The sequence below is a fragment of the Sceloporus occidentalis genome, unplaced genomic scaffold (genome assembly GCF_023333645.1).
Source record: "Sceloporus occidentalis isolate IW3139 unplaced genomic scaffold, rSceOcc1.0.p SCAF_14, whole genome shotgun sequence".
In the NCBI taxonomy this organism is placed as follows: Eukaryota; Metazoa; Chordata; class Lepidosauria; order Squamata; family Phrynosomatidae; genus Sceloporus; species Sceloporus occidentalis.
Window position 1 is genome coordinate 3,985,487 of NW_028316994.1, and position 117,495 is coordinate 4,102,981.

The 117,495-nt window shown below is 42.0% G+C and overlaps 4 protein-coding genes and 2 non-coding genes across 11 annotated transcripts; 3 read left to right on the top strand and 3 right to left on the bottom strand.

The window, feature by feature from the left end:
• Window positions 1-3,288: 3,288 nt before the first annotated feature.
• Window positions 3,289-14,371, bottom strand: LOC149303598 (integrin alpha-D-like). Its single transcript, XM_089480091.1, has 7 exons — window positions 14,293-14,371; window positions 12,576-12,653; window positions 12,017-12,144; window positions 10,736-10,881; window positions 8,932-9,082; window positions 7,533-7,683; window positions 3,289-3,688 (listed from the first exon to the last, which is right to left on the bottom strand). Exons 1-7 carry the CDS (start codon window positions 14,342-14,344, stop codon window positions 3,513-3,515), a joined length of 882 nt encoding a protein of 293 aa, XP_089336217.1. The 5' UTR covers window positions 14,345-14,371; the 3' UTR covers window positions 3,289-3,512.
• A 4,591-nt stretch (window positions 14,372-18,962) lies between these two features.
• Window positions 18,963-28,627, top strand: LOC149303599 (testicular acid phosphatase homolog). The gene is made up of 11 exons (XM_089480791.1): window positions 18,963-19,061; window positions 19,851-19,946; window positions 20,403-20,489; window positions 21,952-22,089; window positions 22,511-22,609; window positions 24,071-24,166; window positions 24,347-24,479; window positions 25,518-25,600; window positions 27,612-27,718; window positions 28,291-28,460; window positions 28,542-28,627. The coding sequence occupies exons 1-11, from the start codon at window positions 18,963-18,965 to the stop codon at window positions 28,625-28,627; spliced, it is 1,194 nt and encodes a 397-aa protein (XP_089336917.1).
• A 2,164-nt stretch (window positions 28,628-30,791) lies between these two features.
• Window positions 30,792-30,881, bottom strand: LOC149303600 (small nucleolar RNA SNORD88). Its single transcript, XR_016272033.1, has one exon. It is a non-coding gene; the product is annotated as a small nucleolar RNA SNORD88 (small nucleolar RNA).
• An 857-nt stretch (window positions 30,882-31,738) lies between these two features.
• On the bottom strand, window positions 31,739-31,831 carry LOC149303601 (small nucleolar RNA SNORD88). The gene has a single exon (XR_016272032.1). It is a non-coding gene; the product is annotated as a small nucleolar RNA SNORD88 (small nucleolar RNA).
• An 8,731-nt stretch (window positions 31,832-40,562) lies between these two features.
• LOC149303602 (protein kinase C and casein kinase II substrate protein 3-like) lies at window positions 40,563-88,419 on the top strand. 6 transcript variants are annotated; one of them, XM_089480138.1, is made up of 12 exons: window positions 42,758-43,049; window positions 45,362-45,467; window positions 62,892-62,998; window positions 64,697-64,764; window positions 65,807-65,963; window positions 67,660-67,895; window positions 68,547-68,708; window positions 70,191-70,366; window positions 71,398-71,518; window positions 72,124-72,221; window positions 83,076-83,170; window positions 86,108-88,419. In XM_089480138.1, exons 4-12 carry the CDS (start codon window positions 64,705-64,707, stop codon window positions 86,221-86,223), a joined length of 1,221 nt encoding a protein of 406 aa, XP_089336264.1. In that variant the 5' UTR covers window positions 42,758-43,049; window positions 45,362-45,467; window positions 62,892-62,998; window positions 64,697-64,704; the 3' UTR covers window positions 86,224-88,419. The 6 variants fall into 6 exon arrangements, with proteins under 6 accessions (XP_089336260.1, XP_089336264.1, XP_089336262.1 ...); XM_089480134.1 differs by lacking the exons at window positions 45,362-45,467; window positions 62,892-62,998 and adding an exon at window positions 40,563-41,088 and having other exon boundaries at window positions 42,881-43,049; XM_089480136.1 differs by lacking the exon at window positions 62,892-62,998.
• Window positions 88,420-92,460: 4,041 nt separating this feature from the next.
• LOC149303603 (cathepsin D-like) lies at window positions 92,461-117,295 on the top strand. The gene is made up of 9 exons (XM_089480792.1): window positions 92,461-92,525; window positions 98,118-98,268; window positions 99,140-99,263; window positions 102,097-102,215; window positions 105,366-105,565; window positions 108,789-108,920; window positions 112,583-112,778; window positions 115,582-115,680; window positions 117,014-117,295. Exons 1-9 carry the CDS (start codon window positions 92,461-92,463, stop codon window positions 117,293-117,295), a joined length of 1,368 nt encoding a protein of 455 aa, XP_089336918.1.
• Window positions 117,296-117,495: the final 200 nt, after the last annotated feature.

Below are 117,495 nucleotides of genomic sequence, written 5' to 3' on the forward strand. Positions count from 1 at the left end.
TCTCTTTTTTTCCCGCTAATGGGGGGAAAAAGTCTAAAGAAAGTCAGGGAAGAAAGCGCAAAGGCAGGCCCAATGTTAAACACAAAGAAAACAAAAACAATGGCCAAGGCGGATGTACATAAATTCAACCTTAGATAATGAGGAATTTGAAATAAAGATTTCCCATATCTTGGATCAAACACTGATCAGAACAGAGACTGCAGTCAATAAACCAGAAGATGCATAGGAATGGGAAGGGCAGCTATGAACGCGCCAGAAAAGATCCTAAAGAGTAAAGATATATAGGTCAGCACTAAAGTCAGGAATCATTCATGCCATTTTATTGCCCATCGCCATGTATGACGGATGTGAGAGCTGGACAGTGAAGAGAGTGGATGAAAATACAATTAACTCATTTGAGATGCTGTGACTGCATCCTATAGATTCATATAGGATCCCATGGACAGCCAAAAGGGTCAACAAATGGGTCCTGGAGCAGATCAAGCCGGAAATCTCCCTGGAAGCCAAAGTGACCAAATTGAGGCTGTCATACTTTGGACACATCATGAGAAGTAAGAAGAAAGGAAGGCCACATGCCAGATGGATGGACTTTATTAAGGTCATGAGTATGAGTTTACAGGACCTAAGCAGGGCAGTGGAAAACAGGGGGTCTCAGAGGTGTCTCATCCATGGGGTTGCCATGGGTCGAGATCGACTCGAGGGCAGTTAACAACAAAAGGAAGAGCATAAATACACTAAAGATCCCATCTGATCTTGGAAGCAAGGCAGGATCAGCCCTGGTTAGTACTTGGATGGGAGGCCACCAACAAATATCAAGTGCTGTAGGCTGTATTTCAGAGGAGGAAGGAACTGGCAAGACCATCATGCCTAAGAAAACCTGTGACATTCATAGGGTTGCCATAAACTGACAGGCTTAAAGGCATATATACACACCTACAGTGTCCATCTTCCAGGAGGTGACTTGAAGGGCAGAGGTTAGGAGGCTATGTTAGTTGTGTGACAAATATAGCAAGGGACAGGGAAGTCATTCAGGGCTTTTGGTTTCCAGGTCAGTGAGTGGAAGCAACACTGTGGAAATCATCAACCTCCTTTAAAAACAAAATTGGTTTACCACCACCATCCCTCCCTCTAATTATGACACTATTTAAATTTTAAAGGAAAGTACATTCTGGGAGGGGAAAGATGCAGGAGCGTGTGTTTCAAACAAATGTCTTTAAGGAAAAATACACACCTTTAGCTCAAGAAGAACCCTCTGTTCTGCTTTTTAAAACTATGGTAAGCACTAAGGTTTGTAGCTCCTATTGGGTGCAGGATTATTAGGCTGTTGTCTCTGGTGTTCAGATTCCTAGAAATTATCAAGAAATATGTCCACATTTTAGGATGAAGCTGTAAACAAACTTCAGTCTTATTGAAGCAAAAATCCATCAGTGATACCTTTATTGGCCAAACAAAATACACAATGTACTTGTTGCGAGCAAGTGCATTTCAGTTGGCCAATAAAGGTATCACTGATGGATTTTTGTTTGTATTTGTTAAATGGCCAACACAGCTATCCCTGCATGTTTTCAGTCTTATTGGTTAACATGAGATTTCCAAATTCATTAAGTTCGACCCTATCAACAGATTTGGCAGCATTTGGGTGCGTGGAAGCAGCCTAGAGTCCTCTCAGTGGCAAGTCACACTCAGTCCATGCTCAGAGACCATCTTGCCTTTGTTGTTTAGTGTGTAATGTGTTTCTAATTCAAATCATTGGGGAAGTGGGCACTGAATTTCTATCCAGACAGGTGCTGCCATTGCCTAATTGAAGGGACTTGCTGGATGAGATGAAAACGTCAAATTGTTCAGCATCCAATCATGCATATTGGTCTAAAGAAGCAAGACTTCTCACAGTATAGTTCCTTGTTTTGCCAATTATTGCCACCTTTGCTTCTGCTTGTTCCTTTCTTGAACAATTGGTGCAATTTGTACCAGTTTCTTAGATCTGCCCTAGGGCTCTTCCAGAGTTCTTTTAAAACCAGGGTAGGACTTGAAGTGATCCTATAGTTGGAAGGGCACATTTTCTCCCCTTTTAATTTTTTATAAATTGGATACTGTAGGTTGCTAAAAGACACATAAAATGGGTTCTAGAGTAAATCAAACCTGAACTCCACCAGAAGCCCAGATAACTAAACTGGGACTGTCACACTTTGGAGATATCATGAGAAGAGATGACACATTAGAAAAGACAATAATGTTTGGTAAGGTAGAAAGCAGTATGAAAAGAAGAAGACCACATTCCAGATGGATAGACTCAACCTAGGAAGCCACATCCTTGAGTCTGCAAAACCTGAGCAGGGCTATTGATGATAGGGCAACTTGGAGGTCTCCCATTCACAGGATATAATACATTAAAGTTGACTTGATGGCAGTCAACAACAAAAACCTCTAAGCAGCCCATAGGGCATGGATGCAGTGGCGTCACTAGGGAGTGCAGGGCATGCAGACAGCCCTAGGTGACATCTTAAGGGAGGTGACCACCACCTCAAACATCTGCATTTGGGCAGTAATGGGCTATGGCTGTGATACAGTAATTGCCTGTATCTATTTGAAATCCTGAAAAGATGGTGAGTGGGGTGAGGCTCAGTAGGAGGAGAAAGGAGAGGCCCTAGTTTTTTTAAAAATAAAGTTTTCATTTATTTTTTAATTAAAATTGTCTTTAAAAACATCACATTTTACCAAATTTTCACTTTAATCACATAACACTATGTATATGTAATCACATCTATTCTGTGCACATGATATTGTACAGTGGGACCTTGGTATCCACTGGTATTTGGTACCAGGACTCTCCATGGATAGCAAAATCCAAGGATGCTCAAGTCCCATTAAATACAATGACATAGTAAAATGGTGTCCCTTACATAAAATAGCAAAATCAAGGTTTGCTTTTATGAATTTATATAATTTTTAAAAAATTTCAAGCCGTGGATGCTTGAATCCGTGGATTAAAAAATCCGTCAATATGGAGGGCTGACTGTAATTTAAAGATAAAATTTTAATTTTGCCAGTTGTTTTATGTCACAGTTGTTACCATTACATTTAGTGATATATGGGAATTATGATTCATGAGTAACATGAATACAATAAACATTACTAAGGGTTCTGTATGATGTGGTATAGAAAGAGAAAGTCAATGGAGGGGAGTGGCACCATAAGTTACCACACTGGGTGACGCCAACCCCAGTGATGCCACTGCATGGATGTGGGTTTAATTGATTGCCACGGAGTAAGAAAAGGCAGAAACAAGGCTGGAGAGCAGGTGGCTTTATTTGTATCAGAAGTACTTCAGCATCCTATAAGAGGCCACATTAAAAGGGTTAACTTTTTTATTGGATGAATATGCCACCAACACACAAATCTTTTTGACACACAAACTCTGTCTTGCCATTTCTTGGAGCTTCTCATGCTTCCCCCTCTGCCTCTTGTTTCCTGCTTCAGCTTGTCTCCATCTGATAGTCAGTTCAGGACACATTCTAGATAGGGTGCCCACATTTCCCTTGTCTAGCCTCCAGCAAATCCAGCTTTGTTTTGACTAGATCTAGGCCTCTCAGCACTTGTTCCAGTTTCTGCAGCACCTGGGGATCAGGCTGCGTGGTGCAGGTGTCCGTCGACTGTGGTGGTGCTCTTGTTGAGTGTGGAACTCCTAAGCCTAGAAGATACAGAGCAGAGTTTCTTGTCACCATTGTTTCCTCTATTCACTTTAACCTTCCTCTAGAGCTTGCCATGGAAAATGAAAACTGCCAGGGAACTGATGTGACTACTGGGAACTGAGGCTGCATCTGCATTTCAGAAAGAATGCTGCTTTATTTTATTATACTTTTTACTGTATTTATACTCCACTCTTTAGAAATCCTTTCAGTGCACTTTACAAATTCTTAATTAGACAGTTCCCTATCTGCAGACCTACAATAAAAAAGACACAAAAGGAGAAGGGAATGGCAGTGGGGAAGGGGTTTAACACTGCTTTAACTGCCATGGCTCCATCCCATGGAATCCAGGGGTTTGTAGTTTGTTGTAGCACTATTGCTCTCTGACAGAGAAGGTTAAACATCTCACAAGACTACAAATCCAGCATTCTATACCATTGTGCCATGGCAGTTAAAACGGTGCCAAACTGCATTATTTCTGCGGTGAAGAGGCAGTCTGAGACACATATAAAGTTGCCACCGTTTCATAAGTGCATGGTTCTTGTGCCTTGAAGAGCCGAGTAACAGCAGGAAATAATAAATTAGAGCCACTGCAATCCCTGCTTGGAGGAGGAGGTAATACGTGTATTCCAGCCAGACTGCTGACTGGTGTTGGCGACAAGCGAGAACAAAAACTTCTTGTAGGTACATCTTCACCAGCAACTAGTCTGCTTATAAGCACAATTCAAGGTGCTGGCTATGACCTACAAGCTTATGGCTTCCATCCAAACTATCTGAAAGATTGATCTCCCTTGTATAAACCACCCTGAGCTTCCAGTGCTTCAAGGGAAGGCTTTCTCTTGAGTCCACCATCCTCAGACACATTTGATTAGGTCCCTTGAAAAGGCCTTGCTGATGGGCTGTACCCAAGCTATGAAACCCCTTCTGCAGGAGGCTAAGCTGGAACTATTCTCCTGCCAGCAGGCAAAACCCTTTTTATTTAGACAGGATTTTGGCCTGCGGGCAGCTTTTAATAGGAGGGTATGTTGTACTTTCCACCTTTTTGTTATGTTTCAAAAATGCTTTTAAACTTTTAATTTCTATGCTTGGTTTTAGTGGGATTGCTTATGTAATTTTCTAAAATGATCCTCCAATGCTGCTGCTAATTGGTTTTTAGTTGTTTTAATTGACATTGTAACCTTGGATTCTGCACTGGGAGAAAGGTGAAAAGTTAACTAACTGGCTAAATAAATAAGTGTTTCGATTCTTGCTAGCCACATTGCTATTAAAGGCACAGGAGCCCAGCAAGAAAAGGGAAAAAAGCCAGCTCTGTGCATTGGAAACCCTCTACTGTTCACTTATGAAGCCACCTAAGCCAATGGTCATGACCTCATATTGTGGTAGTCATTTCCCAATGTTAATTATAAAATACACAAATAAAGCAATATTAATAATAGTTTGTAAACAAAACTGCAAAAGATAGCTCAAATTTAAAAAAATGCCCTATATTTTTGCTGCCAAGTTATGCCATCAGAGTGCTGGTGCTTATGTATGCAATTGAGGAGTTACAAAATTATGAGCTGAACCATATTTTTTCCTGAGCCAGAATATTTGATTCTTCAGCTCAGTCTTTCAAACTTGTAATAAGAAACTGTGTAAATAGTCTGCTAACTACTGACAATCAGTAAATCAATATAATCCACAGGGTCAATGTTACCTCTTTTCTTAAATATTGTGACAATTCCTACATTCTCTTGAGTGAATTACTTGCCTGTTGTAAATAGCTGTAAAAACATAGGATACTAGTTCAGATCACTGTCCAACATTAGGCTTCATGAGTACTAGCAAGCGAAAATAATTACCATATTTTGCATCTTTCAATTTTTCAAGCAGACTATAAACTGCTCTATAAGTTTTGTGGAAACCAGTGTCCATCTTAGAAATTTATCTGTGGGGACTCTCATTGGATTCCTAACTATTTCTGGTTTACTAGCATTAGGTAGGTTGCCAAAATGAGCTTCCCAGCTTCCCTTTTAAAAGCCATTCTCTAACTTAACCTTTGGTTGAATACTTTCCCTTCTTATTAGATTCTAAGAAGTTTGAACATCTCCTTTTTGTGCTGCTTGTATACAGTTAATCCAGTATGGTCTGGTGACTACTTTTTTCTCTTCTTCTTGCAATTTTTAAGTATCTTTTAATTCTAGAAAAAAATCTAGACCTTGTGGTGCTCTGGGGTTTTAATTTTGACCAATGTCCTCTTTGACATTTACATGAAGCCGCTGGGTGAGATCATCCGGAGACATGGGGCGGGGTGTTATCAGTACGCTGATGACACCCAAATCTATTTCTTTATGTCTCGGACTGTTTCAGTGACCAAGGAGGGCATCTCCCCCCTGAATGACTGCCTGAAGTCGGTAATGGATTGGAGGAGGGAAAATAGACTTAAGCTGAATCCAAATAAAATGGAGGTACTCGTGATAGGTAACCCCAATCTGGGTATGGAGATAAGTTCGCCAGTTCTAGATGGGGGTACACATCCCCTGAAAGACTGTGTCCGCAGCTTAGGGGTGCTCCTGGATTCGTCGCTTCATCTGTCTTCTCAAATTAATGCGACAGCCAGGAGTGCCTGTTATCAGTTCCGGCTAATACACCAGTTGCGCCCCTACCTGGAGCAGCGGGACCTAGAAATGGTTGTACATGCTCTAGTAACCTCTCGTCTTGATTACTGCAATGCGCTCTACATGGGGCAACCTTTGTGCCATGTCCGGAAGCTCCAATTGATACAAAACATGGCAGCCAGACTGGTTGCCAGAAAATCCAAGTTTGACTATATTACACCTATTTTAAAATCATTACATTGGCTGCCTATTAGCTTCTGGGCACAGTACAAGGTGTTGGTTATCACCTATAAAGCCCTACATGGGCTGTGTCCAGTCTACTTGAAGGAACGCCTCCTCCCATACAGTCCTTCCCGTTCACTCTGATCCTCTGGGAAAAACCTCTTACAGTCTAGAAAGACCATACTGGCAGTGACCTCCCGGAGATCCTTCTCTGTCACCGCTCCAAAAACTTGGAATGACTTGCCGGAAGAAATTCGCCAATTATCCTAGCTTGAGGCTTTTAAAAAGGCAACAAAAACCTTTCTCTTCCGGCAGGCCTTCCCCGATTGATAATGTCCAGAACCAATTGAATCCCCCTTTTATTATTTTTATTATTTGTGGTTTGTTTTTTTAATTTTGATGTATTGTTATGTACTTTTTAACCATCTTTTACTATTTAATTTTATAGTTGGGAGGGAGGGTTGGGTCGGGGTCATGTGGGGCTTGTTTTTATTGTTGTATATTATATAAACTTTGCTGTTACTTGCCTCGATCCTCAAAACGGAAGAGGCAGGATATAAATAAATATTATTATTATTATTATTATTATTATTATTATTATTATTTAAGTGACACTTTGGCTTGTTTATCTAAACTAGGGCCAACTCCACACAAGACAGGAGCCTTGTGGATTTCAGAAAGAAAATCAAAACTGGTGAAAAAAACACTGATGTGCTCCTGTTGAGGATCCCAGACAGCTCATATGTTGTGTTCTCCAAAATATCCCAGTGTGGTTTGATGGTGCCCAGTGGCCCTGAATCCTGACTAAATAAGTTTTTAATCTCTCTAACATTAAAGCAGGAATGGAATGGAATAGTTTGGAGGAGAACACAACTTATGGGCTGTCTGGGATCCACAACAGACACACTCTACATTACAACATTTTGTTGCAGGTATCACATATATTAATGGAATACATTCTTGGACATGCAGAATATGCAGACCCTTTCCTGATTTATAGATTTCCCCAGCCCGCAAAGCCTAGTACCGTGACTGGCACAAATCTTCTCTTTCAGCTGCGTCTGGATGTCCTGGAGGCCGGAGAAGTGTCTCACAACAATAACATGGTCTGTGACAGGATGGGAGCCAATGGAATGGAGCTCCCTCTGAGCAGTTTTGCTTGTGAATACCAAACCAACCTGCCAGAAGAAACAAAGTGATTGAAGGTGAATGCAGTATGGTTTAAAGGAGGGGGTGGAGTACAAATAAATAAGCCAGTGGAGTTCACATCAAAACCCAAGCTAACTCCCAGTAACATGATGCTGGTTGATATGGCTACCTATATCTAAGAACATATAGCCTCCAGCTCATTACAAGTAGAAACAAGGGACCAACTTAAAACACTCCTGTGCTCATCATGTCAAAGATCTTAACTAATTTATGGTGTTGTGTGCCTTCAGGTCGATTCCGACTTATGGTGACCCTATCGCGGGGTTTTCTTGGCACATTTCTTTAGAGCGGGTTTGCCATTGCCATCCTCTGTGGCGGAGAGAGTGTGACTTGTCCAGCCACCTAGTGGGTTTCATGGCTAAGCAGGGATTCGAACCCTGGTCTCCAGAGTCATAGTCCAACACTTGTAACATTAAGCCTCACTGGCTCTCTACCTGATTTATACCCACTCCTTATGCATTCCTGTAGATTCTAACCATCTGTTGCATGTGGAGCAGGGTAGGCAACTGCGGAAGGCTTGCTTCCATATTAGCCCTCCAGGAGACCTTGGAGGGTCATACCCTATTTGGTTCCCAAATGACCCCAAACATCCTTTAAGAAACATGGTGCATCCTTACCATGTTTAGCAGCCACCCCGGGCCACTAGAGGGCATTTTGGATCATTCTGAGGCAGACTATGTTGAAAAATTTTGCAAAAAAGTTCTTTTTGACTCCTACGAGGTCCGTGTGTGTGTGTGTGTGTCCCAACATGATGGAAATTAACTGCAGATCCTCTAGACAGAGGATATTATGGGACATTTTGAAGCAAAATAATAATAGTAGTAATAATAATAATAGACCCACGGGCCAGGCTTTGCAAAGCTTAGAAAGGTACTTTTTTGAAAAATTCCTAGAATACTCTTAGCCAGGATAACCACTAGCAATGTTACCCTTGGAGATTCTGTGAGGATGTAGTACCAGACAAAAAGCAACACTTCCATGTTCTGGCTTTACAGACTGTATTCATTCACTGTACAATATCCTCTTAATATTCATTATTCACCAGGGAAAACATCCTTAAACTTTTCTTCTGTTTTTGGACATCTTTTAATTTCTTGCCGCTGCTTCGTTTTGTGTGCTAATATGATATTTGTTGTCTTCCAGCTAAAAAGAAAGATGGGGGAACAAAATGTGCAAGTACATAAATAAAAAAACACCATAAGTACATTACTCCTTACCCCAATTGCAAAGCGTGTAACTCTGGCTCTATTGGCTTCTTCAATAACCTCTCCATACTCCAGGGTGTCCCCAAACTTCTCCCCATCTGTCAGCACCACAAGGAACCTCTTGGCTGTACTTCGAGCACCTTTCTGTGTGGTGAATAGCTCCCTTTTAAATAGAGAAGAAGAGAATTAGCTGCAAGGAAACACAGCCACAGTTTCGTGGTATACCTCTCCACAGTGGCAACAGCTGATGCATCCTGACCAGAGGTGGTCTACTTCACCTTTCACAATTGTAACACTTTGATCTCACAGTCACTTTAACTACAATGGCTGCTGCATTCTATGAAATCCTGGGAATTATAGTTTTGTGAATATGAAGAGAAAAGCAGGGCAAGCCTAGTTAAGAGTCAGCCAATCACATCCTTTACACTATTGCAAAGTGGGGCTTTTGAGGAGTCAATAACCTAAAGCAGTGGTTCTCAAACTTTGGTCTCCAGGTGTTTGGGACTTCAACTCCTACCATTCCTGACTGTGGGCCAAGATGACTAGGGCTTTTGGGAGACGAAGTCCAAAATACCTGTAAAACCAAAGTTTGGGAATGGGTGATGTAGAGGATTGGCCAGAAAAAAAGCTTAGATAGGGGCTGTGCAGACCAGCAGTTTGGGCTGGGTTAGAGGCGGAGTCAGGGTGTAGCACCTACATGGCGCACACCCTGGCTCTGCCTCCAGGGTGGTATGACACCATGTGCTGCACCACCCAGCATGCGGCATCAGGGCACTCCTCTGGTGTTGCGTACACACGACGCAGTGCCAAAGGAGTGCCACCAAGCCGTGGCAACACAGCTATTGCATCCCTTTTCAGGACACAAAAAGGAGCCACTTTTTGTGGCTTGTTTTTGTGCCCTGCAAAGGCCAGATCGGGACCACAGCCTGCACCAGATATACTACTTCAATGGGAGACTGCCAACAAATACCAGGTGCTGTAGGTTATATTTCATAGGAAGGAACTGGCAAAACTCCCTCTGCGTATTACTTGCCTAAGAAAATTATGTGAAATTCATGGGGTTGTCCTAAGTCAACAGACAACTTGAAGCACACACACGCACATGTGCACACACACACACAGGGCAGTCAGAGATGGGGTGAAGACCAGCTAGGAAAAAAGAAATTCCTAATCTCTGAATAGGGTTTGGGGAGCTGGCAATGTGGAGAGTTTGTGTTCACTTTAATTGTTATACAATATATCTTTACTGGTTTTATTTTTTACAGCTCTTTCTGACTGTTTTCATTTAAGAACTGAAAGGAAAAATTGGTCACACTTTACCATAATGAACTTATTGATCAACATTGTCCAGCATAGTGGTCACCTTGAGGCTTAAGTACCACATTGAGGTGACACTCAAGGGATCCTGAGGGTAAAAAGGCAAGGTGAGTGATAGGAGCACAGGGGTTGAAAGTATGGGGCCAATCTAGAGAGGGTTCCTTCACAATGAGGTACTGTATTCAGTATTCTTTTACAGAGAGCTCTAGTGGCTCACCAAACTACAAATCCCAGGATTCTGTAAGCTGCTACCACATACTGCCACCATACTGATTGAGAGTTCCTGCATAGCAGGGGGTTGGACTGGATGGCCCTTGTGGTCTCTTCCAACTCTATGATTCTACAACAAAGTGATATCAAAGTGCTAGAACTGTATATGACACCAACTCCCATTTATTTGCTTTCCAGCCTCCACCTTTGCAAATACTGCACATCTCTTTGTCCATCTGTATCTCTCTCTTACACACACATGCCACTAGTTAAAAGGAATGATACGCACAGAGCTTTCTTGATCCCACTGGCTGTGTATGAGGAGCCGCCTAGCTGATGAACCTCTCTCATGAGGCGGTCAGGGTCTCGATTTCTATGGAAATGTCTGAAGTCAAAATGTTCCTGAAAGTGATTAGAGAACTGCAGGAGAGAGAACTGAAGAGGATGGAGAAAGATTAGAGGGAGGAACAGCTTCTCTAAATTTCTGTAGTATTTATTTGTTTAAGCAACAGTGCCACGCAGGAGGAGAAATTTGCTTCTTAATTCCTTCAACAACCTGAGCACCAGTCCTCTGGATCAATTTCTTAGGTGCCACTAGTTCTCTCCATTTTGGATTATATCCATCCTATTTCCAGTTTAGGACTAGTTATTTGGTTCCTCAAATAAATTAATATTTGGTTCCTCAGTCTCTATGGAGATTACCACCAACTCAGCCACCTGAAGTGGCCTGCCTCAACCAGAGTAATGGGACACTAGGCCTGAATAATGGTGTGTTTTCCAGAAATGTCCATTCCACTCAAGGCCTAGGGAACCAAACCTGAGAGGTCACATCACACCTAAGCCTTTCTTGCAGGGCCAGGATGTTAGTGAGGTGTCAGCAGGAAGATATATTTCATTGTCATAATTGAAGCAAGATTCTGATCAACTTCTGCACATGAAATGGAAGGAGCAGACAAGAGATTGTTATTTGAGCCTTCACCCCAATCAGCAAAATTCATTGAGACAACCCTGTTTAGAGACTGGCCTTGAAAGCTCACATCTTACCCAATGGTGTCAGCAGGGTTAGTGTCACCCCAGTGTGGTAACTCATGCTGACCCCAACCTCCCTCCTCCACCAGCCAGGCTGCCTCTGCCAAAGTGGGGATGAGATGCTGGTGCTGCTGTCCAGCAACCCCTTCTAGATCTGGTGGAATTGCTGGCCAGGCACAAAAGGGAGACTGTGGTGGCAGGGGCGGCAACAGACTCCTTTCTTTTTGCAGAAAGTGGGGATTCCATGGTTGCTACTACTGCCACTACCGGCAACTCTCTTCCCCAGGCCAGCCAACAGCCTCACCAGACCTAGAAGAGTGTCAGGTGCCAACAGCAACCCACTGCCACCAGTGGCCGCAGAGGTGCCCTGGTTGGCAGAAGGGTGGTGGTGGTTAGGAGGGGTCTTGAGATGGATGGTGAGTTACTGCTCCACCAGGTGTTCACCCCACTCTGATGTGTCACTTGAGGTGGTCCGCACCCCCTAATAACACCCCTGACCCTACTCAAACCCATCCCCTCTTATGCATCTCTCCTCACTGACCTGCGTATTATCAGGAAAGCTTTTCATCATAAGAGCAATAAACAACTTGAACTGCATGAATTCTGTAGGCCGTACAGTGGTTGAACCATCAATCAGGAAGGCAATGTCTCGGGCGCCATTGGGACACACTGGGTGGGTGAGAAAGATGCAAAGTGGAGTAGCTCATTCCAAAGCAAAACCATTTCCTTCCATTGCCATGACTCTTAAGCTTACCAGTGCTCCGTATGAGCCAAGATTCATTTATATTGCCACCTTTATATTCCACCTTTCTTCCAAGAAACTCAAGGCATCACATATGGTTTTCTTCCTCCTGCTTTTATAATCACAACAGTTTTGTGAAGCAGGTTAGAAGGAAGAGAAAAGAATACTAGTCCAAGGCCATCATCTAGTGAACTTCCAGTCTGACATTCAAACTCTTTTAAAGAATCTTATAGGATTTCTACTTTAGTTTTTCAGTCATAATAAAAACTTTGTCTCCACAATTTCTCATTCAGGTAATAAAAACAGATAACATTGCCCGACTCTCCAGCTCCCAACTTTATCCGCAACCCTTACTTACATTCTTTTTCTGGGTTAATCTGGGAAGGCAAAGCAGGATCCAAGGCATCAGTGAGATCAAAGACATCATCAGCAGACCCTGTAAAAGAAGAAACCAGGGTAAAATGATAATACCAAGGAGTAGAGACTGCAGGGCACAGAAATGGCCAGTGGAAATCTCTTTCGTGGGGTTTCATGAAAGAGAGAATGGCAGCGGTGTGGTTACTGGTCTGGAGGCAAGTTCTGACTGGTGATTTATTGATCAAGTAGATCACAAAGCTCACAAAGGTCCAGATACCAGAAGAAATATGAAGTTGAGAGTGAGTGTATAAAAATAATGAAGGAAGCTAACAGCAAATAGAAATTAATGTAAAAGAAGGTAGAGATTTATATTAAAAATAAAGGAATTAATGTTTTCTTTGTAATTGGTTGGAAGACACAGCTGATGTTGTGTCAGACAGGTGGTAAAAGGGAAGTTGTGAGGGAGTAATGACCATGATAGAAATATTTGTATTTGAGAGGTAAGCAAAATAGATGTTTTTGATTTACATGAAGGGAAGACTAATAGCAATAGATTATTAATAAAGACTACCAATACTTTGTAATATATATATATATATATTGATTATTTGCTAAGGATTATATCTTTGATTGTAAAAGATTTAATTTAATGATTAATATTAGCAACATAAAGAGGCTGATTTTTTTTTCTTATATGAGAGAGGTATTGATGGCTCTCATAGTTTAATAAGTAGTGAAAGTCTTGAAGAGGTCTCATCCACTGGGTTCCCATGAGTTGAGGTTGACTGAAGGGCAGTTAATAACAAACAACAAATAGTTTAATATTGTTTAATAACTGCTAAAGAGATTATTGGAAGTCACTTTTATCTTTCCTAGTCCCGCCTCACACCATATGTGTATACACTATTTCCTCTTTCATTCTTTTTTCTTTCTTTCTATTTTCTCTTTTTATATTAGATATTGTTACATAACCTGGACTGAAGCCATATAGGACCATATAGGTCATAACAAGCAGTTTGAACAGTGTCCAAAAACAGAGTGCCATCCAGAGGGGCTGGTATAACAAGTTGCATGGTCCCTATAACCAGCCTCAGTTAACACAGCTTATATTAATCAATTTACACAGCTTACATTAATATACAAAGGGATCTTGTAGCATTGTCTCACTGAGACTGTGAAAGAAAGAAGCTTGTAGAAGCTTTCCTAAATCCACTCTTCTTCATCTTTTGTTTTTCAGTAGCTTGTATTAATGTATATTCTCAGCACAGACACTGTACTTGAAAACAACTTGGCAAAGAATCTAAATCCCAGAGAAGCATCTTAGAAATTTGCCCTATGATAATTTTAACAAGGAATGAGCTTAAAAAGGCTAAAAAATAACTAAACAGTATAGCTAAAGACAGGTCACAAAATACAGGGACAGTGGCCCTCTATTATTATTACTACTACTATTATTATTTTTGTTGTTGTTGTTGTTGTTGTTGTTGTTGTGTGCTTTCAAGTCTTTTCCAACTTATGGTGACCCTAAGGCCCTATCATGGGGTTTTCTTGGCAAGGTTTCTTCAGAGGAGGCTTGCCATTGCCTTTGCCTGAGAGAGTATGACTTGCCCAGTGGGTTTTCATGGCCGAGTCAGGTTTCAAACCCTGATCTTCAGAATTGCAGTTCAACACTCAAACCACCCGCCTCAAAAAAGGACATTTGGGGTCTCTATACTGACCTGCTGCTCCGATGAAAAAGAGGGTGCTGATGATGATACTAAACAGCCCCATGGTGGGTCTCAAAATCCTTGCCTGTCTCAGAATGAGAACTGAAGTTGTTGTAAAAGCCCTTGTAAACTGGAGACCAGAAGGGCATTGACCAGGAAAGGGCATCTATTCTGGTGGGGCAGGAAGAAGCAGCCTTGCTTTCCTGTCAATAGCAGCACAGTTGGATGTGCAAACATTTGCACCATTAGCCCTTTGAACTCGGTTGCAGTAAAAACACTAAGACACTGGGGAGCAGGTTTCTAACAATAGTGAAACATGGCATCAGCAGTTAGGATTGCCAGATCTCAAAGCCTGGCCCTGAATCTCCAGTTTTTGTGGTCATCTCCAGGCAGGAGACGTATGTCCTCCAGTTTTGCAGGGCTCAGCTCCAGGCAAAGGGAAAGGGCTGTCTAATCTCTCACTCAGCTACATAGCACATCAGCAGCTGATACAATTTGCAAGGCTTCATCAATTTGCTTGCAAAGACTCTCTGGGATGGTAATGTACAGTTGGCCCTCCATCTTCACAGATTCCTTATCCACAGATTCAACTATCCATGGTTTGAACATATTTAAAAACTATATAAATTCCAAAAAGCACACCTTGATTTTGCCATTTTATATAAGGGACACCATTTTACTGTGTGTGTGTTGTGTGCCTTCAAGTCGTTTCTCAGGTTTTGGCCCAGAAACCTCAGGACAATCCTGAACTAGCAGTGCACCTAGATATATTGGTGTGAAGTATACTGGTCATCCCAAAGAGTGCAAATCAACTTAATTAAATGGGATTTACCATTTGATTACTGATTCAATAGGACCATGCATAAAATGCAGGCCTTAGACTCCAGTTTTTTTCTGGTTTGGGGCATGGTTCTTCTGGTATTAATGCTACATTTCCTCAAATAATCTGACAGAACATGCTTCTCTTTAAATGCCAATTTGTTTATATTTAAATTTAATTTCTTTTAAAAATATGACTCTCACCATCACTCCCAAAAGTTCGAGATAGTTCACAACAAAAACATATATTAACAATGATTTATTTTATTTATTTCATTTATATGCCAGTTTTCTCCCTGGAGGGATCGAATGTGGCTCACAGATAAAATAAAACATACCCTTTACCACTTAAGACAATTTAAGATTTAACAGAGTGGGAATATTCTTATGTTCTCAGGGTGCACCTACATTGTAGAAATAATGCAGTTTGACACCACTTTTTAAGTGCTATAGCTTCATTCTATGAAATCCTGGGATTTGTAGTTTTACAAGGTCTTTAACCTTCTCTGTCAGAGTGCGGGTGCCTCACAAAGTTACAAATCCCAGGATTCTGTAGGATGGAGCAATGGCAGTTAAAGTGGTGTCAAACTGCATTACTTCTACAGTGTAGATGCACTCTCAGGCTCAGGGAGAACCATATTCTCTCCTAAGCTTGTGACTTCACTGTAGCTTTCAGAAAGGCAAGGTGTGTTAGGAGAATTTAATTAATATATTAATTTCAAGTTTATTGTTTACCGTTTGAGCATTATTTAATATATCACATCCAGGTTCACCATATAATTGTCTTAAGAATTCTCTGATTTTGTTGTATTGGATTTATATTAATTTCTTTATTGGATATGACTAATTTCCCCCACTGAGTGTAATGGGCGTTGTGTAGCCCTGGGGACCACCTGCATTTGAGGCTGTGTCTGGTGGGTTTAGTTACAAGTATATTGAAACATTTTTATCTTTTTCTTTTCTGTTACTTCATCATGCTTCCATCTATTTGTGATCAATAAAGCTATATTTTGTACTCGAGGTGAAAGTTTTAACTTGTGTACCCCATTAACTGAAACTGAGTCAGACCCGAGTGGATCAAGCCCTCCAGATCACGGCGGGAGAGAAAAAATGGGGAGGGGAAACGAACAAAGAAAGCATTTATCAAAGGGAAAAGAATTGGTTTTCTTAGTGTTTACTCTTTGCCTAGCCAGCTGGATTCCAGGAAGATATGGCTGTCTGTCCAAGTTGGCTGGCCTGGTGCATTTTCCAAAGGGCCAAGTCCAAAGCAGTATTCCTGGAGCAGGGACTTAACCACCCTCCTATTTCTCCCTCACAGATGCTCATTTTTATTAATAAATGCCGAGGCTAGAGCATTGGGGCCAGCTGATTTTGCACAAGATTTTGCCTAGATGGTTTCCTCAAAGCTTGTGAGTTATTTGCAGCAGAAACAGTAACGGTGGGGCAGATTGGACCCAACCTATCAAGGGCTTACCAGTAAGAAAAGTGAACATGCTGCAACATTTTTGCAGTTAAAAACTGGGCCATATGTGGCCAAGCAACATCAGAGTATATGGTAAAGGTGGCAAAAATTATTAAGAACACACAAACTAGAAGAGAGTGCAGCAGTTTGCTTTTGCTTGAGCCTACTGGGAAGAACACTCTGCCCCTCCTCTTCTCTCCCCTCTGCTGAGCTTTATTGTTGTGTACCTTCAAGTCATTTTCGATTGATGGTGAACCTATCCTGGAGTTTTCTTGGCACGTTTCTTCAGAGGGGTTTGCCATTGCCATTCTCTGAAGCTGAGAGAGTGTGACTTGCCCAGTGGTTTTACATGGCCAAGCCAGAATTCGAACCCTGATCTCCAGAGTCCAGTGCTCAAACCGCTACACTGTGCTGGCTACATGCTGAACTACTTCAGCACAAACTACTTTTGCACTTTGAATTGTTTGGCGCAGCAGAAGTAAGCTGAGGATAAAGGGAGAAAATAAGAAAAGACAGAAGCAAGGACATCTGAGAAGGAGCTGAAAAAGTGGGATGGCAGAGGATTAATCAGGAATAGGAAATGGTTGTGGGCTAGTACCTTTGGTGACCCTATTTCCAATACTTGTTTTAATTTTTAACTTGTTTTAGGAAGCTTTGAAGGCATAGCAACTTGTGACTCAGCTTACCTCTATAAGGTTTTCTAACTAGCAATCCCAAATAAGAACTACTGCTCACTGTGGGTATTAATACCCTTATAATCTTTTGGAACATAGTAGGCACTATGTGTGAAGCGTGTACTCATTAGCCTGGCAAAACATTCAGGGGTTTGCCACCTGAGTTAGATGGCTGTTATTTTTCAGCTGCAGAAAGACAAATATTTGGATTCTTTCCTTGCTGTCACTTTAATGTGACCTAAGGAAGCCAATTCATTCATCATTTTAAACTCACTTCTTTTGGCAGAGCCAGTACAGTTAAAACACAGTGAGCAGTAGTTCTTATTTGGGTGTCAAACTGCATTAATTCTGCAGTGTGGCAGCAGCCCAAGCTGAATCCAGGTGTATCTGTGTTGATGTTTACACCACAGGGCCTGTGGACCTCTCCCTTGAAATAGACTTTGAAGATCTGATGTAGACCAAGGAGAAATCCAGTTCAGTTCCTCAGAGAGGAAGCATCTGGATATAGTCCTGGCCTTGCAAAAATTTCCTTTTAGCACTACAACTCCCGGGGTCCACCAGTTGGCATGGAGACTGGTAGCATTTCCAACTTCTGGCACAAGCATATCAAGGGCCGCAACGTATTCTCTCCATTGATCTGGCAGATACAATGAGCCCTTGGTATTCCCTGGAGCTTGGTTCCAGGATCCTCTGTGCATACCAAAATCTGTGGATGCTCAAGTCCCACTCAATACACTGGCATAATAAAACAGTGTTCCTTATATAAAATTCCAAAACCAAGGCTTGATTTTTGGAATTTATATATTTTTTGGAATATTTTGCAAGCCGTAGATGCTTGAATCCATGGATATCTGTGGATAAGTGCCAACTTTATTAATGACAGAGAAAGGGAGCTTGGAATAATTATTATTTTGGACAACTACTACTCCAGTCCTCAACTACCATGGCCACTTTTTGGAGGTGTAGTTCAAAAAAGTAAATTTTCAAAGTTCTGCTGGCTGGTACTGTATTGAATTAACGCCATTGTGTGTCTTACATAGTAGGTAGATCCTTAGTGTCTGTGGAAGTCTGTGCAGCTTCAAACATGGATTTCTGCCTGTCATCCTGCCCTTTAGAAACATAGAAGCTTTGGCAGGGGGACAAATATGGCAAGCCTAGGCCATTGTTAGCTGGCCAGAATTTAGTAATCAAGAATCCACAAACGAAACTCTTGACAGGTAATGATGAGTCAGTCTATCTTGCCATTCCCCCCACCTTTTACAACATCCCTGTGCCTGTAATGGCTGTTGCATCAGGGGGAAATCCATCAGGTAATACTCTGATCCTATATCTCCCATGCTAGAAAATCTTCCCCTTGTGAATTTCTGTCAGTCAGGCAGCTGCTAAAGGTGTAAGATCTTAGCCAGAAACAAACATAACAACTAGTTATTACATGCCAGACTCTGAAGATTGAATGTGAAAGACGTAATGTCTTGGTTTGCGACTTGTAATAATGGGTACTACTATCTCTCCGCTTTTGCAGGCAATTTGGCAGGTGTGTGTGTGGTGGAGGAAAGCATATTATACAACTGGCCTCTCACTCTGTAGTGGTGTCTGCTAAATCTAGCTTGTCAGCAGAGTGGAATCAAAGACAATTACAAGGTGTGAGGATGGTGCCTATATAACAGAAACATTTTCCCTCCTTCCCCTAAACAACCATGTCCAGGAGGCAGAACCAATTCAACACCATGAGACTCTCTGAAACTCTTGCATCTTTAATGATCTGCATCCACAATATTCTGCATTTTACTGCAGGTCAAGAAAGGACACTGCGCTTCGTGACACTGGTATGCAGAATTAAATGGCAATGATGACAGTAACTGGAATTGTTGGGGTTCTCTGGAGAAAAAAATAAGGCAAGCCTAGTTAGGCCTTTACCATAAGAGGGCTTGGAGACATAGTTCCTATTGGTTTTGGAAGGGGTCTGAGATCTACTGGGGGCATCTACACTGTAGAAATAGTGCAATTTGACACCACTTTAAGCACCATGAAAACCAGGGATTTGCAGTTTTACAAGGTCTTTAGCCTTCTCTGCCAAAGGGTGCTGGTGGCCCAAAAAACTACACTGGTGCAATGGTTTTGTAGTTACTGCAGCCTTTTGTGCTTCCTTTTTTTTTTTGGGGGGGGGGGATGGGAATGCATTTTGATCTCTTTCATAGACAGATAAATAGCAGAGGAAAAAATAAAATGAAATATACATTTCTGTCCACCTCATTTGACAGGTGGGGGTTAAGAAGTAGTTTGAAGTCTAGAAAGATTCCTGGGGAGGTTCCAGATGGACAGCTTCGAGGGGTAATGCTACCAGTTGAAAGACATTGTACAGCTGTTCTGTCTCTCCTCCACTCTCTTTCATTAATGTTTGTGGAAAGAAATAAAAATCTGGAAGAATCAGTGGGAAAACAGGGAAGGATTACAAGTGGAGGCATGTCGTCATCTGGATCCCCATAAAATTATCTGATTGATGCCGAGTGATTGCACAAGAACAGCCCCTTCTAGAAAAAGCCTTGGGGGATTATTGTGGACATTTATTTGACTATCTGTATACCTTCAGTATGCAATCCTCTCTTTTTTCTTAGGTATATCGGCACGGTGACCGGTCCCCCCTTGGCACATACCCTACAGATCCCCACAAAGCAGCAGTCTGGCCACAGGGTTTCCAGCAGCTCACCAAGGTGGGGCCTGGTGTGTATGTATGTGTGTGTGAAGAGAGGATGGATGTTTTTGTATTCACTTTCTGTCTCTGTGCATGTGTGTTTGTGTCTATCATTCAGGCTGCTGTCACCTGCAGAATTAATGCAGTGTGACACAACTTTTAACTGCCATGGCTCTATTGTATGGAATCTTGGGATTTGTAGTGTTATGGCACCAGAACACTGGCAGAGACAGCTAAAGATCTCACAAAACTACAAATCCCAGAATTGCACAGCATTGAGCCAGGGCAGTTAAAGCGATGTCAAACTGCATTAATTCTGCAGGGTAGATGCAGCCCGAGGAAGAAGAATGATGAACAAGATTGGTGCCTCAACTTTACATGATCCTTACTTTGGCTTTTAGTTGGAGCAGACTTATTTTTGAGATGAAGGGAGGTATTAATCTTGTGGTTTTTGGCCTTATCCCCAAACTTCCAGGTAGGTATTTTGCAACAGAAGGCGCTTGGAAGGTTCCTGAGGAAGAAATACGATGGATTTTTGAGTGCTGCCTACAAACCACAGGAGGTAAATATCTGTTATATGCTTAATAACATATTACATTCGCAACACCAGCTCCTATAAATTTCCAGGACAACAAACAAATATAAATACAGTAAAACAAATCTAAAACATGGGATGATCAAGATATTTAAAACTTTTTAAAATTAGCAGAAGCACAAATGTTATCCAAAACCAGTAAGAGCTCAGCTTTTTAAAAGCTGGAAACAAAATCAATTAAGAATAAAAACTAATTAAACCACCCTGGAAAGTAAAAACACTTTTTCGTGCCAGGACATCAGACAAATATCCCAATGAGGATTTCTCAAAGGTGAGGCGCATAGCTTAAAAAGCTTCCCCCTTTTATCGTTACCACTTATATTTCAGAAAGCCAGGATCATCTATTGATGATCTCAGCAAATGAGTGGACTGTTACAGAAGGCAGTCCAGAAGATATGTGAGTCCCAAGTTATGTTGCACTGCTGTAGCTCTGATCTCTCCCTAGAAACACATAGCAGCACATTCATCTACCTCTCCTTGTTCAGCATCTTGAGAGTGTTTCTAAGAGAAGACAAAGAATTATATTTGCTCTTTCTGCCACAGTACCACTTGCCCTTGAAATTTACTGCTCTGCTGCCAGGACCAGCTCTATCATTAGTCAAGATAACATCACTATACATTCCAATTGTCCTGATTTGGCAGGTACAATCCTCTGCCCTTTCACTTTCTCATCTGCTTTTTTAAATGCCCCAATTTTTTTACTTCTCGTCCTCTTTTCCTCCTTTGTCCAAAGTAAAAATAGTTTGTACTTAGTTAAATCAACAGGGGAAAAGTAGGGGTAGAATGAAGCCCTTCCCAGGAGGTTCAGGCAAAAACAAACTGCTGCAGCTTTCCTAGTTTTTGTAATTCCTCATTGGTAACTTTTACCAACCAAGCTCCAGAACATTGGTAGGTCTAGCATGAGATTCCAAAAATATATGTGTAGTTTGATTGGACCCCAAATATAGTTCTGATTCTCCTTCTTCCTCCACAGTATACACAGTATACCTTGGCTTGCTTGCCCTTACTAAGCCTTGAGTCCTTCTACTTCATATCTTGCTTTCTGACAGTTTCCTCTTAGACCATGGACTCATTTCCTTAAGAGAAGACAAGCTTGGCCCTAGGGTTGCAGTGGCCAAGATACGGTGGGAGTAAGGCTGACCCAAGACGTTTTACAACCTGAGACAAAGGACATGATGTGTTCCTCTCATTTCATATAACAAATGCCCAGCTGGATTGGCAGATTATCTTTTTCTTCACTACTGGCAAGTGGAGAGTCCTTTCCTTCACGACACTGAAAGCAGTAGGCTAGTGCATGGGGTTCAAGACATCTTCCTCTAATACCTTGCTACTATTCCCTGGCATTCACACTGTAGGGCAACTGCCTTAATCTGCCTAATGGTAGGGCTAGCCCTGAATGAGACATATGGTTATGTCCATTTATTTTCAGATATACATTCGCAGCACAGATTATGACCGCACTATAATGAGTGCCCAAGCCAACCTAATGGGACTCTATCCAAATTTGGATCCAGAGACTGGCTGGAGTCCTGTCCCCATCCACACAGTGCCGATTAAATATGATAAGGTAAGTTAATGCAAACGTTGGATTCCCTGAAATGGATTCTTCCCCACACATCTTATTCAGGGCTGCCAGTTGCCTGTGATTACACACATGACATTTAAATATTAAGTTGTATTTACTGTACTGGTGTCATTGGACCATAACTGCCTTGAGTCCCTATACTGGGAAGGAGGAGGGATATAAATAAGTAAAATAATTATTATATCATCCGTAGTTGTCAATGGTAAGGGAAGATGGGAGCTGTGGTTCAATAAAAGGTAGAGAACCTTATTTCTGAAAGAGCATGTATCTTTAAATAGAGGACTGCCCTGTGTAAAGAAGAACGTATGGCTACTTTGCTTAATGGTTTAGACTGAGAAAAGCAAGAGACGTGATTTCTCCTATGGTCAGATTTTGTCTGTTTTTTCTTAACTGGCCCACACAGCTGCTGAAATCGCCAACCCGGACCTGCCATCGATACCAACAGCTAATGGAAGAGACAATTAATTTGCCAAGCTATCAGGCTAAAATGAAAGGCTGGAAGGTAAGAAGACACATAGATTATGAAGTGGGGGAAAGGAGGTTTCTGTAAGCAGTGCTCCTCTCATCAGTTTAGCCACAATTAAAAAAATTAAACAGCCAATCCAATTAAAACATTTAAAAGTTTAAAACACATTCAAAGTACAGTAGAGATTAAAAGGAACCATGCGGGTTACCACTCTAATTTTCTGCCAGTTGAAATAGCAGACTGTTTTGAGGAGGGAAGCCTTTTCATTTACCTTTGCTGCTCACTCATAGAGTATGTCTGCATGGCAAAGATAGAGCAGTTTTATACCATTTTAATCCTCATGACTCTCCCCTCCAAAGAATCCTAGGAAATGCTATATCTTGAGGTTGGATTCTGAATTATACAGGTAATTACAATCATTTATGGCAGAGAGCCAGCATGGCGTAGTGGTTTGACTGTTGGACTATGACTCTGGAGACCAGGGTTTGATTCCCAGCTCGGCCATGAAACCCACTGGGTGACCTTGGCCAAGTCACATGCTCTCAGCCTCAGGGGAAGGCAGTTTGGCAAACCTTCTCTGAATAAATCTGGCCAAGAAAACCACATGAGGAGGTCACCATAAATTAGAAACAACTTGAAAGCACACAACAAAAATGCACAATATCCATGGAGCTTCAAAAGCTTGCAACCAATATATTGTGCTTTTTGGTTGGCCAATAAAAGTATCACTGATGGATTTTTGTTTGTATTTGTTAAATGCCCAACACAGCTATCCCTGAATGGTTTCTGAACAACAAAAATGGTTGTATTATATGGCTCAGGCTCAGGTCCAGGTTATTTGGCAAACCTTATCTAACTGGATGAACCAGCTCAAGCTCTGAGATCTTCTGGAGAGGCCCTTCTTTCAGTCCCACCACTATTGCAAGCACAGTTGGTGGGGATGCAAGAGAGGGCTTTCTTGGTGGCTGCACCTAGACTCTGGAATTCCCTTTCCAGGGAGCCTAGAATGGCTCCCTCTTTGTTGCCCTTCTGCCAGCAGGATAAAACCTTCCAGTTCAGACAGGCGTTTAAAACAGAATGTCTATAAAGAACGTCCTGTAGTGTTATTTTAAAGTGTTATCATTTTAAACTGCTTTTATCATTTTAAATTGTAATCTATTTTTCAACAAATGATTGCTTTTAATATTTTCATAGTTTAATTCCATTTTGTCACTTTTGCAAGTTTTTAATTGTACTGCGTTTTTAGACTGCAAGCTGCTTTTGGTCCCAATTTTGGGGGGAAAGCAGGGCACAAATAAATATAATTATAATTATGCTGCCATCACTATACCAAAGAGTTTTGAGGAGCAATCATACTTCACCTCTTAATATTTCAGCCTGACCATTTTCATGTGGAAATATGCTTCTTTAGATACAATATACATTGTTGTTGTGTGAAACTAAGAAGCTCAAGTTTAAAGTTCTTTATCTAGTTCCTTACCCGTCTGTCCCTTATAGGGCTTCATAAAAGAGATGAGTAATTACACTGGACTTAAACTGGAGCAGCTCACTCTGCGGGGTCTTTGGAGAGTACATGACTCTCTTTTCTGTCAGGTAGGAATACCACATATTATTACTCCCTCCCCCTTTTCCTCCCAACAAGGTTACCTTCATACCTTTCTCAAGTTTTAAAAAATGAATTTTTTGGACTACAGCTCCCCAGTTTCCTTAGCCAGCATTGTCACTGGCCACTAACGTTTCCCAAGTTCTGCTTTTCTCTCACTTCCTTTGTAGAAAATGCACAACCTGACCTTGCCTAGCTGGGCCACACCACAGGTCCTGACTACTCTTGCAGAGATAGAAATATTCAATGTCGAGGCTCATGTGGGAATGTATGCCACTCAGGAGAAGGCTCGATTCACTGGAGGTAAATTTTAACATTTCACCGTATACTGTATAATCATAGGCCCTCAGAGTTAACAAACCATCTGCAATACTACATTACAAAATAAAACGCATGGTAAGTTGAACATGACTGGGAGAGCATATTTATCAATGGCACGTTTGGTTTACCAGTCTAAAAGCTGATCTAGATCTGCAGCAAGTTGGCTTTGTCACCAGTTGGTACAAAGTTTATGGGGTGATCTTGAATCAGTCCTCAGCTACAAACTTGGGGGCTGTCCTGTTATGACTATGACTGCATCTACATTGAAGAATGAATGCAGTTTGACATCAGTTTAACTGTCATGATTCAATGCTATGAAATTCTTGGATTTGTAGTTTTGTGAGATATTTCACCTTCGGTCAGAGCTCTGGTGCCAGAACAAACTACAAATCCTGCAGTGTAGCAGCAGCCAGAGTGAGGCAGCCACCTGAGGTGGCTAATGTTGAAAGATGGTTGCAGTCTCTGACTTTTCTGCATAGCCATCCCTTTGTGTGCCACACAGCTCATCCTCCTGCCCCTCAGGAAGACGACCTGGTGAATGTTGTCCCAGTATTGATAATGTATTACAATTTAGCCAATGGTCTATTTAGCTACCATACATACAATGTGGGAGGGGATACCCTCTTGCCTTTCTCAGGCAGTTAAATAACTTCGGCTCTCCTTCAAAGTAAGGTTATTAAGGGGAGAGACAGGGGATGACCACACATATTACGTTAAGCTCATTGGAAGGATGAAACTAGTAAACACCCAAGCTAACTTAAAGCATCACCAGCAGATAGGGATTCTGGAAGCTGTATTCTGAGCTCTGGGAACATTGTTTGATGGCATCTCTGTAGTAGAAGCTGGCATTTAACAGATCAGACAAATCTTGGAATCCAACTGATACCAGTTTCTTTTTCAAGACTGCACTTTTTGAAGTGACACTGTACCCCTTCACTTCTTATTTGTATAGGTGCCTCTTATGTTTCCCCATATCTGACTACACCATTCTTATCAGCATTGTCCTTATTCTCTCTGTAGGATTGCTACTGGGAGCTATCCTGAGCAACTTCTCCAAAATTGTGTGCCGAGATCTGCCTCTCAAAATGGTGATGTATTCTGCTGTAAGTCCTTCCCAAGCTTAGATTTTCCAAGGGCAGCATAGGAAGATATGGATGGTTTAGGGAATCTACATGTTTAAGACAGATTTTAATTGGAAGATTATAATTCTAGAATTATTTGAGATGTCTCTCCACTCAAAAGAATATCAAGGCATCCTAGTTTTCTAAGTTTATGAGATACACCAAAACTATGTTGTTGTTGTGTGCCTTCAAGTCTTAAGAGCAGTAGAAAAGCAGTCTTAAGACCCCAAAGTGAAGACAGGGGCTTCAAATGTCATTTGGAATATGATTGTTAACAGCCTGTCTAAAACTGAACAAAGAAATGGCTAGTTTAACCATTTTAAGAAGCATTTCACAATTCAGGTGGCATGAACTCAAAAAAATCATCCTCACCAACCTTGCATCTTGGCTGTGAGATGTACAGAAGAGCCTTATTATAAGCAGTTTTACAGTAATGCACTTACATGTAACATGTGATACCATAAACCCAAATAAAGGCCCATACAGACAGGCCAAAATAGAACTGTTTTGGGTCACTTTGGAGGTATGCTGTTTAAATGATGTATGCATCCTAAGAGTCCGGAAGCCACACCAAGGCCACGCTCATGACCCAAAGCAGCTTTATTTTGGCCTGTCTGTATGCGGCCTAACTTTGGGCACTGCAGTTCAACAACATTTAAAGGACACGATTCCCATCACCCCTATAACAGACATGCAGGCTCTGGACCACCTCTACAGCATATAAAATTCTGGATTGTGTCCTCCATGCACTCGTGGAGAAAAGGACAACCAATGTTACAGTCTAACAGGTAGTACTACCAGTACTAACAGGTACTACATTTAGGTACGGTAGTTCTTTATTTTTATAATAATAATAATAATCTGTTTATTTATAGCCCGCTTTTCCTTGGCAGATCAAAGCGGGTTACACAGAAGTACACAAATGTACACTTTACAAACAGTAATCACATAAGCATCCAAATCGATATATAAACTATTAAAAACAATACTAAAATTACAAGATTAAAACCATACAAAAACTGGTGCAGCGAGTGCAGCGGGGAGAGAGATCTTACAACATCTGGGGGAAAGCCTGTTGGAAGAGGAAGGTTTTTAACCTCTTCCTAAATAGGTCAAGGGAGGTAGCCCAGCGGAGCTCACCGGGAAGAGTTCCAAAGCTGCGGGGCCGAGATAGAGAACGCCCTCTGTGCAGTCATGGAATACTTCGCGTCTGGAACCCTCAACAGTTGCTTCCCGGCCGACCTGAGAGCGTGGGGCGGATTATATGGGGAGAGGCGGTCCTCCAAGTACCCTGGGCCCAAGCCATTTAGGGCTTTATAGGTAATAACCAACACCTTGTATTGCGCCCGGAAGCGAATGGGCAGCCAATGTAGATCTTGTAGGACAGGTGTTATATGGCTGGTCCTGGAACATCCAGTGACCAACCTTGCTGCCATGTTCTGCACTAATTGAAGCTTACGGGTTTGGTACAAGGGTTGCCCCATGTAGAGCGCGTTACAGAAATCCAACCGAGAGGTCACCAGAGAATGTACCACTGTTTCAAGGTCCCCCCAGCCCAGGTAGGGTCGCAGCTGGCGTAACAGCCGAAGCTGATAACAAGTGCTCCTGACTTTCGCATCCACCTGAGATGTAACGTTTGGTATATTTATCCCACCTTTCTTCCAATAATGGGACTCAAGGCAGCTAACAACATATTTTAAAATAACAAATCTAAACTATAGTTTGCAGTTGACTTGATGCCTTTATAGGGAGCTCTTCAGAAGAAAAGGTTTAAGTCAGCATTTCTTCATCTGGGACCTCCTTGCTAAGAGGGAGCCCTGTACCCAAATCCTGCCGTGAGTGCAACTGCACACAGCTCATATACCAAACGTTATCCTATCTTCAGAATAGCATGTGAACCTGGTACAGGAAAGAGGGAGGGAAAGGGGATGCTACAGTATATTGAAACAGATAAGGTCACGCTGTGGCTAAATTGCTTTTCTGCTCACTTTAGCATGACAGCACCTTGATTGCTTTGCATGGAGCCCTGGGCCTTTATAATGGTCACCTGCCACCCTATGCTGCCTGCCATGGATTTGAGTTCTACCAGGAAAGCAATAAGTATGTTTGGTTTTTAAAAAGGAGGGAGGTATCTTGTTTTGCTAGAGGCTAGGCTTATCCTCTGATTCTTACTTTCCACCTGAGACAAATAGGTATGCCAGTGGGGCATGTTTGCTGCTGCTCTGCAGCAGCCTGACAAGTAACACCAGACAGACTTTTAATACTCAAGATCGTATTTATTGATAGAACAAAGCATTCTTTTTTAATGAGATCTGCCAGCTAGAAGTATCTTTGCAGCATAACCAGCTGCCTCTCAAGTGATTTGTCAGCACATTTAACTGCTGACGCATTACACCAGCAGTTCTTAACCTTTTTTGGCTCACAGATTCCTTTGAGATTTGAACAGAAGCTAGGCACACACCCCCCCCCATCCCTGAAAAAAATACCTTAATTTCTTAAGTGACAATCATTTTGCACACATGGTTTATATATCTCCACCTTGGAACCCCTGATGGAACAGGCTGAGAACCCCTGCATTACAGCATCATTATGGACTGATGCCAGTTCTGCTATGTTAAAGCATAGCTCAGAGCATCACCTACTAAAATACCCAATTTCTTCCCTTATTCCAGCTCGTTCAGTGTAGCTATGTTCTACCGGAACACAAGTGATCAACCACCTCACGTATTAGCCCTTCCTGGCTGCTCCACACCTTGCCCACTACCTCGTTTCATTCACCTCACACGTCCTGTTGTCCCACATGATTGGGATGCTGAATGCCAAAATCCTCGAAAAAACACAGGTAATAAAAGCCCCCACTGCCAACTTTAGATCTCCTTGAGTGAGTTCAAAATTTACACCTGTCCTTAACACTGTTTTGCAGGACGCACAGTAACCTCTCTGGCTGTAGCAGTAGGTCTGCTAAGCATGGCGCTAATTGGAATGGGGATTTTGTACTGGAGAAGGTAATGGGAAAAAAAGCTCATGACAACAATCATAATTTCCCATATGTAAATATACAGTCTTTGTGCATTCTGCAAAGTGGATTGGAACCTAAGAGCTCTTACACAGCCTTCCTGTCTGGGAGCTGAGAAGTCTATCTGGATAGTAGTATCAATAGCATTAGCAAGTGTCATTCAGGGCAGGGAATTAGTAGGAAAGGGCCCAGAGAAGGAAAAACAAAGACCACAAAAGGCCAGCCTATGAAATTTGTAGTACACTCAGTACAGAGATAACTGTTAATACCACTAGTGAGAACTACCAAGAGCAGCTAGCTAACTATAACTCAGACCGAGAGCACTTAAATTACATTTTACCCTAACTCTTTCCAGCAAGATGCAATTCTTAATCACCTACAGTGTTTAGGAAAGGTTTGCTTTCCATTTCAGTAAGGAACTTGCTCTAACAAAAAGGTCTTTTTTAGCAATTTTCAAACTCAAAATTCTAATGCTTTGGGGAGAGGGGGGCTTCATGTACACATCCAGCAAGAGAAATTGTTTTAAAAACAAACCAATGTGAGTGTTGTACTACAATTTTTAAAGAATATTTACAAGGTAGCTTGGACACAGATGCATTGTTTATTGTAACATTTTATTTAAGATCATAAGTATTGCACAGAATGTGACTGTCCTAAACACTTACAATCCAAACTTGTTTCTCCCCACCCAAAAGCAGAGTCTGAGAAAAATAACCCGAGTTTAGAGGTAACTCATACCTCACTATCCAGATGGGCTAAACAGCTGATAGGTAATATTACAGCTGGATAATGGAATGGAAGTTCATACCATCCATTCAAGCAAGATTTAGATCCGCAGGGAAAGGCGGGAAATATAAATAAAAATTATTATTATATGAATCACTTTAGTATATTGTATCCTTCATGGTGTGCAGACCCAGCTTGATGCATGTAGCAAGCAAGGTCCTGCCACCCTGTACCATTTGGCTTTTAAATTGGGAGGGAGGCTTTGGACCACCTGACAACCAGTAGCACACCCTCATTTTCCTGTAGTGGAAGATAGTGTCTTAAGACTCCTCTTCCTACTTCCCACAGGAGGCAGAACCAGGCTTCATGGAGTTCTGCTTATCCTCTGCCCTTTTCAGTAGTTTGCTAATTCTACGTAGTATCCAAGACAGTTCTGGGTATCCTGAGATTAGTGGCCAAGAATGCAGCATCACCACCCCAATCTACCTACTGTAGAAGAACTGCCAGCTAACTCAGTGTTCTGTTCCCAACAGCTTCCCCTTCTCAATCAGGAGGATATTTTTTTAACCTTAGCCACAAGTTGGGAAGTCAGATAGGCTCAATACTAGCTGAAGATGCCTCCTCGCATATCCAGTGAGACTCTCCACCATGCTAAAGATCCCACCTGGTACAAGTAATGAAGGCTGGAAAAATACAGGGGTGGAAAATGAAGCTTAACGAAAGGCAAACATAAAAAAACCAAACAGAACAGAAACACCCTTCAGTGGATTTATGGTAATCCAAGAAACTCTTTCGAAGTCATACTTCCTCCTGCAAGGACAACTCATCCACTTGGGTATCTTCCGTCTTTCAGAGAGATGTGGCCAGACAACTTGGCTGAGGCTAAATGTGAAGAAACATGCAGCATGCATTAGCATCACAGCACTTAAGAAGTTAGTAATAAACCACAAGCCAATACCTCCACCAGATACAGGCATATCTTCAGAAAGTACAGCAATAGAACTAAGCTAATTACAGCAAGCTTCTCAACCTGGTACCATCCCCATGCAATTTAACACACTGGAAGTGCACCAGGTTGGAAATGAGACAGATGTTATATGAACATAATTAAGTGGACATTATATTCATGACTGATTATGCAATAATATGTTTTGGGATGTGTATGCAACTTTTCATTATCTTCTTTACATTTGATTGACATACAGCTTTGCCTCCATACCTCTAAAAGCTGTGAGGACACACGATTCTGCTCCCCGCCCACACAGAAGCACAAAATGATACAGTGTCTTTTTAAACTAGTTATGACCATGTTGGTTGGGATTCTGGGACTTGTACTGATAAAAGGAACTTTTCCAGGCTGTGCTCACATACTACTAAAGAACAAGAGTGTTTTAGATGCAAAAGGAGAACAACTAAATATGCATGCTCTCAGAACCCCTCAGTCTCCTGGAATGTCAAGTCTCCAGAAGGCACCAAAATCATCACAGTGGTCGGAGCCCAGTGCTGACATCATTGGGGTATCCCCTGCACTTCATGCTTGCTATCCCAGCTCCTTGAAATTTTTCTTCCAATACTTAATCTTGAAATTGCCTCCTCTTTCACCCATTAGCAGAACACTGAACAGCCCTACTCACCTTACTCAGGTGTGTGCTCTATATGGTAGTCATATGCACCTTGGTGTGCCAATCATCCTGGGAACAGGGCCATATATCTTACCGCTGGAGTCACCTATCAGGAATGATACTATATTACTTAGGACTCAGAAATTAACATGGTTACTGTGTCATTAGCTTTGTATTCCTCAGACTATTTTATCATGCAGATCATCAATATTTTCCCTAATGTCCCAGGGGATGCATTTGTGCCATTGGCTAAAAATGTTTATTTCCTGGAAACCAGTTACATTTCTTGGCAGTCAATGGCTCATGGTTCAGCAACGGTCCACAGACCTCGTTTAACTACACTGTGTTGTATCAGTCCACTTCAAATTCTGCCACACATCCATGACAGGATGGCAGAAGGGTATGAAGAAAAATGGCTACCTTCTCCAAGACAATCAAAATCCAACTGTGGGGGATGGAAGAGGACCAGAAGGGAAAAGAGTGGGCTTTTCACCTCCCAGAATTGCCCAATCTTTGCATTTTCCTCCTCAGCAAAAAGGGCCATCTTTCAGAGTCACAGATGCCTATTTTAGTTCTATACCTATGTTCACACATTGAACACCCCAGTAAGAACCCTCCATAAGAGGCTCTGAGGGATATGTGTACAGGAATGGGGAATTTACTCTTTAACCCCTGGGTTACCGAGAGAACACTGTACTAACCCCCCATTTAGGATCAGCCCTAATCCCCAACTTCAACCTGCCAGGTTCAGGGATTCTGCTCCTCAGTCCCCCATGATGTCAAAGGCATGGGGGGCACTGTTATCATCACAGGAATTGTCTGTGCCCAGTGCTCACATCACTGGAGGAACCCTGTTGTAATTTACACGCAACAATGCTTCCCCCTCTATCAAATTTAACTCTATCTCAAGAAAGGTAAATACTGAGAAGAATGAGGCAACTGACAATTGTCTACAACTCACAATATCTGCTCTGGGATTGCTGCTTTTCCACTCCCACAACAGCAGCCATATTCCCCAGCGATCACCTGAATTGCAGAGGACTTCCATATTATATTCTATAGCAATGATTGGACCTGTTAGATCTCACTGTGATCCTGCATGCATTGAATGCTCATTTTAGGAAATCTCAAATACATACAACTCCATAGTTGTAGGTCAACACTGGCTATGATGTTTTACCCAACATGCCCACCTCTTCAGAACCTTTTTAAAATATAAAACCTTTTAGGGACCTCAAGATTTTTCAAAATGATTTCAAACTAGGCTCAGCACCACTCACCTGGTACAACAAGGTGAAAGGATGGCTGGAGGCATGATACGGATGCCCCATTTTGAAAGGAAAGTAGAAAGAATACCTATGCTCCTGTAGGAAGAAAAATAACTGTTAATAAAATAAGTCCAAATGGACCATGCTTGAGCCTCCTCAGAAATATATCATCTCTACCCCCCACCTTTATAAATACTTGTCTTAAACCATTCACTTAGTATCCACTCTACTGACCTTCCTTCTCATGCCTTTCCTGTTTATAACACCACCCCTAACTACCCTAGAATCCTAATTCACATCCCCAGACCCTACCCTTCACCCAATTCATCTTTTCCCTGTTGCATTCCTTTCGCCTCCATGGAGGAAAGCACTTCACTATAAAGTATTAAAAATGCATAGCAATATATAACAACTATTTATGGAATGCTGTTTCCTCTCACAGAATATATTACAGCCAGCCCTCCATATCCACTGACTTTTTCCCCATGGATTCAAGCACCTACAGTTTGAAAATATTTTAGAACTATATTAATTCCAAAAAGCAAACCCTGATTTTGCCATTTTATTACACTGTTTTTAATGGGACTTCAGCATCCACAGATTTTTGGTATCCACAGGGATCCTGAAATGAAACCCCAGTGAATAATAAGGTCCCAGTATAATGACACTATACAGCTCTTGAAACCTCCAGACCTTCACTTGTGGAATGATGTACTTTCCTCAAAACCTCTGAATCTTTGATAACATGGCTAAAATCAAACCTGTAATATCATATAGCTTATATTATCATACTGTTGTTTTTTAAGAATCATTGCTGCTATCTATAATTCATCCTGCTCTGAAACTGCTTTGCCTCTATTGATAGAAGTGACTTTACAGTGTGTTAGTATGCAAAGTGATCTTGTAGTACCTCTGGGACTAAACTAAAAGGAATTGGTAGCATGGACTTTCATAGGCTTAAGGCCACTTCCACAGATGCACCTGAGGAAGTAGGCACACATCTAAGAAGAGCCCTCCTCCCGTCCACCATCTTGAGGGGAGAGAAGCAGAGTCATGATGTGTTATGTATTGTTAATCTGATATTGGAAACTGCTTTGATCGTCCATGGAAAAGCAGTATACAAATAAAGCTTATTATTATTATTATTATTATTATTATCTATGCAATCTCATGTCCCCAGCTTCTTTCAGTTAGGCTGCATCCGCACTGCAAAAATAATCCAGTTTGACACTGCTTTAACTGTGATGGCTCAATGCTATGGAATCCTGGAAACTGTAGTTTACTGTGGCACTACAGCTCTGATGGAGAAAGCTAAATGTCTCACAAAACCACAAGTCCCAGAATTTCTTAGGACTGAGCCATGGTGGTTAAAGCAGTGTCAAATCTGGATTACTTCTGCAGTGTGGACACAGCCTTAAAAGAATTAAAGGGGCTACAAGGTATCTTTGCATACTAATTTTGCAGGCTAACAAGGCTAGCTCTTTGAATTTTGCAGTATGTTAGCATTCAAATCCTACTATACACACACACACACACACACTTTACATTTTAGTACAGTTCCTCCATAGAGGCACATTTCCCAACTAATCTTTCCTCCTGCATCACATTCCCTTCCATAAATCCCTCAAAGCAGGCAGAAATCCAACAGGTCAACCTTTTCCTCCTTTCCCAACCCCACTGGGAAAGAGTCACCTGTTGAATTTCCACTTAGGAAGCCCCTGCTCTTTAAAAACACCCAAAATGGGACCAGCCACCCCAGCCCTTTATAGCCTTTATCACAACACACCTTCCAAGCGCCGCCATTTTAAACAGGAGCGGCTCAGCTGCACATGGCCCTTTTATACTCTCTTATGCCACGCCCCTTCGCCCGAGCCCCGCCCACTGATGCAACCGGCCATCCCGCGCTTGCGCACAACGGACACACAAGAAACTCCGCCCACCTGCATAAAAAAGGCGCGCATGCGTAAAGATAGTTTGTTACTAGTCTTGTTTCATGGTAGTTTTGAGAGAGGGGGCGTGTTTGCGCATGCGCAGATGCTCCCCCCAACAACCGTTAAGTTTTGAATGGGAATGGTGGGAGTCCTCAGATTTAAAGGGGAAAGTTGGTCCAAAACACACTGCAGAAATAATCCAGTTTGAAACCGTTTGAACTGCCTTCGCTCAATGCTAGGGAATTCTGGGAACTGTAGTTTTGGGAGATATTTAGCCTTCTTTGTCAGAAAAGAGCTCTGGTGCCACAACAAACTACAATTTCCCATGATTCCCTAGCACTGAGCCAGGGCAGTTATAAAGTGGCTTCAAACTGGATTATTTTTGCAGTGTGTTTTTGGACCAAATTCATTTTCCCTTCATCATTTCTTTGTGCCCCACAGTAGTACTGTTATATTATTCTTCAGGTGTTGTTGGACTACAACTCCCATCATTCTTCAGCATTTGCTATGTTGGCTAAGGCTGATGAGAACTGAACTCCAAGACCACCATCTGGAGACCCACATGTTTCTTATCTCACAGATGCAGGAAAATGCTGAAAACCTTGGTGTCATTAATTGTGCTGTTAGGCATATTTGGAGTATATATATATATATATATATATGTCAGAAAACTACAATTCACACCCTTCTGGCCAAATTATTTTCTACACAGGTCTCTTCTAAGGCTGCACATCATTATCATTATCATGTCATTTGTAACCTAGGCTACATCCGCACTGGAGAAATAACCTGATTTGGCACCACATTAACTCCTTTCTGGCTCAAGGCTATGGAATTCTGGGAGTTGGAGTTTGTTGTGAAAAGTAACTTTTCGGACTACACGCTGCAGAAATAATCCAGTTTGAGATGGCTTTAACTGCCTTGGCTCAGTGCTAGGGAGTCCTGGGAATTGTAGTTTATGGTGGCACCAGAGCCCTCTGAGAGAGAAGGCTAAATGTCTCGCAAAACTACAGTTCCCAGGATTCCCTAGCATTGAGCCAGAGCAGTTAAAAAGGTCTCAGACCGGATTATTTCTGCAGTGTGGTTTGAACTCACAGCTCCAAAATCTGGACATGATGGCTGTGGGATTCTGGGAGTTATAGTCCAAAAATAACTTCCCCCAACTTTGTCCTTGGGGGGTAACTTAATTCTTGTGCAATATGTTTTCAAGACCATTGCCTGCCTGGGCCTTTCATCACAGGCCTTTAAAACTGGGCTCTAAAGTTGGGTTGTTTATCCCTAAAAAGAGACTTTAGTGCTGTTGGTATGAGCTTCTGCTGAAATGGCATTTTACATTCAGCGGCTTTTAATGGCATTTGTGCTGATCTGCCGCAGTTACCTTTGCTGCGATGGTCATTTTTAAGGGTTGTTAGGTTTTATTATTTTTCATGATGGGTTGATATTATATAGAGTGTTTATGGAGAAGTATAATGTAGAGCTTGCACCCTAGGTTTTATGGAAGATGGATGGTGAGAGCATTTGCCCTAATATATAAATATCTTAGTGAGAGCCAGTTTAGTGTAATGGTTTGAGTGTCAGACTTTGGGATATTCAGAGACTGGCAGACTTAGCCATGGAAATCCATTGGGTAACCTTAGACAAATCATATTCAGTCTAATGTGAAGATGATAAAAACCCTCCTCTGAATGCATATCTTGCCTAGCAAACTCCTTATTAATTACTATAAGCTGGAGTAGAAAGCTTAAAACAACAATAAATATATTGGGTAAAATAAAATAAATGGTTCTCATAAGGTCACCGCAACACCTGAGAATAAGAAACTGAGATGTTTATCACACTATGCTCTTAAAGAGCTACTATTCCAGTGTGACTCCTCTAGCAGCCTCCTGTTGCATGCTGGGATTGGCAGTTTTAAGGAGCTGAACTTCTCTGCCTGAGAATTCTAAATACCCCTCCTTAAAACTGCCAATCCCAGCATGCAACAGGAGGCAGCTAGAGGAGTCACACTGGAAGAGCACAGTGTGATAAACATCTGTGATTGCAACAGTTTTGCACACCCAAACAAACCTGGAGCATCAGTGGGCAATAGAGGATCTTCCAGATCTTGTTGAATGGTAGATCCCAACATTCTTTGTCATTAACAATGCTGGCTAAGGCTGTAGTCCAAAAACCAGTTTGGAGGAAAACAATTTTCCTTATCCTGGCTTAGGGCCACTCTGAATGCAATATCCGTTCTTTTAGGAATCTGTGGTACAAAACACACTGCAGAAATAATCCACTTTGAGACCATTTTTACTGCCCTGGCTCAGTGCTAGGGAATCCTGGGCATTTGTAGTTTATTGTGGCACCAGCTAAATGTCTCACAAAACTATAGTTCCCACAGTTCCCTGGCATTGATCCAGAATTGTTAAAGTGGTCTCAAACTGGATTGTTGCTGCAACGTGTTCTGTACCACAGATTCCTAAAAGAATGGATATTGCATTCAGAGTGGCCTTTTATATTATACACTGCTGTTCATCTGGAAGTAGGCTTGCCATATCCCGCCTGGTGGCGGGACTTTCCCGGTTTGGGGCGGGTCTGCACGGTCCTGTCCCGGTTTGGCCCCACCCCCGGGATTCCCACCTCAGCGAGGCCCTGGAGGCGGCTCCGCGATCGCGGAGTCCTCCAAGGCTTCGCTGGGGCTTGGGAGACGCTGTCTTCCAGGCCCCAGGGAGGCCTTGGACAAGGTTTTAAAATGTAGTTTGATACCACTCTGACATGGCTTAATGCTATGGAATTTTGGGAATTGTAGTTCTGTGGGACATATAGCTTTGTCTGTCAGAGAGCTCTGGTGCCACAACAAACAAAACTTCCCAGAATCCCATAGCATTGAGCCATGGTAATTAAGGTGGTGTCAAAATGGATTATTTCCGTAGTGTGGGTGCAGCCTACATCCTAAACAAATCTGTGAAGGGAAAAATCTTTGTTGTTGTTATGTGACTTCAAACCATTTGTGACTTATGGCAACCCTAAGGTAAACCATTCACAGGGATTTCTTGGCATGAATTGATCTGAGGCAATCCTCTCACAAGGATTTCTTGGCATGGCTTTCCTCTGAGGCTGAGAGAGTGTGACTTGCCTGAAGTCACTCAGCAGGTTTGCATGGTGGGGCGGGGATCTGAATCCTGGTCTCCAGAGTTGTAGTCCAATACTCAGACTACACCATTATGTTTCTGTGGTATCTATATGTTTGGAGGCAGTTTGCTGTTCACTATAATTTTATCTAGGAGTCACTGCAAAGGAGGCCCTACATCCTTCACATTCTGATTATCCCACTAGTTGGCCACTGTGGAAAGCAGGACTAGAGTGACCATTGCTTTGAACCAGCAAGGTTCTCATCATGTGACTATTGATTTGTTGCTTCTGTTAAATAGTTATTAAGACATTTTAAATCAATGCCTCATTGTGTCATAATCATCATTTCCACTTATGTACAGCCTGGACTCCTTATAGTAAAATGAATAAGATGAAATGATGATGACACATATAATAATAATAAAATAATAAAATTTTTATTTATATACCGCCCTTCCAGCAGATCAGGGCGGTTTACAACAGGTTAAAAACAGTAGAAGAAACAATAAAACCATACAACAATTTCATCAAAGACAAAGACAAAAAAAGCCCCGGGTTAGCCAATCCCTTTGCCAGTGCTGAGGAAGGAGGCCTAAGGGACTTTAATCAGGGAATGCAATCCCAAACAGGAAGGTCTTTAGGTCCCGTCTGAATTGGGCCAGGGAGGTAGCTGAGCAGAGCTCTATGGGCAGCGTGTTCCAAAGGGCCGGGGCGGCGATGGAAAATGTCCTCCTAGTAGTGGAGACAAACCTCGCCCCGGGAACCCTAAGTAGTTGCTGCCCAGATGTTCTGAGAGTGCGGGGCGGAATGTATGGGGAGAGGCGGTCCTTCAGGTATCCTGGGCCCAAGCCATTTAGGGCTTTATAGGTCATCACCAACGCCTTATATTGCGCCCGGAAGCGAATGGGCAGCCAATGGAGATCTTTTAGCACTGGTGTTATATGGCTGGCCCTGGAAGTACCAGTGACCAGCCTGGCTGCCGTGTTCTGCACCATTTGAAGCTTCTGGGTTTGGTATAAGGGTTGCCCCATGTAGAGTACATTGCAGAAGTCCAGTCTCGAGGTTACCAGAGCATGTACCACAGTTTCAAGGTCCCTCTGGGCCAGGTATGGGCGCAGCTGGCGAATAAGCCGAAGCTGATAACAGGTGCTCTTGACCGTCGCATTCACCTGAGTAGTCAGGCGAAGGGACGAGTCAAGAAACACCCCCAGACTGCGCACGGAGTCCTTCACAGGGAGCGTGACCCCGTTCAGGACAGGTGGAACCACCGCCATTCCTGGACCAGGGGAACCTATCACGAGTACCTCCGTTTTCTCTGGATTCAGCTTGAGTCGGTTTTCCCTCATCCAGCCCATTACTGACTCCAGACAGGCCACGAGAGGAGAGACGCCATCCTCAGTCACTGCATCAGTCGGAGACATAGAGAAAATTATTTGGGTGTCATCAGCGTACTGATAACCCTGCGCCCCATGTCTCCGGATGATCTCTCCCAGCGGTTTCATGTAAATGTTAAATAGCATGGGAGACAGAATGGCTCCTTGAGGGACCCCAGTTTTAAGGGCCCTCTCATCGGAGCACACGTCTCCCAGCTGCACCATCTGGGACCTCCCGGAGAGGTAGGACCGGAACCACTGGAGCGCAGTGCCCCCGATTCCCACCTCTGCCAGGCGCCCCAGAAGGATACCATGGTCTATGGTATCGAAAGCCGCTGAGATGTCCAAGAGCACTAACAGGGACACGCTTCCCCTGTCGATGCCCAGACGGAGATCATCGACCAAGGCGACCATGGCCGTCTCAACCCCGTAACCCGCCCAAAAGCCAGTTTGAATATGATTACTGTTTCTTTGTATGGGGTGGGAGCAGAGACAGATTAAGACATCTTGAGGTCCCACAGGTCCCCAAAGTGCATTATTCTAACATAATGGGGACATTTAATGGGGTTAGTTTTGGTCAGTTGCCCCGTATAGCTGGAGGCTTTAAAAGGTTGCTTGCTTAGCTTGTGCATAAAATGTTGCTTGCTTAGTTTGGCACCAGGTGACAAAGTCATCACTATAGCCTTCAGATGTCATTTCAACAAATGTCTGGTGAAGGAATTGTTTCTTGTGAATCGGAATCTTTGGGTGGACAACTTCTTTATTAGAGCAGCCAGGCAGCAAGCCTGCAGAACAACTAGCATCTTCCTCTTTGGCTACACAGTTCCTTTCTGCAAGCAAAAAATAAATCCAAATCTTTTGGATTCATGTTGAAGCCCCAGGAGTGTTTTGAAATGCCATTAAAAATTAAACCAATAAGCAATAGTTTAGGAGTACATTCTGAAGTGGGGAAACTCATTCTGCTTGTCCCCACTGCCACACCCCAAGAGAGCCCACTTGATAGCTACAAAGCAGTTCCAGCTACAGGTCTTTTATAAAGCTAATGGGTGTTGTTGTGTGTTGTTGTTTGAGTCATTTCCAACCCTATCACAGGGTTTTCTTGGCAGGTTTTTTCAGTAGAAATTTGCCATTGTCATCCTTTGAAGCTGAGAGAGTGTTACTTGCCTCAGAGGATGACAAGTGGATTTTCATGGCTGAGCCAGGATTTGAACCCTGGTCTCCAGAGTCATAGTCCAACATTCAAAACACTATACCACACTGGGTGTTACTTGCTCATTTAAGACCAAGCTACTGTGAAATACAGTCGGCCCTCCTTATCCACAATTTTTTTTTATCCATGGATTCAAGCATCCATGGCTTGAAAATATTCCAAAAAAGTATAAATTCCAAAAAGCAAAGCTTGATTTTTCATTTTATATAAGGGACTCCAGTTTGCTCAACTATTATATTTAATGGGGCTTTAGCATCCACAGATTTTGTTATCCACAGGGGGTTCTGGAACCAAACTCCAGCAGATAACAAGGTCCCAGGGTACTTTTCAAAAAAGCAACATAGCTCACAACAATATTTTGTGCCTGGGAAATTCTATCCCATCACATCCCATTCAGAGAACTTTAACTCAATTCAGAGGGAACGGGAAACCTGAAGCAACAGTGGCAGATGATGCCATTGCCTCTGCTAATTAAGAAGCCCAGTATTCTGACTCAGTGACTCTGGCTCCACTGCCCCACTGCCAATGAGATGCCAATCACAAAAGTACACAATGAAGTTGTTGCAAGTCAAATTTGCTGGGTTGTTTTCATTAGGTACCTATGTTAAAGTTATTCTGGAATAGCCATGCTGTGAGTCAAAATGCTTGGTGCAAAAGTATAAATTAACTTTATCTTTTGCATTTGGTTGGCAGAGTCTTTGCACAATGGCTGCAACGGTTTGGCAGATGGCACTGAGAAAGGCTTGTGTAGTTTCCATCTTGAATGCCAACCTCTGTACCAAGCAGAATGCACCCAATTGCAGCAGGCCAACTCATCACAAAAGCATGAAGTGTAAAATAACACAGCTGCCTTTACGTCTTGGAAACCCCCCAACAAGACAGCATTTCTACCAGCTATATCCAGGTTGCAGAACTTGGAGCACTGAGAGGCCTGTGACCCCAATATAAAAAATCTCTGGCTGGGAACTGAAATGCACTTGGCTTTTCACAAGCTGCTGCTTCCCTTCTGCCTTTCCTTCATCTGGTCCCTAGAAAAGCTTTTGGGGAGTATTCTAAGAAATGTCAAAAGTCACTCACTTAGTGAGAGTTCCTGGCAAAAAGCAACAACAACAACAACAACAACAGAATCCAGTTGTTTTCTTCTTCATCTTTGAAGCCCATCTTCCTGGGAGTTTTTGACGTCTTCCTGGGAGTTTATGCTCTCAAAATGGTAGCTATTGTAACTAGATATGCCCTCAAAATAGATGGTTTGTGAATTCCTGCCCCCAGAGCTTGAGCCAAGCGACTGGTTGTGGGAGTCGGATAGGAGGAGTATTTATAGACTTGGCCTAAGCAGAAGACGCAGAATGAAGAAAGCCAAAGCAGCAACTTTTTCACCACTATGGGGACAGTGTGGGATTAATCCCTAATTTTCGTCTGTGTAGTGATAGTGATCACTAGTGTAGTGATCAACACAGAAGTGGGTTGACATAGCCAGAAGTAGTTTGTGGAGAATCACAGAATTTACCATTAGGAGGCACTGGTGATAATGCAAAGGGAGGCTAGACTGAGCATCCCTTATCCAAAATGCTTGGGGCCAGAAGTATTTTGGATTTGGGATCCTTTCAGATTTTGGATATGCATAATGCAGAATGAGATATCTTGGAGATGGGACCAAAGTCTAAACACGAAATTCATTTATGTTTCATACGCACCTTATACACTTAGCCTGATGGTAATTTTATACACAATATATTTAAATATTTGTTTATTTATTATAAATAATAAGTAAACAACTATGTACAAAACATGACACAACAATAAAGCAAAATAAAACAATTCATCTCACAACTTTAAATTATGTTGCGGGTCTCCATGTTTGTATGCATTTAACCATCAGAAAGCAAAGCTGGTGCTATCTCAGCCATCCACTGGACAATTTTGGATTTCAGGGTATTTCGGGTTTCTGATTTCCAGCAAGTATGGAGTTTGAAATTTTGGGAAGCTGAACTTTCATTTGCTAAATATTGTTAAGTGCCTCATCCTTACAAATAGAGAGAGAGAGAACAATTTTAAAGTGGGGCATTTAAGCTCAGAGATACTGGAACTGGTTGCTTATACTTTCCTCATTCTTATCCATTGTTTCCTCTCTGCTTGCAGTGATCTAAGACTTCACCTTCTTTCTAGCACTGCCTTCTTCAGTGCTAGAAACAACAACAACAATACATAAACACATATACAAAGACATGGATCAAATGTTCTCGAATCTTAGAGCTGGTACAATCAGAAGTATGGATGCAAAAAAATAATAATTGATGCCACCTTTACTGATTGGTTTACTTTAGTTTTCTTGCACTGATAGGCTTGTGTGGTTGTAGTGTCAAGTCAATCTTTATTTACAGTCAATGGATTCAGCATGACACGTTATAACTTTAAAACCATATAAAATGGAAAGGTTACATATAACGTAGAACCATAGCCACTTTTACTGATTGGTTTGCTTTGTTTAGTGTCCTTGCCTTGATAGGCTTCTGTGATTGTGGTGTTTTTTCCATTAAAATTACTTGGGGAATATTTACAGTAGGATGTTGCATTCCTGCTGGAGGATGTATAGCTTGTAGATCTTCACTTATGAGTTCCTTGAGCAAAGATCTGTTGATGAAAAACTCACACGCACACCCCTCTGTCTTAGCCAAACATTTGGCATCCGCTGTCCATATGTACACGATGTCGACGTCGTTCTCCTGGAATAGAAAAACCACCCTCCCTCAGATTTTGGAAGAGATCCATGGGCGCAGCTGTGGCAGCTGTCAGGGTGTGGAGTGGCCAGGAATGTGCCGGGGTGGCACGTAGGAGACAGTTTTATGCCTATCGGTGGGGAGGGCAACTTGTGAGTTTCTCCACAGCAGAGGTCCTGGGGGTTGGGAGTCTGTGAGACAGCTTGAATGGGAACTGATGGGTTAGTAGCAAAGGGTTAACCAGAACATGTGTGCCCCCCTCCATCCACACACTCTCTCTTTCAGCCTGAAGTTTGACATTCCCCAGCCAGGAATTTTCCAGGCCTAAATCCATCTTCCAGCAGCTTCAATCCTCTTTCCAGATTTGGGTTCTTCTGAACTGGAGGCAGTGGTGGCGGCGGCAGCAGCAGCAAGAGGATGAAGGAAAAAGGAGAAAAGGAGAAAGGGGGAAAGGGTGAGTTAAATGGATATTTGTATGTGGTGTGGGAGCAGTGAGACAGTTGCAAGCAGGAGAGAGCAAGTGAAATGCACAAATGGACAAAAGACGTGACAGGGAGGAATGGGAACTGATGGGTTAGTAGCAAAGAACATGTGTGCCCTGGATGTAAAGTAGAATTGTGGACAAAAGAAGGCAAAGAAATAGTGGAAGATCTGAATATGTGCTCTAGGAATGGGGTTTGAAGAGAAAAGAAGTTGAGCTGGTACATAGCATGCTGGATTCAAAGCCAATCTCAGCTGTCAATGAACTGAGTACCGTACGCCTCTAGTTCTTAGTGGGTGCATCTACACTGTAGAATTAATGCAGTTTGGTACCACTTTAACTGCCCTGGCTCCATCCTACAGAACCCTAGGATTTGTAGTTTTGGCACCAGCACTCTTTGGCAGAAAAGGCTAAAGACCTTATAAAACTACAAATCCCTAGATTCCATAGGCTGGAGCTACAGCACTTAAGGTGGTGCCAAACTGCATTAGTTCTTCAGTGCAGATTCACCCGGTGTCAGTTTTCCTGTCAGGAAAAGAGGAACTGACACACAGTGTGCTGGATGACCGTGTTATTTTCTTCTTAGAATAAATGAGGTAAAGACGGGAAATCTGTTTGTTTGCATTTGAAAATTATTGTGAGCACAAGTGTTTGTCCATGCAGCCATAATATGATATGAAGGAGGAATAAACTTTATTTTTTGAAAAAGCCAGAGCAATGACAAACATATTGGGTAGTGTACCTTAGTCCTTAGGCATAGGGTGTATATACTTTGTGAAAGACATGTTGAATTAGAAGACTGCTTGAGTCAAGAATGAGAAAGGTTTATACAATTAGTCGTTATTTAATGATATTTAACTGGATCTTGGAGATGGTGATACAAATGTCAGTTTGGTGTAACTATCTTCATGCCTCTCTGCTGTGCTGTGGACACTTAACATGGGACAAATTCCAGAGCAGTAGCAGTGCAAATTCATTGTACTGAAAACAAAAAGAGCCTTGTGGCTGTTTGAAGACTAACAGATTTATTGTGGCGTAAGCCACAATAAATCTATTAATCTTGAGGGAGTCACAAGATTCTTTATTGCACTTACTTGGCAGTACATCCCACTGAATGCAACTATACTTACTTCTGAGTAAACACAAGTAGCATGGAGCTGAATTTTGATGAAGGGCTAAAAGGGGGGGAAAAGGGTGACTGAGGAGAGGAAGGGAGTGAATGGTGTATGGGACAGAGGAAAGGAGAGGAATTAATTATAAGGATAGACCATATAAGTGCATTCTAGAAGGAAAAAATAGAAAGGAGAATGAAAGAGTATTTGCAGACTGATAAAAAGATAAAAGGCAAGCAAGTAGATTCAAATTAGATAGAGATGGATTTGGATTTGGGTGAACAAATAATAAATTAAGTGGGTGAAACTAAAAGGGTTTGAGCTAGAGGGAGGTGCTCTGAATTAGTGAGTGGGGCAGGCACGGATGGAGAACTAGTAAGCTAGGGAATGTAAGAGAGACAGCAACAGAGGGGAAAGCACTAGGTTCTCTCTGGCACCTGCCCTAATTTTCCCCTTCCACCATCCCAATTGCTGCTGGGCTGCCATTGTCCGTTTCTTTGGGACAGAGAGAGTGGAAGACGAGTAAAGTCAGGATGGGGGCCCCTTCAGAGGGTAAGTTTCCTTCAGTCAAAGCAGGAGACAGAATGGCTCCATGGGCATTTGCAGGGGGGCAGAATGGAGTGGCATCAAATAAAATGAAGTTGGTAAGTTTCCTTGCGTGGCTTGCAAATATAGGGCATGGATTCACAACTCTGAAAATTATGGAAAGAGAGAAAATGGGAGAGAAGTGTAAAATTTGTGAGAAAGGCATACATTGGGATGCAAGGAGGGGATTCACCTCCATCTTCCACATCACACAAGCCAAATAATGAGATTTGCTCCCCACTGGTGCTCAGTGGCAAAGCTCCTGATATACATGTACAAGTTCCAGGTTCACTCGCTGGCATCTCCAGGTCAGGCAAAGACAATCCTGTCAGAAACCCTGGAGGGCAGCTGTCAGATGTATTGACAGTTCTCAAGCAGAGGGGCCAATACTCTGAGTGCAGTTTTGGATGTATGTGTCTGCATTAATTGTGCACCCCATATCACAAGGAGCCTGTTTCACAGAATACAAACAGGATTTGGTAGGGGTGGCTGTAAACATTGTTTGCAGGAGACAGAGCCTGACATGGTATCTGCTGCAGCCGTGGATGGATGTGTGTCTGAAAAGCTGTGTTGTTTGTTTTTTTGTAGCATTTATTTTCATTTATTGGTGGCGTTATCTTTCCTTTCCTCTGAGGCGCTCAAGGTAATTCGTGGTACTTCCATCCACATTTTATTCCCCTAGTAAGCTTGTAAGGTAAGTTAGATTCAGAGACCAAGCAGAATGGTGGTTTGCTGGTAGTATGTGCACAGTGTGTGTTTGTGGGGACGTGGCTGATTGGGGAGGGGGGTATTATGGCGCTTGTAATGCCATGAATCTAATGGACTATAGATGGCAGTGGTGTGAAGCAGTGCTTGAATTACAGGGGAGCTGGCGTGGATCTGGGCCTCATTGTGACATTGGGGAAGCTCTTAATGTGGCTGGAGGAACTTCTAACTGGAATTTGTCTTTGTTTAACTGTTTTATGCAGTTTGAGTTGCATTGGTGATACAGGTTGAGTCTCCCTTATCCAGAGTTCCAGATTCCAAAATACTCCAGAATCCAACATTTGCCACATGTTTGGTTTAGATAATGAGACCTTTGCTCTCTGATGGTTCAATGCACACAAATTTGGTTTCGTGCACAAAAGTATTATGACATATTGTGCATAAAATGACCTTCTGGCTGTGTTTATAAGATGTATATGAAACATAAAAGAATGTAATATTTAGACTTGGGTGCCACCTTCAAATTATCTCATTATGTATATGCAAATATTCCAAAAGCCAAAAAACTCTGAAATCCCAAACACTTCTGGTCGTGGGCATTTCAGATAAGGGAGACTCATGCTGTAGTGAGTGGACAAATGCAAAGTTTTATAGAGTGGGGCAGTGGTGGTTCTGGAATTTTAAGATTTAGTAGCTATTTAGAATTGTGGTTTTCAGCCTTTGGCCCTCCAGATGCTGGTGACTTTAACTCCCAGAATCCCCAAGCATTGCCCATGCTTTTTGGAACTTATAGGAGTTTAATACCACAACATCTGAACTGCCTGTTTAAGGACCACTTATCTAGGTGGCTGAGGACTATTTGAGAGTTAATGATGGTGCAGGACTTGAGCTTGGAAAAGTTACTTCTTTGGGCCTTCCAGAATTTCCCAAAACTTCTGAGAGTCATGGTACCAACGAGTAATCTCCTCAAGCTCTGAAGAAAGGTCATGATCATCAGAATCAATGGAACAACTTGGTTGGATTGGAACATGGGCATTCTTTGTGTTATGGCTTTCTGGGGCACCAGATAGCCCCCACCCCAATTTGGTAATGCAGTCAGAACAGTTTGAGGAAAATTGCATGGACATTGATTGAGAGCAATGGAGCCACATTGGCAGGGCAGCCCCTTCAAGCCGCCTTCCACTCCACCCAATTGTGGGAAAGAAGGAGACAGCCGCAATCTGGCAATTCCACCCATTTTTCGTATTTTCCTCCCTATTCTTTTCTTTCCTGGATGGAAACCTAAGGCAATGAAGCCAGTTTAGGAGAGGCAGAGGGGAGCCTGTTTCCTTACAGCAAACCCCAAGCCATCCTTTTCAGCCCAACTCATGCCAGCTCCAGCTGGGCCAGCCTTCTATCCTCCATTCTTTTTTCCCTATTTTTTTCAGCTGGTGGAAAAGCAATACAGTGCCAAAATGAAATTAAATCATAAAGCTAGATCTCAGTGCTGGGAGGGGAAGAGGAGTTTAATGTGGTAGCAGTGGCCACAGGGAAGGAAGAACAGAGGGACTGTCTGTAACATACAATCACACACACATAAAACAACACACCAGGAGGGAGCCAGAAGTGAGGAACAATTTGGCAGGACAAAGCTTTGAATGTGAAGGATTCATATGATCTGTTGTGTTGAAACAGAGGAAGAAAGAATGTGTTTAGAAATGCAAGTATTCCATCTCTCTTGCATCTACCCACCCACCAACATTGCTCCATGGGAGAACTGTAACAGTCACCCAGCAGGCAGCAGCTCAACAGGTGCTGTCTTTCTTGGAAAAACATATATTGACAGAGGAGGTTAGCCTTCCTGATGACAGGATAGTATAAACAAAACAAGGTTGATCTCTTTGAAAATGGATGCATAGAAAATAAGGGGTCACATGTACAGTAGTTCTATTTATCCATCACTTCATTTATATCCCTTCTTTCTCCCAGACTAGGACTCAAGGTGGCTTACAAAAAAGGCAGAAAAGTACAGTCAAAGTACATTAGTTAAAACCATACAATGTTGAGGCTAAAACAGTATTAGGAGCTTATTGTTCACCTTTTTAAACCGGCTCCAGCCTCCCGGGACACGGGATGGAGGTAGGTATTATCGCTCACTAAATTGCCGCTGAACCATTGCCTGCCATCAGCCCGGGTCCAAGCTGGGTCTCAGCCGTGCTCCAACAGCACTTTTTAGAAGTCGGTTTAAAAAGGTGTATGATAAGCTCCTTAAACAACAACAGAATTAAAATCATTCAAGATCTTACTCTAAAACAAAGATTAAAAACAGCACAGACCATAAAAGCCGTTCTCTTGTTAAAAATCAATTCCCTGTTTCTTGCTGGGGGGGGGGGGGGGTTAAAGAAGGAGCCATTCTACCTTCCTTAGGAAGGTAGTTCCAAAGTGTGGGAGGAACCACAGAGAAGACCTTCTCCCACATTCCCACCAACTGTGCCTTTGCAGGAGATTTGATAAAGATAAATTATTCTCCTGTAGATCTTAAAGGATCATATGGGAGGATATAGTCTTTCAAATAGTCTGGGCATATTCAGTATAAATAAATGGAAGTTCAATGCTGGGATCATGCTGAATAGGTCAATGAAAATGTCACTCCTGTACTCACCTGTATAAAACAAAGGCAAATTCCACACTAGGATCGTGATGAAAAAACTCAAAGATAAATCTGCTCTTATACAAATATATGGTGTGCCCATACTTGGAATGCTGTATACAGTTCTGGTCACTGCATCAAAAAGGATATTGTACAAAAGGTGCAGAAGACAGCAACCCAAACATGGTCAGAACTCTTCTGAGAAAACATTATAGTGTTTAGGGGATTTTTCACTTATTACAAAAGTGAAGCAAAGAGAGAATGTCATAGTGGTTTACAAAACAGTGCCTGGCATTAAAAAAAAAATCCTGCCTAGAAGCTGACAGGATTCAAGACAGAGCCTGAAACAAGGAGGTTAACAATCCTGTGAAGGATCAGGGAGGAATATGGCTGTGGTCTGCATAGTACAGCATGTGGGAGAGGTCATTTATGTATGTGAGCATGGACTGTGGAGAGCAAGGGGAGGCAGACTGTGAAAAAGTGTGCCCCCCCTCTGTGTATGTTACATTGGAACTTTGCATGTGCAATGGCAGTGTGCTGTTCTCTAGGGACAGGGGAAATGTGTGGCCTTCTAGATATTGTTGGACTGCAACTCCCATCATTCTTTATCATGGCATATGCTAGCTAGGGCTGGTGGAAGCTGTGGTCCACCTGTAAGGCCACACATAACCCTACCCTACTCTTGCTCTGCCCCATTCATCTGGGCTGTGATTCTGCAGTGCAAGATTGCTGAAGAGAGTTTGGCCAGCAGTGACAACTAAGCGCCTGGCCCCTACTAACAGAGCTGAGGTGTTTTTTGTGGGAAATCAGTGCTTCTCCTGTGTGTGGGAAATGCTGTTTTCCAGGGTCAGGATGGGAGAAATACATTGGAGAGAAACAGCCTGGAGAAAACACAAAATTTACATATGACAAAAAGTGGAGTAGAGTTGATAGAGGAGATACCCGATAGCCAGGATCAGAGTTAGCTAGGAGATGAGTGAAAGATGTGATTTAGATATTATGTTCAATTATGATGTTCTGTTCTGTTCAATAAAGCATTATTATTATTATTATTATTATTATTATTATTATACAATGGACCCTGTATATGCTGGGGTTTGGTTTCAAGATCCCCCGTGGATAACAAAATCCGTGTATGCTCAAGTCCCATTAAATATAATGACATAGCAAAATGGTGTCCCTTATAAAAATGGAAAATCAAGGTTTGATATTTGAAATTTATACTTTTTTTGAACATTTTCAAACTGTGGATGTTTGAATCCGTGTATAAAAAATCCATGTATAAGAAGGGCCGACTGTACCTGTCTGTCTCCAAGAACACCGTGTAAGGGATATTGGAAAGTTTAAGTTCAGGTGACTGTGGTAGCAGCAGTCTATCAAAGATGGTGGTGTCTGGTGGGGATGTGAGATTAATAACATTTCAGCACAAGAACCATGAGAGCATCTAGGAGGTCCCTGCAGTTGGTAGCCAAAGTGGTGGGACAGGAGAATGTCCACATACTGGTGACAGAGGCTGGGAGTAATGGAAGTCCTCGCATTCGCTTGCCACTGTGGAGAGTTCTATCTGTGTGTGCTTCCAGCATATGAAGCAGAAATGAGTACCAGTAGTGTCATGGAAGCAAGGCTTAGAGTCAAAGTACTTGTGACTATTGTTTGATAGGGGCAGTGGTATCATCTATCTCCCTCAGGCTTTCCTTTCCTCTCAGAGGCTAGAGCTTACTGGTAGTTGTAGATCACACAGTGGCTGTTATTGAAGTGGAGAGGCAGGTGAGGGGATGGATTTTCCCTGCAGTGATGTATTATTATGACCAGTATTTTCAGTAGTTTGGTCAAAACCTGCTAATTTTACAAAATATCTGCTCCTGGTAGAAGTGAAAATTTCTAGGACTGGTTTGTTGAAATGGCTCATCATGACTCTAGAGGAAAAATTGGGGGAGGTTGCTGTTATGATGAGTACATAGACCTCTAGTTTGGAGTAGATAAGGTACCTGTCTGGATCCCATGTAGATAACTATTAGTATCATGCTCAAGTTTCAATGTATCTTCTGAAGGCAGACTTCTTGGGCGAAGTACTTCTTTTTTTGTGCAGAATGCCCTTTCTCCCTTCCCAATCATTCATTGTTTCCTTGCAAGGACTGAAGAAATCTCTCACCATGCTACACCTCTGAGTAACAGTCTCCATCTGCAGGATTTATATTTTACTGTGGTGTTTTTGGTGACGGGGTGCTGTGCTTGAATAATGTTAGCTGGGCAGTCATCCATATTGAGGGTGGTTGTTTCCCTGCCCCCTCCCATGGAAGTCAATAGAACAGAAATGGACTGCACAGATTCTAGAGCTGATGTGAGGCTCCACAGCTGTGGCTATGACCTGGAGGAGTATTGGATATGTTGCAAATATGCCCCTTCATTTTGTTACCAGCATTGCATCCATACCGCTGCACTGTTTTAGTAATTCTGCCATAGGAATAGCATCACTGGGGAATATTCTGCCAGTGTATAAGAGGTGTTCTGCCAGTATCGTGGACATGGAGCTTGAGACTGTTACTTTTAGCACTACAGCTCTCAGAATCAACTTTGTCCAAAAAGCAACTTTGTCAAATTAGGGAACGATGACATATCTCACATTCTACCAAATCCTAAGGCTCCTCAAGTAATAGGACTGTGATTTCAGCCTATTTAAAATTCACAAAGATTTAATTATGAATTTAAAATGTCAGAATGCAAAATTATAAATTCAAAATATCTAAATTTAGCCTGATTTCATATTGGTGCAAGGGTTTAGAGCCAAATATTGCCTTTGAAACAAGGAATTCTGATCAGATCTATTTATTTTATTATTTGTGTATGAGATATTTATATCATCATTCGCCAAATATGTTTCCAGGGCTGTGGGGGTGCTGGTGGCAAAGAGAAGTTAATAGCAAAGTTAGTGCCTGGTATACCTCTTAGTATATTTATAAATGCATAAATATAACCTCTCAATATATTTGTAAATGCATACTTCACAGTGACATCTTTGTGCATCATATCTTTAAGGGGTTAAAATAAAAGGAACATCATGCACAATGGCAAACTGCCCTGAAACAGATACCATACCCCGCAACTTTCCCAATTTGGCAGGGACATTCCCTGTTAATTCTGTGTCATCCCACTTATTCAGCTCCTTTTAAAATGTCCTTGCTTCTCTCTCCTCTTCCCACTTTTCCCCTTTGTCCCAGCTTACTTCAGTTGCTGCAAAATAAATTCAAAATGCTAAAGGAGTTTGAACTCAATTAGCATGGGGAGAGGAGAGAAATTAATTGAATCTTTCCCTTCCTAGGGAGCTAGGCAACAGCAAACTACTGCAGCCTCTCCTAGCCTGTATGTTCTTCCTCATTAATCACTTTTGCCATCTTGACAAAACTCTGGTGTAGTTTGGCCACACATGTCCCAGTTTTCATCTGTGAGATGTTGGTGGTAGGACATCCTCCAGTACTGTGATACTGGCTTTGGTGGGCAGAATTTTGGGATACGATTGCATTATTCACTTTTTAATGGGGAGTCATACAGTCAGCCTTCCACATTTGCTCAGATTAGGGGCACAGGACCCCACAAAAGTGGAAAAAGCACAAATAACTCTGCCAACCACATTGAACACACAAAGTATGATCTGCAGATTCAATCCACCATGGATGCCTTCGAGGAGGCGATGTTCTTTCGCAAGACAGCTGTGGGCAGCTGGCAGGGCTTGCTGCCACCTCCATTGCTATCCAATGCAATTTTTAATGGGGACTTACAAGCCTTGTGCACAGTGTCTAGTCTTGCGAGCCCCTATTAAAAATTGCCTAGGGCAGCAGCAGAGGTAGCAACAAATAATCAAATCCAGAAAAGTCTAAACCCGCAAATGTGGAGGGCCAACTGCAATTCATCCTTCATCTGACAGGAGAACATAACTGAGTAAAGATGAAGGGTCATAAGTGTGGAAGCACCCTCCATTTAGCATCTGTGTTCAAGAAAGATGAGTGTAGTATAATGTACAGCACATCAAACAAATGTTGTTGTCTCTGTGAAGAAAGTAACCTAACTGCTGCTCAAAGTCAGCTTTTTCATTTTTTGGTTGCACAAGACAAGAGTTCTGTTTGAAAGCCCATTCCATTACAGAATGAAAGTACAGTCGTTTCTTCCTTTCCTAGTTTTAACTAAACAACAGTTTCTAGGTCTCCAAATTGCAATGAAATATCAGTTCCATAACTCCTCCCAGTTGTGAGCCATCTGGAGTTTCAAGCTGACTGGGATGGGGAGGGAGGGCCAGGAAAGGGGCAGCTCAGTTCCTGAGCATCCTCCTGAACAGCCACAAAGCAGAAAATAAATGAAACACATCCCCTCGTTGAGTTTAGAGCAATGAATAAAAGCCAAGAGCTCAGAAGTCCCTAATGGAGCACAGACTCTAACTGATAGTCATTAGATGGCCAACGGCAACGGATTGTGGGAGCTGTAGTCCAAAACATCAAAAGCAGCCAAAGGTCCCCCTTCCCACCTGTAAAATATGAAGAACAAAACATCTGGAAGTCTGAAAGTTTCTCACCACTGCTGTAGGATATAAAGTATGTGCTGAATATATCCATATGACATTTTTAGTATTAATATACTTTCTCTACATACGTACTTAATACTACCATACCCTGTCGCCAACAGGAATTCTTCCAGATTGTTAGGCTGTAATGCTCATAATTCTATTCAAAGGCTGTGGATGCTGGGAACTGTAGTCCAAAACAACTGGAGGGCTCTAAGTTAGGATTGTTTGCCCCAGGAGCACCAAACAAAATTGTAGTTAACACTTTGTAGTTTGTAGTTACTAGGAGCTAATGGAATTGAAATGTTGTTGTTGTTGTGTGCCTCCAAGTCATTTTTGATTTATGGTGACCCTAAAGCGAACCTATCATAGAATTTTCTTGGCAAGTTTCTTCAGAAATGGTTTGCCATTGTCATCCTCTGAGACGCACCCAGTGGGTTTCCATGGCTGAGAGGGGATTCGAACTCTGGTCTCCAGAGTTGTAGTTATTATCTGTCTTTTATTGTGCTCTGTCCTTGGTCCCCATTTGGTCAAGAAAGGCAGTGGCCTCTGCCTGAACTGAGATCAGTCTAGATTTTAGAGCATTTTAACTGACAACAGAATAACATATTAAGACAAAATGTAGGCCTGTGGCTCTAACATCATGACTTTTCTTCTCTTGTATGATTTTTTAACATATTTGCCCAATGAAGAAACCAGTGATGCTTCAAAAGTATTCATAATGTACTTTTTGCATTTCAGTTGGCCAATAAGGGTACTTCACTTTTGTGGATTTTGGATTTTGTTGTATTTTGCTGCATGACAAACATGACCAGCCCTGTATATGGGGCTTATTAAAGTGACTTACCTCTCCCAGCTTAAATTTTAAATTGGGCAGCATTCTGATATTATCACAAGGATTTTGCCACCGAATCGGCTGCCCAGGTCCATCCCGGGTTTATCCCTGCTTCCAGAGGCACTCAGCTCGCCATTTTCAAAACCAGGAGTTTTCCTTCTTCAGAAAACTGCTGCTGGAGTGCTCCTGGGAGTGGAGTTGGATCGGGCAGCGGATTCAGTGGCAAAATCCTTGTGATAATATCAGGATGCCATCCTATTTAAAATTTAAGCCAGAAGAGGTAAGTCGCTGTAATAAGCAATGCAATAAGCTCCGTTTGCTAGGAGCTCCTGCACCTCACTAAATTTTTTAAATAGCAGTTTATGGCCACAGGGTTTGTATTTTAAATCTTCTAGGAAAAAGCTTTTCTTTTTCTTTTTGAGACTGGAAGGATGGGGAGCCTGCTGTTCTCTCCATGCAGCATCTTGTAGAGCTGAAAAGAACTTGGATTTGTCCTCCTCTGTGGCTCCACACGCATCTATGGTTTGGACGATGCAGCCGCTTGTTGTTGCTTGCCTTTTTTCTGTACAATCTGCTATTTCTACTCCTCTAGCCTGAGGTTCCAGTTAACTGCAAACACATGTGTCCCCCCCCACACACACATATTTGCAGCTTCCCTTCCCCATCCTACACATCCCCTCCCCCTTTCAAATTGCTTTTCCACCAGCACTGGAGACAAAAGTGCCGTCAGTAGATCAGTCCTTTTCTTTTCTTTTTTAATGTGATGCAGTCCAAAATCCCTTGGCAGGCTGGTTAAAAGCTGGAAGGGCGGAGGTGGAATGAGAGGCAAGAACACACAGCAACCCACCAGGGATAGTAGTAGGGGGGAAAACCAGCATCATTTGGGAATTATGAGGAAACAGAATTGAAATATCTACCTGCTTCCTTCCAGAGGTGTCGGACTAAATCTGTCATAACTCCTGCCAGTATGTCCATGATGGCTGGGGAGGATGGGACCCATCCAGCCCTTCTAAAGGGCACCAAACAAAGGAAATGGAAAGTTCCCAGCCAAGATTCCATTTCTCATTTTATAGTGCTAAATTAATTCAGAGAGTTGGCTCTCCCTTTAATTTATTTGCATGACATTATTCCATGATGTGCTAACTTAGCTTTTGGGTTATATATTCTATGTGAGGTCTACTATACAATATTTATTATTTATTTATTTAAAGTCTTTTGGCATCAACTCCCACCAGACCACAAGGGGATCCCAAAGGTGAAGAACGAATAAAAAGCTAAACAGTCTTGAAATAAAACCAGTTTAAAACACATTAAAAATACTGTACATACTCATGTATAAATCTAGAAATTTTAGTCAAATAATTGACCACAAAAACCTGAGTCGACTTATCCACGGGTCAATGTAAGTACTGTATATGCATATACAATAAGTGCATATATATGAACTATCCTCTGCTGAAAGGAAAGAGTGCAATCTGTCCTGGAACCACTGGCCCCCTCTGTTCTCTCATCCATCCAGTGTGAGCAGAAATAGATATGCTTGCTGGAATTTCATAGGTTCCTTGGCATTGCTTTTCTTTGCTCCATCCTTTAGATCTTTTGTTACATGTCCCTAGGTTTTACCTTCAACTTATCCATGGGCTATATCAACATCCATAATTTTGGCCTCAAAACCTGCCCTCGACTTATACATGAGATTGACTTATAGTTGAGTATATATGGTACTCTTTAAAAACTTCTAAAAGCAGTCTAAAAACAATCTAGAATCCAGTTTTAAAACAGTTGAATGCCATTGTAAGTACTCCCACTGCAACCTGGCTCTCCTGTTGATTGGTTAATTGATCACGTTTATATTTATCAGATATTTGGAAGGGTGTCACACAGATTATTAGACAGAATCAATTTGCCTTCTGCTGTTCCGAAACAGCCTTTTAAAGTCTATCACTCTTCAGATGTTTTGGAGTTCAACTCCCATATTCGGTTACCATTGGCCATGTTAGCTAGGGCTGATAGGAGTCAAACATGTTCATATTACAGGAAAAGTGATTTTGACTAAACGTTAGCAAGGACTTCCTGATGGCTCAAGTTGTTCAGTAGGGAAACAGATTGTCTCAGAAAGTAGCAGACTGTCCTTGGAGGTTAGAGGCTTTTAAGCAGAAGCTGCTGCTAGATGGTCATGCATCAGAGCTATATAGCAGATTTGCTGCATCAGCAGCCATCAAACTAGATCGCTCTGTGAATGCCCTTTAGTGATTCTCTGACAGTATTTTTAGGGCCAGATTTCAGATGGTTAACACCAAAAATGATGTTAGTAGTGTAGCCAAGGGTCCGTTTAGGGGAATTTTATTATTATTGTTATTAGCTCAAATATTGCAAGAGGAGGGCCTGCTACGACGGCCCTTGCAGAATCGTGTCCCGATATGTATACGGAGTAGACCAGGGGATTCCAATAAATGGAGCTGAGACAGACTTCTAGAATTAATAACCAATTTATTTATAAGGGGAAAAACACATACGATTCACTAGCATACACACACACATACAAGGCTCAGGAAAAGCATAGGTTAGCATGGAATAGGATTTTAGGCATCACTGGGGTGATACGTACCAGAATGTAGACTCCCTCCAGGAATCCAAATGGAATATGATGAGGATGGCATGAGGCTCAGCCATGGAATGACTGGCCAGGAATCAGGAGTCAGGAGCCAGGACAGGGTTCAAGGGGACAGAGCTTCCCCCTGAAGTCCAGACTGGCCTAGTGAACAAGCAAATCTGGGAGTATTTATAGGCAAAATCTTGCTTCTGGCAAAGGTGCTTGATGGTGAGAACAAAGGTGTTGAATTACTTGCTTTTCACCTGGATGTCCCTGTCTGATTGTCTTAGTGGTCTTAAGCTGCTCGGACAACAGACCTGGGGAGGGGGCAAGAGCCTCAGGGAAGGCAAACATTTGCTCTTCCTGGTCCTATGATAATCCTTTTATGCGACTCTCTAGATATGATGATGTGGGTGCCCCTCAGGGGTGTGTGTACATGTCCTCATGCCTTGCTGGCAATGGTGGACAGGCTATTAGAGTTCATCTAGGGGTCATTAAGGGTTATCATTTATACCAAATTTTATATGAAGCAGCATGGGTAACAGTAGGAATCTCTTTTCTTAATGCAATATTGCCCTCCCCATTCTTGAATGTTTTTCCTTATCCTTGAGGATCATATTTTTCTCTCACTGCTACCAAATTTGGACTTTTTTCTTCCAGTGTCAAACAGAGCAAGAAAGAGAATACTTTGGTATTCTGCTGCCTTGCATGCTTATCCATTTTCAAAAATCCTGGAGAGTAGAACAACCAATAAGTGTTTTCTTCACCTAGCAAATAATCACCAAGCCAAAGACTAAAGAACAACGCTGAGATTGGGAAATTAGTACTGATAGTGTGCAAGGGTCTAATTCTCTCCTGTTACTCTCCAGCTCATAAGACCAAGGCTGCTGCCACATTGCAGAAATAAAGCACTGCCATGACTCAGTGCTATGGAATTCTGGGATTTGTAGTTTTGTGAGATATTTAGCCTTCACTGACAAAAGAGTTCTGGTGCCCCCCAACTACATATCCCAGAATTCCATAACATTGGACAAACTGCTTTATTTCTGCAGTGTGGCAGCAGCCCAAGCCTTCTGGGAACAGACCATCTTCCATCTTGGAAAACTGACTTCCATCTTGTCCAACAATTTATTTCCTGGCAGAGATTGAGAATGTTAATTTTTTGGACTGTATCTGCCTAAGCAAACTTTAGAAGAGTAGCCATTTATTAGTGGTGGAGCTGTAAGGCTTGCTGAATGGATCAAGTACGGTACAACCTCTTTCAATATCTTGCTAAAGGATCTAAATGGAAGGAAAGGACCTCAGCTGGGGACTTTGGATTAGCTACTGCTAATGAACGCAGACCACACAGATCTGAGATGGAGCAATAGTGTGAATCTCTACTATGGCTTGGGAACCTTATGTGTCCATGAGGGAACCTGGGTCCTCTGTATTCTTCACCCACACAGCATGTGATATTTGAAGGTGCACTCCCTCTGAACAAGGAGGTTCCATTGAGCAGTAATTGTTTATAGCCTCTGACTGTATTCTCCATGGATATGCCCAGTCTCTTTTTATTGCCCTCTGTCAAAATATAAAGCCTCTTTGACTTACTGGAGGAACAAAGGGAAGGGCAGGAGAGAAATGTTCGCATGACACTTTCTCTGAACAGCTTGGACTCTGTACTCATAGTGGAAAAGTGCCAGCAGTTTCTTAACCTCTTAAGTAAGACACCAGTTTGCTAATTTGCAATTTGATGCATGCTAAATCAACAAGTCAGTGCTGCTGAGGAATTCAGAAAGTAGACATGCTGTGATCTTCACACGTACAGGTATTTTGTATGGTTTCACGGATGGATTCTACTAAATCAATGGTACTGGAACATATTGATTTGATATTTATTGGAAATATTTATAAATTGTCTTTCTATCCACCAGGGCCCCCAAGTCAATGGGCAGTAAAACCACAGTATAAAAACAAAATAGAAACAAAGCTTTCTTTAGAAACAGATTGCAACAATATTTTGAAAGCCAAAGGCTGGCAAAAAAAATTCTTGATTGCCTGTCAATAAGTTCAAGATGAGGCCAATCTGACTTCCCTTGGGAGGAAATTACTGTACCAAAACCCTTTTCTCATGTACTCACCAACCTGTCTCTTGTAGGGGTGGAACATTCAGCAGGCTTCTCAGCTGTAAAAGTGGGATGGGGATGTATGTATGTTGAAGGTCATGAATTCCAGGCAAGCTCACCTGGGAGTTATGAGACCAACAGTGCACTCTCATACCCTTCAAAATTTCATAGATGAAAACCGGGACATGTGTGGCTGAGCAACTCCAGTCTGTTGTTAACATGGCAAACATTATTAATGAGGCAGAATACACAAGCTAGGAAAGGCTGCAGCAGTATGCTTTTGACTGGGTCTACTGGAAAGGGCAAGATTCTGCCCCCTCCTCTCCACTGCCCACTCCACTTGGTTAACTGATTATAAACTACTTTTTCAATATAAACTACTGAAGTAACCAGAGGACAAAGGAGGTGGGTGGGAAGAGGAGAAAGAAACAGAGACATTTTGAAGGCAGCTGAGAAAGTAGAATGACTGAGATTTAATCAGGACAGCTGGAATGTATGATAGCATTATGGCTTCCTAATGATAGAGCTTGTCCTGACAACAGAGCAGGAGGATTCAAAGGCAGGTGGTACTGCAGCAGGAAGAGTAAATATAATTGTCTGTCTTCTCATAGGCATGGTACAGACCGCCTAAATCCGCCATACTCCCGGAGATACTAGGGTTAGGGACCGCGCGGCAACTGTGCGGTCCCTAACCCTAGCATGGCATGGCAGCGTAACAATGATGGCATCCCATGTACACGGGTGCCACCATTGTGACATAAGCGCCGTGCAGCGTCCACGTAGCGCCGCATGTCATGCACCCATGAGAACCGCTCTGAGGCGCAAAAAGGACCCAGTTTTTCTGGAGGGAATTAGGCCACCAGCAGGTCGCCCTTTTGGGCGATCTGTCCTGCGCCATACATACACTCTCAAGAGGCTAAATAAAGGGCAGATAGATGGAAGTGTTTATGTTCAGGTTTAATATTTCTGAGGAAAGATCAGAACTACAGCAGTGCCGCACCACTTGGGACTCACACGTCATCCGGACTGCCTTCTTCTGTAACAGTCCACTAACTCACTGAAATCATCATTGGATCATCCTTGCTTTCTGAAATATGGGTGGTGACAGTGAAAGAAAGGTCTGTGGAGGGGAGCCCTTTCAGTGTTGGTCTCTCACCTTTGGGACCTCCTTCCTGGGATGTTTGCCTGATCTTCTGCTTGTCCGTAACACACACACCCCGGCTGAATAAATTGAAGGCAAACTTTATTTTTCACTTTGAAATCAGATTACAGCAGTTGAGGTATACTGCGGATGAAGTAGGAAAGGGGGAAAAGGAGAGAGAAACTAGGACATTTCAAATGCAGCTGCAAAAGTGGGATGGGGATGTAGCTATGTGTCTTCAATTTGCCTGTTGACTTATGGTGACCCCATGAATTTTCCATAGGATTTTCTTAGGCAAAGAATAGTCAGAGTTGGTTTTGCCAGTTCTTTATTTGTTGGCAGTCTCCCATCCAAGTACTAAGTAGGGCTGACCTTGCTTAGCTTCCAAGAGCAGATGAGATCTGATGCCTTTAGGATATTTAGGCCCAGGAGAGGATTAATCAGGAATGTACCTGTTAAATCAGGATAGCTAAAGTGTATATGGTTGTGAAGATGAGAATAGTCCACTGTGGTACATCTTAGAATGACAGGAAATCCATGTAGTATAACAAAATCAGAAGGAAACAAAACGAAAACCATAATGATTTGAAAATGTTAGGGAACAATGCAGGAAGGAAATGTTTAAAAGGAACCTATATGAACTATTGTTGTGTGCCTTCAAATCATTTTAGACTGATAATGATGATGATGATGATGATGATGATGATGATGATGATGATGATGATGATGATGATATAATTTATTTATATTTCCCCGCCTCTCCCAAAGGCGGGATTACATCTCGGCCTCAGAGGGAGCCATCAGGCAGACCCAGCAACATCAGGGACTGCCTGAAGGACGAGACTTCTCCCTCCTTTAACTGTATTTTGTATTGTATTACGATTTTACTGTACACCGCTATGATCATCGCGGAATAGCGGTCTATAAATAAAACATATTATTATTATTATTATTATTATTATTATTACAGCTCATTAAAATACAGATAAAAACACATCGATAAAATAAACTAACAATTAGTAATTAACAATTAACAATTAAAACTAAGGCATACCTATAATGGGGTTTTCTGGGGCTGAGCGTGTGTGACTTGCCCAAAGTCACCCAGTGGGTTTCCATAGCTGAACAGGGGATCAAACCCTGATCTCAGTCATAGTCCAGCACTCAAACCACTATACCTCCTGGCTGCCAACCCATATGAATCACACACACACCTTTTCATGCTGTGTTTTAGTATCCTATTTTTAATTGTGACTAACCAGATGGTCAGCCTGAGGCAAAATGGCACTTCCTCATTTTATATACAGAAGCTAACTGGACTTGGCGCGAATTTTATTTCAACCCTGGTGGTGGGACAGTGTCCACTATCATCCCTGTGGTCAGGAGTCTAATTCAAAGGGGCCAGAACAAGGTGCGCACAACTTAGTCCCTCAAGAAAAGAGAATGGCATGGTTGGATCAAGGGAGACCTGGTGGAGCAGTGGTTAAATGATGGTACTGTAACCACAAGGAAGGTTGTGAGTTGACTCATCCTTTCATTGTTTCGTAGGTCGGTAAAATGAGTACCCAGCTTGTTGGGAGCAATTAGCTTACAGACTGTAAACCATTTAGAGAGTGCTGAGTTCACTGATAAGTGGTATAGAACTGTATATGCTATTGGGTCAGGAAGAATAGTTGGGGACTGTTCCTGTATCCTCCCCACCATTGCTCTCTTTGGCAGTTCTTATTTTCTTTAGTGTTAGGTTGGACCATCCATGAGTTACAGGCAGCCCACAACCAGAACAATAACCTGCTTCTCATCAGCTCTAGACTTGAACAAATGGTACCTTCCTTACTCCAGAAATGGGCAAGCTGTGGTCCTCCAGGTGTTAGCACACTTGATCCCAACTGCTGGTCATGCTGGGGCTAGTGCAAGTTGGGCTCTAACAACATCTGAAGGATCACAGCCGGCACATTCTTGTCTTACCTTCTGCTATCAACACTGTCATAGTCAGGATGACTAAAATTTGGAAAGGGTGATACACAATGGATCTTGAAAAATCCATCTTGAGTCAAGGGGAATCTTGCATCGCGTGGGTAGATCAACCGAGTAGAATGTGACATGCTCTCACTATCGCAGTGTGTGGGAAGAAGGGTGTCACCAGCTGCCAACTTTTTCAGTGGAGAGTATTTTTAAATACGACACATGAGACTGTCACATACAAGTTCATCTAACCCAGTTGCAGTTAGGAAAAAAAATAGACTACAACTTCCAGAATCCCTTTGCTAGTATAACTATGCTCACTGAGGGATTTAGGAAGTTGTAGTCCTTGCCCCCTCCCAAAAAAACACGTGGGTTGCCGTACGTTGGAAACAACTTGAAGACACACAACACCAAATCCACAAAAGGTAACTTTTCTAGGTCATGAAACCAGTTTATTTGCGCTGACTGCCAGTTTCTGCCCAAGGTCCTGGGTAGGGCTCTTCCCCTCATTGTCTCTGATTTTTATTTTTGATTTTACTCTCCTGTTTACATTTTATTTCTGGTTCTTATACTTTATCATTCTAATCTTTCAACACTTTGACACTGTTTCAGTTGGATGACTTACACTTTTATATAAAAACATGTGATTTTTATTGAGCAGTTATGTTTTTAAATTGTAAATGGCCTCAGGACCTTGCCAGTTGGTTTGTATATAAATATCTAAAAGGAGGTGTCATGACCTTTTTACCTGGAAATGGAATCTGGAACTTTTTTATGGGGAAGTATTTTGCTCTTTCAGTGTGCTATAGTGGTTTCTAAAATGTTCCCATTCCAAAAATAAGCTCTGTTTCTTCACACAGAACCTGTCATGTCACAAATTTGAAAGTCTGCTTTGCTTTTAATGAAATTCTTGAGTGAGGTTAGGATTGTCACTTATGAATTGTCAAAAACAAAAATGAAAGATGGAAAGAAAAAGCCCACATATGCATTTTCTAATGTATGCATATACCTCAGTTAACAAATCAGATGTGTTCCCAGGCATTACTTCTTTAATAGAAAATTTGGTACTAGACAGAAATAATGTGGAATAAACAGGGATAGGTTCCTACACTACAAAAAAGAAAAGCAGTTCAATATGTTTCAGCAAACTTTAACTTTACATTCAAAACTAACAATATGCACATGAACAATGAAATAACCAGGTCAGATAAGCCTTGCATAAGTAAAGAAAAACATTTTGAATCATTGACAGATCACTGGAAAGCTTTTTCAAGCAATTATAATTATTTATTTAATTAGCTTCCATTTCTTCTTACGATCTCCATTCTGGTGGCTTCTCTTCTTCTTTAATATGCTGGTCAGGCAAACTTATTTGCTTTCCCATTTTCTCTCTGTTTCTGTGTTCAGCATGCTCTGTAAGTGATTCTGGAGACAACTGCTGTATGCCATGCTTATTGTAGGCTGGCACACAGAGATTACAATAGGATCAACTAGAACAGAATCCTGTTATAACCCATCTCAAGTTTTTATTGCATTGTTTACTACAGACACACTGCTGCAACCTGACACTAAAAATCTGTGTTTTCCACACAGCACTACTCAGAATTCCCAGTTACACAGCAGATAAGGAAGAAAAAGGAAGACTGAGAAGATGTAAAAAGACTTAATTAGCTTCTTTGTCAGAGGCTTTGTTAACTGAGGTATGCCTGTATCTCTAGTGAAGCAGATTTAGAAACAATTCCTTGAATAGAAATAGCAGCCTGGCAGCTGTAGAGAGAAGGAGTTACAAGCTGGTAGGTACATGGTATTCTAGAATAAGCAAAGTAGAGTGCCAGGGGAGGGGTGGAATGCAGCAGTTTGCTGGAGGAAAAATAAAACTCTCTGCCCCCGTGCCATCCCCCACAGGCAAAAAAATGTTTGCAGGCTAGTAACATGTGTAGTTACTACAGCGTGGCGCAGTGGTTTGAGTGTTGGACTACGACTCTGGAGACAAGGGTTCAATTCCCAACTCGGCCATGAAAACCCACTGGGTGACCTTTGGCAAGTTACATGTTCTCAGCCTCAGCAGAAAGCAATGACAAACCCCTTCTGAACAAATCTTGCCAAGAGAACCCCATGGCTGTAGTGCTGCCGTAAGCTGGAATGATTTGAAGGCACAGAACAACAACATAAACAACTTGTGTAGGCTGAATTATAATATTATATTATTGGGAGATCTTGGGAAAGTTTGCTTTTTGGACTACAAATCCTAGAATCCCCTAGACCTCTGGGACTTGACCAAAAATATAACTTTCCCTGGTTTTGGTTGTTGGATTCAGTAACTGAGTTACAGGGGTAGGAAGGCTCACTGCTGGAATAGATGTTGATGGGTCCTTGTTGATGTGCGAGTGAGTAAAACCTATAGTCAGGGTCGCTTCCCAAAATCATTTGTAGTATATTAAGAATGTGCTGTAAGGAGATGAACTGGGAGGTAACTAGTTCATATTGCATAGTTAGCATGGAGAGAATCAGCAGGGGGAACTGGATACTTTAGCTATTGTTCTTAGCATGGCTCCAGTTTGTGTATTTGGGGAGGGGAATAATATGGAGAAAACTGCTTGTTTTCAAATAAAATTGGGGTTTATGGCATTCATTAAGAGCCCTATTGTTTTAAACTTCTGTCTGATGTTACTTTATGCCAGTGACACATCTGCTTCTTTGAGACCCAGTTGATTTTCAACATTCTGGATACTGTAATTAATTGAAACTGGAGAAACACATTGCCTTGGTGGTGGTGATGGCAGTGATGGTGTGTGTGATCAGAAGTTCTGAACCCTAATCTTTGAGCTGCTACCATATGGTCTGACATACAGCCTGCCTCATGTGATGAAGGACTCTACCTCTGCCTGAGCCCTTGAAGGGCTTCCTCACAGCCACTGACTATGCTGGCTTAGAGATTCTGGAAATTGTGGTCCTAAAAGTAACTTTCCTGCAGTCTGTAATTCCTCCAGTCAGAGCAGAAGGTGGGCTAGATGAGTGAATGGTCTACTACCTGGACGATTTAAGTCGAGATGCTGAAGGTTACTTGTGGTCTTCTGATTGCAAATCAGGTGCTCTATTGCTTTACTATGGTCCTTCTCTCAAAATTTACATAGCTCCTCAGTTCTCAACATTTCCAGTTTAATGAATTGTCTAAGGCAGGAGGAAGATCACCTGCACAACTGTGTCTCAAACACAATTCGATTGAGTAGCATTAAGAACTGAACCTACTCCTACCTTCTTAACTCTGTCATAGATTCTATTCTTAGTCATGCATGAATATTACAAAAAGAGACCAAAAGGCGAGGGTTTCATATGATTGCCTTCACTTGATGTTTTGAAGTGTGCAGCTTGACCTATGACCCTTGTTTCTTCTACAGGTGACACCATGTCTGTGATATACAGTGAGGTGGCTGCTGATGAGCCCACAACCAACAGCTTTTGGATGGTAATTGATTTGCAGTGAGGAGGTGGAGAGGCTCGTGTAAAGGAGAGAAAGAGGGATGGGAAAGGGATCTTACAGAAACTGTTGCAGGGGTCAAGAGAAATTTGCTTGACTTATTATTATTATTATTATTATTATTAACCTTTATTTATAAAGCACTGTAAATTTACACAGCGCTGTACATATAATCTGTTTAATTAGACGGTTCTGCATTTTGATTCTAATTTACTTGATTCTGCACTGTTGAGCCAATGCACAATCCAAATTTATATCCTGAAAAAATAGTGCTCCTCAATTTTTGCAACTGAGTCCTCGAATTAAAAAAAATACAGTACATGTCTTAGAACAGGATGCTATGTTAAACATTAGAATTGCTTTCAATAATGGATACACTGGCAACATTGCATACAAAAATGCTTCTATGTAAAGAAATGTACACAAAAAAATTGTAGAATGTTAATGTAATATTTTTAAAAATCCTCAGAATTCAAGATAAATTGATTTTTAAGGTTGGAAAAATGTGCAAAGTTCATTTTTATTGGGAAAAAATGAAAAATTGAGAGAAACTGAAATTGACAGATTTATCCATCTCAGCTTTTGGGTAGAAGTCAATGGAGCCAAGGTGGACCTTCTTCTTCCCATCCCTAGTCCAATGGCTTAGAGCAGGAGGTGTTCAGAATTAAGATTCACTGGTTCTAAACGAAGGGAATAATGGTTTATTTATTTATTTGGAGTACTTATACCCTGCTCTTCAGCCACAAAGGCTCTCAGTGGCTTACAAATGGTTAATTAGATGGTTCCCTGCTCTCAGGCTTACAATCTAAAAAGACAAGACACAAAAGGAGAAGGGAATGGTGGTGGGGAAGGGATAAAAGTCCAGCAGATCTAATTACTTAATTTAATTTAATTACTTAACTAGGGTACTTGGGGAGCAGGATCCTGAAAAATGCGTCATGATGTTCGTTTTGGAGGGGATTTCTTCTTAGTCTCCTCTTTAACCAAACTAAGTCTGATCATGGTCTGTCCTCAATCTATTCCCCTGCAGCCTAATCATTTCCAGAGCACAGTAAAGCGCCTGGATGATGGTTATCGTGTCTGTGACCAGATTGTAGCCTGCTTCCAGGAACGTGCAAAGATTGAACGCAGCTACGCCTTAATGATGGAAGAGTGGACTCGAAAATGGCGGCCTCTCATTGATGCAAGTGAGTTCTTCTTCTAACAGTGTTTCTTAAAAAACAACAATGACTCTAGTTGGCGCAATTGATTGTGCTTTCAAAAATGTGGGTTTTTGAAAGAATCATGGGGTTGGAGGAGAGTGATTGAAATATAGGTATGGTTTCAGCAGAAGCTTGGAAAAGTTTCCTTTTTAGACTATAATTCTCTGCATCCCCATTTGTTGCCCAAATGGTAACTTTTTCAAGATCTGGGTTTTTCATGTGCATATTAATACTGTTGCTTTTGCATTCTTGAGTATACAACTATCTCTCTTCTTGAGTATAAACTACTATCTCATTTTGTTCTTGACATATATATTGTGTTAGCTTACACTATACCCCTCCCGCTGAATATGAGGTTCCTTAATTAATATCTATCATTGGGGATGTTCTGAGGTCACGATAACCTGCAGAAACTAGGAAAATACACATGCATAGGAGTCATACTGACCTGAGGGCATGTGCGAAATTTAGATACAGGGAAATGGGCTTGCTGAGCACCTCACAACCTCCCCAACAGCTCCTTGCATTTCCTCTTGCAATGGAGATGAAGCCATTCCCATTGAAAAGCCATCAGAGACCATAACCTTCACCTCACGATGTGTTTCTATTCATTTCCTGCCCAACCTCCAAGGGATTGCCCCAAATATAATAAATCTTTAGTTACTGTGGAGCTAAACCCATCAGCCATTCCAGATCCCTTTTGTCAAATTCCCTGGGAAAGTCATCAAGACCTTTGTCACCTCAAATATTGTACCAGACACCTCTCAAGGGTATAATATCAGATATAAATATCCTTCAGGCCTAGCCATATTGTTCCACTCTCTGTGTGTAACCCTCAGACACTGTCCGCTGTCCATTTTCCATGGACCTCTCTTCAATACAGTCCACCTTTCCCTTACGTGGGGGATCCGTTCCGGACCCTCCCCCCACTTAAGGGAAAAAATGCAGATGCTCAAGCCCCATTCACATGAATGGGGCTCGTGCCCACGGCGGTGTGGCGGTGGTGCATGGGGCGCACGCCACGGGAGCACGCCCCATTGGTTCCTTCTGGTGGACACCTCCCTTCCTTCCATTGTGGCTTCCAGAATATCTGGAAGCCGCATAAAACGCACCCGCGTATAACACAGGCGCACTGTATTAGTAATTATTGCCCTTTTTAACTCCTGAATTCTCTTTATCCATCCCCCCATATCTTTCTTTCTGGCAGCCTTGTATGGTTCTTAAGGTCACACTGGTTTTGCATGTTTGTGTGCACCCATACACATTTCTAAATAAAACCCTTCTATTCACTGAAACTGGAGTGCTCTCTGCAATTAGTACTGGTATACATAAGTGAAAAGATCCCAGAAGTTACCTTCCTCTTGCAGGCTTCCTTTTGAGCTATAATTTCCCCACAATTCCAAAGAGACACTGGCACTGTTCTGCCAGTGCCTTTTAGAGTAACAGTTGAGATAAATTTTTGCCAATTTGATGCCTTCCCCTTTTAATTTCCTATGCATCGCTCTGCTTCTTCTGAGTGGATAGCCATGATTATAGGATTTCCTAAAAGCCTTCTATACAGAGTCCTCTTTAAGTTATAACTTCAGCAGATAGCTATTTTCATCAGTTTGAGGTTGTGACACAATGTGAGAAAGAATTAAAACTCACCTATATTTTTCTCTTTACCCTCACAACCCCCCAGGTCCAGTGTATGGGTCCCTGCTTCGAGCCTGGCAAGCATTCTTGGGGGCATCTGAGCGGTTGAGTCGGCTGCACATGGAGATGCAAAGGACTTTGGTCTCAGAGGAATGTGGGCGCATCAGGGCCTGGCAACATGATTCCTATCACCGCAAGCTGTTTGGAGGCTTCAAGGAAGCCTGTGAGCTGGAAAGTGGATTTCAGCGGGCACAGAAACCCTGGACAAAGAAGCTCAAGAAGGTAGGAGGGACCTGATCCTTCAAAATTTTCTAAATGCATACAGTTCTAGTTGGATAAAGAACTGGGCTCTGTAAAAAAGGAGAAGAATCTGAGGTGATTGTTTTTTAAAAAATCATCACACTTCTTTCTCCCATCATTGCTACGCTCCAATCCTTTTTTACTCACCCAACAAGTCCAACTTGGGAAGCACCAATTGGATGAGGCTGACTGGACATTATTATCAAACAGGGATAGGTCTAGCCCTATCATCTTCTTCTGTTTCAGGTATAAAAGCCAACCAAAGCAGTTCAGACTTACATCAGCATTGGTGACTGGTTTATCACTAGATAGCAAGAAATTATCTTAGAGAGAACAAGGTACACACAGTATCTTAGATAGAACAGCTACTGGCTATTCATTCTCTGCCACCCATACCCCGCCAGCAACTATTGCTTGAGGCAACTGCTTCATTCACCTGAATGCTGGGCTGGCTCTTGTTTGAGAATATGCGACACAGGAGGAATTAGGAACCAGAATTCTTAGAATCTCTGGGCAAGGATTTCCATACTAGCTGCGGGTAACATATCTGAGCCCTAATCTTGGTGTAGGTTAATAGTTTGCTCACTTTTCTTCCACCACTTCTTTCTGACTGCTCTTGACATTTGCTCCCAGGTCGAAAAAACCAAATCTTTGTACCACAAGGCCTGTCGCAAGGAACATATTGCAGCCCTCCGGGAGGACGGACTTAAAGGAACTCCAGGGTCTGAAGCCCCCCCAGACCGACAGCGTTCTCTGCGAGAGGAGCATCAGCGTTGCAGCCAAGAAGCAAACAAGGTGTGGTCCTTATTCTCCCACTCTCCCTGGGTCCAGGCCAGGAGGGCATTAGGGGGCACTGGACTTTTCAAGCAGGTCAACCACATTGGCTGCATACATGCTGCATGAGAGTTACACCTGTTTTATTTCCCTGTTAGTCCTAACTGCCAGTGGCTGCTTCATTTTATTTTCTGATAGGGTTGCCAACTGACAAGAAAAATGAAACCAAAACAAACTGATATGCTCTTATGTTTTAATAGAAACATAACAGGCCAAAAGCATCAGCAGCAGCTTGTTCATTGCAGAGGTGATCATGACTACTTGCTAGTGTCTGTTTGTCAAGCTGATGTCAAAATAACCTTGTGTATAAGAATTTGCCTTGATAGCCATGAATTACAAGGGGAGACTATTGAAGGCTGGTAATTTCTGTGGTCTTTTTATGTGTCTGAAGCACAGAAGCAGGACTCACTTTTTTAAAAGCACATATTGGGAACCGTGTTTCCATTTAATGCTGGATACACACATACATACAGTATAAGATCACAGGTCAATGAATGATAGCTTGCATTGCTATCATTCATTCAAAGCTGGCTGGGTCATCATGCTGTTTCTCAGAAGACCAGCAGAGCCTGTTTGTGAACTGTGAGCATCCTGTCTTCATCATAACAGTCTGTGGTAAGAACCACATAACATTAAGCATTGGCACCTGAGTTGTTTTCCTGTTTTACTTTTACTTTTCCATCTTCTCCCTTTTCTTTTCTTTTCTTTTCCTTTCCTTTCTCTTTCTTTTATCTTTATACATTGTTAGTCTGAGGGATACAGTTATTTATTTATTGAATTTTTACCCTGCCTTTATCCTAGGATTGGATACAAGGCAGCTAAGAAGACTTTCTTACCAAAGAGTGGGGCCTAAATGTTTTAAATAAATAAAGAGAACTGAATAGACAACACATATAAAATGCCAACTTCCAGTACCATCAGGGGCTAGCCTGAAGAAAGAGGCTCCTCCCTCCCCAACTGTCATCTTTCGGCTTCTGAGGGAGAGAGTAGGCTGGCCCAGTTCCATCAGGGGCTAGCCTGAAGAAAGAGGCTAAGTTACTAAGTTACTTTTATCAGGTATATGTACTTTGTACCACAGGCCAACAGGTTATAGCATTCAGATAGGTGTTTTTAAAAATATAACTAACCACTTATTTAAGTTACAGTACTTTGCAGAAACTAATAGTGACTACAACATAGTCATTATAGTGAATACAAAGAAACTAACTACTTAGGAGCGCTTTACAAGTTATCACTAACTTTAAAAGAATATTTTTAATGTAACTTTCCAAACTGTGATAGAAAACCAACAAGCTGGCTAATGGTTGCCTCCTGAGTGACAAAGTTGTGTTCTTCTAGCAGGTTCTTCCTTTCTCCACAGTTCTAAAAAGGGCTCATATCCCAGAGAGAGGTAGAGGACCCATGGGCACATGATTCTTTTTGACTCTTGACTCCTTTCACTAGGTACGCGAACGCTATGAGAAGGCTCTGCAAGAGCTTGATCGCTGCAGCCCTCGATACATGGAGGAAATGGAGTCGGTCTTTGAGCAGGGACAGGCACAGGAGCAAAGGCGCATTGTGTTTCTCAAGGGGGCCTTCTTTGCCCTGCACCGACGCCTCGATGTCACCGCTGACCCCAGGTGTGGGAATGGGAAAGGGTTAACCAAGCCCTAAAAGAGATGCTGCCACTCAATATGTATAACATGACAGCCTGATGACAGAAAAAAATCTTGGTGGGGTTGATAGGGAAATAGAATATTAGACCTGTACTGGGAATGTGATTTTTTTGGACTATGTCTTCCAGAATCTGCCATGGTGGCAGGGAGATTCTAAGGAATGTAGTTGGAAAAAGTAAATTTTCCCATCTCTGTCTAAATTGACCTTTGAACTGTTCCAGCAAGTCTCTTTTAACGTCCTTAATTGTTCTTTCTGCTCTTGATAGGTCTCACAGGTAGCAACATTTCCCCATTTAAATGGGCTTTTGGACCAGAGGTGGGCAAAGTGTGGTCCTTCAGATATTGTTGGACACTGCAGCTCACAGCATCCCTCACCATGTACTATGCTGGGTATCTTCTGAGAGATGCAGTCTAACAATATTCAAAAGGCCAAATATTGCTCAATCCTGCTTTAGTAATTGGACTTTGAACAGTTTAAAACAGCAGGAGGTTATCTGGTCAACTTTCTAGACTAACTGACTGGCTCCTTGTTTGGTCTACAAATCCCATTAGCCCCACCTAGCATAACCAATGAATGGCAAGAGATCATGGGAGCTGTAATCCAAAACCTATGCAAACCCAAAGGTTTCTCATCCCTGGATCACACCTTTTTTTTGTCACCTTGAATGCTATAGATAAAGACACCATCTGTACAACTGCATGCAACACCCAACATGTTGTCTGCATTTTGGTAACTGGTTTTTATAGCCCAGCCTTTTCTTACCTTGCACTCTTCAGATGTGTCAGACTGCAACTCCACTTACACAGTTGGTTGGGTATGATGGGAGTTATAGTCAACATATCTGGAGTGACCTAGGTTGGGGAAGACTGTGGGTGCTCCAAGATGGACTGTTCCTAGCACTGCCAGTCAAAAGGGGGCTTTTTTGAGGGGGGGCTTAGAGTTCTTTGAATACCGCCTGAAGCCTGTTCCTATTATTTTTCATCCTTTCATTCAGCATCCAAGCTGTTTACAGTGACTTGCACCAAGCCATTGAGGACATAAATGACCAGGATGACCTCAAATGGTGGCGTAATCGACATGGACCAGGGATGCCCATGAACTGGCCACAGTTTGAGGTGGGAACCTCTCTCTTCCTTAATGGTGAGAGAAGGCTACTCTGCATATTCTCAGGTGCACTCTTTTCTTCAGATAATATACAAGTGGAAATTTCCTGTAGAGTCTAGTAGACTTACTCTAGTATAATAATTTTCCAGAAGAACATATTTTACTTACTCTACTAGTTTAGGCAGTGCTCCTCTTGCCTATGGCTCTCATATTTCTCTTGTGGGTGACTAGTGGCTACCATGTACCTAGGAGGGCATGTGCCACCAGTAAATATTTTACCACCTTCAATCCATTCAATAATAATAATAATTGTAAGCTGCTCTGAGAGCCTTTAGGGTGGAAGGGCGGGGTATAAATACCATAATAAATAAATAAATAAATAAATAAATAAATAAAATCTCTTACCCACAATTCATCTCACTTTTGCTGCTTGTGATCAGAACTTGAAAAAGTATTATTTTTGAATGGTAGCACCTGGAATCCTCCTGTCACTTCTTCAAGCTCTGGTTGTGGATGAGGCAGTCATTTTAAGTGGGCTTCAACGTTGGCTGGAATTAAGCTCTGTGAAACACTGTTCTCTCTTCTCTGTCCCCCAATACCCTAATCTGCCATTCAGAGTTGGACTCCTGATCATGAGCGGCCACAGGTGAAAATCAAGAAAACCAAAGAACCTGAGAAAGCAACACTCCGCAGCATCACTCCCTCCCAGAGCAGGTGAGTTCCCTTCCCCACCAGACAAAGCACAGGCAGTCCCAACTAGAGCAGACCCATTGAATCAGTGCAATTTACAGTCTATGCTGACTTGTTGAAGTTTATCACATGGGACAAATCCCGGGCAGAAACTAGATTTTCACATGACGTTTGGGGTTAACCCGAATAGAAAGTAGAAAACCCTGCAAATGTGGGTTGTTTTTCAGACAATATTTGCATGAAAGAGAAATAACACAAAAATAACCCAAATGGAAACATGACAAAACCTGCTCCTTTTTACTTTCAGAAAATTCCGAAAGTAGAAAAGAGTGGTTTTTGTCAGCTTTCCATTTGGATTATTTTTGCATTATTTCTCTTTCCGCCAATGCGTCTGAAAAACAAGCCACATTGGCGGGTGTTTAACGGATTTTAAAATCCCATTTCTGCATGGGATTTGCCTCCATGTGCCTCTGTGTGATAAACTCCTCAGTTCCAACAATTAATTCAGTGAATCTACTCTAGGTGGTACTGTACTAACAAAAGGAGTGAGGCCACAACAGGCATGGAGCTGTTATGTTATGGAGGTTTTGCTTCTTCTATGACTAGAGATGGAGTTTTCCCCTATGATGGTTCCCTTCATAAAATGGCTAAAGACTCATTTCAGTTTTCGGACAAGCAGTCTGACAAGCGAGATGACAGTGAAGTAACAGGAGGGAAAGAGGTAGTTAACTTTCCTCCTGGCTTTCTAATACTCATTGTGTTATTCTTTACAACAGTTCAGTACAAAATTTGGTTTTAATTAAACACAGAATTCAGAATGTTTCTTGTAATCTATTCTATAATAATCCTGTAATAATGTATCATATAATTTATATAATATCAATAAAATTGCATAATTATATAATAATTATATTATTATATAATATAATTACTATATAATTGTGTAATATTATAATAGCCCTCCTTTTAGAACCAGCTAAAGGTACTTTCTTGAGCTACAATTTCCAGAATACCCCAGTATTCTGGAAACTACAGTCCAAAAAAGGTACTTTTCCTAGGCTCAGTGCAGTTTAAGGTGTATGTATAGCCTGAGGCCAAGCAAGAGGCCACTTGCTGAATCTCATAGCAGCAGTGACATTTGAAACAATGAGTTCCTAACTTGCAGCTCAGTTGATTTGAGATGTAAACTGAGGTCAGGCAGAAGACGTTTTGCTTTAAAAATAGCTCCCCTACATGTACTACTCCATGTTAACATAACTCTCCTATGGTAGATGATGCGAGGACCAAAACAGTTGTGTCAGGGGAGATTTATGATCAGATGTCCTGAAATTTCAGGATTTTATGTGTGTGTGGGTGTTTCTAAAGCAGTTTGGGAACACTTAGTTGTGATACGAGAAGTGTGTGTGTGTTTGTGTTTGACCCTTTTCTGTTGTGGCATTACTCTGTTCAGCTTTCTCCAATTTGTAATCCTCTAAATATTGTGCACTGCAGCTCCAATCGCTGTCAGTCATTGGCTTGCTGGAAGATATGTGCAAGTTGTCAGGTTTGGAAACATGGTTTCTGATATAAAGATATTTCCAAAATTCTTATCAGCAGCTTCATATGGAAGCAATGTGTGTGTGTGTGAGAGAGAGAAAGATTTAGATTAGGAGAATGGCATAGAATTCAATGCCTTCCTCACTGCCTTTGCTGCAGTCAAGATTTGAAGCCTGTGTCACTGTGGATTACTCTTCTCTGAATTACTCTTTTCCTCCAAATTACTAATTTCAGGTAGACCCTTGCAAGGGTTTCACCTCAAATTACTAATTTTTATGAACTTTATGTCACATCCTTCTAAAGACTTGGAGAGTTTTTGTGTCCTATTTGTCAAGATCTCTTGCCTAGGGAAATATTAAAAAGACAGGGACTTTGGATTTCTTACCCAAAGCACAGAAACACAGAATTTAGCAAATTGCATATGCAAGTTTTACAAGAAGCTTTGCAAATGCATGTTTCTTCACATGAAGTTTGGTTTGGTGGTCTGTAGTAATCTCCTACCACAATCTCCTACCAGAGATAGCTGTGCTGGCCATGTAACACAATAACATCCAAAATCCACAAAACAGTGACATCTTTATTGGCGAACCAAAATGAAGAAAATACATATTGCAAGCTTTCGAGGCTCCACTGGTTTCTTCATTGGGCAAAGATGTTAAAAATTATACAGGAGAAAAAATGACTATTTTTTACTAAATATGCCTAAAATGTATGACTATGGCTGCATCCACATTGTGGAAATAATCCGGTTTGACACCACTTTAACTGCCATGGCTCAGTGCTGTGGAATTCCGGAGACTGTAGTTTGTGTTGGCACAAGAGCTCCCTGATAGAGAAAGCTAAATGTCTTACAAAACTACAAGTCCCAGAATTCCACAGTATTGAGCCATGGCAGTTAAAATAGTGTCAAACTGGATTATTCCTGCTGTGTGGATGCAGCCCAAGTTAGTCAGAAGCTTGCATTTTGTCAAGATTTGGCTGTTCTCAGTTCAGGTGTTGTTGGAGGGACGTTCATGCAGGCTGACCTCTCCTCCTTCTGGCCATGTGGGTACTCCAGGACTTTTAAAAAATAGTTGTATTAGCAAGACAAAAAGAGATGTTTTTCTAGAGATCCAAGTTGCCTCAGTTGACAGTTCACTCCTTTTGAGATGCAAGTTGACTGAGGCCTTCCTTGGAGGTCTTTAAATAGAGGTGGATGGTCATCTGTGGGATGCTTTGACTGGGAGTTCTTGCATGGCAGGGGGTTGGACTAGATGGCCCTTGGGGTCTCTTCCAACTCTATGACTATGATTCTAAAGGGATAGCATAGAATGTGTTCAAACTATTGCGGAGTCAAATGTAGTAGATGCTGTAGGAGGCACTGTTGAGCTACATCAGAACAGAAAGAGAGGGCAGGTGGGGAATCAGATGTTCAATCTCATGTGTGATTTATTTGTTTTATTAACTTTATTTATATGTCACCTTTCTCCCAAGGCAGCTTCCATAACAAATTAAAAATGCAAACAATTTAATCCTTCTTACCATTTTAGCAACTCAGTTAATGTGCAACCATAATAGTCCAAAACACACTGCAGAAATAATCCCGTTTGAGAAAGCTTTAACTGCCCTGGATCAGTGCTACAGGATCCTGGAAATTGTAGTTTATTGTGGCACCACAACTATCTGACAGAGAAGGCTAAATGTCCCATAAAACTACAGTTCTCAGAATTCCCTAGCATTGAGCCGGGCCAGTTAAAGTGGTACCAAACTGCAATACTTCTGCAGTGTGTTTTGGACCAATAACACTCAAATCCGATTTAGAAAAAGCTCGTATTGATAAAAAAAATACATTTTCCAAAATAAATATGACTACAGCCCAGTCTTAAGAGGTTTTGACATCAAGAGCAGTGTTTTATTGCAAACGTTGTTAATATTATTTTTTAAAAGGAATTTACTGCTAATGAGTACCAAGTACTGGAACATATTTATAACACTGTTACCAGCACATTACTTTTTTTCTTGTTTTAAACAAGAAGGCTTTTTTAAAGGAACACAAAGGCTACAAATACTATTCCTCCACATAATGATTCACTAATTACTCTCCTAACCCAATTACGTAAAAAATAGATTAGTTTCCAGAGTAGTACTGTTGCTGCTTTTGATCCAAAAAAATTATCATGAGTTGTAACATGTTACTTACAAACTGTGCTTAAGAGTGACTCAGAAGTGCTTTTTTTCTCAATATCATGTGTGAAAACCAAGTTTTCAATAAGATTTATATTAGTATACGTTAATCTGGAATACAGATTAGTAGTGGGAAATGGTTACACCAGAGTGGAATAGTGATTTGGATGTTGTACTGACTCTGAAGACTCAAGGTTGAATCCCTGCTCAGCCATGGAAACCCACTGGGTGACCTTGGGCAAGTCACGCTCTCTCAGCCTCTGAGAAGGGCAATGGCAAACCCCGTCTGAACAAATCTTGTCCAGAAACAAGCTGTGATACGTTCATGTTAGAGTTGCCAGAAGTCAGAAACGACTTGAAGGTACACAACAACAAAATGATGGCACTTGTTGTGGGTAATTTATTATTACATGATTACCAATTGTTGTGTTGTGTTACTAAAAATTAGACTATTACATCCTCCCCGCTACAGTGGGTCCTTGGTATCTGCTGGGGTTTGGTTCCAGGACCCCTAGTGGATACCAAAATCTTTGGATGCTCAAGTCGCATTAAATACAGTGGTGTAATAAAATGGCATCCCTGATATAAAATGGCAAAATCAAAGTTTGATTCCCCCCCCCCCAAATGTATATATTTTTTAAAAAATATTTTCAACCTATGAATGGTTGAGTCTGTTGATGAGGAATCCATGGATATGGAGGGCTAACTGTACTTTGAATATTCAGAAGATTTAAGGGCACAGATCATGTCTGGTTTTGATTTCCTTTAGAACAGGGATGGGCAAAGTGAGTCCCATGGTTTGCATGTGGCCCACCAGGGCTGTTTTTGTGGCCTGCAGGGGCCCCCAGGAGTCAAAAATGTGGAGGCATTTTTGCCATGTTCCCCCAGGGCCTTTTTATGCCCAGGAAAGGTCTTATTAAATTAAACTAGTTGCTTCTTGTTTTGAAAACCATCCTCCCCTCTAAAATGACCTAGAGGGGATTAAAAACATGGCAAAGATGTCCCCCATAACCCTAGAGGGCACTGGAGGACATACGGGGGCAATTTTTTTTGTCATGGGGTGAAGCAGCTCCTAGCTTCCCACAGTTGCCCATGCTTGCTTTAGGGGTTTACTGGGGGCTTGGAATGTTTATTTTATTTTATATCCCACCTTTCTACCATTATGCAACCCAAGGCAGATGACAGTATTTTAATTTTTATATGCAATATATTTTATTTTATTCAAAAACATACAAGTTGAACATAGGTAAAGGCACAGCATAAACATGCTTACAGACTGTGTGCATATCTGCCTGCCTTTGTCTGATTCAGAAGATTTAGGGAAGGCCACCTAACAATTAGTTTGCATGGAAAATAGGAGAGCCAGTGTGATATGGCGGTAGTAACTAGACAGGCTGGTATGACACACTGCCTTGGGAAATCCAGTTTAATGAACTCACCGACCTATGGAACTCATTGGTTGTCTTTGCTCTAGTCACTCTCTCTCAGCCTGACCTCCTCACAAGATTGTTGTGAAGATAAAGCAGGGGGTCAGAGAACTGTCTTGACCCCCCCCCCAATGAATGAAAGGCAGGATATGAGTGTAAAACTAATTGCAGTCGTTTGCCTAGAGTGTAATTAGCAGTTTTGTCACGGCACTAAAGGCAAGAGTGGGCAAAATGTGGCATGTGGGCTACAGGCCTCTGAGCCCTGTATTTGGAGCCCCTGAAGACTCCCTGGAAACCCTCAAAGTCATCCCCCCCAAGATTTCACAAGTGAAAATCAGGACGCATATGGCCAAGTAGCATCAGAGTGCAGAAAACACAAGCCAAGAGAGGCTGCAGCTCTTCGCTTCCCCTTAAACCTACTGGGAAGGACAAGATTCCACTGCCTTCTCTCCTTTCTCATCTGTGTTGTGGCTGTGTGCCTTCAAGTTTTTCCTGCCTTATGGCAACCCTAAAGTGAACCTATAACAGGTTTTTCTGTGGCTGTGTGTGACTGACCCAGTGGGATTCCCTGTCATGGGGAATTGAACCCTGATTTCAAGAGTCATAGTCCAATGCTCAAATCACTACACCATGCTGATTCTCCCTGCTGAGTTAAAACAGTGCAAACATTTGCACTTTGAATTCAGGGCTTATCCAGACAGGGAAAAAGTCACTGGAAGTATCTTGACTTTCCAGTCCTTTTTGCCTTCATTTTACTTGCATATTCATAGGCCTGGTACAGACCGCCCAAAAAGGGCAGTCTGCTGGTGCCTAGTTTTGCTCCGCGGGGAATCCGTAGCCTCCAGACCACGGGACTTCCCTGCGGAGCAAAAAGAACCCGCAAAAAGTGGGTTCTTCTTGTGGCGCAATTATGATGTCGCAGTGCACCAATGGCACACTTGCGATGTCATAATGGCGCTGCAACGTGTTGACACTAGGTGTCCTGCACGTAACAATGGCAGCGCCCATCAGTACAGGGTGCCGCCATTATTACGCCCTCATCACGTGCTAAGGTTGAGGCACGTGTGGGCAGAGCGCCCTCGGCCAACCCCTAGCACATGACGAGGGCGCCCAATAGTCCCGTCTGTACCGGGCCATGGTTTTGCATCCACATCCTTTCTTGAAATATTGCAGGTTTCCCTCACTCCCCTTGTGTTCTTTCCCCTTCTCCATACACATGTAGTACCTGTTGAGAAATTGCCTTTCACCAATTTCCACTGAGACCTTTTTAATTATTATTCAGAAAACACAGATGGGGTACAGACCGCCCAGAAGAGGCACCTCCTTGGAGCCTCTCTCTGCTGCAGAGCTGCGCCGCAGCATACAAATTGCGCAGCACAGCTGCGCAGCAGAAAAGGAGCTAAAAAGCGGCTCCTTTTTGCTGCGCTGCAAAGCGCCAAAGACGGTACATATACGTCGCAGCTGTGCAGCTGCATAACGGCAGCGCATGCACAACGTGCTAGGGTTGCGGGGCATGTGCACGCGCCGCCCCAAGGCAACACTAGCATGTCGTGGAGACACCGCAAAGGGCATGTCTGGAGAGGGCCAAGATCAGAGAGTTAAAGTGCTTTAGCAGTATTACACTAGTTAAGCGCTGGGATACTTTTCTTTTGTTGCTAGCATTCCTCTTTCCTTTGCTTGATCTCCATTGAATCTACTGCCCTAGGAAGAGTTGCTGTGTTTCTTGGCAGTGGCCCTATTAGCTAGCTCTAGGATAGCAAGAAATACACTGCTGTAGGGAGGTACATTTCATTTCAGGAAATACTAGTTTAATTTAAACTTACTTGGAAAATGAGAATAAAAAGTCCTTGTAAGTGCTGGGAGTTCCCTTGGAATACTTCAGAATGGGTAAAATGTAATATTTGTTATTGTTGTGTCAAATTATTTCCAATTTATGGTGACCCAAAGGCAAAGCTATCACGTTGGTTTCTTTGCAAGATTAGTTCAGATCATTAAAAAAAATGAAAAGAAAAAGAAAAGAAGAAAGGAAAGGAAAAGACAAGACAGGACAAGATAAGACAGGAAACAAACCAGGGACTTTCTGGTTATTCCAGTCCATCTGGTTGGGCGCTCAGTTGACAGCAATTTAAATAAGCTTAGAACAACAGGGAGAATGTGAGGAAGAGGGGAAAAACTTGCACATTTTAAAAGCTGCTGAAAAAAGTGGGATGGCAGAGGATTAATCAGGACTATTCCTGCCAAATCAAGACAATTGGAAGGTATGCCAAAGCCTGCAACACTTAAAAACATTTATTGCCAATTTTGTGATGTTCCCCCCTCCCCCCAAAATTGGCTAAATCTACCAGAATTTGGTCACAAATATGGTAGCTTGCTTCCCAAGCTCCAGGTTTCCCAAAACAAAACAAAACTGGTCAAAATGGCAGCATGACAAGAAGGGATGATACTTCTGGTATGCCAAAACATTATGGTGCAGCACACTCCCTCTGCATTTCCCCACACCTTCCTTGACCTTCAGGGATTATGTAGCAGTCATTCTGGTTGTAGTAACCCTCTCTGCCCAAATTCCCTCTTTTTATAAAAATGGTCTACCACAATCATTTCTTCAAAAAATAAAAACGTCAAATGAAAAATTGAACCAAGATATTGAAAACTGGGCACAATTAGTAAAAAGGGAGCGCAAGTGACTTCCTTCTAGGCACCAACCTATAGGTATTTATCACACAAGCCCCATTCTCACTATGATCACACTAGTAAAGGGAACTGGGTACATACCAGTTTGGGAACATTGTCTCACATGTCTCCACAATTGTGCAAGTGGCTCCTCATGCTTTCTTCCACACTCCTCCCTAAGCTAGCCTTCCTGTCCTATGCCCTACCCAACATGCCTTCGGGTTTTTTTAAATTTATTTTATTTTTAACACAATTCTAGAGGTATGCTAATACAATTTTAATTTTTAGAAAAATAATGTTTTAAAAAAGGAAAACAGCTTGTTTGGGAATAGTGAGGGAGAGGCTGTGCAGACCGGGAATAAAGGCTGGCATCGGGGCGGAGTGGGGGCATGGTGTCCACATGACACACACCCCGACTCTGCCCCCATACCGGCATGATGCCATGTGCCCCACTTCATGGCAGGCAGCATCATGGTGTTCCTCTGCTGCTGCATCCAGATGACGCAGCACCAAAGGCGTGCTGAAAAGCCACGGCACCGGTGGCTATGGCGTCCTTTCCACGGCGCAAAGGAGAGGCCAGATTGGGGCTGTGGTGTGTAGTTGCCGCGGCCCCAATCCGGTGAAGAAAGAGGCAGCTGACGGCTGCCCATTAGGGACGATCTGTTCAGCCCTGGAGAATGGAAGAGGGAAAGACACTAACACCATGTGATCCCAATACCAGAACTGGCATGCGAGAAATTCATCATATTTAAGGACTACATCAGCACATTTGGAAGCTTATTGACAAGTTTTCCCTGACAATTACTAGGTGCACTCTTAACAGCATTCGGGGGGGGGGGGCAAGGAAGTGATGAGATAGAGATGGCATTGTGTGATAAGTATTGCCAAAGGGGCTATTTTCCAACGTTGACGGCGGGTTAAAAGCTGCACGTAATAAAGTCCTACGTCTGATCCAGGGAGGCTCTGCTTATGTTCCAGATAATCAGTTCCAAGGGAGTATGAGGACTAAAAGGGTGGAAAACTTCTTGCCTCATCAGAGCTGAATTAAATTTCAGATATATTTGAGGGGAGATTCTCTTGGGGGCAGGGCCAAAGACAAAAGGGTAGGACCAGAAATTTAAAATACCATCAGATGTCATGAAGTTGTAATGAGGACGTAGGAGGTGTGATTGCCTTGGGAAGCTGAGAAGGCCAGACTGGCACCCCAGGTTTGGCTCATGTGTCACATTCCCCCATCCTGTCCTAAAGAAACAGTGTGACTGGAAGTTTTGTTTTCTTATTGTGTTTGTTTTGGAAATGTTAAGGAGGATTATATGATGACTGGTTGTACTTCCATGAATGTCTAAAAGTGAGTATCCCTTTCTGTAATGTAACTCTGAAGTCACCAGATGGACATCATATCTCTTTGCTTAACCATGGCAGTGATGCTTGCGAAGCTATAAGGACTACTAAACTCTGGATTGAGAAAAAATCCAGTATCCTATCTATTTCCCTTCTCAGTTCCTATTCAAATTTCAAGTTGCATTATTAAAAGCATCTGTCAAGCACCAGAATGACCTTATATTTAATCTGTGTATAACTTTCACAGACAAAACTTAATACTTTTTCCTAATCCAAACAATTTGGCAGTTCTTATAATCTTGGCAAATTACTAAGAGTATAAATGCCATGGATATGGGTATTTTTAATTGTATTTTATTCTGTTAATGGGTGGTGTGTTTTAATACTGTACTAGTTTATTTCTATTTTAATACTCATTATATATATTTAATACTTTTGTATGTTTTAAATTGTATCATTCTTATAATCTGTAAACTGCTTTGTGTTCCAATTTTTTGGGGGAAAGTGGGATCATCATCATCATCATCAAAGAGGCAACAGTTCCACTTAATTATATCAGTGTTTTAAAATAGAAAGAGACATTTATGACAGCTTCATCGTTGTTGTTGTGTTGTTCTTCTAAATTGTGTGGGATACTTCTACACAAGTCACTGCTGAAAACCAGCCAAGCTGTGTTGGTATATAAGAAAGAAAATCTCATAAATACCTTTGTGTATTTCTGGCAGTTTAAAAAAACTATAATAAAAAACTCTATAATAATAAAGTAAATAACTAACAATTTGCTGCCCATTTAATACCACCCAAATGTACCCCATTAGGTAGCTGCCTCACACTGTCTAATGCTAGATTCTGTCCTGTCCTTTTACAAAGCTTTGATTCCATCTTGTATTAAGATAATATACAGGAAGATTTGTATATGGTTTGTATTGTTCCACTGTCGCACATGGCCGCTTCCTTCTGTTGCCCTAGAATTGGTTCTGTGTCCAGTCTAATCCCAAACCTGCCAAGATTTCACAGGTGAAAACACATGTGGCCAAGCAAGATCATTGTGTAATCAAAATGGTAAAAGTTATTAATGAGGAAGAACACATGAGCTAGGAGAGGCTGCAGCAATTTGCTTTTGCCTGAGCCTACTGGGAAAGCATGAGAGCCAGTATGGTGTAGTGGTTTGAGCATTGGACTATGACTCTGGAGACCACAGTTCAAATCTCCGCTTGACCGTGGAAACCCACTGGGTTACCTTGGGCAAGTCACACTCTCTTAACCTCAGAGGAAGGGCAAGCCCCCCCTTTGAACAAATCTTGCCAAGAAAACCCTGTGATGGGGTCACCTTAGGGTCTCCATACATCAGAAACTACTTGAAACCACCATGGGAAGGGCAAGATTTCATCCTCTCCTGTCCTCTCCCTGCTGTTGAGTTAATTGTTTTAACGCAGTTTGCAGTAAGTGAAGTAAGCTGAGAAGAAAGAGGGAAAGCGGGACATTTTAGTAGTGAAAAAATGGGAAGAGAGCGGATTAATTAGGATTCTTCCTGTCATATTGGGACAGTTGGAAGGTATAGAATCCATCTCTTGGTTCTTACTCCTTGCTTGGCTGGCTGGCTCTGGGAGTTGGAGACCCCAAGAGTAACTTTTTCAGTCTCTGACTAACAGCCTTCGTCTGTGGGAATATTCTGAATTAACAAGCAAAACTGGCAGGTATTTCTCTGGCCTTCTGCTCACATTCTCACCACTTCTTGCAGTGCAAAGCCACCCCCTGCACCAGTTTCGGGACAGAGGGTCCGTGCTGTGTATGACTATACTGGCCAAGAGGCAGATGAGCTAAGCTTCAAAGCAGGTGAGTGTCATCTTTCCAAACTCTCAGTTCCATTACATCCTTTCAAATGAAGATTTATCTCTTTGCAGACCACCTCTGACTTTTGCTGGAGGTCCTGCTCAGCTCGGTTTTTTCCTTTTCTAGTACATGGATATTTCATCCTCCCTTGGCAGGAAGAGGTTCTGTAAGCAACCTTTCACTGGAGATTTGGTTCGCCTAAAGCAGGAGTAGGAACAGTTGGTGATCCAGGCATTTTGAATTACAACTCCCACAGTCCCTTACTATCAGCCATACTGGACCAGAGTAATAGGCATTGCAGGCCAAAACATCTGTTACCCATCTGTCTCTTAAGAGAGAACTTGAGACCTTTGATCCTTTTGTGTGATTATATAATATTTATTTACTTAATATTAATTATTTAATATTGTTACATAATATTCATGTAATTTTTGCTTTATGTTCAAGTAGACACATTGAGCACAAATGAGGGCAAGTAGCCTACATGCTCTTACTAGGCAGCAAATTTGTTCATTATTTTTGGACTTCATATCCCAGAAAGGAGGGTTGTGGGAGAAGGATTCTGGGAGTTGAGGTGTTAAAAGTAACTTTCCCAAAATCTCAACATCAGAGCTCTGGGTTGTTTTCAGTATAACTCTGTCTTTGGTCCATCTGTTTCAAAACTTTCTGCTTTTGTCCATCTATTTCAAAATTATCTCTTTATACCTACACACTCTCTCACACACAATTTGTCTCATAAATACAGGGTGTGTATCACTTTCCCAAAGCTTTGATGGCTAACACTCAAGAGAGATCTCCCATTGACAAAACCTGGCCACTTTCCTGGCCTATTAACTAGCAATCTCCCTAATAAAGGAAAGGCTGGCCAGCAATCATAGCTATTGTTAGATAAGATTCATATTAAGTACTGCTATCTTTATAATGTTTGAGGATCTGTTGTTGTTGTGTACCTTCAGGTCATTTCTGATTTATGATGGCCCGGTTTTCTTGGCAAGATTTGTTCAAAGTGGGTTTGTCTTTACCTTCTTCTGAAGCTGAGAGATTAACATAAAGAAAACAAAAATAATGACTACAGAAAATGTACACATATTCTACCTAGACAATGAGTAAATGGAAATAGTAAAAGGATTTTCATACCTGGGATCAAATATTGATCAGAGTGGGGATTTCAATCAAGAAATCATAAGAAGACTATAAGAATGGGGAGGGCAGCTATGAGAGAACTAGAAAATATCCTAAAATGAGATGTGGTGCAGGAGAAGAGTGCTGAGATTACCATGGACAGCCAAGAAGTCAAACAAATGGGTCCTAGAGCAGATCAAACCAGAAATCTCTCTGGAAGCCAAGAGGACAAGACGGAGGCTGTCATACTTTGGCCACATCATGAGGAGACACGACTCATTGGGGAAAAAATCATGCTAGGAAAGGTGGAGGGAAGCAGAAGAGAGGAAGGCCACATGCTAGATGGATGGACTCTTTTAAGGAGGTCATGGGTATGAATTTGCAGGACCTGAGCAGAGCAGTGGAGAATAGGGAGTCTTGGAGATGTCTCATCTACAGGGTCGCTGTGGGTCGAGATCGACTCGAGGGTGGATAACAACAACAACAACAACGGCCATCCAGTGGGTTTCCATGGCTGAGCAAGGATTCAAATCCTGGTCTCCAGAGTTTTAGTCCAACACTCAAATAACTACACCACACACTACATGGCTCACATGCCTGAGGATATGAGTGTTTAAATTAGTGGGCAGTGAAGAGAAGGCATTTCAGGGATTGTTGTTGTGTGCCTTCCAGTTGTTTTCAACTTATGGCATCCCTAAGGCTTTTACAGGATTTTCAGGGGCTGAGAGTGTGTGACTTGCCCAAGCTCACCCAGTAGCTCACCCAGTGGGTCTCCATGGGTGAGTGGGGAATTGATCTCCAGAGTCCTAGTCCCAATGCTCAAACCACTATATCTCATTGGCTCTCTTTTTAGGAGTGCCCTCTGGCTAATAGAAATCCTTCTCACAAGAGACACATTTGCCTCCCTCTCATTTTTCTCTTAGGCTGGCCCTAAGGATTATTTCATTTCATTTGGTTTTTATTTTAAAGTGAATGTTATTGTTTTATTCCACTTTTTTCTTTCTATTTCCTAGATTTTACACTGAGATTGTTGCCCTGAAATGTTATCTATTCTCTTTTTTATTTTATTGTTTTAAATACTTATATTGATGGTGTTTCAGAATAATTCACTGTACAGGGCCTAAATAACCTAAAGACGCCAGAGGTCAGCCCTGGTTAGTACTTGGATGAGAGACCTCCACTGAATACCAGGTGCTGTAGGCTACTACTTCCTTTATGAAAACCATATGAAATTCATGGGGATGCCATAAGTCGATAGGCGACTTGAAGGCATGTACACATACATACATGCCATCTTGGGAGAATGTCTTTTGAAAGGTGGTCTTGAAGTCTTTGAAATTAAGAAAAATATTGTCTGAAACCATCTCTTTGCTGCCTATGGCAGTTGTTGATCAGAGCTTGGAAATACAGTGAACCCTTGTTATACGCTGGGGTTTGGTTCCAAGATCTCCCGTGGATAACAAATTCCATGGATGTTCAAGTTCCATTAAATATAATGACATTGCAAAATGGTGTCCCTTATAAAAAATGGAAAATCAAGGTTTGATATTTGAAATTTATACTTTTAAAAACATTTTCAAACCATGGCTGCTTGAATCCATGTATAAAAAATCCTTGTATAAGAAGGGTCGACTGTACTACTTTTTAAATGATGACACAGAAGTATCCAGCCTGTATAGACAACATAGTCCAAAAAGTAACGTTTCTAAGCACTGTGGTTGATCTCCTAGCTTAGTTGTCACTGCCAGTATTTGTGAGTCTCTCTCCTCTTAGCTGCTGTATTAATGATGTTTCCTTCTCCCTTTTTTCCCATCTCAGGCGAACTGCTTACCAAGCTGGAAGATGAAGATGAGCAAGGGTGGTGCAAGGGGGTGACTGACAGTGGCCGTGTGGGGCTCTACCCTGCCAACTATGTGGAGCCCATACAGGCTTAGCTACAAAGATTAAATGCTGTTGAGGCAGGGGAGACCACAAAGGGGTTCACATGCACCCCTACACCAATTTTAGGGCTATGTTTCTTCCATGCTTCTAAGACCCCAATATGCAAACACAGAATGGTGCAAATTTTAGCTTCTTCAAAGACTCCACTTTTTAAAAATAAGCACACAACTTTCTAGTCCTTAAGTTCACCTTGAAAATATGCATAGGCCATGCTGTTGAAATCTCAAAAGCCATGGGCACATTGCTATCTGGGATAGAATGACATACCAAGTGCGGCATGTGGGTTTTCCACGGCATTTCTACCTCCCCTACATCCATCAGTTAACTAACTGCAGAATAAATTATGCAAAAGAAGTGAATTGATGCTCAGTTTGCTTAATGTATTCAGAGGATGGCAGTGTTTGGGCTAGTATTGGGCAATACAGAGTATTTACAGTAGGTGAAGATTCAGAAACAATCATGGGCAAAACATTGCCTGGCAAATGCACAATAAACAACATACAGTTGTAACCGGACACATACATCCGGTGTGATTTACACACCATGTTCCTGCAACCTCATGCACGCCTACACAGCTTCAGATACCACCACTCCCTCTCATTGTGTTTGTGACACACACAGACACATAAATAAGTCAAGGTGCCTTTTTAAAAAAGATGTCATACAAAAGATGCCATAACCTGAAACACCCTTCCCTTGAAGGCTTGCCAACAGTACCCTTTTGGAAACTCTGAGACAACAGGAGTCTAAGAAACTGAAAAGCTGATCAAGAAAGATGCCTCAGTGTCACTGAGGAAATGTTCTTTAGAGAGTCTGAGATGTTTCTCAAAACATCACCCACACAGGTTGCCCTGAAGGGTGAAATGAGATCCATGTATGATGTGTGCTGTTGCACATTTGGTATTTCCCACATGACAACTCTCTGGAGAACTGATTGTTCATTGGCGTTGGTCACTAAATGAATTGAAAATTATTGGGCCAATTATCCCCTCTCCTCCCAGGATTTTCAATCCCCCCCCCCCCCCCCATATGTATACACAGTTTTGGGGTAGGGACGTTCAAGAGGTAACCACTTTATAATGAATTGTTGGTGACGCCACTTGAAAAAGTGTGAAAATGAGACTGAAGTGGGAAATGGATAATAATGAGTGTTTTGAGAATGAAAATCTGTTAAAAATAAGGCTGATGTATTGTAGTTTCTTTGGGTATTTTAGCAAACAATAAACAAACACATAAACATAGTGACTGATTTCTATGCCTTGTTGTTTCTAACTTCCCATTCTGTGGGCAAGTCTACACTGGCCAAAATACTCTGGGTTGTTCCTGGAGTATTCTGGCCACAAAGCTGCCCCAAATTCTGGTCACTATCTTGCCATTCTGGAGTGATATCAAGCGGCTATCTACACATGCATCCTGCTGTGATACCAGTGCCACTGCCACTGGCATGAGTTGCCCCCTCTGAGGTTGAAAACAAGGCACCCAGTGTCAGTTACTTGGCTGCCCACCTTGTTGTGACTTTAGTGGGAGAGACTCATACCAACAGTGACAGCGCAAGGCAGCACAGCAGGAAGACAGTCTGCACTCAAATTAGGGCTTTGGTTCCATGTTGTTTGGACAGAGCAGTGTGAGGGCAGGAGGAAATGTATGGCCCATGTAGGCATGCCCTGTATGGCTATGAAGTAACCCTTGAGTATTTGTGGGCAGTGCCTGTGGAAATCCAAGAAACGGTGGATGATCATGTTTCCAGAATCGTATCCCCATTTTTGTGTATGTGTCCATTTTAATTCTGACTAACAATAAAACCCAGCATTTTGAGCAGTTGTGATCAATTGCCAAAACTGAACCCTTGCCAAGTTCAGAATGACTGGTCAGACAGCAATGCTACACTTCATATTACTTATTTGGACTATAATTCCTAGAAAACCACAGCCAGCTTGGACATTGGGACAACATTAAGTTTGCCAGTTCAGTGTAGTCCTAGCTTCTGAGGTTGGTGGGACCTAGCGACTGCCCTGGTGAATTCTTTAAGCATTGTGCATTAAGTACTGACCATAGATGCTCACAGTTTGTCATTCAAACACACAGAGAGAATGTATATTCCTATTTGGAAATTAAGACAAACATTTTTAACCAAAGGGATTTTGAAAGGTGAAATGAGGGGATAAGTCCTTCTCACTTACCGACATGAGACAAGGAACTAAGGAGCTTATCACTCATCTTTTTAATCTGGTTCAAACCTCCCAGGCTAGAGCCATGATGCAGGATGAAGGCAGGGATTATCACACACTAAATCACCGCCGAACCGCCACCCATGATCAGCCTGGGTCCAAGCCAGGTCCCAGCCGCACTTTGCCAACACTTTTTAGTAGTTGGAGTTTTCCGGCTTCTAAAAAGTGCTAGCAGAGCGCAGCTGGGACTCAGCTGGAACTCATGTTGAAGGCGGTTTGATGGCAGTTTGGTGTGCGATAATCCCCACCTTCATCCCGTGTCCTGGCTCCAGCCCGAGAGGCTTGAACCGGATTAAAAAGGAAAGTGATAAACTCCTAAGCCTACTTGCTTTTTGCCAGAAGGTGGATGCATTACAGAGTAGACGGTGAGCCCTGACATAATGACTGGGAAAGAAAAAGGAAGCTAACTACATGAATATATGGGAAACCCACCCCATGAGAATCTGCAAATTTCAGAAACAATAAATTAAGCCTTCTAAATTGTAGCAAGCTGCTACTCATTCCACCAGCTGAGCTGGAGGTTTGCATATCACCCTTTCCTCTTGCCCAGAGCTGAACCCCCCAGAAAAGAAAATACTGTATGCACTCTTGTTTCCAATGTGGGGATGGCCCATGAAAACTGAAGACTCAGGGCCAGGCTCTGAGTCTGAGATCTGCCAACCTGGCATACTTCCAGGAAAGTGATTTTTTTCCCCTTTCAAATCTGGTTTTCAGATTCTATTTCAGTTTTGCCCATGTCAAATGTAGCTTGAGCATCTGCCTTAGCTTTAAAAGCATCTCAGTATAAATAGACATCACAGAGTGCAGTTTTCTAACTAGAGAATATCTAGGCCAGTTCTTGGTACAGAGGAGCCAAAGTGGAAAGCTATTCTGAGAAAAACTCTAGTCAGTGTAGAACCAAATGAGAGAAACCCACATAAATTCTGTCTGGCTTTTAAGGAAGAATGTGCACATTTTTGAAACAACGAACAATCTACTTGTAAAATCCATTCATAACACTGAGATTGCTGCTTCTTATAAAGGCAACACTTTTTACATTATTTTATTTTACCACCAGGTCTACTTCAGTGACTCGGGGAGAATAACTGAGGTCTAATATAATGTGAGGGCAAAAACTTCCCTCAAAGTTAAACATGGTTTATGGAAATAGGCTGCTGTTACTGTGGAGGGGAAACAAATAGATAACTGGTGATACTCTGCATGTGTTTGAGAGATGCTGGTCTCTGAGGCAGCAGAAGACCTTTTGTTCTTTCTCCATATGATCACGGTTTGAGGTCTAGTGCTGAAGTGGGCTCCAAAAGCAGTGAGCTTTGATATAAAATAAGGCCATAGGGAAAGTATTGCCTTATTATTGCAATTATAATGTGTGATGTGACTGCGGGATTGGAGAGAAAGAGAATTATATCTCTGTTATACCCATTTTAAAGGCTTGAGAATCTGAAGGCTGAAAACTAACACTTTTTCCCAAGGAAGAGAAAATATGAAACAATTTTGGGTTTGAATCCAGAACCAAACGGAAATAGAATCCAAATCCAAATCCTTTACCAATCTAATGATTGTATTGTAATAAACTAAATCACTGACCATATGCTGTCTGGTACTGGCACCTGAGACCCAAAATCTGGCACCTGAGGGGATCTGACTCACTTTTGCAGGAAAACAGTTAATTAATGGCTGACCGTCCAGCGTCTGTTCTATTCCATACACTCCCAACATTTCACAAATGAAAACCAGGGTCACATGTAGCCAAGGAACATCAGAAGGTGATCAAGATGGCAAAAGTTATTAATGAGGAAGAACACACCAAGTAGGAGAGGCTGCAGCAGTTTGTTTTTGCCTGAGCTTATTGAGAAGAGCAAGATTCCATCCTCTTCTGTTCTCTCTCCTTTGCTAATTGTGTGCAAGCTCCTTTTGCACTCTGAAGTCAGTTTGCAGTAAATGAAGTAAGCTGAGGACAAAAGGAAAAAGTGGGAGGAGGAGAGAAACTGGGACATTTTAAAAACAACTGAAAAGGTGGGATGACACAGGATTAATTGGCATTGTTCCTGCCAAATCAGGACAGTTAGAGAATAAGCTGGTCTTGCTCTGCTTGCAATACAGTCAGCCGGAGGGTTTTAACTTTCATGGATTTGATTTATTTGCAAGTTTGCCATCAATAATTAAATAGAATTTATTTATTTTTAGTTTTGCAGCTTACTGTGGAAAATTGGAGGTGATGAGCCTATTCTAGAAAATAAAATAAAATACAACAAATAAATAAATTATTAAATAGTAATTTTGATATTTTGATATTTTCCTCTCTCTTGTTGATATGGTCAGTTGACTAATAAATAAACTTGTTGTTGTTATTAAATAGTATTCTAGAAAATACAAACTAAAAATAGTTTAGTAAGTCATAAATGCATAAAATAAAACCAAGTATCACTGCTTCCTTTCCATCCCTGGATTCTGATGCTGGTCACCCTGCTGTGGACACTTTCCTCCTCTCTGGCCATATCTAGTACTACAAGGCCCCAGAAGCTGGACAGAAGTAATGCTTTAGTTGCATTCCTTAGCTTAGCCCTTAGAGATAGGAATATGGAAGGTAATGACAAACCTCCTCTGAACAAATCAAGAAAACCCCATGATCCTTAGGGTCGCCCTAAGTCAGAAATGAATTGAATGTACAAAACATACACAAGGTTTGGGGGAGGGCTTAGAGATGTTTGTTTTTTTTCCCTCCACTTGCACTCCTAACCCCCATAAGTGTGGAGACTGAATGCATTTTACTAGTTTACTCAGTTTCCAAAATGCTGGATTTAGTGCCTGCCAGTTCACCCAGTGAAAAAGCTGACAATTCTAAGCCAGGCTTGGTTGCTTCTGGTTCCTGGCATAGCAAACCAACACTATGCTTTCTAGCCTTAGTAAACCAGCACTATGATGGCAAATGCAGCCCTTACAGCATTGTTCTGTAGAGGGCAGGCAAGAAGGCTGAACTAGAACCTTTTCATCCAAAACTGAACCGAACTGCTCCCTTAGTACCACTCTGATGAACAGTGTTGTAACTGTTGGTGAGGTTCTGCTGTTCCAAAGGAGTTCAGTGTGATGCTTGGAAAGAGCCCAAATGATTCCAGGCCACCACCTGCTTCTCAGAGCCTGAAGGTAGCTTTATAAGTTTGCCAGATATGTGAGAAAGGGAGAAGGGGATTTCCAAGCTCCACACCCGTTGTTGTTGCTGTGTGCCTTCAAGTCATTCCTTAAGGCAACCCTTAAGCAAACCTCTCACAGATTTTTCTTGGTAAAATTTGTTCAAAAGGCGTTTGCTCTTGTCTTCCTCTGAGACTGAGAGTGCATGACTTGCTCAAGGTCATCCAGAAGGTTTCCATAGTGGGAACATGAACCCTGGCCTCCCGCCAATGTCCTAGTCTGACACTCAGACCACTACACCACACTGGCTCTACTTCATACCCACTGACTCAGTTAAAATTTGGGGGTGTAGAGTTAATTGGCTGCATGCATCTTTAGGAAGATGGTATCACACCTGTAATTGCCTTATTTGTTTTAGGACCTCAGAGAGAACCTATAAAACCCTAGGATTTTATAGTTCCTGCAAGCCTGAATCGTGTAAGCCCCCCAAAATCATCACCAAGGATCAAAAGAGAAGATCAGTACAGACACCCCATACATAGCCAGTTAGGTTCTCAGTCCTGGAACTACATCACTCCTCACATGATTGGAGTCATCATGAGCTTCAAAAATGAAAGATGAACACTTTCCAAGGTGTTCTTAGCTGACTGGAATGTGAACCCCAATAATTGCCTGGAATGGGGGTGGTGAGCCCCAGCAGGTCTAACCAATCAGGATCCACAAGTAACATTCCTGGGGCCAATGGGCGAGGCCAAATTGCTTTCTACCCAGCCGGTCTAGATATACATCTAGTCCACCCCCGAGACAAACAATCTGGGTGCAACCAGGGCAGCCAGAAGACAACCGTGCTAGAGGTTGTCAAAGGACGGACCGAAGATGGGAGGCCGAGTCTGGATCGCAATGTTGCTTCTGGCAGTGATTGGAGTTCAAGGGCTGATCCGGTGAGAGAATGCAAGAGATTTACTCCATTCCTAGAGATGAAGCTAAAGAGGTGTCTACTCACCAGGTCTCCCATCTAGGGGAGTCTTATGAGAGTCTAGGGCAGTGGTTCTCAACCTGTGGGTTGCGACCCCTTTGGCGGTTGAACAACACTTTCACAGGGGTCGCCTAAGACCATTGGAAAACACATACTTCCGATGGTCTTAGGAACTGAGACACCGCTAATTGTATGATTGGCGTCACTACAACATGAGGAACTGTGTTAAAGGGTCACAGCATTAGGAAGGTTGAGAACCACTAGTCTAGGGTTTTTTGGAGAATGACTAGTAAGGGATCCTTGAGCTGTTATTTTTGAACTATGACTAATTTGATGCACAACTTGTGTTTTCTGAGATGTACAGTCCAGCAGATGATTTGAGAAAGTGGGAGACAGGATATCTGGACAGAGACAGAAGGGTCTAGTGCAGTGGTTCCAAAACCTTTGTCCTCCAGATGTTTCGGACTTCAGTTCTCAGAATTCCTGACTGTTGGCCAAGCTGGCCAAGGCTCCTGGGAGTTGAAGCCCAGGATCTGGAGGACCCAAGTTTGAGAAATGCTGGTCTAGTGGATAAAATGTAAGATAGGAAGTGTATGGGAAGGGATTTCAGACTAACACATCCTCTTTTCCCAACCTGGTACTCTCCAATTGTTGACTCCCACTTCTAAAGGGATCCTAGAGTTCAGGTACCAAATGGTTCTCTCTAAAGTTATCAAATGGGAAGGGCAATAAGAGGTGTGGCGGAATCTTTCTCCAAGCACATCATCTGATGCACCTGGAAGGTGGTGGGTTGGGGAAGGCAAGACTAGCTCTATGAAGTAGAGCTGGGATGGATCCCAAAGAATCAGTGAGGTGGTCAAAAAGGCTGGGTTTTCTGGTAAAAGAGAAGCTGCATAAAGTAAAACAGAAGCAATGCTGAGGACCAGCCTCAGAATTCCAAGGTTCTCCACACGCTCCAACTTTTCAGACATAAAAACTGGGAAGCAGATCAAAAGCAATGTCAAGATAGGGTCACGATGGCAAAGAGTTATTAAAGAGGAACAACAGGAAAACTATTTGAGGTTGCAGCGGTTTGCTTTTGCCAGAGCCTAGTGGGAATGGGAAGATTTTGCCCCTTCTGTTCCCTTCTTCCCTGCTGAATGAATTGAGAGCAAGCTATTTTTGTACTATTGAACTCAGTGTGCAGCAACTGAAGTAAGCTGAAGAAAAACAGGAAGAACAAACAAGCTAGGAAAGACTACTGCAGTTTGCTTTTCCCTGAGTCTACAGAGAAGGGCAAGATTCCACTATCCCTTTTTCTCTCCCTCATGTTGCATTAATGGAGTGCAGACTACTTTTGCTCTTTGAACTGAGTTTGCAGCAACTAAAGTAAGGTAAGGATAAAGAGGGAAAGTGGAAGAAGAGAGAGAAACTGGGACATTTTAAAAGCAACTGAAATAACCCACCCAACTATAAATCCCAGGATTATGTAGGATAGTCATAGCAGTTAAAGTGGTGTCAAACTGCTTTATTTCTTCTGTGTGGAAGAGCTATACCTCTCCTGAAACCATTTAAGGACAACAGCAGCCCTGCTGAAGTGGTAGGAATAAAAAACTGACTCTCCAAATGTTGATAGGGAGCAGAGTAGTTTTTAAAAAGGGTGGACTCAACCACGGCATCACCACAGCACTATCACTGTAGGCATTTCAGTGTTTTTACATGTCTAAGAAAACAAAAAATAATGACCATGGAAGATATTCATAAATTCAACCTAGACAATGAAGAAATAGAAATAGCAAAAGAGTTCCTATACTTTGGATGAAACAAAGATCAGAACAGAGACTGCAGTCAAGAAATCAAAAGAAGCCTAAGAGGGTGTACAGACCGGCAGAGGTGTCCAAACGACACATGCCCCGACTCTGCCCCCAGTCTGGCATGACACCGCGTGCTGCACCACACAGTGGGTGGCATCATAGCGCTCCTCTGGCATTGCGTCTACATGATGCAGTGCCAAAGGAACACCAAAAAGCCATGGCACCGGCAGCTATGCCACCCTTTCCATGGCGCAGAAAGTAGCTGCTTTTTGTGGCTCCTTTTTGCACCACAGAAAGGCAAGATCGGGACCGCAGCGTGCGGTAGCCGTGATCCTTATCTGGTGCTAAAATGGGCGGCTACAGGCTGATATACAGTCCCTAAGTATGGGGAGGGCATCTATGAAAGAACTAGAAATGTTCCTAAATAGCAAAAATATACAGTGCACCTGCACCATATGCGGTGCAGGGTAGCTGCACAGTAATACAGAGAATGGTGTGTGTGCACCACAGCACCACTGCGCCCAAGCCCCATTATATTGAACGGGGCTCGAGAATACACGTTTTTTGGCTCACGCGGCGGGGGAGAATGGATCCCCCGCGTAAGATAAGGCTCCATTGTACAACTCAGCATGAAAGTTAGAATTGTACAAGCAATTGGATTCCCTATTACCATGTATGAATGCAAGAGCTGGACAATTAAGAAAATGGATAAAAAGAAAATAAATTAATTTGAGATCTGATGCTGGAGAAGAGTGCTGAGATACTGTGGACAGCCAAAAAAAACAAATAGATGAGTCCTAGAACAAATCAGGTCTGAGACCTCTCTGGAAGTTATTATGTAAACTGAGGCTGTCATACTTTGGCTACATCATAAGAAGGCATGACTCATTAGAAAAGACAATAATGCAAGGAAACGTGGAAGGAAGGAGAAAGAAAAGAAAACCACACACTGGATGGGTGAACTCAATTGAGGATGTCAGGGGTATGAATCTACATGAACTAAGAAAAGTAGTGGAAGATAGGGAGTCTTGAAGATGTCTCATCCACAGAGTCACCATGAGTCGAGACTGACTCAAGGTTAGTTAACAACAACAACAAATTTGTCCATAGAACAATTATAATCCTTCATACAATCAAATTAATTAGCCAATTAAATAATACTTGCTTGGAGGGTACTTCATTGTCAGGTAACCAGATGTTAACCTTGTTATGCCCCAGTTCTGGTGCCGGATGTTGTCTGGACTGCCCATACTAAAACCAGAGTTTGGACCATGCATTGTCTGAACCATATGATGCCAAAGGGGGGTGGGACATTGACCCATGCAGACAATGCCTAGATGGATGAGAATTTTTACCATTCAAGACTTAATTTGGGTGAAAAATGCAGATGGGATTCTCTCAAGCAGCAAAAGGCATTTTCTCCACTGAAAATTAATTTCCTATTTAAAAAACAGCATTTTCTGTGCAGGAAACAAGTTTTCTATCACTTTTTTTTGCACAGTATAAGTCCTGTACTGTAAATTGTCTTTGAAAACTGCGCATTTCTCAATGACTTTCTCATACAGTGGAGAAAAGTTGTAAAATTGCCTGTGTGAGAACAAAATTTAGAAAGATTTATCTCCCTAGCATGCCACTGGTCTGCATCTGTCATCATCCCTCTCCACTGGCTATGGTAACTAGAGTCTGGGGCTTATGGGACCTGCAGTCCAGCAACCTTGGGAAAGCCTGCCCTTGCTTTAAGATCATTTGATTCAAAAGGTTCTGAGCTCTAGACCTCCTAAGTACTCCGGTAGACCAGTGTAGTATCAGGCTATGAATGCCATCTAGTTGATGGTGGCATATGTATACAGAGGATAGGAAACAACTTGGCATGAATCCTGGCATTCAAAGCAGACAAGTGCTATCCGAGAAATGACACCTTCTCAGTTCTTCCGGGATTTCCTTGCCCTTGCTAGAAAAGCCTTGCACCCGCCAGATCAACTTGATCTTCCTCCCAAAACAGTCAGATAAGTACTATGCAAAAGAAGACTTTCATAACATGCGCTTATGAAAGAGATATGGTTTCTTGGCAGAGGGGTGCCAGCTCCAATTTGACCCTGAGGGACTGACCCAGCAGTGCCATCCCACACACACACACACACACACACACGCTCTGTGCTGTCAATGAGTTGCCTTGTGTATCTGTAATTATCTTACCTGCCCAACCCTGCTGCCTACTGCTGGGTGATGGCCAGGTATCAGGGTGTTAATTATACAGTTGTTATTAACACATCCTCTGTGCATTTATTTTTGGTTAATTTATTTCTATATGGCAATGGGAAGTTTAAAAAAAAACTGGATAATGGTAGGAGGTATGAATGCAAGTTCACAAGGGTGTCCAGGAAAGTTGAAACTCAAATGGCCTGCAGATTGGAAATCAGTTGTGGATGACAAAATGGATGCTGCCCAACACCCATCTTTAAACTGATAACTAAATAAAACCCTGTTAAGAGACACCATGGTGTAGTGGTTTGACTGTTGGACTATGGTCCAAAACACACCGCAGAAATAATCCACTTTGAGACCACTTTAACTGCCCTGGCTCAGTGCTAGGGAATCCTGGGAATTGTAGTTTGTTGTGGCACCAGAGCCCTCTGACAGAGAAGGCTAAATGTCCCCCAAGACTACAGTTCCCAGAATTCCATAGCATTCAAACTGGATTATTTCTGCAATGTGTCTTGGACCTATGACTCTGGAGTCCAAGGTTCCAATCCCTGCTGAGCCATGAAACTAACTGGGTGATGTCACACTGTCTCAGCCTCAGAGGATGGCAGTGGTAAACCCTCTCTGGAGAAACTTGCCAAGAAAATCCAGTGATAAGTGATGATGATGATGATGATGATGATGATGATGATAATAATAATAATAATAATAATAATAATAATTTATATTTTCCCACCTCTCCCGAATGGATCGAGGCGGGATTACAGCCCAAAAAGACATGGAAAAAAATCATCATAAAAAAGTGTGTTAAATGGGTCTAGTCTATGGCCTCCCTCTCCGAATCACTTCAGCGATTCGGTTCAAGTGGGAACCAGGGTCATTTGAACCAGTTCAAACCGATTTGCGATCCAGTTTAAAAGGTAGTGGGAATCAGGCCATAACGTCCCAGTTTCTTTATCTTTCTCCCACTTTTCCCCTTCATCCATGACTTACTTCAACTGCTGCAGACTGAGTTCATAGTGCAAAAGGAGTTTGCACCCAATTAACTCAGCAGGGGAAAGAGGACAAGAGGCAGTGGAATCTTGCAAAGCACACTGCTGCATCCTCTCTTAGCTTGTGTGTTCTTCCTCACTAATAACTTTGACATCTTACTCACACTCCAGTGTTGCTTGGAGACAACTGTCCTGATTTTCATCTGTGAAACGTTGGGAGGTATGAATGCAATAAATGAACAAACAACATATTATTAAATAAATATAAAACAATACAAATAAATATATAAATAAATAGTCTGGCTTATCTTAAAGTTCTCTTTCCCTTCCTGTAGTGGACAGAAACTATCTTCTCCTCCCTTTTGTTGGATTTTAAATGACAAAACATGTAGGAGAGGGACGCTTCCTCCTAGACTTTATAAGTGTCATGCATAAATATTGACTGATTGACTGATGATTGTAGTTGATACTATTAAGATGCTATTGATAGGTGGAAGTGTCATCATCCTACTCCTTCTTCTTATACTAGTTTCCTAATCATGACTCCATCTATTTTTCTTTCCATGACAGGATCCCACTGCAAAAATATCCATCTGTCCGCAACCGATTTGGCCGGTCTGGTGTTCCCATTGCTGAGGTGTTAAGGCGAGCAGGAGTCAGGTCTGCAAAGGCCTCAAGTTCTTCTTTAGTCATCCATCAGCGTCTCCACAATTACATGGATGTATGTATCTCTTCTTCCTCAGAGAGAACAGACATGACCTAGGACTGACAGTTTAGGTGTCTGGAGAACAGGGCCTATGAGATATGGATGATGGCTATTGACTGGATTCCCTAGATTGGAGCTGGGAAACCATGACAGATAAAGTGGAGCATACCCTCCAGGACATATGTAGCCAAACAACATCAGAGTGTGATCAAGATGGCAAAAACTATTAATAAGGAACAACACACTAGCTAGAAGAGGCTACAGCAGTTTGCTTTTGCCTGGTCTTATGGTAATACAAGAAAAATATAGTAGAGGAAATCTGGTTCACAATGCCATCCATGCACTCCTTTAAGACACTTCATTCCCTTCTGTGGTCCACAATAAACTGTACCCTATACCTTCCAGCATTCCATACATGAAAGCAAGAAGCTAAGCAATATGCAAGTGTGAGGAAATGGGGAAGAATGCACAAACAGGAGAGTCAGAAGCAGTTTGCTTTTGCCTGAACCTACTGGGAAGGGGAGGATTCTACTCACTCTCCCCTCTTCTGATTTGAGTGCAAACTATTTTTGCATTCAATTTTAAGCAAATGAAGAAAGTCAGGGACAAAGGGAGAAAGTGAGAGGAGGAGAAAGAAACGGGGGCATTTCAAAAGCATTTGAAAATGTGGCATAACAGATTATTAATTGAGCCTGTCCCTGCTAAATTGGGACACATGGAGGGTATATATTCCATGCCCACTGACCATGTGCAGTCTTACTTTGGATGATCCCTCCCTTCCTCACACTTAAGGATTCTTTTCCCAACCTTGGATCTCATCTACTCCAGGGGCTGAAAATTCTGTGCTGATTTTCCATATTTCTCTTTCCATTTCCCATCTCTCCAGGCACAATACTACGGAGACATCTGCATTGGAACCCCAAAACAGTGCTTCAGTGTCGTCTTTGATACAGGCTCGTCCAATCTGTGGGTGCCTTCCTCCAAATGTTGTCTCTTCCATCTGGCATGCTGTAAGATGTAGATTCCTCAAGTGATTCTTAGGGGATGATGTGATAGCCATGCCTTTTATATTATGAAAAATTTGTTACACTGGTTTGCTTATGAAAAATGTTGTAGCAATTAGAGCACTGACTTTGGATGGTGCCTCAGTTAATGCCCTCAGTGATAGTTTTTAGGTAGCCTTTGAAGCAACCATGTTTTTGATCACTTTGGATTCCTGTCTGTTGCAGATACATTTGCCTGGCTCATTTTACTTGCTCTCTGGTTTAATCATCTGTTTAATTGTTATTTTAAATGTCATAAGCTGCCTTCGGGGGGCTTTTGATGGCTTGAAATGTGGAAGGGTTGTTTCACAAAATTAGCTATAATATCTGTCAGTGTGCTTGTCACTCCATAGTGGATCAGGGGAGGGAGGAAACCACTTCTCTTCTCATCTTTTTGCAACATTTAAAATTGCAATTTCAATAAGAATGTTAGAAGTATGCAAGTGTAGCAGGAGTACACTCAGTGGCATCATTCGTGGTGTCACTCTCCCTTGACTGCTTTCCATACATGTAGAATACTTAGTAATGCCTTTTGTAATAAACTTATTCATAAATCATGATTCCCATATGTCACTGAATGTAATGGCAAGAGTTGTGACATAAAACACCTCACAAATTAAAATTATACCTTTAAATTACAATATGATACAGACAGCCGAAATGTATTTACATGTACATAGTTTCATGTGGTTTAAGTGAAAATTTGGTAAGATCTGGTGTTTTTAAAGAAATTTTAAAAAGAATTTTAATTTTTTAAATTTAAAAATTAAATTGCTTTTCCTAGACTTATACGATTGTGGTACCTTATGAAGCTGATGGGATACAGTCCCAAATGAATTACAAAGGTGCAAATTAGGGTACTGGCAAGGGTGCCCTGATGCATATCAGTCCTGTTGTGCATTGGTGCATTGGTCATGATATGCAATGGTTACTTTGCTGGCTCCCCTATGTAGTAACGTAACATCAGCCCCTTGCTGAATACAGACATTGTGAAACTTCTTGATTCTATTTCCCACAGGCATTAGTCCACTTGCAAAGATGTAAGTGTGCCAGTGAATTCCAGCTATAGTATTTGAAGTGCAATGGTAGTGCTACAATTGTGTCAGGTGAAAAGGCCCCAGGACCCCATAGCTTAGGAGTGGCATTCCCAAAGAACCATTCAGAAAGTGGCAAGAGAGGGAGCAGTACCAAACAGATCTGATGTCTGCACCTGGGTCAGCATGTTCATGCTATTGCTTGCTGAAACAGATCTGCCACGCTGCAAATCTTCTATCCTTCTTCAGTAAATGCAAATATAATCAGAATTTCTGGCCAGGCATGTTGACAGTTTCAGATGTTGATTTTATTTTATTTTATTTTTACTTTAAAAATATTTTTCCTTTGTTATTTTGACTAGAAAACACGGCTCATTCCCAAGTAGACATGTTTGCCACTGGTGCAGCTGAAGCAAAAACTTGCTTATTCCTATTATCACAACAATGCTGTGATTTAAATTAGATTAAAACACAGAAATGCACAGACTGACAGTATTTCCCTTTTAATGGGGCTGCTAAACAGTTTTCTTGCTTTCATTTTTGTGCTAACATGTCAAGATACTAGAAAGACTGGTGCTGAGGCAGGATCATGGAAGAAGAGGGAAAGTGTTGTTGGCTATGCTTCCAAACTGAAGCAAGACGTATAGTAAATGAGAATCCACACACATCCTTCCTATAAGACCATTAAGCCCAGAATCGAACATTATCTGCCTGCATCATTGCCCCCAAGAGGTGTTACCAAGGCAATCTAAGCCCCATTTGTCAATGTAGAATGATGTGTGGAAAATTTGCTGGCAGCCATTTTAGGGGTGATAGCTAAGGGACATGCTTCTCTTCTTCCTTATTAGCTCAATAATGGGCTTGTCGACACCAGTGAAAAATGCTGTACTCACCCTGTGGTGGCAGTACTCTTGATGTATAGCTACTTCTGGGGAGGATCCATTTTTATTTATTTTTTTGCCCATTTTCTCCAAACTGAGGAAAGTTGGGGGAAATCATGGTGTTTCCCAAAAAACCCAGAGTGACTTCAAGTTCTTTTGGTGTGTGGACAGCTGGATCAGGTTCAGTTTGGCCCGATGCAGTTGTCCCCACACCAAGAGCTGTGCCATCCCTCTTCCTCATGCTGAGCAAAATAGGGAAAGGGGATAGGCTGTTTTTGGAGCTGCTGCCCCCATTTCTTCGCAAGTAGGAGCTCTGTGTAAAGATTGCCTGGGGTGTCACTGCTTCTGTTGGGGCAGGAATAGGCACCCCCTCTTCTGATCACATGTCTGGGTACCCGTTTCTGTCATATTCTATCTAGAAGTGGCAGTGCACTGGGAAGGCTTTACCTGCACATAAGGAAGCAGTGGAAATGGCTCTGAAAACAGGAGACAGGCCAATGAAGCCAAGGCAGCATCAGCCCAGCTGGTTCATGTACACAACAATGTGGCATCACACCAGATTCAGACTGGTGTATGGGGTTGCCATCATGGTCAGTCTGGGGAAGTCCAGGGCATAATGATCCAACTGGTCCTAGATTAAGTATACGCTCCCATTGGTTGCTGGGGTAGGCAGAATGTTTCTGCTGACCAGTACTCTACAAGGAAAACTTCTTGGGTTTAAAAGTTTCTTCATGATTTTAAGAAAGACACCCGCTCAGTTGTTGAATGGTGACAGGATGTCACTTATAAGGTAATTACCATTGAGGTAGGGCTGACTTTAGAAGAAATAAGTTGCTAGAATCCAGAGGCACTATTGGATCTTCACACATTTTTTTCTCTTTTCAGGGGTTCACAGCCACTACCGGTCCTTCTTTTCCCGCACTCACAAACCCAATGACTCCAAATTTGTAATTCACTATGGAAGCGGCAGTCTCAAAGGGTTCTTGAGTGAGGATGTTCTTAGCGTGAGTAACTACAAGTGGATTTGGATGACTGGGTTCTGTGTGGGGAGGATGGCTTGATGTAAAGAGCACTCCAGAGAAGACTTAAATATACCCTCAAAGCTTTCACAGATGAAAACCAGAATGCATGTGGCCAAGCAACATCGGAGTGTGATCAAGAGGGTAAAAGGTATTAATGACAATGGGCGGACAAACTAGGAGAGCATGAAGCAATTTTCTTTTGCCTGAACTACTGGGAAGGGAGAGTTTAAGCCCCCTTTTCTCACCCCTCTGAATGCACTGAGTGCAAACTAGGTTTGCTCTTTGTAATCTGTTTGCAGCAATTGAAATAAGTTGAAGACAAAGGGAGAAAATGGGAGGAGGGAGAGAACTGGGACATTTTGAGAGCAGCTGAAAAAGTGGGACAATGGAGGATTGGGACTATCAAATTGGTAGGTATGGTATTAGTGAAGTGAGCACTCACAGGCCTCTACTATTATAGTCAGTGTGCTCATCTCACACGTCTCCATTTTCAGAAGTGAATGTATGTTAGACTATTGTTGAATGAAGAAAGCTGCATCTGAGATTAGTAATGCTACTTAGAGAAGGCTGATGAAGTGAGCTGTTAGGCGGGATATTATAGAGAAGCGTGACTGTATGTGTAGGAATATGATGGTAATAAATATACAAAAGTGTTACTGTTTGCAGCTGTGGAGGGTGCACAGTGTAACCGGAGAATTATGCACAGATTTTGTTAAATAATCCACAAGAATTGTTGTGGGTCAACAAGCAAGAAATGGAACAGAAGAGTACAGAACAGAATAGAATGGCGCCTTAGGGCTCAGTGATTCTCCACACCATCACTCTCTCTGCCTTCAGTTTGATGGAAAAGGAATGTAAAGCCTCATGACTGAGTAGAAATTTGAAACCAAGTAATTTTTGCTTCAAGTCTGGCACCCCAAGGTAACTACTATACCAGCATGTCCTCTATCATCCCACTTTCAGATGCTTTTAGAATGCCCCAGTTTTTCTCACCTACTCCCATTTCTTCCTTTGTCCTCAGCTTAGTTCAGCTGCTGCAAACTGAGTTCAAAGTGAAAAAGGAGTTTTCACTCAGTTAATGCGTCAGCAGGAGAGGAAAAGAAGGGCCAGCATCTTGCCCTTTCCAGTAGTCTCAAGCAAAATGCTGCAGCCTCATCTAGTTTGGGTGTTCTTTTTCATTAATATCCTTTGCCATCTTGACTATACTCTGATAATGTTTGGCCATATGAGTCTTGTGAAATGTTGGCGGGTATTTACCATACTGGTTTTTTGCAATGGCTGAGGTTAAGTTTTGAAAAGCATGATAGTACAGTATGTTGTAAGACCTGAATCTTCAGAATTGTGTGCTGGGAAGCTGGGGGCACTCAGGAATGTATTCATTTCAGGATAATTGGTGTTATAGTGTTAGTCTGCTATTATGTTTTTAACTTGGGCTTATTTTATTCAATATATTGTTCGCTGCCTTGAACCCCTTTCTCTTGAAGTGTGGCAATGAATAAATCTGGTAAAATAAAATGAAATAAAATACTATCCTTTTCAACTGGGAGATGTCAAGAGGTATAGTTTTAATCTATTTAAATTTGTATAGATTGATAATTAAATCTTCAGCTGATTAATTGTTGGGGACAATCTAGGGCCGTTTCTGATAGGCTCATGTATACTTTTGGAAGTCTTCACCTATCTCTTGTGTAAAAAGAAACAAAAGGGGGTAAGGATCTAAATCACCTTTCCTTCTAACATTTACAAAGTTTTCTCACACTCAAAAATCCTCATGAAGGCACCTTGACAGAAGTGTTGATAATATGCATGCTTATTTCAGTGTAACTGAGGGACGGAAAGCTAGATGATTAATCAACTAAAAATCTTTTAAGTGCGGAGAGAGCTTTAATTAGAACTATTCTGAAAGTCTTCATGATGATGATGATTATATTATGCATGCAGCAGCATCTGCGGATGTGGCACTGTAGGGTTGCGTAAGCAAAAATGTAGGACTCTGCCCTGCAAAGCTCTCAATGTAAATTTTGACACAGATGAGAAATCAGAACAAATGGAGGGAAAGAAAAAAAAGAAGGCAAAAGTTGAGATAAGGGAAAGAGTAAAGAGGGTTGGTTTCTGAAAGAGATGAGGGATTTGGTCAGCGTTCCCCAACCTAGTATCATCCAAATGTATTTGGCTACAACATATCTATCTTCCTCCGCCTAGCTTGGTTGTGTCACAGGGGCTGTACGCAGACACGTCTAGAGCATATCAAGAAGAATAAGATTAATTCAGGAGATTTCATAAGAGAAGATTTCCAGGACAGAGAGTGGACTTTCACAATGGAGGCTTCGTTCAGTCTCTTGCTTCCCTTTTAAAAAGCCACATTTCCCTGAGTGATGTCTGAAATTGGTTAACCATGATTTGATTAAATTATTTTTCCACACAAGCCAGCATCAGAAATCACAGCAGGGTTGGGGCCTATTCTCATCAAGCATAGTTACACAACTCTTGATCTTCACAAAAAGGGGAGAGGGGAGCAAAGACAAATCTCAGCCCAGCCATGTGCCTTTCACATGAGCATGGCAAGCATCATTCACATTGACATTGCTTGTAACATCTGATCAATTCTGGCCACATTTGAGTTCCACTTTTCTATTCCTAGACTATAACTCCCATTGTCCCTGATTGGTTGAGACATGTGGGAGTCCAGACCATTGGAAAAAGCACATGTGGGGAAGGTCTAGGGACTGGCTTTGAAGAAAGAAAGATGCTAGGTTTTAGGCAATATGCTAAAATTTTACCCTCATGATTGGCTGAAGTGTGTGTGTGTGTGGGGGGGGGGGTCATAGTAGAAGTAGAGCATTCTAGGGCTGTATCTGCACTACATAAATAATGCAGTTTGACACCACTTTAACTGACATGGCTCAATGCTGTGGAATCCTGGGATTTATACATTATTGTGACACCAGAACTCTCTGACCGAGAAGGCTAAATATCTCACAGGACTATAAATCCCAGAATTCCATATCATTGAGCCATGGCAGTTAAAGAAGTGTCAAACTTCATTAATTCTGCACTGCACTGCAGAATTAATACAGAAGAGAGATGGGCTTCTGTTGGATGGAAAAGAATCACATTCTTGCCTTTCCGCAGATCGGTGACCTGACCGTTCAGAACCAAACATTTGCTGAAGCCACAGATTTGCCAGGACTGGTTTTCGTAGCTGCAAAGTTTGACGGCATCATGGGGCTGGGTTATCCCACAATCTCAGTGAACAACATTACTCCACCTTTTGATAATATGATGAAGCAGAAGCTACTTAAAGAGAATGTATTCTCATTTCAACTCTGCAAGTATGAACCTCCTATGTAGTCCTGTTATCCTCTTTTCCTCAACCTAATTTTATTTTTATTCAAGTCTAGCTCTGCCCTCTTCTTTTTCATTTGTCATGCTTCAGGCTACTAGGGCTGCCACCTCTGGGATCTATGGCCTTCCTGATATTGTTGGACTACAACTCATTCTTGACCATTGGATGTATTGTGCTAGAGCTCATGGGAGTTGTTGCCGAACAACATCATGTCATCCACAGGTTTCTTTGCTATAGCAAACGTCTGCAAAAACACTTGTGGATTTTGTCTAAGATTTTGTTCTTTGCAGCAATGCAGTGCTGGATCATATATTTTTATGCAGGAATCTGGGCAGATTATTTTGTAATTGGTTTGACATTCTTCTTCAAGGTGACTCACCAAGATTGGGTCAGGGTTTTAAAATGCCTCACTGTACACAATACAATTAAACGAGGTTTTATTGCCAGGTGGAGTGCAGTAAATGTTCCCATGTACATATTAAGTTTTGACAATACTTCATGCATCTTACAAATATGTCTAGGACTCTAATCATCTTTCTTCATTCTTGGCTGTTTTCAGCTACTGTTCCATGCTCTTTACAGTAAGTTCCATGACAGTTTCCTTTGAGCAAGAGAATACTGGAAAATTGCATTGTGTTTTGTAATATCTGTGCATTGAGCAGGTAGGGAACAACCATCCAAGTTATTTCTACAGCCTTTTGAAGGTAACCAGTGCATCTTAATGACTGTTTATGAATTCAGTGTATTCTCTCTGTTTAGGAGGAACCAGTTAATTTTTCTGGCATTCTTTTTAGCATGTTTTTGCTGCAGAGAGAAATACAATGACACAGTTGCTGCAGTGCAAATGGTGGTGAAAGGGGGCCAACTACAGGGACCAATTCCAAAGCTGACAACCTCTACTCACCCAGTGGGTGAACTACAGCTCCCAATCAGGGATACTGGGAGTTGTAACTTAGGCGAAGAGAAAGTGGGACTCAAATGTGGCCAGAATTAATAAGATGTACCCATCAAGGGTGGGTCAGGTATTTGCAAGAAATGAAGGTGAGCTGAGGACAAAGAGGGAAAGAGGAGGGATTCAAGAGAAACATGGCCATTTTAGAAGGAGCTGAAAAAGTGAGACAACAGAGGATTGATTCGGACCTAAATTAGGACAGTTAGAGGGTATGCTAGCACCCAGTTCACTCCAGAAGTATTGGATTACAACCTCCATCAGCCCAGGATAGCCATTACCTTGGTGCTCTAACCATGTTAATTTTCTTCTGTTCATTTTCTCCAGGACAACATAGGCCCATTTCCCTAGCTGTTTTTTTTAACCTGAAATCAAAAGTCAAGGCTCAGTAGCCCTTAGGTTCAAGAATACAGAAATTATTGCCATTTGGGGAGGAAAAATTAATTATCAATTTAGAGAGTAAGGAAGTAATCCTACACTCATTTGTCTAGGAGTAAATTTTACTGTACTAAGTTTATCTTATTTCTGAGTAGACATGTCTAAGGTTGTATTTTAATTAAGGATTAGTAGACAGCAATGGGTAAAGGATACTTGATCTAACACATTCCAGATCAATTTAGTCTAATACGTTTTTTAGCTTGTTTGATATTGCAAACATTCCTAAAGCCTTTGGGGATCAGGTGGTTTATAAAGCAAATCAAGTAATTAATAAGGTAGTTCCTTGTAGCTGAGACATGTTGCTGACTTCTGGGTCCTTTGGGTATTTCCATACCGCAGAATTCAACTAACAGTTGTTCTGCTTCCCCCAAGGAATGATGGAAATGTAGTTTGGGGCAGGTGGTTTATGGATAATAAACAAACTCCACTATTGTGATTTCCCCCAAACTACAGCTTCCCCATTTCTTTGGAGGGGAAAATACTTGACAGTTTGGTGGTGGTGGTTTACTTTCAAGTCATTTCTGACTTACCCTAAGGTGAATCTATCATGGGATTTTCTTGGCACGATTTGTTCAGACAGACTTTGCCTGTGTCTTTGTCTGAGGCTGAGAGAGTGTGAGTTACTCAAGGCCACCCACTGGATTTCCATGGCTGAGCAGTAATTTGAATCCTGGTCTCCAAAGTTGTAGTCCAATGCTCAAACTGCTACACCATGGTGACTCTCAGTTAAGGTTGCATAAAAGCACATATATATGGGTGGTGAGGCTTTATTCCAAGAAAAGCCAAAGAACAACAAATGCAAATTCAACACCTACCTACCCCAGTTTTGGCATCAAGATGACTAGGTCTCAGGGTGTGGTCTGGGCATATGAGGTGAACCTTGCTGCAGGTGAACAGGTCTAGATCTGGTGAATACCTGGATGAGAAACAATCAGGAAAACCCATGTGTGCAACTAGTCATTGGGTAGCTGTGTGGATGCATATTAGCTTGAATTACACAATTCATTTCTGTTTCATTTGATCTCCTTTGCCCTGTCTTAGGGCCCAGTCCAGGCATCTCTTTGCAGTGTCTGAACTCTGCCTTAAAATCTATTGAGCATGAATTAGTGTGACAGGCAGCATCCCTCAGCAGATGTTGAGTACATTGCTGGGCCAGAGGTTAGAAATCGTGCTCTTTTGGACTATAACTCCCTGAATCCCACAGCTAGCAAGGTCAGCTGTTGTGCTGGCTTGGGGGTTCTGGGGGTTGTAGTGACCAAACTATTACAATAATAGTTTGTATGCCAATAATTACAGCAGCCATTCCATATGTATGGCAGTGTAAACCCCATCATCCCTAGCCAATATATAAGCCTTCCTCCACCCCACCCTACTTTCCTAAACCTGATAATTAGAAAGGAAGGAAATTTTCTTCAGAATTCTAGCTGAGGAGGGAAGACTTACAATTTTGATCTCCACTGATTGCTCTTTTATTGAGAACGATACCCCTTCCCTCCATTTTAAGTACCATTTTTAAATCCTAGGCATCTGGAGTACTGCATTCAATCCTGGGTGCCTTGTTGTGTGTTGTCAAGTTATTTCTGACGTTTGGTGATCTTAAGGCATTTCATAGGGTTTTCTTGACAAGGCTTGTTCAGAGGAGGTTTGCCATCACCTTCCCCTGCCTTCTCTCCCACTGAGCTCCAGGGTTTTAAAGGGATGCAGGTGAACAGTGGTGTCATCCCCACTTAGAGTGTCACCCAGTGTGGTCTGCACCCCCTGCACCCCCAAGTAATGCCCCTGGCTCAGAACAGTGTACTGACCTTTCTAACTTTTCTCCTAGCACTAAAAAACTCACTCCAGAAGCCAAAGGTGGTGAAGTTATTTTTGGAGGGATCAACCACAATGCCTATGAGGGAGAATTACATTACATCCCAGTGTCGCGCAAGGCCTACTGGCAGATCAAGATGGACAAGTAAGTGATACATTTGAATAAGGTGACTCCTATGTGTAGCTGAAATATATTGGGCTTCATTTGAGAGAGAAAGAGATGTGCCTAACTAGCCAGCTAACCAAACAGTCGGGAACGGAAATGTTAAAGGGCAGAGGGAGAAAATGTGTACAGAATACTCTTCTGTCACATACAGACATGTAAATGTTGATTTAAATCAGTTCTAAAGTGTTTAAACATGCAAACAAATAAAATCCACAGATTGTTTGAATAATTGATATCATAAATATATATTATGAACTAAAACTCATTAGTTGATCACGTTTAGGTGTAGACACAGAGAATAACAATTCAGCTTGTCAACAAAAATGATGAATAATCATTATAATTGCCAAACATATTTTAGCTTCATGGTCTTTCCCAGTAGCGTAGATGTCAAAAATGATAGATTCGTTGCCTAATAGTTTGATAAGACAGTTCAGGCTTGCAGTCATCCAAATTAATGTACGGGGGGGGGGGGGGGAATTAAATCACTTTTCAATTATTTTGTGTAGAAATTATGATTATACTACTCTTCTCCCTTGCTAAAATAGAGCTCTAGAAGGGCTCAGTATGTATATTTGCTAACAATATGAACTTCACTTGTCTAAAGAAGAAAGATAATATGTGAGGTAGGAAATCCTCAGTTGCTAAATTCTCTTACAGGACAATCTTGTACGTACATATCTACTCAGAAATAAGCCCTGTTGTGTTTAATTGGGTTTGTTTTTGTGTGCCTTGAAGCTGAGCTTGAAGCTGCAGGGTCCACTGTATTTTTAAAAATTCCCCTTGAAGCAGAAAAGTAGCATTCTAGGACGCAAGGGCCAGTCCCACTTCTTGATCTGCTGTGCTGATGTTCTGTTAATCTGCTAGAGACCTGAGGCATAAGAGAGCATTTAAGGATACAATCAGACAGTTGTGGTTTGAAATGGTACCATCCATTCTGCTACCTCAACTTGGAAAAGTGGTGTTTTTAGATTGCAGATCCCAGAATCCTCCAAGTGGATTGGCCATGCCACCGGTGGAGGCTGGGAACTGTAGCAGTCAAAAATGTAACTTTTCCAAGTTCTGCTGCTGTATGTGTTAAACCAGACCAGGTGTTTGTATCTTTTCCCTTCCACCGAATGGACTGAATGGGTAGTGCATTTAGAACAAATGAATGATAGTACCCTTTTAAGGGAAAATTATGGATAATTCAGCCAGAGTTGCAGCAGGTTGTGGTGTCTACTGGCGTAGATCAGGTGTAGACCGATAGGAAATGCCTGGTTTGGAAAATCTCATACTGATTGGCCATATAACCAGCGAGAGTTTCAGACTTCTGCAGAATTTCTAATAAAATGCATCTCCAGGACAGGCTGGCTGCCAAGTGCTGGTGAGCAATGGGTGGGAGTAGGAATGAGTAAATAGGTGATAGAACTGTGATCTCATTTTTTAGTACTAAAAACAAATTTCCTGGGCTAAGCACGCGCTCAGAGAGTTATCCTCTCCCCAGCCTGGTGCTCTGCAGATGGGCTGTATTACAACTGGCTGGGGATGATGGGATGGTACTCCAGTACCTCTGGAAAGCAATAGGTTTGAAAGGCTGAAATCCTGCAAACTCTTTATGCTACATAGTCAGGGGATGCCTGGTTTGCAATGACAGCTTTACCCATAAGGAGGCAATGCTGCTGCACTGAAAACCTCCACTTTCAAATCTGCTTTACTTGATGCTGCCTTTTTTGATGCTGCTTCTATTTTGGTTTGTTTACGTGATCTTGGATATTTTATTGTTTTTTTTTTAAATGGCCTTTTAAAAAACTGTACAGAGTCTTGGGAGCGAGAAGCTGAAATATGAGACATAAATATTTTAGACTGATGAATAAAATTCAAATAAAAGTGTGCTATCTATCTAGAATGGGGGAAATGCTAATTAATTTACTCAGCTCTGCTGCCCCACTCATGCCCTTCTTTTCCAGCCCACCATCTTCTGTATCCATATGGAAGCTTTTATGAGAATCAAGAGCTTTCCCTTCTTCCCACTCAAGTCTCCGTCTCACTTCTCTCTCCCTCCGCCATCCCAAAGAAGTGGAGTATCACAGGCTGCATCTACACTGCAGAGCTAATGCAGTTTGGCACCACGTTAACTGCCATGGCTCAATGCTATGGAATTCTAGGATCTGTAGGTCTGTGAGATATTTATTCTTCTCTGTCAGAGAGTTTTGGTGCCACAACAAACTACAGATCCCACAGTTTTTGGTGGGTTTTTCGGGCTGTGTTCTATGTTCTGTTCTAGAACATGGCCACATAGCCCGAAAAACCCACAAAAAACTATGGATGCCGGCCATGAAAGCCTTCAACTTCACATACAGATTCCAGGATTCCATAGGATGTAAACAAGGCAGTTAAAGCAGTGTCAAACTGTGTTAATTCTGCAGTGTGGCTGCAGCCTTATGTTCTGCTGTGGCAAGCCTGCCAGAACTGGGAAAAGTCACTTTTTAGGACTATAACTCCCAGGATCCCCTGGCCCATCCCAGTGGCCAGCAGTCATTTTGCCTGGGGAATTTTGGGAGCTGTAGTTCTATTCTCTTCAGCAGCCTTAGAAAAGAACTATGGGCTGCTGTGGCCAGCCTGATAGAGATGGGAAAAGTCACTTTTTAGGATTATAACTCTCAGGATCCCTTAGATCTTTTATGTTCTTTTTATCCATAGGAAAATACAGATTAGTTAGAGAGGAAGCAGAAAAGTTCTTAAATCCATGCCTGACCATTGCACCTGACACCTGCCATGGGCCATACTTTATATTTATACTGTGTTTGAAGGCCCTGGGAGACAATATCCTAATCCCCTTATCCATCTCTACATCCCAGAATCATATACTTTCTCGTATTTCTCTTTAAATTATAATAACCCTTCCAACATTTTTATCCTCATGTCTTTATGAGCATGGGCAGATTTGATGCAAACCTTCCTTTGTTTTGGTGACACATTTCCTCTTTTTGGGAGTGAGGGGGCAAAATATAAATGGCCACTTTCTCCTTCTCTGCTTGATCATATGTGAGCTGAGCTAGGAGCCTCTGAACCACAGTCAGGAAATTGCCCTTTTGTACACAGTGGCCTGTTTAATTTTCCATGCTCCTCCAGTTAGAAACAATTTATTGAGTCAAAACACCCTTAATTTCTTTGGCCATAAAAGATCCATGGATCACATGTCCACAGAAGACTGTGTTCTCTTGGAGGCAGGTGCCACCGCTATCCTCCCTACTTCCGAGTTTGAGAAACTTTCTTATTTAGATTTGTTGTTATTGTTGTTGTTGGTGGTGGTGGTGTGCGCCTTCAAGTCATCTCCAACTAATGGCAACCCTAAGGCAAACCCCTATCATGGGGTTTTCTGGGGTTGAGAATATGTGATTCACCCAAAATCACCCAGTGGGTTTCCATGGCGGAGTGGGGACTCAAACCCTGGTCTCCAGGGTCATAATCTTCTGCTGCAAACACTACACCTCTCTGGCTATCGTATTAGACAGGTACAGAGGGTTATAGTCCAAACAAATATAACAACAACAACAACCTCCCCAAACTTGGTCTGCCCATGGAAGATATTTTACTCTCCTACCCAAAAAAACCCTCAGAGTCTCTAATCTGTATTCTTTCTCAAATTTTCTATGTAGGATAAGTGTGGATAAAAAATCTGGGGAGAAAAAAAGCTGGCCATGGAAATGGTTTGACAAGGATGAATCAATTCAAATATGCAAGGATGGTTGCCAAGGCATTGTGGACACCGGCACTTCCCTTATCACGGGGCCAAGTAAAGAGATCCGGGCTTTGCATGAGGCTCTTGGGGCCAGCCATGCCTTTGGAGGGCAGGTAAGAAAGAAGTAACATGTCCTACATCCTTTGAGAGGACCTCCAAAAAATTATGTACTCTTTCCTTCCAGATCAAGGAATCCAGAGTTGAGTTTTGATAGGATCCCATTGGCCTGAGCTCATTCCGTCTTCTCAATCTGTGTAAACCAGAGGAACATTCCATCACTGTCACACACTAATGAAGACACTCTCAGGATATAGAGGACTACATTGCCACACTTCCACACTATGTAATGGTAGAAGACCACACTGCCTCTCTGCTAATCTTCAAAACCACAAATGTTGTAAAATAAAATTGACACAAAATGCCCCCAACAAAACCTAGTGGGTTGGGGGGCATTTTTGCCATGGTTTGAATCCCCTCTAGGTTGCTTTAGGCATAGGAGAGGACTTCTTCTAACATGAAATGACCTCAAAATTGTTCTTCTCACCACTTTTTATAGGAAGAAAGAACAGCCAAGGTGGCAAAATGTGGAGAAATGCACCTCAGAAAGTGTGTTTGAGGCTATTTAGGGTGACACTTTCCCTGCCCCTGCTCTTGTGTGGCCAGCAAAGTAGACACGGGATAGAGCTGTTCAAATGCAAGGGGCAGGAAGACCTAGATCAGTCTCAGTTTTCAATAGCTGGATCTACCAGAAGTGTAATGCACTAAGTTCCCATTCACTGGTGATTGTAACTGCACCCCTTCACTTTTCTTCACATGCTATGGAATGACTTCAGATTGTTTTCAACTCTTGGCAGCCATAAAGCAAAACCATCATGGGATTTTCTTGGTAAGATTTGTTCACAGGGGCTTTGCCTGCTTCTGAGGTGGGGAGAATGTGACCTGCCCAAGGTCACCCAGTGGGTTTCTGTGGCTGAGCAGGGATTAAAACCCTGGTCTCCAGAATCATAGTCCAATATTCAAGCCACTGCTTTGCTCCTCAAAATTCTTCCCTTAGAGGACACTGTCACAACAAAGACAAAATTTGCCCTCTGTCCTTGCACTTGGTGCCCTCAAACACGATGCTGTCACAAAGGATTTAGTGCGCATGGCAGTAAATGCAGAGTATACAGGTGGCACGACATCTTTACACTGAATTTCTCTCTCTTGCTTAATATCATTGGCTCCCGCTGGCAGGGAAGGTCACAGCATGATGTCATTATGCCTTGTGCTGAATCTTGCTAAATGTGAAAGGGGAGAGAAAGAGGAGAGAAGTCAACACTAGCAAAGCTTAAAAAAATTACTACTTAGACTACAACTCCCATAATTCCCATTCAATGGCTGCTATTTGGGAAGTAAGTATGGGATTTATAGTCCATAGTTTACTAAGCTGTGAACACACAGAGGACTTTTTCAGCGGTAGATCTGTTTCTGCTATGACACTGAGTTTCACTGATCTCTGGCAAAATCTTTTAGGATTTAGGAGTGAGAAGGTTTTAGCAAATTGCCTAGCAGAAATGGGTGGCTGGGATTAATTGGTGTTGTAGTCTAACTTTTCCCAACTTTGTTAGTGTTTACTTCTCTCCTTGTTTCTTGTAAAATCTAGCATGAGTCAGTACATGGATGATGATATCATGCTGTGACTTTCCCTGCTAGCAGGAGCCAATGATGGGTTATATTTGTTGGGTAATAGAGTGCACCAAAGAATTTCAGATTATAGATGTGCTTTATAGATTATAGCAAAGCCTTTGATTGTATAGATCATGAAAAACTATGGGTCACGCTTAAAGAATGGGTGTGCCACAACATTGGTTGTACTGATGCATAACCTGTACTCGGGTCAGGACAGAATATGGTGAAACAGAATGGTTTCCAATTGGCAAGGGGATCAGGCAAGGCTGCATTTTATCACCCTATCTATTTAATTTGTACGCTGATCATCTCATACATAAAGCAGGACTATACTAGGAGGAGGGAGGTGTGAAAATTGAAGGAAGGAACATAAATAGTTTAAGATATGCAGATGGCAACATACTACTAGCAGAAAAGAGCAAAGGCTTGGAACGATTACTGAAGAAAGTCAAGGAAGAAAGTGCAAAGGCGGGTTTACAACTGAGTATTAAGAAAACACAAATAATGACTGCAGATGATTCATGTACTTTGAAGTGGATGGTGAAGGCATTGAAATAGTTAAAGATTTTTCATACTTTGGCTCAGGCTCAGTCATTAATCAGAACAGACACTTCAGTCAAGAAAACAGAAGAAAACTAGGACATGGAAGGGCAGCCCTGAAAGAACAAGACAATATCTTGAATTGTAAACATATATCATTGAATACTAAAGTTAGGATTCTCCATGCCATCATGGCATCACACATTTCTATGTATGATTGTGAAAGCTGGACAGTGAAGAAAGTGGATAGTGAACAGTGAAGAAACCTGACATTTCAACTCATTTAAAATGTGATGCAGGAGAGGAATTCTACTGATGATGCGGATTGCTAAAAAGGCAAATAGATGGGTCTTAGAGTAAATCAATGCTCAACTCTCCATAGAGGTCAAGATGACTAAGCTGAGACTGTTGTACTTTAGCCATATCATGAGAAGACATGGCTCACTAGGAAAGACAATAATGTTTGTTAAGGTAGAAGGCAGTAGGAAAAGAGGAAGACCATGTTCCAGATAGATAGACTCAGTCAAGCCAGGATCCTGAGCCTGAAAGAACTGAGTAGGGCTGCAAGTCTGTCATTCATAGGGTTGCCATAAATCAAATTCAAATTGATATCAGTTAACAATAACCTAGCATGAAAACATATGTATTGCGAATGTGTGTGTAATTTCTTTTTTGTTCATCGTGACCCTGTGTCTTTTCTTCCCACAGTACTTGATGGATTGTGACAAACTCTCTGAGTTACCAAATGTGACCTTTCAGCTAGGTGGCAAACCCTACACCTTGACCCCACAAGAATATACTCTCCAGGTGAGTCATCTCAACAAAATACCTATGAGAGACTGGGGACAGCTTTAGTGTGTGTCTGTGTATGTGTGCAAAGACAGCCATTCTGGGCTACTTTTCAAGACATTTCGGTAACATCAACTCATGCACAATGGCTACGTATTAATGGGAACTACATAGCCAAAGTATCTGACCCAGATAATTGTATTAGATTCACTGGTTGTTAGGGCATTTCCAGACTCTATTTATTTATTCATAAGATTTATTAAATACCTAATTAAATAGATTTCTCTAGGCACAGCACAATGTAAATTTAAGAACATAATCAATACCAAAAATCATAACATATATAACGTCAAACTAACAGATTTGCTGACACAACCTAAAAAATAATATGGATGCAAAAACTAAAACCACCATTAGCTACAAGAGTGGAAACTACAGTGCAGCAGGGATTAGAATAACTTCTCTTAAACACTAAAAATGCAAACTTGCTTAAAAAGCTGGGGAGAACAACAACAAAAAAAGGCTTAGCCTTGCTAGAAAGAGATCAGTGTGAGCAGAGCTTAGTCCAAGGCATTTTGTTGCCTGAGCTGAAGGGATGTCAAGATGGTACCCCTTGCCCAGTTCACCCACAGAAGCTGACTGGCCACCCAGTTGGATCTTCCTTCCATTGTTATTTCTTGTCAAGTTGATTTATGGGGACCCTATTATTAACAGCGCTACTCAGATCTTACAGACTCTGGGCCAAGGCTTCCTTGATTGAACCAATCCACCTATAATGTGACCCTCCTCTCTCCCTACTGCTTTCAATTTTAATTCAAAACTAGTGATAGAGTAGTATTTACTTCATTTACTTACAGGCTAGGTCCAGCCTGCCTGACACAACAAATCTCCCCATATGAGCCTGCCTGAATCCTGACATTTACAAGTGAGGCCTTTTTTTTAATCCCACTACCTTCACATATATGTTGGGGGAAAGGCAGGATATAAACAAAGGTAGTAGTAGTAGTAGTAGTAGTAGTAGTAGTAGTAGTAGTACATTAATACTAGTGGCAAAATATCATCTTCCATCACATCTGTGGGTAGTGAACCAGTTTACGTGACTGTGACAGATGAAGTTGCATATACAACTCTGTCCTCTATATGAATAGAATGATCAGAGAGCTCAGATGGTCCAGGGCATTTTTCATGCTGCCTCCCTATATTTACCACCTGAGGCAGTTGCTTTATTCCACCTAACAATAGCTCTGAGTTTGAGAACTCGAGTGAAGGAATGATTGTGGGTAACCTTAAAATGCCTGATGTCTTGAAGCATATCAATCTCCCCTAATGTTTTTTCTCCCCATTTCCCCAGGTGTCTCAGGCAGGAGTAAGTACCTGCATCAGTGGGTTTATGAGTCTTGACATCCCTAAGCCTGTTGGCCCACTCTGGATCCTGGGGGATGTTTTCCTTCGGCGATATTACTCCGTCTTTGACCGAGACCATGACCGAATCGGCTTAGCTGTTTCGAAACAAAGTGCATGCGGTGCCAGTTCTGACACAGAAGAAACCACAATGGCTCCTGCCACAGAGGAACCGACTGCAGCTCCAACCACAGAGACTACCACTGCTGCCAGTGAGGCTGGAGAGTGTTAGCGGTCTAGTGTTGTCTGGTGCTGACAAGAGGAACATGATAAGAGAGGTTTGAGAGGCATTGTTTGATAGCAGGCAGATTGGATTTCACGGCATGGGATCTGAACTCACTGTTTCTGAAAATAATTCAGTTTTCAAAAGAAAAAAGTTTCTAACCCTCATGGTAGCAGAGGAAAATAACCATCATGGCATGATGAGATTGC

Bases quoted from the DNA above. Each gene is read 5' to 3' on its own strand.
- LOC149303603 (XM_089480792.1), top strand. From the start codon at position 92,461: ATGGGAGGCCGAGTCTGGATCGCAATGTTGCTTCTGGCAGTGATTGGA. The intron at 98,269-99,139 runs GTATGTATCTCT...CCATCTCTCCAG, and splicing joins GTCTCCACAATTACATGGAT to GCACAATACTACGGAGACAT. The intron at 115,681-117,013 runs GTGAGTCATCTC...CCATTTCCCCAG, and splicing joins CACAAGAATATACTCTCCAG to GTGTCTCAGGCAGGAGTAAG.
- LOC149303602 (XM_089480134.1), top strand. From the start codon at position 43,013: ATGAAGGAAAAAGGAGAAAAGGAGAAAGGGGGAAAGG. The intron at 64,765-65,806 runs GTAATTGATTTG...ATTCCCCTGCAG, and splicing joins CAACCAACAGCTTTTGGATG to CCTAATCATTTCCAGAGCAC. The intron at 65,964-67,659 runs GTGAGTTCTTCT...ACAACCCCCCAG, and splicing joins GCGGCCTCTCATTGATGCAA to GTCCAGTGTATGGGTCCCTG.
- LOC149303599 (XM_089480791.1), top strand. From the start codon at position 18,963: ATGAGACTCTCTGAAACTCTTGCATCTTTAATGATCTGCATCCACAAT. The intron at 25,601-27,611 runs GTAAGTCCTTCC...TGCTCACTTTAG, and splicing joins AAATGGTGATGTATTCTGCT to CATGACAGCACCTTGATTGC. The intron at 27,719-28,290 runs GTATGTTTGGTT...CCCTTATTCCAG, and splicing joins TTCTACCAGGAAAGCAATAA to CTCGTTCAGTGTAGCTATGT.
- LOC149303598 (XM_089480091.1), bottom strand. From the start codon at position 14,344: ATGGGGCTGTTTAGTATCATCATCAGCACCCTCTTTTTCATCGGAGCA. The intron at 10,882-12,016 runs GTCAGTGAGGAG...CATCCTCTTCAG, and splicing joins GCTTTCCTGATAATACGCAG to TTCTCTCTCCTGCAGTTCTC. The intron at 7,684-8,931 runs GTAAGGAGTAAT...TTCTTCTGGCAG, and splicing joins TTACACGCTTTGCAATTGGG to GTTGGTTTGGTATTCACAAG.